This window comes from Seriola lalandi, unplaced genomic scaffold (genome assembly GCF_002814215.2).
Source record: "Seriola lalandi dorsalis isolate HSWRI2012SDOR001 ecotype SW California unplaced genomic scaffold, Sedor1 jcf7180002054898, whole genome shotgun sequence".
Classification (NCBI taxonomy): Eukaryota; Metazoa; Chordata; class Actinopteri; order Carangiformes; family Carangidae; genus Seriola; species Seriola lalandi.
In genome coordinates this window covers 5,548,180-5,657,047 of record NW_019525450.1, presented here as the reverse complement: position 1 = coordinate 5,657,047, position 108,868 = coordinate 5,548,180, and the positions used below count along the sequence as shown (strand labels likewise).

The 108,868-nt window shown below is 40.8% G+C and overlaps 3 protein-coding genes across 6 annotated transcripts; all 3 read right to left on the bottom strand.

Moving 5' to 3' along the window:
* Positions 1–6,317: 6,317 nt before the first annotated feature.
* cyld (cylindromatosis (turban tumor syndrome)) lies at positions 6,318–27,311 on the bottom strand. 3 transcript variants are annotated; one of them, XM_023429686.2, is made up of 17 exons: positions 26,950–27,311; positions 24,961–25,503; positions 22,677–22,988; positions 20,963–21,068; positions 19,918–20,019; positions 19,183–19,299; positions 15,416–15,804; positions 14,627–14,792; positions 14,381–14,522; positions 13,732–13,854; positions 13,285–13,376; positions 12,993–13,059; positions 11,834–11,966; positions 10,656–10,764; positions 10,293–10,411; positions 9,674–9,890; positions 6,318–8,720 (listed from the first exon to the last, which is right to left on the bottom strand). In XM_023429686.2, exons 2-17 carry the CDS (start codon positions 25,450–25,452, stop codon positions 8,536–8,538), a joined length of 2,871 nt encoding a protein of 956 aa, XP_023285454.1. In that variant the 5' UTR covers positions 25,453–25,503; positions 26,950–27,311; the 3' UTR covers positions 6,318–8,535. The 3 variants fall into 3 exon arrangements, with proteins under 3 accessions (XP_023285454.1, XP_023285455.1, XP_023285456.1); XM_023429687.2 differs by lacking the exon at positions 19,183–19,299 and having other exon boundaries at positions 26,950–27,310; XM_023429688.2 differs by lacking the exons at positions 19,183–19,299; positions 19,918–20,019 and having other exon boundaries at positions 26,950–27,310.
* Positions 27,312–28,102: 791 nt separating this feature from the next.
* On the bottom strand, positions 28,103–33,446 carry nod2 (nucleotide-binding oligomerization domain containing 2). Of its 2 annotated transcripts, XM_023429648.2 has the most exons (11): positions 33,388–33,446; positions 32,605–33,204; positions 31,929–32,055; positions 29,878–31,657; positions 29,655–29,738; positions 29,479–29,562; positions 29,272–29,355; positions 29,110–29,193; positions 28,766–28,849; positions 28,548–28,631; positions 28,103–28,271 (listed from the first exon to the last, which is right to left on the bottom strand). In XM_023429648.2, exons 2-11 carry the CDS (start codon positions 33,136–33,138, stop codon positions 28,199–28,201), a joined length of 3,018 nt encoding a protein of 1,005 aa, XP_023285416.1. In that variant the 5' UTR covers positions 33,139–33,204; positions 33,388–33,446; the 3' UTR covers positions 28,103–28,198. The 2 variants fall into 2 exon arrangements, with proteins under 2 accessions (XP_023285416.1, XP_023285415.1); XM_023429647.2 differs by lacking the exon at positions 33,388–33,446 and having other exon boundaries at positions 32,605–33,381.
* A 12,186-nt stretch (positions 33,447–45,632) lies between these two features.
* Positions 45,633–78,563, bottom strand: nkd1 (NKD inhibitor of WNT signaling pathway 1). Its single transcript, XM_023429701.2, has 10 exons — positions 78,376–78,563; positions 78,241–78,273; positions 77,869–78,008; positions 59,466–59,523; positions 55,179–55,282; positions 54,945–55,040; positions 52,802–52,949; positions 51,852–51,933; positions 51,274–51,401; positions 45,633–50,655 (listed from the first exon to the last, which is right to left on the bottom strand). Exons 1-10 carry the CDS (start codon positions 78,398–78,400, stop codon positions 50,123–50,125), a joined length of 1,347 nt encoding a protein of 448 aa, XP_023285469.1. The 5' UTR covers positions 78,401–78,563; the 3' UTR covers positions 45,633–50,122.
* Positions 78,564–108,868: the final 30,305 nt, after the last annotated feature.

Sequence of the window (108,868 nt, the reverse complement as noted above, 5' to 3'; positions counted from 1 at the left end):
ACCCCACCCCACACCCCACCCCACCAACCAACAGGTCCCTGCAGCTGCTGCTAATTGCCCAGATCCTGGCGCTTCTCTCACTATGGACATAATGAATTATGAAAGTGCCAGATCAAGCCCAACCTCCCTCTGGACACACACGTACACACACACACATACACATTCACACATACACCTCTACCAATAAACCTGTTTGTTTTGGGCTAGCTTGCTCAATCCATTAGTTGTTATTGTTTTCTAAACATGACATTGATTCAATTTACCACCAATCAATTTCAAATGGTTCTGACATTCAGATATGACCTTAAAGCCAGGCAGACCAAGAACTATGATTAGGATTAAACTTTTGTTAATGAGGTGATTTCTCTTCACACGGGGGCGTGTGACATGATCCAACAGGAGTGGTCAGTAAAAATTAGATCAATTATTGCTAACGAAACCGCTTTAACTTGATTACCTTTGCACCCGCTAATTTGTGTAATTAATAACCTCTTCTCAGCTGCAGAGAGCAGTTTATTAATAACAATCTATATCTGTGCTCCTTAATGAAATGGCAGGGGCCAGGCCATCCGTTCTGCAGGTAATGTCATAATCAATGGTGCCCAACACACGTTAATTACCGTAGTTATTAATTGTTACAGTTGGACTTGAATGCTACATGCTGTCAGCCCCTTTGTCCTACTATGTATAGCAATCAGTGGATTGAAAATGGCAAATCTAATTAGCCATTCAGCAAGCAGGCTGGGAATCCAAATGAGACGGTATCAGCCCTGACAGCTGGCAGCCGAGGCGCCGTTCACACTGGGCCGTGAACAAAACCAGCATTATCCACTGCCCCGGGAACAACAGGAAAAGGCATGTATCGCAAACTAATAAATACATTCACAGCAGCGGCCTGCCATATCACACAATGGTCTAATGAAATGCCTGCTTGATGCCTTTGTTTGGGTACAAGGAGTGTTTATGCTTTTATCTGTACAGGGTGTACCTCGTCCATCCAGCAGGCAGATGAGAGTCATTTTTGAGATTCTGTACCAAGTGGTACAAAAGAAAAGTAAATGATGTAATAACATGGTCATGTGGGAAGGGGTCGATTATTTCCCTAAATTTGTTTCTATCAACTAATTTCTGAAGATTTTCCAGACATGTATTAAGCTATGTGTGTTTAAACAATTTCAAGTCTATGACTTTACTATATAATATAATGTTAATGAACATGGCTGCCTGCATAATCATGTTCCACCTTATGTGTCAATAAACTAATCTAAACTAAACCAAAAAAAGGCTTCCTACTTTGAGAATAATGAGTGACCTTATGACTGGTCCTTTAATTGTCCTTTGATCCAAACATGATTATTTGCTTTGGATAACTTCAAGTCCCTTTTAATATATCTGTTCAATCTGACTATTGTTTAGTTTGTGACAGGAAATTGTGAAGCAGATTTTAAAAGGTCATTGATGAGGGAAGTAGGACATAGTTCACTTAAGCTAATCTAACCCTCACTGTGATCTTGCACTCATTACAGTGGACGATAGTATGTAGTTCACAAAAGAGCACAATGTTTAGTGTCTGTCTAAGGCCAGTCTCTGTATGTGTTGCCCTCATGATGCCACATACTGTATCTTGTTTAACTGGAATTGATATTCCTATGCACCTTTATTGTGGGAATTATGTACAGTAAGTACTGGATGTAACCTCATGGGCCGTGGGGTTAATAGCAGTAAACACATTAGAGTGGCAGGGGTGAAGTGACAGATCCATTTCCCACTGCTCCCTGTGCTAGACTGTCCTCCTGTACAAAAAGTGATAGGTCGTCTGTGTGAGCAGCTTATTACGACCCATAGTTACATTTTATTGTTAGGTGACCTCCAGCGGTCGGAGTAATTATGATGGGAACAAAAAAGGAAGTCAGGTGAGGTATATAGAGAGGGTTACAGTGGATGGAAGAGTCGACAAAGTACAGGACTTTTACACGGGAGTCCGCTTGTTCATTCTCAACAATCAACCTTACCTACATGTTTCTTAATGTAACCGTGACGACAAATGTTAAAGAAGTACTAGTAGTTTTTATGTCCGAACCTAACCTAATCAAACCCTAATTGTGTTTATTATTGTTTTTAATTCTTATTACTGACGACGATGGTCTGTACACCTGCTGCTGACACGGTCCTATGGGTCATATCCAAGGGTGGGAATGAGCATCCTATCTGGTAGGTTTGGTTGGAGGACATGTTGCCCTGTGCTGCATAAACTTGAAGAGAGTACAGGGGAAACACACACATTATTTATAAGAAGTATGAGAATTTTCATGGAGATACATGGTTTTCAATGGACAGCAACATGCCAATAAAGCACACTTTGGTCATTTATTTTGAACCTGCAATAACAGATTTTTTTGTCCACTTGGAGGCAACAGAAACAAGTTGTGCACACAACACTGAAACATCATCATGACCTTTTAAGTTGATACGGTGAAAAGTTGCTTAATTACACATCCAGCAGTTACAGATTAACATTATCATTCATCTGGGCTCATGTTTCCAGCCACCTGGCAGAGAGTACATCAAATATTCACTCAGTTTTAGCTCTGTTTTTGGTCTCTACCAACTCCTGAGGGCAACAGCTATCTCTACAGCTGCTAAATCTTCACAATGTTCACTGGCTAGTCATGCTATCGGAAGGTTACATTCCCAGGAAATTGTCCCAAAGAGCAATAACATCATTATCTGTAGATGGACATGTAGATTATGTCATTGTCACCTTTTTTATGTGATTAATGGTATTAAATCACAAACTAAGTTGCCAGACACTGCCGCATTGTAGCAATGTAAAACGAAGACAAACTGACTGTCGCATATCGGGGGTTGCAATGCAAACTCAGCAGTTTCAAATTCATATACGTCAATTCTTGAAGAACAGTTTTTTGCAACAAAAAATGTTTGCGTGGATAAAAGTGAGGACACGGTACAACTCTGCTCCACTCTTTAACAAGCAGCCTCTCACACACACACACACACACACACACAAACATCCATATTTAAAGCAGACAGCAGCTTGTGTCTCCATCCAGAGAGCACCTGTAAATAATGCAGTGTTAAATGTGGCAGCCAGGAGGGAATTAGAGAGCGACCAGGTGGATGAGCACCTCCACCCCCCACTCTCTCTCCACCGATACACCCACCCATGCACCAACCCCACCACGACACACTGCCATGCCAAGTCTCACTCTCAGCCTCACCATTCGTCGTCTTAACACCACAGGTGCTGAGCTCCAGCATGGCGAGCACAGGGGGGCCGCCGGCCTTTCCTCTCGCCATACTCAAAGCAGTGATGGGCAATAAAAACACTTCACACCTTAAGTGAAAGATACGACTTTAAATATTTTACACACATTCTGCATATGCAATTTATCCACACCTGGCTCTTAGGAGCAACAACATCTGGTCGCTGTTGCTTTAGAGGCAATTAATTCTTCATCCAAGCAGCCAGGGTCCTTTCTGAAAATGTGGGAGAAGGACTAATGTGTTACTTAGATGAATAAAAATGTTAAGATTACAATGGAGTTCAGTAGCATCAAAGCAATCCAGAATGGAGAGCCAGTTATGGTTGCATCAACCTTAATTTTAGAGCATCCAAAGACACCAAAAAATGTTTGAATTTGGAATTGGTTTGCTATATCAATTTTGAATTTATTTGTCTACATTTTGAGGATAAAATAAATAATGACTTTATTTCTTTCTTTACAAGCTCTTTTAGAACTAATAAAACCTAGATGACTGCACACAATCATTCGAAAAAGCAAGAGACAACAACTGACAAATGTTAATTTTGTGTCCTGACAACATTCAAGCCAGAGGCACTTGTGTCCCTCTACTGATGACTCTAATTGATAGATAGGCTAAATGCGTGCAATTCTAGAGGGGCATGTGTCCATGAAAAAACAATCTGAGTAATGATGAAAAATAACTGTCTGCTGAGGTTGCGAGAAAAAAAACTAAAGCAAAGATTTTAATATAGCTTAAAGTGACTGAGTAAGTGCTGAGTTAAAACATTTGGCTATAAACATTATGTTGATTACACTACTTTGACTTCATCAGAAACTGACCTTTGAAGATACTAAATAAAACTGGTTATCATGATGGAGTTAAAACAACACCTAAGTGGTATATTGAGTTAGGACTGATTGGCTGAAAACCGTTCAAGCTCGACTCTTTTTCATCTTTAGTGCCGGAAATCACTGCTTTCCTGTTGTCTGAATGGCCTTAAACATTTACCTTCCTCCTCCAGTGATAGGATTCCTTTGTTTATTGCTGTCTTTTCCCATGGGAATGAAAGTAGATTTGGATTTCAATGCTAAGCAAGAACTGACCTGCATTCCCATGTACTGTATAACAAATAGGGGGACACCATATTACCTTATGAGATGGTGTTTGCTATAACCATACTGCCACCAAGGCCTGTGTCCATGACATGGATGTGAGAACCACAGCAATGAAATCTTGGCAAGGTTATAAAAGAACAAAACAGCCCTCTGTCAGTGAGAAAGAACAGGGAAGTCAGATGTTTCTAAATCAGCACCAAAATAAGAGTTTCTGTTTTGAGAGAATTTTACAGTTTAAGGTCAGTGAGGTAAAAAAAATAGCACTTGTTGTGGTGCATGGAAAGTATTGAAACTTTCCACATAATAGGGTAAGTCATAATGTATTTCCTGTCTTCTCTCTGTTTGGGTTTGGATGCTGTTTTGGTGAATAGAGAGTTGAAGCTCGGAGCAGGTGAGGTTAAACTACTGTAATCCTGTTACCAGTTAGTTTGTGTGGAGGGTGGGGTTAAGGTGTTAGATGGACAATGGTTGCACTGGCTGTTTATCATAAACACAGCCTAGCCCAGAGAGGTCCATCTGCTTTGATTTTATTTAGTGATTCCCCCCAGGGGCCCTGAGCTGGAGCGAGAATAACAATACTTGAGCCCATCTGTTCCTGTAGAACCAGCCCCAGCTAAATTACCACGCGCTACGAGCGGCTGGCATATGCTGTGGCATAAAGCTACAAGAGGGCATTGTGTGCCAGCTGTTCTGTTGACAAATACTTATCTGGCACTTCTGAAGTCAGCTTGCTAAGCTGGTTTCAAGTTTGACTAAAAACTAAAAGGGGTAAGGTGGAATAGGGTTCCTGTGGGGGAGATGCATGTATAATACATGCTGATTTATTCCAGGGTATCGGTTTGTCAGGGGTTGTCTGGGGAATTGGGTCACTGGATGTAGACTTAATCTGAACATATAGGACAGATAGAAGACTAAAGCCAACCAAGTGGTCAAAACAGTAGGATTAATCTTTCTCATCCCACTGTAAATATAACAAGCTGTGATCATATTGTTGTTGTATGTTTACAAGTCAGTGGATGATCACTGTCTCAAGAGTCCTAAATTGGGCTTGATCATGGTAATCCTATCAGTACAGGACCAGATCTTTGTAGAGGAGGATAATACACACTTCAAACATTGAAAAATACACCAAAAGCCACGTTTGACAAGGATTTACTGCTACACTCTCCAAATCCTCACTATGTAAAAATAATAATAATAATACAAAATATTTTCTCGAGCAGCCACTGATGTCAGTATATTTCTGGCCATATTCAGAAAGTGTTATTTTACAAAAACACTCAGTAGTAGTCAATTTATCCCTGTAAGCGTTTGTTTCTTGCAAGTTTTGAAGAAGGTTTAAATCCACATTTTCACACAGAACTCCCACTTTTATCAAAATGCAGAAAAGAAACAGTCGAGTAAAACTTTTTTGCAACATACTGTAGCAACTTGAAGGGAGATCAAGAAATTACTGAATATGAACCTTATTTGTTTTGTTTTTTGTTCTAGTCTATTTTAGTAAACACTACTGTAAAGAATTTGCTTTACTGCTACAACTCCCTGCTTTAAATGCACACACAACACAAAAACTGTGCATGCACATAAATTTGAAAAATATCCAAACCCAGCTTTTTGTATTTTCTAATATATATGTAACTAAATACTTCAAACTCTCAAAGTTACTTGTTGAAGCCAAACAGCAAGTGAAAGTGTTGTAGTATCCCTTAAAATTAGCTTTTTTTTTTATATCTCTCCAACATAGCAATGTGTGTTTTATATCAATTTAAACCTACTAGTTATCTATTGTGTAAGACAAAACATGTAATACTGTATGGTAATATTTTCTACCTTCTCTCCATGGTAGCTTGTCACTGAGAGTGGTGTTGCTGTATCGTGTAAGTGAAATAACTGATTAAAAAAGTGTTTGTCAATAACTTGCTGAAAAGTCCTAAATTTACTCACAACATTCTGTGTACCCTTCAAAATGGGCTTTATTTTGTTAACATTTACAGGAATATCACTGACATTAATTTTCCACCCATTACATATTTCTGTACTGTACAGATGCAACAGAAAAAAAAAAAAAAATCAAAATCCCATCCTTTGCTCTGAGACTTCTTTCACAGAAAACAAGGCTCCAGTCAGTGACAAGCTTCAGCAGTGCAGAAAAGGAAGGTCCTCTGTCAGAATCCCTGGGACAGTGGAAACGAACACACAGCAAAATGGAAGTTGTCATCTGGAACCTAATTTATAAAACGCCTTTAAACACTTGTTTTATACTCACAACTAAATCCAAGATTAAGTTGTGACTTAGGAAAAATATATATAATGCTGTTTCCAACATCTGCAGTTGATTGATTTTATCCAATTTTGTGGGATATATGAAAAAACCCCAACAGCTACTTCATATCTTGATCCACAGTATGATTGGTGTACATAAAGTATTCTATAAAACTGGAATACAATGGAATCACGGATCAAGCTTTTAATTTTTTAATTTAATTTTCTTCTTTAAATACATATATATATATGGTGCCCCAAGGTTACCAGCCTTGTGCCTCTTCATTTCCTTCCTTTTGTCAGCTCTACACTGTTCAACATGTCACTATTAACATTCAGTAGTTGCTATGAGACAGCGTAAACTACAAAAACTCACTTCAATATACAGTGAAAGAGGACAAGGAGTACCCATACCTTACAGTATCATCAACCCTGTGTCATTTTCAAAAAAAAGGGATGACATATGAGTTTGTAATATGATTAGAATATAATAAATAATAACATTTGATCACAATTCTTTAGTTATCTGGCGCATGGCTGGAAACATGGCATGTCGCATCTTCATGAAAGGCAGCGAAAGTCAATACTTGCTCCTCTTCACCCACAGGAAATCAGACCCCCCATGACGGGCAGAGAAAAGGCTTCGTAAACATAAAATATAATTTAGATTTAGTCATCAACACAATGAGTCAAAGACGTAAAACACTGCATGTGAAATTCTTCACATCACACACTCTTACTTTAAAAACAGTCAGGCTCTTCCAGTATTTCACCTCATTGACCCTATGAATGCATGGAGTGCTCCACCAACCAGCTTTACAACAGGAGCCATTGTACAAGTCTCCCTTCATGCATTTATCTGGCATCTACTCTGCATTAGCAATGCAGCCCATTCTTTACAGCTACAGAGGAGAAGCAAATTTGTATTCTGTAACACAAAACTCTGATGTCTCCCGACCAACAAATTAGCACTCAGTGTGCCTTCCAATGGGAGAGAAAATAAAGAGCAAAACCTAAATGTTTCCTGATAAGTCCACTTGGGGATAGAACAAAAGTGCAGCATTGGTTGAGCAAGTATGCAGTAAAACATGAGGCTTTTACAATGGCTACATCTGTTTCTGCAAAACATATACTGTAAAGACATTTACACAGCGTGATGGGGAAATATGCAAACCGGTTCACAAAGAGCAGAATACTCTGGTCTTAATGCAACTGCACAGTAGGTTGACATCTATACTGTTGATGTTACTACCTGGAGAAATCTATGCTACTAAGAGATTTTACACAAGTTTTTAGAACAGTACACATAAGTTGGATGAGGATTTGCGCACTGAATTGCTTCCTTAACGTGGCATTAATGGAAAGCTCCCGTCTTTTACAGTGATTAAGAATAGCAGGACTCCTCTTTTCTTAAGGTAAATGAGGCGGCCAAGGTTCTCCCACAAGCTCAACTTGTCGTTGTTGCTTGTTCTGTCAGCCGCAACGTCGCAAACATGCCCACCCGCCCCTCTTCTCCTGCTTCCTCCTTAAAGAAGGAGGGAATCTTCTTAAGGCCTACCTTTGCTTCATCATCCACCACCAATGCTCAGCTGTGAGACACAGGGAAGCTACATAGGACTATATGAAGAACACAACACTTGAACTAATGCACAGTGCAAATAGGCTTCTCCCCCTTTCTTCCATCTCTCCAGCCTCCAGAGATAGCCAGGCATTGAGAAGAGGTGGGGTGGAGAGGGTTAACTCCAGACAGCACCCCTGCTGGCAGTCAGCCTGTCTTGTTTTAGTTTATTTTTTATTTTTATGTCTTTCTGGGAATCTCCTGCCCTGGGGGAGGGGGAGGTGGTGTGGCTGAGGGACAGGAATGGAGGGGTAGGGGTTTGGGGAGAGGATTCTACTTGTACAGGCTCATGGTCGGACTCTGGTACATGCACATGTAGGCGTCACAAAGCAGGCGTCGGGCCTGGCCCTGGATGCTCTTGGGATCCAGAGCGTGCAGCTCCTCTGGGGTCATTTTCAGGTAGACCTCCACCTCCGGACAGGGTGACACCTGGGGGATGTTGAAACCATTCTGGCCTCCTGCAGAGCCACATGTGCAGTCATTAGAAATAACTTATAGAAGCAAAGCCTAGGGTATATCATAGTCCCAACAAATTCTTGTTGTTTGGAACACTGGATAACTAGGATTTAATACATCAAGTCAAATCACAGTGTCATAGATGTTGCCAATAGCAGATATGTACATCAAGTTGATTTTCAAATATTAAACACTATATTCTATAGTATAAGTAAATACTATAGTAATTTTCCACCACTCATTGTATTGTTACATATATTTATGCACTCAAATGTTTTTGCTATATTTAAATACAACAGCAATTAAAGCTGAAACTATTAGTCAATTGATCAATTAATCAATCAAAAAAAAAAAAAACTTAAGAAACTATTTTGACAAATGAATACTTGATAATTGATCATAAGTCATTTTAAGCAAACCCAGCCTTGTTACATCTTCCACTTGCTGTTTGTCTTTCCTTTACAGGATTTAATTTAATTTATTATTTATTTATTTATTTATTATTTATTTATTTTCTGACATTTCACTGATCCAACAATGAATGTATTAACCGTAAAAAAAAAATTAAAAAAAATCAGTAAATTAGTAATTACAGCACTAATACCCAGTTAAGATTAGAGTTAAATGCAGTGCAGCAGATCATATAGAGATGCTTTGGCCGTTTGAAATTAATAGTTACACTGTGTCTCAAAGTTTTACAATATCACAAACCCTAAGTTTGGTTTAAAATTTACAAAACAAACATTCATTTAGCATGAATGTGTTCTGTGAAGTAATAAATGACTCTAGTCCATTCTTCATTGGATTTCTGAGTGTCACTAACAACTTGTTAAATTCCTTTACTCATGTTGCAGTTACAATTTCATATACATTTCCTACACCTGCATAACAGCTTCATTTCAAGGATCAGTTTGATGTCATAACAAACGCAACATCGAAAGGCCATGACACCCACCATCACGGTCTGCCATACTGTCGAAGAAGAGCCAGGCGGAATCTGCGCTGCCGTACTTGACGAAGGCAACGTAGTGACTGGTTTCGATGCACAGCACGGCGAACAGCTCCATCCTCTGACGGGGAAAACTGCCCTGCCGCCCCGTACCTTCTTGCAGCTCCTTGGGGACAGACAGTTTGCCGTGCCGATGGGCTTTCCTCCTCGGGTGGAGGTGAACCTAAATCAGTACATGCAGACACACCATCACACACACACACACACACACACTCTTTGTTACTGTGGCTTATTAAGGCTAAACAGAAGATGTACATATTTCATAGATTGAAAATGAGCAGAAAATAAAAGCTTTGAAGTATATTTGAGGATTCAAACTGCAAGATAGGCAAAGTAGATATAAATTAAATAATGTTTCAGCAAACGCACTGACCACTAGCAAGGAAAGAAATGAACGGTCCATGTGTTACAATGTACTGTTTAAGCCTCTGTTCTGCAACATAACTTCTGCATTCAGACAGTATGATTCCTTTGGATTTGGCGCCACCAAATGGATCGTCCTAACACAGACTCTACAACTCATTTTTGTTCAACTGGTGTTGCAATAATGCCCTCTGTTGTTTACCTGTGTATTGCACTTTTCACAGAACTGTTTAATCTTGCCCGCAGTGATATCCCCGTCTTCGTAACAGTCTCGACACTCGTACAGAGCCAGGCCTCCGCAGATTCGACATTCCCTTGGAGCTGAATAATAAAGACACATACCTTTATTACTGGTGACATACTGCACACAAGTGTAGTTCTTTAAGAAGTTAAGAGCAGATTTGAAAGAAAGAGAAAGGAAAGGGTTCCTTCATCTCAGCTGAGTTGCAGCGACAACTCAGCGAAATTTCATTACCGAATGCCACACAACTCTGAATCACCATTGATCGGCAAGAACACACCACACTTACACACTGGAAACAAAAAAATATTAGCTACAACTCACTGTCTTCAAGAAGGTCTGTGATGTCTAACTCTAGCGAAGGGAAAATCTTGTTGAACATCTTAAAGTCCTTTCCAAAACGGGGCATCTGGATAATAAGGCAGGAGGGAGCCTGGAGAGGGGGGTCAGGGAAAACAGACGAGGAGAAAACTGTAGTCATCAACAAAGCAGCATGGACATATCAGCAAAGCTCAGTGCACACACAAACTGAAACCTGAAGCCAAAGGGGTGCCAGAACAGAGTGTACTCAATGTACTTGATACTCATCACAGTATAGAGCCACATTACAGTTAAGTCTGTAAAAGAAAGTAAAGACAACAGTCAATTTTGATTCTTTGAAAATGTGTCATTTTATCAAGTGTGAAAAAAAGGTAAGGAAATGAGGATACAACATTAAGAATACGAAGACACAATCTGTATTCTGTGATTTATGTTCCACACTTCTTGTTTGAATTAGATTCTTTTAATATGGGAAGGGCCATATTTGGGTTTGTTTTTGGCCTAGTTCACACAGTCCTGTAACCCATGGACAAAGACAAGCTTACCTGTGTGAAACCTTTTCCACTCTCCAGCATTCTCACTCTCCCTCCCTCTGGATCTCAGCTCGCAGCTTTTTGTTCTCACATTCAGCATTCAAACAGTTAAACAATTAAACTATGAGTAAGTCTTTTACTCGTAGTTTAATTTAGATTACGGAAAGGTATAATAATTAATACCCCTATGTACCCTAATAAAAACTACAAATGTAGTTTCAGGTTTTACCACTTTTATTTCAAAAACAGATAATTAACACAAGGGGGAACTAATTCTATACTACGCATTGGAGATGTTAAGTTATTTGTTATGTTATTTTGCACAAGTAAATGTAAACGTGTATTTTCAGCTAAATTAAGGAATGTACAGCTTAATCTTATTTCCTTGAAGCTTGAAGATTTAGACACCAATTCCATCCATAAGTGAAGGATAACTTGCGCACTAAGCTTAATGTTTTCTAAATCTGAATCCTCACACGCTGCATTTGTTGGAATAAAAGTCAAATTTTTGAATGGTAATGAATATCCAAAGTTTGGTTTGACTGTACAAAACCAGAATCAATCTGTTATCTCAATCCACAGCAACATATTACCAAACTTTGAACTTTACACATGTTAACCTGGTGAATACAACAAAATGAAATTCACCTCTGCAAATTTTAGGTCACTGTTGATGAAGGACCACTCGAGGAGCTGCTGGATAGTGGGAACTCCAACCTTGTCTTTCTTGTCCATGAAGATCTGGTAAAAGTAACAGTCCTGGACCTTCTGTCCTGCTGACCTGGAGAACAAAGCCTATTCATTTATCTCAGTTTCATTCAAATCTTCAATTCTCACAGGATCAAAGATAACAGAACATCAAAGGGACTATCTGTAGTACCTAGACATTTTAGGTTGCTTTGACATCAGTTGAGGCTTATTAAATTAAGAAATTCATACTTTGTTTCTCCTTTGAAAGCAGGACATCTGGCAGCTTAACTTGACATTTAACATCTTGAAATATGTTTAACTATTTTTTGTAAAAGCTGTATCCTGTCTCTGTATCCTGTCTCTTAAGACAGATATTTATCAGGTGTTGACAGATTTCCATGGCTGACCAATTTCATCACTGCCTTTCAAGTGAAGCAAGGTCCCATAATAAAGCTTTTGTTTTCTGTCAGTAACATAACATGTGTTATGGTACATGATGTGGCTTTACAACTTTGTGAGTGTGTCACTGCTTGGCTTTAGTATGAAAGCGTAAGGAAGGATTTTGTTAAGTTTAAGATCACTATAGAATTACTTTGCATAATCCTATAAAACAGTAGACAGGAATGATGACATCTGGCTCTCTGAGACATCAACTCTTCTCATCTGAACAGCAGAGCCTTAAACAGGACTATCGAGGGAGTTTTTATTACGTGACCAAAGAACTCCTACAGTTAAACCGCTTTGCCCACACTGTCCGCTGTTCAATCTCCAATGTAAGCATTGCAGCAGAAGTGAAACTTTATGTGACTGTGTAGATCTAAATATTACAGATTTAGACACAGTCTGTTATATCCCTGTGGTTTAGCAGTGGTGTGTTTGTAACTATATTTGCAGCGTTTGGTAAGCAGTGACAATCAAGGACATGTCACACATACTGTATGGTTTGTGTGTGAAGAGTAATAACTGCATCATTAAACTATTTCAGGCATTTCTTTTGCTCTGTAAAACCAACAACTAAAACAATACTAAAAGAAGTTTAACTATTTCAATAATAACAATACAAAAGTAAATGTAACCAGAGATGTTTTGGATTCTTTGAGAAGATGACTGGTCTTACCTTAGCTTGAGCAGCGGATCCACCCTCAGTATGTGATGGAAAAGGATATTGAGGAACTCCTCAGGATCTGTAGTACAAGTTGTGCTTCAGTAAGATTTGAGACACTTGGAAGTAACATGCATACATAAACATACATATGTACAAATGCTGCTGTACAGTGTAGACACTGTAAAAGCTGGAAAGTTGATGGCATGAATTCATGTGCTATGTTAAAACTGCTTTTTTTTCTTTTGTTTCTTATGACTTGCTGCAGTGTTTTCTATTTTACCAATCATTTGTATCATTCTCCTACCTTTTTCTTCAGAGGTAAACCCAGAGGCAGCCTCTACGTTCTCCAGGATCCTTCTTAGTTTCATCACTTTTGTGGCACACACATACCCATGTCTGTAGGACGAAGACCGGGCAAGTTACAAGCTAGCTAAAAAGCCACATATGGTACAGTGACATTAGCTTTGCTAGTACAGTTTGCATTGTGTATGCACTCAGGATTTGATGAAGTAAATAATACCAGTAATATTCCAGATTCAAAACCATGTGGGTCTCTTTTGTTTTGTTTATCTGAGTTTAAACCATCTGTGAGGTGTTATTCAAAGATCCTGTAAAAACTTTAGCATTCAACTCCAGAGCAGAAACTTTTAGCTCACTGTAAAAAAGTCAATACCTGTATGTGTACTGTACTGTAAGTGTCAATGTCAAAACCTGCAGCAGAGTATGTATGCAATGAACCACTGGGACTTACATGCGCAGGGGGTTGACTATCTCTGTGCGTAACAGCTCTTGGGTCTCTCTGTAATACTCTACATCAGTCTTTGATCGTGGTCTCAGCAGAACCGTGTCCAGTACAGAACTGAAGGAGAAAAGACTGTAGAGCAGAATATACAACAGAGGGATTTAAATTAATGTATCTATTATCTAATTTACATAAGATAACTGATGATGATTAGTATTAATTGTTCTTATAGTCACTTATATTAAAACCCAGATATTATTGAAAAAATATTTGTACATTTTCATGTGATGTTCAATTGCATTTGTATTTAGTTCTATGGTAAACCCATTTTTTTATAAGAATTGTAGAGTTTGAAACTAGATTTCAAAATTGGTCAAAGCATAGTAAAGCGATCTCCTGTAGTTTGGGAGAGTAGATTGGGTTGACTGCTTCTTTCAAAGGCCCTTTGGCAATGTTGGCAGAAACATCAGATGTACCACTATCATCCAGCCAGTGCACAGCTGGAATACAACCTCCTGTCAGAGCCAGTGGTCAGAGTTAAAATAGTTTACTAATAAGCCTCTGCCGCTAGGCAAACACAGCACTGTTGGCTGAGGAAACACCATGTAGTCAATCAATATGACTGAAGTATTTACTCTTAGACCAAAAGAGTACTGACCAGAAGAGAGTTGAATCCAGGTAACAAGAGTTGTAGTGGCCCTGAATGCCTTTCTTTTTTCCCACCATGATATCCAGACCATCGTTCTCTGTGCGGGGAGGCGTGTTCTCATGTACTACCTCACTCAGGTAACCCCCAAATGCTGGGTAAACATAAACACACAACATACAAGTTTAAACATAAAACATTTGGAAGCAATCGTCAATTTGGTGCCTTTAATAATCTGTACGCCTCCTACTGACTCACCGATGGAGTTGCACCTCTCTATGGGATTGGAGGAGTGGTGCAGGGACGGGAAGCGGGAGTCAGGCCGGCAGCACTTGAGCTTCACAAACAGGGCTTTTTTGGGTGGACAGGTGAAGTACCGCGTGCCTTTGAAGGTGCCGTCAGTGCAACCAGGACACTCTTCTTCCTGGAAGAGAAGGTCAAGTTCAGGTCATCTATTGTTAGGTACTGCATGTGAATGCACTATTAAAACATGGGCTTTCATTTATTCAGCCAGTGATAGGCTGTTTAGTGACGAATATGTTGGATTTTGCACTTTACTCAGAACTTTTACTAACAGCAACATTGTGTTTGAAAGAAGTTAAACATCCTCAAGTCTTGTTGTCAACATGAGGCTGGCAGGCAGGAGGTGACTGTGCCAAGAAATAGTCAGGAACAAACCCCCGTAATAAATTCACAATTTGTCATTTGTATTATACAGTTTTTCTACAGATTAAACTAACAAAACATTATATTTTAATTTGTTAGTTTTAGAGGTCTGGTAGGCAGATTTTGTCACCTTAAGACAGAGCCAAGCTAGTATTTCCTATTGTTTCCAGTCTTTATGCTAAGCTAAGATAACCAGCTGCTGGGTATAGGTTTATACTGACAGGGCAGATATGAGAGTCGTATAGACCTTTTCATCTAACTCTTGGCGAGAAAGCAATTTGTCCCATGAACATTATACCCTAACTGTGATTTTTTTTTTTTCACTGAGTGATACAGAAATCTAAATCTAACTTCTAAGTTTACATTGCTGTGTTGTCTCACCAGCTCCAGCCCAGCCAGAGGCTCCAGCAAGCCAGGATGCAGACCCACCCAGCGAATGACACCACACAAAGGGGGGTTCTCCTTCACCTCCACCAGAGAGCCGACCTCTAGGCCTGGCTGCCCACGGGGAGGCGTCGGAGGTCGCGGTGAGGGAGGCGCAGCAGGCGATGGGGGCTCAGGCTGCTCTCCCATCACCGACTGGACGGAGAGGGAGAGAGGCCCATGACTCATGCTATCAATGGGCCCAGTTTTCCGGTTGAGGCTGAAGGGCAGAGAGTGGAACTTGTTGTCACTAGACAACGAGGAAGAGGGCGGGGCTCTGGAGGGCGGGGAGGATTGGTTGAAGTCGGGGGGCGTGTCAGTAAGTGACTTGGCGGGATCCTCCCCAACTGCAGGAGAGAAAAGAAAAGTTAATGTCCATTTTACAGTACAAAACACATCCTATTGTGTAGGCTATGTTTCCTAATGTAGATGTCAGTGTTTAAAGAGTAAGCTAAAGTTACTCTTTAATACCACCATCTGAAGGAATGAAGAAAGGAACCTGCACAAAGGGAACTTCCAAAATCAAATAGTGAGAGAAAACAACTCTCATATGTCGAGAGTGAAGCTCTTCTACTTTAAAATGTTGGGGGTTTTTTTAATCTCAGCGTCTTGGGGTATTTTCACACTTAGGCCAACCAGATTTTTCTTGTAAATATTAAATGTCATATTTTCCAGCATTCTTTTACACTTCTCAATTGGCACATTCTGGTTTTTATTTGACAGTACAAACATATTCTTCTGGATAACTACAAAAAGATGCCGTAGCATTTATAGATGTATAAAAAATATTTACCATAGCCACAGTTGGAGTGACTGGTCAGAAGGTGAGGCAAAATATCAACTTTATATTTAAGTAAGAAGAAAATGCACCCAGGTTATTTGTAATAGGGTATAGTGTTGGGTATACAGTGCTGAATCACTGATCAGCACTATTCACTGGTCCACAGCTCAGAAATATTCCTATGTGTAAAAACCATTGATGATGGACCCCCCCTAATTCCTGAAAGAACAAGTTTTTACCTTGACTCAAGTTTCTGGCCAAAATATGAAAATACCCTTAACTGAAATATGATTCACTATGCTTCTGAATTGACACTATCTATTTAACCATGAGAATTTCTATCAATTTATGTGCACATCAAATTGAAAGTGCTTTACGGAAAATATTTCATAACTTTCATAACTCTGATTATTACTCTGATTATTCCATTTAAAAGTATAACTATGCGTTTGTGGAAGAAAAGTGTCACCCTTTTTAAGAATGGATGTTTGTGCACCAGAACAGTTGAGTCAGTACAAACATACACAACAACCTTATCAGCGTTATGTAATATTGTATATGTATAGTTAGTTGTATATTGTTCTCTCTGAATTCTGACTCTCAGAAAGGGTGATGCAAGATCACAGGTACTGACTGAACTGTGATGACAGACAAATGTATCCCAAACAGACTGTTATTGGCTGACTAAGATCTGTTCCTTCACCGAAAGAACTACAGAGGTTTGTAGCCTTATCTGTTGACTTCATGACAGAAATTACAGCACCATAACCATAGTTAAAACACAGAGAGTGACCCTGAGGAACATGACAGTGATTACACATTCACAGGATGAGTAAGCAGTTGTGAAGACAGCACATCAGTCATTTATGACTGACTTCTGCTAACTTCTGCAATTCAAACAATATGTGAGATTACATGCATAAGTACTGAAATACTATTGCAGGCACTCAACTATTTTCCATGATGTTTAGGTACATAAGCATCTTTTCTTGTGTATCTTTTTTCTTTTTTTTTTTTTAATTTCCTGGATGTTTTGGGATGTGTAGAAGTTTTTGTAGAAACACAATCCACAATTAGAACATGAAGCTTATCCTCAATGTGACCATAAACAGAGAGCTAAACATCCAGAGTTGTTGTTGTTAAACATTCACTCATAATCTGCCTCTAAACTCCAACAAACATTTCAAAAGGTTCAAATTCTTCACAACTGATATGTATTGGCTATGAAATGAACAGTAGAATTTCATAAACAAATAAAAATAAAATAAAAAAATCCTGAAATTGTGACCCCACACCAATGGACATACAAAAACAATGAAACAATGTGCTGACTGAATCAGTCCGTCCTGACATCAGAAATAAAGGCTTTTACTAATGCTGTGGCCTGCAAAATATTATTACACAGATTTTTTGTATTGTTTAACTGCATCTGCAACCATAACAGGTCAACAGCTAGTTAATGAGTCATTTGTAGCACTGAGCATCATTGAAAGCCTTATGCAACACCAATTACTCCATGCAGGTGGGATATGACACTAAAATGGTGATGAAAGACGAGACGAGTGGAGAATTCTTTATAGCAAGCTACTGCAACAAACTACTGTTTTCTCTGCAAACATTTACTTAAAGTTTGTTGTGACGTCTTGAACCTTAAAGCAACTGAATAAGTCATCCTCCTTATGCAGAATGAAGGGGGGCTTTTTTGTCCCAACTTAAAGTTATAATAGTATGTAACCTACATATATTGTACATTTTGTAGGGAACTCCAATTTTCCCACCTGTTTGAAAAAATTCTAAAAGAAAGCAGATAACTTTTCGTAACTGATTTAAGGTTTCTTATAATTACAAGGGTACTATTACACTTATATGATACTTCAGCAAATCCACTCTGACACCGTTTTCTGAAGCATTTCAGTCATCTTACAGAAAAAGTCAGAGACCACTTTCCCATGGGTACATTGTTAAAGATGCCCAGTTTCACAATGCCATATATATATATATATATATATATATATAACAATCCTTAACCCCAGTGTTTCTCCTATATACATCTAAAATGTGCCTCTTCTGTATCCTACTGAAAACTATTTTTGTTGTTTGTTGACAGCATACATACATATCAATGTTTTCAGCAAACTTATAGTGAACTACTGATCAAATAATATTCATGGGATTTGGATGATCTTTTCATAATTATAATATATAATATATGTACCTATATATACCTAATATATATAATTCCTCATTGATTTAGTGTCTCATATTATTAGACATTACTGTGTGTCAAAATTATGAAATATTTTTCCTCATAATTATTCCTCATAGATTTGAAATACAATAAAATACAAGTGGATCTTTGTTACACACCCCCACTCCCTCTCCCTTATGATTTCCATCTGCCTCTTCACTATGAACTGTCAAATTATGGCAAAAAAGCCCAAAGATTTTAAAATATAGTATAAGTATAAATTTAAAATTTTAAAACTTTTAAGAATGAGTTTTCTTAGTTATGATATATTATGAGAAAAACAAATTTTGGTGACTTTTTATTTAATAATTATGAGAAACCTTAAGTCAAATCAGTAAAAATAATTTTTAAAAAGTGCCATAATCATTGAAAAATGATGATGTGTCCATGTGTTTCTTGCAGGTGGGAAAAACAGGTTCTTACACACGACTGTCAATTATTAAAACAATCTCCAGTCTATTTTATGCTATTTTTGGAGGACACCTCTATTTAGAGCAACCCACAGTGACGGAGTGTATCTTTTAGTACAGGGATGGCCCACTGGGAATGGAACCCCTGAACCTGCCAGTGTTAGTGTATTAAAAATATACAGCACCAATAAAAGTGTGCCTGAGCAAAACCGATTAGTAAGTAGCTTGTTGTGAACAGGAGCTTGCTGATGAGATGGTTGGCATCCCATGAGTACCAGTGTTTTACCTTCATCAATGTACCATGTGCTTTTGGATTTGGACTGGGCTGGGGGATCAACAGAGCTGCCATTTAAAGTATAGTAAAATTCAGACTTGCTTCTACTGCCACACTGATGACCTAATCCTGTAAATAGCACAAGTACATGAAAAAAAAAAAACAGACTGATAAGGAAAATGTGTACGTGTCTGCAAGTGTGTGCATGTGTGTCTGGGAATATGTTTTGTGAGAGTTTCAACAGCAAAGCCAGTGAAGAATAAAAGGGTAAAAAACACGTCAAAAATGCCAATAAATCAGCAACTGAAGGCAGTTTTCTCCATAAAAGCACACAGCAAAAGAAAAGAATCAAGGTAGTTACACATTCCATTCAAGTCAAGTCAAATTAAATCAATACAGCAGCAACAGGAGTTTCTTTTAGGAGTCAAGCATTCCTTCTATTATTATTAGCTTTTTAAAAAGGGACATTCCACTAAAAATGTTTTCTTGGTTGTTATTCTTTGCTTTGCTTGCCTAAAATTGTACATGTTCTCTGTAACAACGAAAAGGCTTCTTCTATCAGGGACTGACAAATCAAAATTTGTGATTCAGCAAAAATCAAGTAGTTTGATGGCTTTTATATACATATACTGTATATATATGCAGAATCACAACCACGCGATTTGATGGAATGCCCCTTTAAGAGTTATCATTACACCAAGTTGTGGGTACATCACTTAGGTTTGTATCATAACAGCAGTGCAATACCTTTGCTCTTTGGTTTGCTTTGGCCAGAGGACGACTTGTCACTGTTGGTGCCTCTGGGGGCAAAACTGTGCTTTTGCAGCCTTTGGTCCTGCATGGAATATTCTGTATAGCCCAGAAATACATCCACATTAGAGGCACGACAACTCTATCTGCCAACTAACATGCACTGAATGTCTTCAGCCAACTTGCTAGTATGTAACTTTACATTGACCCTCTACCATTTTCCTTTTTTTAATTTGTCACTCAACATTGTCAAAAAAACAAACCCCAATACAATGATTATATTTTGCAAAAGAAATGTAGTTTGATAAAAACACAATTACAGATCCAAAAAGTAGTCTCAAAACTCTGCTTTAGTTTCCCTAGATAAAGAAAAAGACTTTAATGGAAGACACTGTAGTTTAAGTAATCTGCCATGTGGATAACTGTGTTGTGTTACAGCCTCTGAAGTAATAACCCAGCCTACAACATTTAGCCAATAACAACAGACTGTGCATTGCTTGAGGAAGGAAACAGGCTAAAGATATTGTATTTACCTGCAAGTCAGTAAACATGTACATATATAAAGTTTTCTTGCTTCTGCCTTTGCACAAAGACTGACTGTCACAAAGGACAACTTTAACTATCCAGCACCACATGCCTAACAAATTAGAAAATAAATAATTTTTGGCGGTAGATTTTAAAGAAGCTCTACTTAGTGGTCATATATACTTGCCTAGAGATCTCAAAAGGAGGGGTCTCAAAGATAGATGACAAATTTTTAAAAATTAACAATAGTTTGAGAGGCAGCGGTAGCACACATAAACAAACCAATACGCTAATGTGGAGAACAAAGAGCCTGAGTATATCACTTGACTTTCAAAAACAAGCGAGCCATCAGCACAAAAGGCTCTCTGTTCCCGCTGTGAGCAAAACACAAACTCAGAACGCTCAGAAAGAGCTTGGTGCTGGTCCGAGCGATGGACAGCTGAATAGTTTCTGCAAACGTTAAGGTTTTATGACACACATATGGTACAAAAACAGAGACAAATACTAGGTGACTCACCTGGCATTACGTCGCAGATGGGGACAAGTCGAGTGTGCTCCAAACTGGCAAAATTACACAGCAACTTCCCGTCAATCACACCATCCCAGTCCCCGATAGGATTGTCCTGAAAGAGTTGGACACATGAGACCCTTATAACCCTCACAGATGCTCTTCACCTCTGTAAAACTGCTCAACCTGGTGCCACATGTGCTTCTTCCTCTAGTATGTTGTTGACAATTAATAAGGTCTGTTGTCTTATCGCTCTACCTAAAAATAATGCTTAAGCTTGATCCTGTGTGTTGTGATGATCCAGTTGCTCGTGTAATCTTCTCCACCTAAACATGAGATCTTCCACTTGAAGTCCTACCACCCAGAAGCTCTACTTTCTCTGAAAGCACAACCACTATTCTTCTTCTTTAGTTATGAATCCAGGTTTCTGCTCCGGTGGGATAATCTAAGATAAGCATGAGGCCAGTGCCACTTGCTAAAGAAGGCAGGGCGAGGCTGGACGCAGAATGAGGCAGAGCAGTGGGCTCTCCTCAGCTGCCTGCTGGCCCTTTGCCATGCTGTTGGGTCATACAGCACTAAGTCTTTACCTCACTCCCCGCGTGACTGCCTTGCCTTTGTGTGGGTGGCTCAGATGCACTGAGTGGGTTGCTGCTGCTGCTGCTGTTGGTGCTGCTGCTAACGATCAGCAGTCAAATGCCTCAGTTATGTGTTTCAATCTCTCTATGACTACAATACAACTCCCGCCTGACAACAGTAGTCATAGATACCAGCTACTGTGATCCCAGGCAACAAGACATGTTCCTTCGACATAGAGAGAAACGATCGCAACAAAAAAAGAAAAAGAAAAACAAAGGCAAGTCATGACAGAAAACCTGGGATCCACAGTAACTCACATAATCGTCTCTGTGCATTTAAACTAAAACCTGTGACTTTTTGCATGTTGCTGCCCTCTACTGAGTCCAGGATCCATGGAGTGATGTTCAAACAAATAACAACAAAGATGGGAGATCATCATGAGTCGTGATGTCCCCTCACTTTATTAAAAAGTGCTATCTAACTGAATGCAAATGTAAAAGTGATGGAATTAAACACTAAAGAAGCAGAGATGATGTAGATTTTACAAAATTGGAGCAAGTTTCACTTCCTGTATGCCAAGTTGGGTTTGAACGCACATTATTTGCACTGTTAGCCAACGAATTGTTACACATAACAATCACAGTGCATGGCAAAGCATAGTCCAACCACAGCATATGTTCCCCCCCAAGACCACGCATATGACCTAAATTTCTGAATTTCTAACCATAAGAAGTTACATATTTTAACTCATTGTGTAGAATGACGATTTGTTAAAAGACGTAGCTAGAATGTCAGGGACCAGCGATGAACTGTATTTAAAGGAAAGGTTTGACATTTTGGGAAATCAATATTTGTTTTGTTGCTACCTATAAAGCTTACTAATTAACACGTTTGCTAAATCCATACGACAACTCACCTTGCAGAGCTATTTCTTGTTCAGGAGCAGCAACCAGTGCAGACTCCAAAAAGTTAGTGATCCCTCCCAAGAAAGTGCCACACTTAAACGCCCACTGATTAAAATAGATTTCTGTCGATTGACTACAGTAACTATTTCAGCGTTAACATTTACAACGTGTTCCTGCATCTATCTATAGACATACTGTAGTGGGTACAATAAAACTACCTATGTAGAGAGAGCCTTACTTACCATGTCAACTCCCACATAGTAGCCCAGGCTCTCATTTCCTGGCAGCAGGTCACAAAAAATGATGGTGCCTCTCTCGGGTCCATCCCTGGTCTGCACCAGGACCCTGGAGTTGATCTCCAGTGGAGGGAAGTCCTGGTCCTCTTCCACTAGATTTACGTGGTCAACCTCCAGCTCACCCAATGTTTCATCATCATCATCCTCCCAGAGTTCAAGTTTGTCAAGGGCCACGAACACACCGCATTCATCCTCACAGCGGAAAAGTTGGCGGCCCTGGTAGGAGCCCTCCGTGAAGCCTTGGCCCCGGCCCTCCTCCTGGGAGAAGAAAGTAGAGGAAAGATGATGAGACAAATGCAAAGAGTGAAACAGAACAGGAGCAAGAGAGATGTTCAACTTATTGTCAAAACAAGTAGGGCAGGTAGCAAGGCTGCTTGCTCAGCATTCCTCAGTGAAAGGAAGTCGATGTCATAGAGCTTTGAGAGAATATGATCGATTACTGCAGCAGGAATACAACTTGACTTACTGCGATGATAAATACATCAAAAAATTTCAAGCAAGGTGCAGGATGTTCTCACAACCCTACTGTTACATATTGTGCTTATTTTCTCTCATGCAGGCTTTAGATATTAAAATGTGCCAAATCACTATAATTGCTGGCATATATTAGCAAAAAGAACACAGTGATCTCTATTTGGTAAGGGGCATAAAATTAGAATTCTGTCTGAAGCATATGTGCAAACTCTGAGGCCTTTATACTGAGCTACAGTTTGAATGCTTGAGCTCCATCAGCCCACTCAAGAAAGCTACAGCTGAACTGAGTAGAATAAAAACAACATTGTGCTACAATAAAGCAGGCCTTTGTATTTTGTTACTTATTGTACATACGGTACAGAATGAATGGTATGACATTGAATGATTAAATTTAGTATTGAGATTAAACGAATAATAGAACTAAAATGAAAATGTTGTCATTTCTTCTTTGTTTAAGCCTTCACTAAAATAACATTTGTAGCCAGTCTCTAACTTTATTAAATTTGTGAAGAAATTTGAAGCCAAACAACCAAATGAAAGTACTTAATACTTAATTTAAAAGTGCATTTTCCACAAATAAAAATGTATATGATGAACTGTGAATTTTCAGCTTTTCATTCTGCCTTAGCAATACTGCTCTGTGCTTTGTACAAACCGCTCTCAATAGTCACCAACTTAGTTCTCAAATAATCTGATTTGTTTCAAAGTGCACTTTGTTATTTTCAAAAGTTGTATTTAAAACTTTCAAACAATACAAGTACAAGCTGACATGGATTCCAGCAAAACCACACACTTCTTTATGCCTTATTTATTAGGAACAGCAGTACAAACACTTCATTGCAAATGTCATAAGCACTTTCACTAATGAAGGCTAGCGGTAAGCAGAAATGGTTATACTTCTGTTCCCAATATATAAAGTACAGAGACCGCATTGGGTCAAAAATAAGAGCCATGTGTAAATCAGTTAATAAACCATGTTCTCGGATTTGTAATCCGTGTGCACGTATTTGTAAACTGAGAGCACAGATTTAGACATGACGTGGGTGTTTTTTCATCAGATGACACAAGGGGAGCTCCGTAATAAAGACAGCAAGTTTTTAAATGTTACCTGGGTCACACAAAGTCACCTGTTTTAAGAAAGCTCTCAAGAACCAGTTACTAGCTGCTTCGATTGTGTCAGATAAGACTGAAAGGAACGTACATAAGCCATTCAGACACAGATGTAACCTGTGTTCCTACACTGACAGCTAGTTTGCAATTATCAGACTCATGCCATTAATAACTGTTTCCTATAAAAATGCATTTACTATCACAGTGGTGTTTGGTTGTAATTTTACTTTTGGTTCCACATCTATACCAATTGTTTTAAAGATGTGGTTCTACTGGAAGCTTAAACTAATTTTCTTGTCCCTGTTTTTCTTTTTGTCGTGTTATTATAAAAATAACCTGAATCAAATTTAAGCATCAACAATACCTTTCCTAAAAAAGGAAATTGTCTAATTTGTACTGTGTAACTTCATAAATCTCTAACACTGGAGTTAATTTTTCTATTATTCGATTTTAGTCTTATTTATTTTAACATATGCTGCCAAGAGGATTGCTGCCAAACTTAATTTCATTGTGTTTTTAATGCAATGACAATAAAGATGCACAATGAACAAAGACAAAAATAATAATAATAATAATAAGCATCTTCGAATAGATCAACATTGCCACGAAATGGGAGCAAAAAAAAAAAAAACACAAGAGTTCTCACCAGCAGCTCCACTCCAAACCAGATTCCAGAGAGTGCCCTGTCAGGAAGCAGCGAGCCCTTGAAGCGGACCACACCAGGCAGAGGTTCATCTCCTGAGCGCAACTGGACACGGACCTTCGATCCACAGTCAATATCACAGACGCGTTCTAGCCGTGACTTGTTGCAGAGCAGGGCATATCTCTCCTCACAGTTGGTAATGGGGAACAGCAGCTCAGCCAGCTTCTCATCCAGTTCCTGGACGTCCCGCTCATCCAGGCTCAGCACCACGTTGGTCTGGTCCAGAATGCGGAGACTTTTCTTGCCTTTGCATGGGGGCAGTGTTCTCCCCAGGCTGTTGCGCTCCTGGCATGCCTGGCCAAGACTGCCACGTGGGATCCTCAGGGTCTTCTGGGGAGGCTTCTCCACTGTACACTCCTTCACGACCATGTAGAAGCGCCAGTCCTCCCTGAAGCCCCCACTGGGCTTTTCCTGGCTCCATAGGACAGAGCTCATCGCTGCATGCTAGGCAAGAGGTCCAACATCAAGGCAAGCTTGACCTGTGGTCTGTGGTAAAAAAGAACAAACACAACCATCTCAAAAAAAATTTATTCAAACCAGTTTATGCTGAGATGTCAATAGACAGGTACAATTAAAATAACAAGAGCAAGAGTGGTTAGCTGCATGCTTGTTACAGTAATCTCATTTCCTCAATTAAAAATAAAATATTCCTCATATTAGCAGTATACAGATAATTAAAATGGCGTAACAGACAAACCAACAAATGCATTTGACAGCAACACAATATATAACTGCACATACAGTATGTAGCCCCATGTGTGTTTTTGTTGAGACAGCTGAAGCATACCACAACAAGTAAAACAAAAGTACAAAGTAAAAGTGTAATAGTGTAACTCTAAGTACAATACACAAATAGCATTTGCATTAGTACCACTGCATTCCTCATCTCATTCCTAAGCATAGAAACTAGCATAATTTTTGTTTCTTTTGTCTAAAAGCAGGCTTCGACATAAACAACTGGATATAGTTTCATAAATCAGTTGTAAATGGATGACTGTTGAGCCACACTGAAATAAGAAACTACTAATCATGACTGAGCATGATCTAAAACGGTTGTAAATACATTAAGGCGAAGGATAAGGAATTATGATGAATGATAACAGGTAAATAATAAAAGATAATTTTGACAGAGAAACATAAGTTAAAATCTCCGAGGTCTTTTTAAACTAATCTTGAATACTGATCGTTAACCCACAATTCTCTGGTCCAGTTTGCTTGTTGTGTTTTGTTGTGTGAAATGTCGCGATGGTCTCAGCAGTGTACTCTCCCTCTCTCTGCTCAGTCATCTCTGTGCAGTTTCCCTGTTATTAGCAGGACCTCGTGTGACATTACTCGTATCTACTGATTTGAATATTCTAAAAATAGACGGTGAGCAGACAATTCACTTCTTCTGACACACAGTTGCAACACTAATATGAGGCGAATGGATTTCCCCTAATGACACCTCAGACGTGAAAATCAAGCACCCGTCACAGTAAAGAACTCACACTATCCATCATTTCTTTTAAGCATAACAGCAGAAGCTGGTTTACAATATTAACTCGATTGTTTTAAAAAAAAATCATGTATCGTCAGAGTAGCTACTAAGACAACGGTGTTGAGGCTAAGAAGCAGCTAAGAAACAAGTAGAAAATTGAAAGTAATGTCAACCTAACACGAACTAGAGCTTACCCGATTTGACATTTATTTAGCACGATCATTGAGGTGACAACCACAGACCCGTTTACAGTTCTGTTTATTCCAGTGTCACTGACAACATCATAACTCGTTTTAATGAACGTTTTCCCTGACAACCAGAGCAGCAGTGTGTCATCACCAGGCAAGAGCTGTCAGTCAAAGGCCCTTTAAGAGAGGGAAGTAGCTAACGTACCGTAGCCTTTAAATGCAACAAATACACACTTTCATTCAGTGTTAATGGCATGGTCCCCTTACCTTTGATACGCGTCACTTCAGTTAGAGGCTGCAGATGACTGTCATTTCAAATGTCCATCCCAATTAGATACAGGCCTCTAAAACAAGCTGGATTTCTCCCGTAATGCCAGTTAACCTCTGATTAGCTAAATAGCTAGCTAATGCTAGCGTCCTAACCAGCTAAGTATCACGCCAAAGTTAGCCTAGCAAGCTGGACAACAGCAAGCAGGCTGGCAGTGGACTGCCACCCCATACAGTATACTAACAGCATTTAGATAAATCTGTTATCCATGGGAAATAAGTGAAATTATACAGTGTATCGCTACAGCTATGAGATATATTATTTACAGGAGACGACCTCACTAAACTTAATGCATGACGTTATTGCATTCACAGACAGGCATTGGTCATGCGCTCCATTCTCAGGCGCTGATTGGCTGTTCATCGTGTCTATACAAATGTCCCACTCTATGGGGTTTTCCCATGGATGGCAGAACACGTAGTTAGGTTGAAGTGTAGCATCCAGGGCAGATGATGCTGTTTCTGAGTCTCTGAGGTATTTACTGTAGAATATTTACTTGAATAAAAGAAGCAACACTAAATTATAAATCCTCTATAACAGGTAAACACTCAAAATGTTACCTAGTTAAAACTACCTTAGTATTATGGGTATCTAAATGTCTTTAGAATCAAAAGTAAAAGCAGAATGCAGAATAGGCTTCTTTCAGTGTAATATATTAGATAATATGAAATAAATATCATATTATTGGATTATTATTAATGATGCACTCATAATGTATGTAAGAAGCATTTCCATTTTGCAGGTAGTTTAGGTAGAGCTACTTCCCATTGCTTCATATACTGCTGGGAGGTTTAATATATAATAATGTGTCATACATTTTAAGATAATCATACGTTGTGGGTTTGAATTTAGAAATTAGAAACTATAGCTGTCAGTTAAATGTATAATGTATATAAATAAATGTAGTAGTAGTAGTAGTAGTAGTAGTAGTGGTGGTGGTGTCAGTGATACTGGTGGTATGTGGTATGTGATCCCATCACTACCTACACCCACAAAAGAAACTAAAACAAAGGTGAATATATTTTGTGTCTTCAGATAAACCCTGAACAGCGGCATTTAGACCTGAGAAACTGTGATACACTTTATCAAACATATTTTACATTTCACATTTTAATATAAAATATTTTCTATAAGAAATACAAACAGTTTGTAAAACAATACATAGTTCTCAGTCAGCTTAATACAAAATCAGAAGATAAGTCTTGATTCACGTTGTTTCATCTCCTCTACCTCCTCCAAACTGAGCTCATTGTTTCTCAACCTGCAGTGTAAGAGGAAAAAACAAAATCAATCAATGACAATGTACAGCCAGTTTGGAAATGGAAAGGAAGTTTGAAGTTAAAATAACATTCTAGTATAGCCAGAATAGGAAGCCGTGTCAACAATCACTGTTTTCCTTGGCACTGAAACTAGCAGCATGACCATGCTCTGCCCCAAATGCATAATGCAAACAACCACCAAGAACATGCACTAACCACATAAGAAACAGTGGCAACCTTTGTATTTATGAGTATATGGCTCAGAGTACATTACTTACCATACTGATTTCACATGAGTATTGTGCTCTAGGGCTTGAATCAGACATTCCACTCCTGTTCTGGTTATGCAGTTCTCTGTCAACCTTTTACAGGAAATGAGAGGGTGGAGTGTAAAGCACTACTGTTCAGTGAGAGCTCAAATGTCAGATCAGCCATTCGGTTAATACAAATGTCATGTGCTTTGTCATTACAGTTACCAGTTGCCTCCAACACTTACCAAAGCTCTTCCAGTGACGTGCTGTTCTTGATAATGTTGGCGAGGGCACATGCTCCTGCACTCCCGACACCATTACCTACCAGGCTGCATAAAATGAGTTATACTAAAGTAAAGTATTCCACAATTGCAGGAAGATGTATTGCCAATAAGCAAAACATGCAGAGATGTATATCTGGCAACTTACAGAAACATATTGTACAACAGATATACACTGTATATACATTTGTGAACATTATGTAACCTCACACATAAGTGGGGCATATTTTAATACTTTTTTCATTTGTAAAATATTTTCCACACTGTCTTAAGTGTACATGAAAGCCAATATTTAAAGCAAACATTACCTTAGCCACAACAGAGATTTGCTGTTCTCTAGTGCACTGGCCAGGGCCTCTGCTCCTGCATCACCTATCTTATTGCCCCAAAGCCTGGGAATACAAAGAAACATTAGTAAATGGAAATGCACCACCAATAAGATGCATGGATGTCTGCAGGAATATTTTTACCCTAAATGCTGCATTGAATGGTTGGATTTCAGTCCCTCTGCCAGCTGCTTTGCTCCTTCTGCTGTTATATTATTGTTGCCTAGCCTGAAAGAAAATAGCCAAGCCTATTTGTTATTCCTTTCGAACCACACAGGCTCACATAGTTACTAGTGCAGGCCCATATTAGTGCCACATCTGATGACTGCTGAAAATACTCTATGTGCCGACCTTAGAGAGAGGAAATCTTGCCTGGTCTTCAGAAGATGAGAAAAGTGCTGTGTGCAAGCATCAGTTAGCTTGTTGTTGAAGAGCCTAGAGAGAAACAAAATGATTATGGAAGGTAAATGATCAAATATCATTTGTAACTTCATGATAGTCTTATTAATCATCTTCACAGTACATACGCAATTTTCCGGAAGTTGTCACACTGGATACCTTTAGCAATCAGTTTGCGGATGCCTTCATCTGTAATGTTGTTATTTCTGAGGCTGATAACAGCAAATTTAGGACACTTAAGTATAGTATAGAAAATACTATTAGGGGAAGTTTGTTCACTATAATGAAAAGATTGCTAAAGGTTAACAATGGAAAATAAATAATGGAATAACTTAAATTTGTCATACTCACTACAGGGAATCACAAATGTGCAGGCAGGGAAGAAGCTGCTCCACTCCAACATCGCCTACAGAGTTGTTGTCCAGCTGGATACCTACAGGGCTTCTTAGATGCTGGAGCACATAGGCTAATGCAGTGCACTCTACAGGACCTATGTTACAGTAGGTGAGTTTCAGGTGGTCCACTTCTAGCTTACTGATAGCATCTTGAGCAATTGTGCTCTCCTGCATCTCATAGATGCATTTGATAAGCCAGACAAAGCCTGGCATTGCATGCATGCTCTTTTTCTCGGCTGCTACAGGTTGAGGGATAGACTTAAAGTGTTTCTGCATGCCTTTGGACAGGCATCTCGAAACCTGTTTGACCTTCTTTTCCATCATAGCACTGGGGCAGCAGTGGATCCACAGGCTGCGATGGCGCTGGGACAGTAGTCCAGACACAAAGGTGGCAGTGATTTGCAGATTTGGTGTTTCAGCTGCTTTAACTCCCCCCTGTAGAACCTGCTCTCGTCGGTCAGTGGCGGGCAAGCAGGCCCTGAAGCAATTGCTGCTCAGACGTGTCTCTCTCATGTCCTGCAGCTCAAAGAGTTTAAGGATAGTTGAACGTTCAGTGTTACTCGACAAAATGATGTACAAAGCAGCAAAGAAACACTGCATGGTCACATGAAGGAATTCATAACATTTACTGTGGGTGCAGGACATATCTTTGCTTTGAATGAGAAAGCCCATGCTGATATCCTTCTCAGTTACACCACATGTCTCCAGGTCTGTACATGAGAAGATATAACAGGTGGTTCCTATCCCCTCAATGGCAAGCTTGCCTAGACGCAAGACTGTTTTTAGGTGCTCCTGAAGCCAACCTAACCCCATAGTGCTCTTTGGGATGCTTTGGTGTTGTAAAAAGTGCTGTAAGATCATCAGGTAAACATCTGTGATTGTTTGTAGACTGCCCTCTCCACAACCCAGCAGCTCCTTATGGCACTGTGAGACAATCCAACAGAGGACTGGACTATGGCACAGCCCAAGTAGAGCTGTGTTTGTCTGTAGTGACTCCAAAACCCTAACAGCCACAGTGGGGTCACTGTGATGCTTCCTCACAAAACAGTCAATCCCACTTGGGGTAAAACCTTTCAGGAGGACCTCTTTGCGAAGGTGTTTCTTCAACAAAGGCCCCACTGCCTCTGGACGACTAGTTATCACTTTCCACACCCCCTTCATTAGGGAACCTTGGATTAAGTTGAACAATAGTATGTGAACAGGTGCGCGCTGGGTGGGGCAGCAGAGCCTGTGCTCATCTGAAAAGCTCTGCTTGAGCTCATCCAGACCATCAAAAGTGAAGAGGATGAGATGTGGGTGGTCCAAGATGAACTGGAAGATCTCTTCCTGCTGCCTATCTGGCCAGCAGCAGTGCTGAAACAGCAACTCTTGGCAAGACAGTTCCCTGTGCTCTGAGTTCAGCCTGCGACAGCTGAATGGAAACAGAAACAGAAAGTCCTGGAGGGCTGCCCCCCGAGCCCAAAGCAAGTGCAGCCTCTGGAGTAGGGTGCTCTTTCCACTGCCCGCCTCCCCAGATACTAGCACTGTGTCAGCCTCCTTGTTCACTGTCCCCGCTGTACCAACTATGTCCTCCAGGCCCAAAGGTCCATGGACGTTAGCACTGTCATGAGCTAGTTCCAGCTCGCCTTCAGTGTAGATGTCATCCAAGGACATGTGGCCAGTCCCTCCATAAGTACTGAGAAAGCAGGACTGGGCAGACACAGAACTGCTCAGCTTCTTCTGATACTTTAAGAACTCTGTGACAGAAAGCGCACACATGAGATAAACTTCAATTGTACATAGCACTGCAAAATGATACATACTGTGCATTTGTATAGGTCTTACCACATTTTGAATGAGTCATCTCTGTGTACCACTACTAAATCTTCTATATTTTAGGCAAAGCACCCACAAGTTTAAACAAGTGCATCTCCTATAGGTTTAGGCTGCTGATAGATTCACGTAGTAATGATGTCTGTATATTTACATACCATAATAGTTTTCAATATGATTATGATAATGACATACCTTTTGGGGGAGTTAATTTCTCCTGGTTCAGTGGGGATCCAGATTCCTGCTTTTGCTGAATGTAATACAGGACCACCTTTGCCGCTGACTCGCCTTTTGATCGGACATGGTCAAGCAGACGCCTTGCCTGATTGACATGCGAATGACAACAGATTCATTATTATGGGAATAGTTTTTGAAATGTTCTTGCTGAGAGTTAGTAAAAAGATTGAGATGAAATATTAAGATAGTTTGGCTTAGCACAAAGACAGGAAATGCTGGGAAAAAGCAAGCCTTACCAGTCTGACTACCAGTGCCTCTAAAATTGACTAACCTTAAATCTAGACAGAGCCAGGCTAGCTGTTTTCCAAACTTAACTTAACATCCAGACATTCAATGACTACAATCCTTCATTCTGTTAAAATATATGGTGGAAAATGACCAAGATCTAAACAGTCCACTTTGACTGCTTCTGGTAGACTAACACGCTGATGCCTGCACAAAGGACATATGACACCATTGACAGGCAGCCAAATGAAACGGACCATTACCTTGATTAAAATGACAGATTTCTCTGTATAAAAATTGCTGGCAACATTTGTGATAATGTAAGTACACAACTCCAAATGTTTTTATACATTTCAATGCAAAAAAGTTACATATTATACCTTTAATATAAAGTGACTATGTACAGTACCTGCTGAGAGGGGGTGTGTACAGGAAGCTGCACTTCATTGCAGTCTTCTGAAGTGAAGTGTCCAGATACAACCAGAGCCTCGAGAACACCGTCAATGCAGCCTTGTAGCCTGTTGACAAGGCTCGGTCTCCGAGTCAGAAGACTCTCAGTATATGTGTTCTGAGATTCTTCTTTATTTTCTAGATTTAAACAGCATCCCGAGAAGGAGAGTGCAGCTTGGTGCCCTTCAGGCAGAACCTGTTTGAGAGCGGTAAGGAAGAGCTCACAGGTAGCCACACCTTTTGTATAAACCAGGTTGAGCAACTGTCTGGCATTGGTATACAGTGTTCTACCCGGTACTTGTATGTTCTGGTAGTCTTCCCACATAAGCTCCCCCTGGGCCAGCAATATATCCAAAACCCTTTCCAGATGTTCTGCTGACCCACTGCTGCACAGTGCATGGAGTATCTCTGTCCGTTGTTTCAGTACAAGCTCCTGGGCAAGCATGCTTTCAGACTGATGGCTTCCATATTCAGAGACATCCAACATGAACATCAGCTGCTTCTAGCATCACTTCGTCACGTCATTATGCTGCTACTACCAGTCTCACTCATATTGTACCTTTACATCAAATACAGTAAAATCAGTATCCTTAATTAAGAACATTGTAGCTTTTTTGTTATTCATTCACACACTGACCATTTTTGTGTTATTAGTGTTACACACTCATTTAAAACATTTACAAAAAAGAACAAGCTAACGCATCCAACACACAGTTAATGTCATGGTAAAATGATCACTCACGTCTCCACAGAGAGCTTTCTTCCCTCCTTCTGTCTTTTGCGCAGATACACTGCACTGCCTTACACTTTCCTCTTCCTCATTCCATAGCTGAAACCAAAACTTGTTCTGCTAACAAGTCCCTTCTGTAAAATGGAAACTAAATCCTGCCAGCAAATGACACTGTTGAAACCACGTGAACTAACTTCCCATGCACTGTAATACATTTGCATCACAAAAGGGAGTTTTTTGATATTCAAAGTTAAATATAGTTTGCAACATACCAGTGACTACTATTCACTGACATGCAATGGCATTTGCACATCTTCTTGCCTGAGGTTTTCAGGGTGAAGGCACAGCATCTAGAAATACAGTGATTGATTTTTTAAAAAGCAGAAGCTTTGAACAGAATTAGTTCATTTTTACATATTTACAAGAAATACCAGCAGAAATGTATTGATAGGGAAAACCGTTAAGTCCATGTTGGTAATTTCTTATTGGTTGCAATTTGCTCATACAACCACTTGATGGAACTGTTGCATAAATGAACCATTCTGGTTTGTTCAATAGGCTGGAACTTCTTTTATTTAGTTCCCTTTTCACACATTTCGTTATTCCTCTTTTTGTAACATTCCTTTATTTCTTCATCCTAACCACACCCCAGTATTTTCTTTTTGTACAACGTACAGTCAATTGTGGTTTTACTGGAATGATTACAAGCTGTTATGAGAGGTTCTTAAATGGTTTGTACGAAATAATCTGAAAATATGATCATCATAGTATGGTAATAATTCTACAGTGTTTCAATAGTGATAATATTGTTGCCACTAAGAACCTGCAGCTTAGCCAGTATACTGTGTATCTGATGTAAGCTTCATTGTAATTGCTTACTCCTCCTGCACTCTTTGATGTCAAGATAAAATAGGTGCAAGGCTGACTTATTGGACAGTCAGATGATTTATCATTACTGTTATTAAAGTTCCCTCCTGAGTACCATGATTTGTTTATTGTTCCTGTCAGAATTTCTGTCTCAGCCCTTTTTATTGGCCTCTTGTCGTACTCCATCCATGCACCAGATGTCCCCAGACAGTTTTCAGATCCACCTGTTCACCTGTTTCCCATTCCCAGTCACCCACCTACCTATACACCTGTCCCTCATTTGCTCCCAGGATTTACACCAGCTCCCAGTATTTCTACCTGGACTTTTCTAATATCTCTGACTGTTTCCCTTTATGCTGCTCATGCTGTGGACTCCCATTCCCACTACCTATATGTAGTTACCTGTTGTCTGTACCTGCCGGCCTGCCTGTCCATTCATCTGTCTGTAAGCCTGGTTTTCGACACTTAATATATTTATACGTTTTTTAATTGCACCAGCCTGCCTGTGTGTCGGCATTTAGGTCCTCCCTGCTATGCTCCTACCACAAGGAGTGACAGTACAATCTAGCCTAAAATCGACCCAGCAATCAAGTTCCTACTTGGCCTGCCATTTACCTTGGAGGACTTAGGAATATCTAAAGACACTTTTCTTAATAAAAAATGCCAAACTTACTGGAGATACTAGTATACCTTTTGGAAGTGGGACACTAAATTCGCCTTCTACAGGTGGTAGTTTGTTATCAGCCCTGATCCATGTCCTGCTTCTTGAAGGCCTATCACCTTTACCACCTGTACAGCCATGCAGCATGCCTCCCAGAAACCTGCTTCTCAGTCTGTCTCCTGAGGCTAGACCCAGGCCTGCTAGGCTCCAGCCTGTTACCCAGCAAGCACGCCTCTGGCCAGCTAGCCTCCAGCCTACCTCCCAGTGGGCTATAGGCTCCAATGTGGTAACCTCCACCCTGCAACCCAGTCGGCTAGCCCCCAGCCTGTCTCAAGGTCAACTAGCACCAGACGTGCAGCCTTGGGCCTGCTTCTGTACCAACTAGCTTCAGGGCCTGCCAGTCGCTTGCAATGCATCCCAGTCAGATAGCCAGGAGCGTTGTAACTTCCAACCTGGTCCAAGCAAGCTAGCCTCCATTCTGATCCTGCCCCTGTTTGTCGGACTCTCTGCCCGATGCTGCAGTTGCCAGCCACCATTGCGTCTGGTTCCCAACTTCACCTGTTGGACTGTCTGGCCTCCTTGTTGCTAGCTGCCTGCTCTAATTCCCAGTACCCTGCTCTTCCTCTAAGAGGGACCCTCCTTCGTTGCTGTCCCCTGGAGCAGCTCATCTCACCAGTTCTCCTCCAGCCACTGGGTCATCTGCCCAGAGTTTCTTGCCTAGTGAAAACCTTTATCCCCAGTCAGTTGCTAGATCATTTGGTAATGTCTGTGCATTTCCCCTTGTGCTGCTCATGTTGTGGACTCTCGTTCAAGCTACCTGTATGAAGCTACCTGTTGTCGGTGCCTGCCTGCCTGCCTGTCCATCCATCTGTCTATAAGCCTGGTCCTCATCACTTAATGTACTAAAGCTCCTTCACTGCACCTGTCTGCTTGTGTGTCTGCACTTGTGTCCTCCCCTCCTGTGCTCCCACCACAAGCTGTGACAGTTTCTTCACTATGCCCTGTGGGGCAAAATTCTCATACACAAAGATATAAGTAATGAAAGACAGACTAGAATAAAACTTTATAAAGAGAGCTTCTTTGTTTCCTTCTTCTTCGTTTTCTTGTCTAAGAAACGGGGAACTCTACCGAGGGGAGTGTAATGCAGAGTACTCTCTGTCAGGCATCCTAACGTGGAATTCTGTCATCCAAATCACAGTAGGGAGTCCAGACAGGTTTGAATGGATAAGAAACAAGAAGGTAAGAAATTGTCAATAAAGAAAAATCTGAAATAATCCCAAAAGATATCTGAATATTTCTGTCCTCTCTTGCAACAACAGAATTCTTAATGCTCTGAGTCAAAACATGAAAAATATACAGCTCCAGTTTTGTGCATTTTGATGATATAACTTCCGTCATTATGACTGTAGTGATCTTTTAACCTGTTTAGTAGAAAATAGTTATTAGTAGTTAGTAGTATTGAGAATTGTAATAGAATAAAGTATTAATGTCTCCACCACAGACAGACTGACTTAAAATTGGAGGGCCTGGAGGATCTACTCCTCAGCTTGCAATTTACTGGGCATGAAAGTTAGGTCTTGATCCATATGGAGTCAGTTCAGCTCTGGGTATTCCACTAAAGGTGCTGCCCAGCACTAACCCTGTCCACCAAGTCAGTTTAAACTGTATGTCAATGAATAAGAGTGCAGTTCTGTGCTGGATCCTTCCCTCTCTCATAGCAAAGATGGAATACTTTGGCTCCAGTCATTTCACCGCTGTGCATTCTTTCTGTGCAGATATCAAAAGCACATGCGATGAGCTCAGTGTCAGGCCAGGTGCACTGATGTACTGTATGTGTGCTGATTGGTTTGCCAGAGATTCAGAACTCCCAAAAGCAAATCACCATGTCTTATGTATTCTGAAGTAAATCTACAGGCAAGTCGTTATACATAGCCAACTATCTTTCATGTTCAGAAATGATTATTTATTTTTTGATATTATGAAGTTTAAAAGAATGCACAGCTGTTCTGCACACAGAGCAGTAGTTTAGTGACATCAATATAGTACACATAATAATACATTTATTAAAGATTCAAGCAATCAGTCAACCCAAAATAAAAACTTTATTTTATCCTCATAGTGGAAACTGCATATGACAACATGTGTGTTTGTATCAATGAACTGATCAATCAATCTTAAAAGGTAGGTGCCCATTTTTTGAAGACTATCTATAAGGGTGCTTGTATAATACATTATACAAGCACCCAGATGTGTATTTAAAGAGTTATTGGTTACTACCCATGAAAAAGTCTCATTTGTTCCAGTGTAAGAGATAGGGGACAAAGTCCAAGGTCTTCATTCTGTGAAAAAATACAAAGTTAAGGTCATTAGTATCAATTTCTGTTGCTAAGTGTTTGCTTGCTCAGCGTCAGCGGTGGGATCGTAAAAATAAAGAGGTAGTTAAGATAGACTTTAAAAATGTAAACCTGTCCTTTAAATGACCAAACTTACTTAACCTTGTTAATGTCAGGTATAAATGCGTTCCTAACTATGAAAAAAATGTTGTAAAACGTTGTTTTATGTTGTTTTTCCCAGATCCGTTCCTATATCCCCAGAGTAACACACAGTTAACACTAATGCAGTAACAGTAATGCATTCAGGTATCAGAAAGTGAGTTAGGATGGGGATAAATACAGTGCTTGCCGTTTATGTTAAAAAGGCACAGACTTGTTATATTTGATATCTTTTATGTTATTCTATACATATATACATAGTAATTTGCAAAGGGTAGAGCTACAACTTAATGATAATATTCTGATTTATCAACATTTATAGACACCAAACTTAAACTAAGCAAACAACAGTGGGGAGTCCCAGTCCCCTAACAAATGATGAAATAAAAATCCTTCTGCCCTTTAATACAAGCAATGAGAAGCCACTTTATCAATGATGTCACATAAAAAAAAACTGGAAATTACACATTAACAACCTGTAATCTCACATTTCCCTGAGGAGGGCATGATGAATAAAGGTGGATTACCTCATTTGATTAATGGAGACATTAACTGTAAGAGGATCATTATGTGCAGCAATACTGTAGCAATGCAGCCAATCAAGCCTCAAATTGACTCATACATTGGAAGGATTAGTGTATAATTAGAAATGGCCTCTCCTAGCCAGAAAGAGAGGCATTCAGCAGAGGAAGTGGCTGGCATCTCTTTTAAAGGTAACTGGCTAAGGGGAGCACATGTGCATGATCATGTGTGCATGGGTGTGTGTGTCAATCAGGATTTAATTGACAGGAAGATTAAAGCTCACATCTGAGAGCCCCCCTTTTTTCAGGAGAGGCAAAGTTGATGGAGTCTGGTCTCCCGTGTCTGCCCAAGGTTTGGGGTGCTGCGCTCAAGGTTAGCGGAGGCACCCTGCTGAGTGTGCGCTGTCTGAGATGGGTCCTACTTGTTGGACATTCATTATCAAACTCTGTTTGCTCCTTTCATCTGCAGCTTTCTGCAGCACTCAACGTAAACTACAGAGGCACCTTGCAGCTTGACATCTCTCCATTCACTCTGTACCTTAAACAGCATGCTGCCACATCAAAGAGCTGCGGCTGCCTTTGATGTTGCAAAAAGAAAGAGCTCCAATGATCTACTAAAAACCAATGCATCTTTCTGGAGCCTTGTTTTATTCATTTGCTATCTCAAGAAGTCTGGAGTCAGTCTCTCGAAGTCCAGGCAGCAGATCTGGAATTTGGAAAAGTTGAACTGTGCTCTTTGCAGAATGAAGTGGATGAACAACTGGTGGAAAGAGATGTATACTACCTGTTATATTGCAGTGGTGGAGGGACATTTTCAGTTTCTAGCAAATTACCACTGCTGCAGTTTAAGTAATTATGCTCATAGTAAGTGGACAGTTCATCACATGAATTAATCAGTATTCATGTAATCATATTTTGAAGAAAAAGAAGAGTTCAACTCTTCTTTGATAAAACATCCATCTAACATCAAGACATTAGAAGTAACAATATCCTCAATGTGTATGATTTTAATACAGACATTTAGAATTAGCAATCTCAGGTTAAGCATCCAATAATGTATAGTAATACGACATCCACGAGGGGTAAAAGTCTAGAAGCAACATCCTAAAACAGCTGGGCACTGTAGTTTTCACCTAACTCAAACTAAAGCTGCCTTGCCCATGTTGATAGTAATGAAGGATCATGTCACCCAGTGCAACAGTGCGGCTCATTGATGTGTTTTTAATAGTTTTGGACAACAACAGATCTTTATGACACAGGGGGAAAATATACATTAGGCTTTGGATGCACACACAATACTTGTTAGAAAGATAAATTCATTGTTCGTTTTGTTTTATGTTTTGTTTTTTCACAGGATTTGTTGACATATAAGAGACATATAGAGTATAAACAGAATTATTCTTTAATTTCAAAGTAATTAACTGTGGGAGGTACAGAGTGTATGAGAGAGCCATCAGTCTTTTTTATACACAGAGCTGAGGTTTGTTTCTATCCCCAGAGGACCTTTGCTTTCTGCAGATGACAAATGTGTTTTTGCTTAGCTTTTCCTATGTATGACAAATGAAGTTAATTAACAGCAAATCTTGTGCCGGTGAGGACACTGCAACATTGTGCAAAATGTCTCCTACACAAACTGCCCTTTTGTGGTTCAGTTGCTTGTCATTAATTGGAGAGGTCATGAAAAATAAGCAAAAACTTTAGCGGTCCTTACTTGCACTTTCATCGGCCATGGAGGTGACCACTTGCTATTGCTCAATTCCTTTGCTTTGTTTACAGAGGGATTTCTTTTTAAATTAAGATGTTTTCACACATATTTGGACAGCAGGGTTTTTAATGACATGCACAAGCACTGTGCATGAACAGCATAATACTGGACCAATAGACATATAACTTCCATCCCCAGGCGCCAGCCACTACAACATCAGAGCTGAACAAAACACTCTCTCTCTCTCTCTCTCTCTCTCTCTCTCTCTCTCTCTCTCTCTCTCTCTCTCTCTTTCGCTCTCTCTCTTGTGCCAACATGGTGATTATAGGATGAATTTAATCCTGCTAATTATAATTTCATCAGATATAACAAGGGAAATGTCGACAGCGAAAAGTGACATTTAATGCAAATGGCTACTGGGTCGGGCACATTGAACTTTAGCACTTTGTCAGCTTGTTTCCTAATTGAATGAACTTGACAATAATTGAAGTGTTTTATTTTTGCCCTTCGTTCCACACATAAAAGACTGCCATGCCAATTAGCTTTAATTCTCCCTTTTCCCTTTTGCTTTTCATGCTCTTGAGTAGGCAGGAACCGGCATATTCCAATCATTTGCATTATCCAAAGCGAATCTGCTTTGAAGTTCTGAGATTCTGTAAGAAAAAGGATCCACTTATCCCACATGAAAAAATGTTCAAAGCTCATAAATTCACTGGAACAGATGTACATTATCATTGGATTTGCCTTTTTTTCTCTCTCTCTCTTTGCTCCTGTATTGGTAATAGACTACCTCATGTCCTTCTCATCCCTTAGCGTTTAGCATCCTGCTTTTACAGAAGCTAGCACCCTGCTGTGCCAATCCACACTTCAAAGCTCTCTGCCTATCTGCTGAAAACAAAGCACACAGAACACATTATGACAGTCTCTCATTTCCCCATATTTAAGTCAGTATCATTGCTTTTTTTTATTGCCAGTGGTTACACAGAGATAGTGTTTATTTCTACCCAAAAAGACCATTCACTATAACCCATGTCTCCCAACAGCACAAATACAACACCGTACACATGCACAGGAAAGGTTTATCCCATTATAGTCCCTGCTAATGTTGGATTTTTCCATGACAGTCACAGAGCTGTTCGTCACTCTAAATATGGAAAATCCAGAGAGGTTGCCATTATTGTCTGAAAAATGACATATAACTAAATGTAAAATGTTTAAAATAGTAATTTGGTCTTCAATTTACTGAAAAAAGACAGATGCTCTGCAAAATCCTTCTGTGTTGAACTAACTGGACCAACTTGTTAGACACCTATAATTACACTACACAGTTACTTACACATTAATATCCTCTCGGGCACCAATAAAGTTAAGGTAATAAGTGGATGAATATTTTCAGATTGTAGAATTAAATACCTCTGAGCTGAGCAGTACTGAGAGACCATTACTCCCCTCATTGCTGCTCTTTATTGTCTTCAGTGTGAGGCATACAGGTCTCTGGAGGATGATTCTCAGAGTAATTGCGCCCTATAATTGCTGTGTTTAGTGCTCATCTATACCTTCTCAGGCCTCAGCTTCCCATGTTGTTTGACTTAGGGGGATATTAGAATATTATTTGTTCTCTGGCTTTGCAGATATATAGGATATAATAGACAGACTTTCTGTGACCTTTCACACCGTACAACTTCTGGAAAAGGCCAGAGAAGCTTTGATTACGACTGTAGCATCTACTAAAAGTTTAACTGAATGCAGTAAATCACACCTCTCAGTTGTCTTAAAATGTAATAAATCAGTTTAGGATTCCTTTGCATGTGCTTTCTGTTGTAATTTACCATCTTTGGTGGTTCATTTTCTTTTGCAGAGCTTTCCAGGGAGTGAAAAAAACTATCATGTCAACATCTGTAAACATACCCATAAATCTTTGTATTTTGGAGTTAACTCCCTTGGAGAATGATTTAAATTACACCAAGCAAACCCACACACTTGAATAATCCAGAAAGCCTGCATGTTACAAGCAGCGCTGAGATCCTTTACTGAAGTATGAGTTCCAGTGCCACAGTGTAAAAGTTAATAAATGTATAAGTAGTCCTGGGATGGAAATATTACTTAATTTAAAGTGCCAGTATTATAAGGAAAATGTAATTAAAGGTCTAAATTAAAATACTCAATATGCAGAATGAACACAGTCACTGTTATGTTATACTGTATTACTGATTTGTTTCTACTGATGCAATCAAGTATAAGCAGAATTTGAATGTTACATCTGGTTAAGGGAAAGCAAACACTGGCAGATATTATACTGTTTGTTAGTAATAACAATGAATAATCATGCATTTTATTTGTTGGTCGCCCACAGTCCTCCCACACAGTGTGGGTGTGTGCAAACTGCACTTGACAGACATCTTCTCACCTTCACATTGACTTTGGTGTACCTGTTGGGGCAAGGCAACTTACCCTGTAATGATTCTTATTAGTGGATTTGGAGAGTTTGGTGACATCACGCATATTCAAGCATAGCTTCACCCACCAAGAAATCGCATGAGTGATTGAAACTATGACTATACTTCATACTTTAACCGCAGCTGTCAAATAAATGCAGAATAGTGTAAAAGTACAATATTACCCCCTGTAGAGGGTTAGAGGGAAAAGTAGCATTAAATGGATATATCCCATGCAGTACAAGTAGGCCTACAATATATCAGAAATCCAGTTTTATTCCAATCCTACCATGCATTTGTGGCTACCACTTGATAAGCAAAGTACTACAGTATAAACCAATATGTACACAAGCTAACCTACAACAGCTTTGACAGAGGAGATTAAGGTCTGCTGTGCTTCCAGTAAAAAAGAAAGGACTTATATAAGAAAACCATGATGTGAAGTAAAGCAGTGTTAATGGCACAGTCATGAAGCAGCAGTTGGAATTTACTGTAGTAAGCAAGTGTAGATCATCTTTCCACAGCAAACTTTAGTTGGAACTTGTAAAACATGTTCTGCAGCTCTTACTTCTCTGCCTGACACACCTGTGAAGAGTCCTGAACCAAAGAGATTGAGCAGCAGACACAGGCTTACAGATGAGAGGAAGGACACTGTCTGCAGTGCTGTCATTTCAAAAGGCGTGAATGCATTATCAAACCGTTACCCTGCACTGGAGAAGAAAATCTCCATGAACACCAAGGCTATTACCAACATATGTGAAGAGTTGAAAGGAGTACAGATCAAAGTCATAGTAAAAAAAAAAAGAAGAAAATATTTAAAAAAAAAAGTGCCAGGCTAGAGAGAGGAGAGGATGCAGGAGGATACAGTAGGAAATGGCCCCTGCGGCTATACGGCATCTGAGACTTGCAATGCAGATGCAAGGAAAGTTTTTCAGCTCTTTTTTTTCTGGTGGATTGAGTGCACAATCTGCATTTCACACAACAACAAAACAACGTGTCACCAGTTCAGTATGAACACAGTCCTGTGCTTCAGAGGGAAAACGTGTGAGTTAAGACGGCCATGATTCATGTCATAGCTTGGGGTTAATTATTGTTTTCTGGGCTTGTGGTTTTAGAAATTTTATTTCATTCAAGTTAACAGCTTCAGCCTACATGGGGTCAGGACCATGGTTCTAACGTGTGTTTTCGTTTTGCTGTAGTACTCAGCTCTCATGGCTTTCATTAGTTATGGCAAATATAGCAAAGCAGTTTTATACACAGCAAGTATGGAATCTATTAGATTTGCCCAGCGCTTATGAAACAGTACTCTTTCTTTTTGTACTGAGTGATGATCACTTGTGCAGTCTTTAAATCATGTCAACTTTTTTTCTATCTCTGTCTAGGGATGCAATGCTAACAACAACTTTTGCAATAACGCTGAAGGAGAGAAAAAAATCAGTGTGGGCATGTTCTTCCAGTAAATAGCACCATTCTGCAGGAGCAGCTGTGATGATCGCCATAAGCCAGAGAGGCCTTTCTTCATTGTTGTTGTTGTAATTTGTATGCCCCTAACGATAAACCCAGCTCTTATGTCTTTCAAATAAAAAAAAATCTCCAGGATAAGCACAAGTAAGTCTGTTTCATTACAGGAGGTGACATTAAAAGTGAGTCTGATGCCTATAAATAGATGGCCACATGGAGGTCTCTTATAAATAATACTTGGAAGTGTTCTGCACTTTTGGTTGCAGACATCTGGCTTAATATAAATCCTTTAAACAGAAAAAAATATTACTTTATCATCAGATTACAATAAAAGAGCAAAAAAAAAATGTACAATTAGATATATTTAATATTTTTACTTTAACCTTGAAGAAGTGTAAATATGATGTGATTATAAATGTAACCACTTATTTCACACCATAGACATAGAGGACTCATTCTTTTAATAGCTGAGATGTGTGAAGCAGTGGTAATAATAACATTGTAAGCTGTGTCAGGGTAGAAATCATTTGTAACGATGATACAACTTCTGCTGGGTTACAGTGCCTCGCTTTTACACAAATAGACGTGTTCGTGAGAGGAAGGCGTATCACATTGCCAAGAGGTGGACTCTCTGCGGTTGCCCCGACCAGAGATAAGCCGCTAAGCTGCAGATGAAAGTGTGTGTGCATGTAGCGAGCGTGGCGTGGTGAGCAGCTGTGGTCAGCCAGATTTGGGAGCCTTCTGTGACACCACAGTTAAGATACAGCAGAGAGGAGCTTTACTTCACTACAAACACATACACACACGCTCGCACACACACATTTCCCCCTACCCCTCACATCAGTCCATCTCACTTCTTAGAAATTAAAGATAAAAATGTATTTCAAAGGAAAAGATGCACCACAAAAGAAGTACAAAATGCATTAGAAACCTAATCAGCATTGTAGAGAAATTATTCTTAATGACAAAAAATTACATTAGATATAACAATTATATATATATATATATATATATATATATATATATACACATAGCACGGCAGCATTAAACATGTTGACCTAAATAGTACAGGCCCTCACTCACCCAAATCCAGTGTTTTCTCGTTTTGATCCTGAAGTCCCCATATGGCCATAAGTCACACAGTTGCTGAGTGGATAACACTGTCGCCTCACAGCTAGACTTTGAGTGTGCATGTTTTCCATGTGTCTGTGCAGAGGAGGGGAAATGGGGGTTTATTGTAGGACTGAATATGGTCCGTCAATGGTTGTCTGCATTTATTTGTTTTATTTATTCATTTATTTATTATCCCTGTGAAAGACTTGTGACCTGTCAAGGCCCCCACGACCCTGCATGGAATAAGTGGGTACAGATACGGATGAATGGATGGATGGCTGGATGGTAAAGCGCTGACATAAATTGAAAAGCGGAGATCATGAAAATATTGCATTCATGTTCATCAAAAAAGTTCAAGCTAGTTAAACTTTTTACAGAGGGCAGCTAAATGTCATCCACTCACAGACTCCATGAGCCAATGAAATCTCCACATACAGCCTTTAAAATGATGGTTTCAGAACATCCATGTGTAAGAATCTGGTGTTTAATGACAAGAAGAAAGTGAATGTGAGAGAGATTGTACGGCGATAACACTGGCTGTAGACAGCAGTGCCTATTACCTTAAAAGAAAAGATCTAGGTTTTTGTTTATTTGTTTTGAGAGTTAAATGAGAAGATTAATACCACTGTCATGTCTGTATGGTAAATATGAAGCTATACTGCCAGCAGCCAGCTAACTTAGCTTAGCATAAAGACTGGAAATAAGGGCACCATTAAATATTCCGCCTACTAGCACCTCTAAAGCTCACTCATTAATATGCTCTATCTGGTTCTCTCTCAACAAGAAAACAAATATATATATATTTCCCAAAATGAAAGACCTACTTGTCAGTAGATGATATTTTTGCTTTTTGAATGCAATTCAGTACAAATGTTATGTTTTAGCATAAAGAATTGGTGTACTAATATCGTTAACTGGTACCTTTTATAAATAATATGTTCTTATTATACATACAATTGCACCGCACATATCTGAATGAAATAAGATGACTCCAACAGTCGGTGAGTTTATAAGGAACAGGTTCATACTTTAATAAAAGGGTATTTCCCTTGGCACAGATCTGCTATCAAATAAATAAAGCAATTAATCAAATACAATCTATATAAACTAAACAAAGTCATGAGAAACATTAGGAGGGAGGGGGATAGAAAACAGCTAGTGCTAAACAATTTTCTTTTACAACAAATACCATGTGAAAGTGTGTCTGTGTGTAGAGGAAGAAACAGCTTGTGGTAGAGGCAGAGAATTATTCCTCCCTGCTGAGTCAGATTGGTGTGGCGTAGGTATTGTCGGAGTACTAGCTGACAGTAGGCAAGAGAGATAGTTTGACAGTCATTCATTATAAATAAGCCTTATTTTCTTTCTAAATGACGCTGGTTTAATCTTTCTGCAGTCCACTATATACATCAGATTTTTTTTTAATTTTTGATATATGGATATTAGTGGAGCAATACATACTATATTAACATGGAGAGGTGGCTCTGAATATCCTACACAACAGGACAGACGATAATGGATCTAGAGCAGTTTGTATGACAAGATTGGACTTTTTTTTGGTTCCAAAAAGAAGCATTAATAATTTGAAATATTAAAGTTACACCCACTCTCACATAACAATCTGGCAAGCAAAATAATACAAATAAATTCTGGTGGATTTAGAGGCATAGCTGACAACTTGGCTGCTGATAAAAAAAAACAAAAACACCTGCACATGATCTTATTTTTCCCTCAGCAAATATAGATATATTGCCACTGTATGACAAGACAGAAGAGGGATTGTGACAGTGGTAAGGTTAACAATGAGGTTTTGACAACACGTTTTTTAAATGAAGAAATCTGTGTAATTAAAAACTGAAAAATAACTGTTTTCCCAACCCTTAACAAATGCTGTTGAGGTACCCTTGAGCAAAGTACAGCATCTAAAGATGCTCCAGAGACAGTGGTGGTCAAAAGGTAAGAAAGTACATCTGTAGTTTCTGGTGAGTAGTTTTTAAGTTTTGTAGTGTGACTTCTGGTAATTTTATGACTGTAAAGCAGGAGATTAACAAAAATGAGTTATGTGTCTTCAGTAAAACTCTCTCTGGGTGAAAGAAGTTTAAAAATTACAACCTGACCAAGCTTTTCACCCAAATTCCTTCAGAAGCCCTCGCTCACCGTGTCGAATCAGACCACCCTGCTGGGCGAGCAGTCGCCTGCTTGCTGTCCGTTCACACAAGACGACCGTTTCCACACAGCTTATATTTACAGTCATACACTGGTATCAACACTGTTTTGGGTGAGGTGCAAGCATTGACAAAGGAGTTACAGTGTTATGAGGGATCCAGTAACAAAGATTTGTTGCCCAGGAAAAGCAGTGTGAGGTGAAGAAGCTGAGGTATGGAACGCAGCTGTGATCCCCTCAGGGAATGACGCCGTATTCACCACCGGGTCCCATGAGATGACCCGTCTGCCTGGTGCCTCCTGCTAAAGGACAGCCCGCAGCTGTGAGAGGACATCGCAGGGCTGGCATACACTGCATTCTTGCTCATCACAAAAACACACATGCTTATGACAGACTAACACACTCAAACATAAGGGATAGTCTCAGCATGAAGCCTGCTAATGGTAAAGGGCTCTGGTTCACTCAGATCACCCCCCCTCTCTATGTGTGAGGCTACCTTAGAGCGAGGCACTTAAACTCTCATTGCTCTAAAGGTCAAGAGACTGGCCCCACTAGAATGAAACAGGAAAGTGCTGCAAAAGATCATGTCTGCTAAGCAAGAATATCAGTAGGAAAAACAGTGAATAATCCTGGAGAACATGCAACTCTAACTTCAGTGTCTCTGTCGCACCAGATGTGCCACGGGTAAGTTACATTTTTGCATGTGTTTTGCATGCGCCATCAACATCTGCATGTTTACAGCAGTGCCCTTAGAGCATCATGGGACAGGATGAGCAGGAGCCCGCAGGAGAGCAGCAGTGGTGAGTTATAGGTCTGGTGGAGACTGCAGGCCGGGCCCAGTGTTATCCAGCACCAGAGGAATGAGACAGCTGAAAGAGCCCTCGCCCCACCACACCACAAAGAAAGACCTGCTGACAGCTGGGGGACAGGAAGATGCCATGGAAACAGAGGAAGCAGCCGTGTGACCCTGGGCCAGTCCGAGAGGCCCGGACAACAGAGCTGCTGGGGAAAGTGCTGGCTTGAAAGTAAGAAAAGAAAAGCATGCATGACAACTCCCAGGTGTGAATATGCGTGACTGCTTGGCTCTGAAGCGGGGCGGTGGTGAAATATTACATGTCTGCTCAGCAAAAAAGAATTCCTTGCATTAATTACTGTAAAATAAAAGGTCAAACCCCGTATTGATAAATGAAGTCACCAACCTCCAACTGGCTGCACAGAGCAAGGTTCAATGTATGTAAAATATGCTAAAGGGCCTGAGGCAGAACTAGTGTACTCTACTGCTTTGATGTCATAGATCACGCCATGTCTAGTTTTGTTTTTAAGTGTGTCATGGGACTGAGGACATGTGAGTCAACTGCTGACATCTTGGACAGGCAAACAAAAAAAAGAGTCCTTTAGGCACAAACACCACCAGACTAAACAGAAGCATTATAGTATAAGTATTAGGGATCGACCGATTATCGGCCTGGTGGTAATATTCAGCATCCGATTATCAGTGTCGTTGTTTTTTTAACCGATAACAGATAAAATAAAATATCTCTGAGTAAACGTGTTATTGTGTTACATTTTAAAAGGGGAGAGGTAAATCCTCTTATTGGATGATAATAATAATATCAGATAAAGCTATCAAATAAGAGCATATTTAGGCCTCCAGGTGAATCAGTTCATAGGTGAGAACAGCACCAAAATCAACCAATTAATTTCAGTCACTTTGCAGCCTGTGCATTAGGAACATAGAGCTAAAACTAATGAAGTCTAATACAACAGTCCTTTAGTAAATCCTCCTTCCTCCTTGATTACAGATAATCAGTATTGGTATCGGCCTTGAAAAAAACCATATCGGTCAATCCCTTATATTTTAAAGGGGAAAGATAAGGTAGATATTTCTACCTTATCTTTATGCAGAACCCAGATACTAACGGTCTACATGAACAGCATGACGGCCATTAAATGACAGCTAAGCTTACATGAACTGAACTTGAGTAATATACTTTGATATGTATTCAAAAGTACAGCCGTGTCCTCATATTTCGTGCTCTAGACACACTACTGAACGTGACTGAACAGCACTGTTGAGAGTTGGGATTTTAGTCATTCAGCCTTTTACTTTGACTAATTATTGGGTCACGGTTACATAGCTAATCACATGGTGAGAGAGTTGAAATGGAGAGAGAGAATGAGGGACTGTGTGAGACTGAGTGAGTTAATACAGTTGTACATGTTCTTGTGAAAATGGGGCTCCAAGTGGTCTTATAAAATGTGGCTGTGTAGGGAAAACAAACATAAAAGCTTCAGATAGTGAATACAAAGATATCACATTATTAATAAAGCTTATAAAATTGATAACAATATATACCTTATGTACAGTAAATGTTAGTTAATAAAAGGAGCTTTTCGACACTTCAGTACTGCAGATCATGACATGATTTCTCTTATTTCAAAAAAAGTTTTGAAGTAATTTGAAAATAACTTCTGAATGCTTAGTCAAAGTCACCATTACAACAACAATTAGGATAAAATTAGAGGTAGCAGCGGATTTGGGATCTCTGTTCTTTTTTTTCCTTTTTTCTTTTACTTTTCCTTCCCATTAAACTTGCTTACGGGGTATTGCGTGCTTAGATCAGAATCTTCATTTTCATCTTCAAAAACCTGCCTGACAGCCAGCTTTAAATACTCACGCACCCATGAGCGCACTTCAAGTGGTTTTCAACAGACACCAGTGTCGTGACACTCACACACACACACACACACTCTTCCTACGCCCACACATTCACACAATGTTTCTCACACACACACACACACACACACACACACACACACACACACACACACACACACACACACACACACTATGCCCTGCTCTCCTATCATCTATATTCCTTCATATATTTTCATCTTTACACCACAGTCTTTCTTCCTCTCATCCCTCCTGTTCCTTAAAAACCTTTTGGCTTAGTGGTCTGGAAGGGCTGTGGTGCTGGTTTGGAGCCGTAGAGTTCATCAGGTAGTGGGATACAAAGTCTGGGGGAGAGGAGCTGTATATTAAATCTGTCCCTCCGTTCCTCCTCTCGAGCCCCAGCCGTGATCCTCTGTCCTGCTGCATACCCAAGTCTGACCAAGCTGTTTATAACACTGGTTAATAACATCTCAGCACTGGACTGCCCCTCCCATGATCCTCCTCTCCTCCCTATGTCCTGTGTCCAGTACAAAGCCACTGAAGGGCTAACTGCACAGTATTTGAGGAGGTGGTTGACTGTAGTCAGTGCCTGCAAGCCTGGTTGGGTTTTGTGGGGCTGCAGGAGTGCTGAGCTGTCACAGGCAGGGTTGAAATTCAGGACTGATAAAAATGGTGGTAGTGGTGATGGTGTTCATGGTGGTGGTGATGCTCGTGCCGCTGCACCACTTGCGCCAGCCCCCCCTCATAAAGCAGCACACTGGGCAGGTCCCTCACCTGCTCCTTCTCCACCACTGGTCCTGAAGCTGCCAGAGGGCCTAAAGCGCGGTAGCCCTGGCTCTCCTTGGACCGCTGCTTGTGTTTGCGGTAGGGGGCTGTGGACTGGTGAGGTGGGGTCTGGCTGGGTAGGGCCGGGGGAGGAGGTACACCTCGGCTTCTCATCACCCTGCCACTGATCTGTGCAGGTGGTGTGCGGCTGTGGGTCTTGGGAGAACGGAGGGCATGTTTCCCTGAGTCTTGGCCTCGCGGCCGGGGAGGGTGGAGGCTGTCCGGAGCAACAGTGTCCACAACAGTTTGCAAGCGGCGGTGGTGGGAATGGGAGTGGCCGTTTTCTGGTTCGTGGGAGCGAGAGCGTGTCTGGTTGGATGAGCGGGTCTGAGGCTCTGCCTTTGTCGGTTCTGTGACTGGAGCTGTGAAACACACAGACAAGCATTTATTTTAACTGAGAGCAGCATCAATGACAAACGTCAAGGTTGCAGGGAAACAACTCTGTCACAGGAGTGATGAATGTTGAGATTCATTACATTTGTACTCAAAACCCAGCAAAAAAGAAGAAGAAAAACAATCCATTATATGCAACTTATTTTGCCAACAGCTCACTAATGAAGATCCACTAAAAAGCTCCGAGGTAAGATTGTGGCAGCTTGATTTCAGGTTCTGTCTTCATGTGGATAACGCTGACACACCGTGACACAGAGCAGATCTCTGTTAGCGCTTTCCTAACAGAACCAACATAATCACATGTCATCGCTGACCATCAGATCAAGGCCGCTGCTTATTAGACCTAATACTTCACTTCACAACAGCCTGTTCTGTTGATGGGCTTTAGCCTTGAACACTTGATGTATTGTGCTTGCCTGAGCCCAGATGTTTGTACTGGCGAGCAGCTCAGTGGGCTGGTAGTTCCACCTAATGGCTCCAAGCAGGTGCCGCAGTAATGAGGGCCCCTGGATGCAGCTTCAAAGGGCCACGGTCTGTGTTTCTCCCTCCCCTCTCCCCCTCGTTACCCCTGGCCCCGGTCCACTCACCGGCTCCGAAGCGGGATGTGTAGTTTTCGATGCCTGCCAGGTCCAAGTAGTGGTTCCTGCGTTCCAGGTTCTCATCCACACAGTGGCGCTGGCAGCCCGGCTGGGTGTGGTGGTCACTGTGGTGGCGCCTGTGGACACAAGCGGCACCTCTCATTAGGTAGCAGTTTGGGTCAGTGAGGTTCAGTATGGTAGTGTTTGGAGAAAGTAAAACAAGTGTTCCTTATGATCAGGCAGCAGCATGCGAATTGTTAGAGAAGTGAGATTGTGACTGGAAAATCACAGGTTTAAACCTCAACTGGAAGTATCTGAACACAGGGCTAACTCTTCCCTCCACTGCTACCTCCTCCTTAGTACAGTGTAGGTAAATCTGGGCAAAACTAATTAAAGAGTAGACGACTATTGCAGATCTCAAGTGTGTGAACAACCACTACCCCTTGCAACTTTTATGAGAAAAGAAAAGGGGGATGTTCAAATCAGCGATCTAATAAAAAAAATCTGATGATGATAAACTTCATATTCTTCTTGTAGACACCACAAGCTTAAATAATAGAAACTGTGTTCAGAGGAGGTGGGTTTACCTTAGGAGTGCTCGAGTCTTCTTGTCTGCACTCTTGGGGTCTTCTGTACACTTGTCATTTTTCTCTCTGGGGTGGGACAAGTCTGTGAATGTGTGAAAGACAGGAGGCTATTATCAAAGAGAGCTACACAGAGCAGCCACACACACACACACTCATACACACACACACATACACATGACAACAGTCACACAAGCCTCAGAAGAAAGCAACCTTTGTTTTGGGGTTTTACTTTGAAGATCTATAGAAAAGGAAAAACAACAATGCTTCATTTATTCTATTTTCAACTCGCAGCCTCTTATAAGGCGTGAAATGAAATAAAAAAACTTGCAGACTTCAGAAATAGTTTATTAAGGCTGCGAGATCTGATGCAGTTTGAAATTAGCATGAAGGCAAGCGGTGATATTTTCAAAGCTTGCTCTGTTTGAATCTCTTGATGGATATTTATAGTCGAAACAATAGGACGCAAACACACAGGAATATATACTTTTTGAGATATTTTTCCCTGACTACTTGTTTACCAAGTCATCAGTGAGAAAAGTTAAGTTGAACGTAGCTATATTTTCCCAGCAGCTCTGAGAAGGGGGGGAGGAAGAGAGGGGGAGAAGAGGGGAGAAAAGGGAACTTTGGAGAAAAGAAAAATGGCTGTGGTTATCAAAAGGACTCGGCACATCTCTTAAGGTTTCTTTCAGAGTATTTGAAGGCACTGAGGGAGGGGGCCTTCTCTTGGCTCTGTCACTCCCCCCATCATTAAAAATGAACCCCATTGAGTGGGAGAGATGGAGCGACTCTGAGACTGCGAGGAACAAAGCTCTGACAGGCCTGAAGCAGCCGCCTTTCTGCATGACAACAAACACATCTCTGGCTGAGCTGACAGCAGGCAACACAAGGGAGACCCCAAAATGCCCTCTCTTCTCCTCCGCCCCCACCCACTGTGTTAATGCAAGCTTTACCTGCCGCACCCTGCGTGCAACTCCTCCACCGCTGGCTGGAATCAGGCGCCACCGAGAGCTTGACCCGCAACGTCTTGCTGCTGCCGGGAGAGTGGTTGACGGAGGTGTCCACGACCTCGTAGATGGTGTGGAGCAGGCTGGTGATATCCTGCGGGAGAGAGGTTATGGGAATGTGTTTGATCTGGGCTTTTTGATATGCAGCTTCCATTTATCACTTGATCACAACGTATAACAAAGATATTGTGTGGATTATTGGTAACACTGGTGCAGAGACACAGAGTTTCAGTGCACATATTTCACAGAAGGAATCAAGAACAAAGGGGCATGCTGTAGGAGACTATTCTTATTACTACACTGTTTGAATTCAGTATTCTGTAGCTTTGTGCATGTATCATAAACTTCATGCTAGCTAGGAATTTAAAGAAGTGACTCAGACAACAGCGAACAGAGAAACACACTGATGTCAGTTGTTTTAGTTCAGCTTTCCAAGTGAAACGATCAGACAGGGTGTAAAGACAAGTTATAAATTCATGAAAAGAAACGTCTCTGCGGTAGCAGGGGCGGCTGACTGAGATGTCAGACCTGATATCAGTCATGTTACAGCTGTGTGAGCTCTAGACTTTTTCTGTTTAATTCCTCAATGTCTTTTAAATGACTGAGATCACGTCTGCATACGGAGTGACATGTTTGTAGGTTTTCAAATAAGTGCAACAAAGAGCATGTATACATATACTCAAAAGCACACATTCAAATGCAAAGCAGCCCTGTCCTCGCATGATTCATGCAAACAGATGTTCTCATGTGACTGCAGGTCATTATGATGCTCTGCCTCAGGCCAAGGAAAAGGAGGGACAGAATTATAGGAACAAAGACAAATTAAACAATTACCAACATCAAAACTTTCAAATGAAAGGTGATTCCATGTTTACTTCAGGAAAAGATAGTTGACCGTATTTGGACTCCTTAATTTGCACATAAAATAACGCTGTCTCTTGTGGCTGTTTATATTATTTAAATATTCAGCACTGACAAGTGTTTGGTGCACCATACTGAGCTAATGACTCCCTCTTGGGTCTTGGCAACTACGCTGGATCTTTTCATAATAAACTCAGCTTTAATTGTCCATAAAGATTTCACCTGGTATGGATGTGAAATGAATTGACTCATAGAGTATCTCAAATCTCATCAGCGTTTTACTTTACGCAACTTCACCAAAAGCGCTTATGTGACCACACTGCTGAGAATTAAGCCACACAAAGACTCTACTAGTATAATTTTCACTCACTATACCACTCTGGCTCACAAAAAAAGGACTATTATGAATTCTTCAGGGACCGGTTCCACATACTGGTTTCAGATATAGATGAACTATAAATAAATAAATAAATGAAATAAAATAAAATCTTTTTCTTTTGCTTCCTTCTCTTTTTTATTTGTGTGAAGAGGTACAAAAAAAAAAAGAGTTTGAGAAGAAAGCTCTTCTTTCCTCCTCCAAGCCGCCGCCTGCCGTCTCATGAGCCGTGGAGCCACAGGCAATGCCAAAAAAACTGCACAGCCAACCACACAGAGGACAGCTCAAGTCTCTTTGCGCTGTTTCAAGTTGTTCTCAAAAAAACACAGGCCTTTCTGGATGTTCTCTCAGATCTGTACCAGGCAGACGCAAGCCACAAGGTACCTCGCAGGAGTGGGAACACACAGACAGTGCTGGATTTGGTTCTTAGGAGTGAGATTGGGTTAGAGGCTTATAGCTTCTATCCTCACTTTCTTTTTGGGCGTGGTAATACCAGAAAAAGTTAACAGGGAAGTTACTGATTCATTTCCAGGCAAAGATGAGATGGTGTTTTGTATAAGTAAGCTGTTTGATCTGTAATTTTTTTTGTGGCATTAACTTCAAATGTGTGTACTCAAAAATGTTTCTTTCATATTTTTTCCATTTATATTATTGCAAAGTACAGGAAAATGACAAATGCTAACTAGGTACGCTTGATATGAAAAAGGCTGAACGATTTACTTTTCAACAAAGTGACTACTGTGTGGTGTTGGCAGCTGTTTTGTTTTAATTGTCTGCTTTGTATTCATTTGCTTGCTTGTTCATTCATTCATTTCTCCAGGTTAAAACCGTTTCGGAGCAGATGGCTATTACCTCTCTGGTTACTTTGCCGTTGTTGTCAAAGTCGTAGAGGGTGAAGGTCCACTCCTGCCTGTTATCCTCTTCCACAGACACAGCGCACTCCAGCTCCTGAAACAGCACAGCATTGAACTATCAACATCATCCAGTGTGCATGTGAGTGTGTATTTGTGTGTGTGTCCTCCTGCCATTGCCCTAGTTTCATCCAGAGGGGAGGTAATAAACGTCCTGTTCAGTGTTGACACTCACTTCAAACTGGAGCTGTTTCTGTGGCCCTGCGGGGGATTGGCTGTCCCTCTCCTGCATCTTCTCCTCCACACAGCAGCTGTCTGTCTTCTCCGGGGGTAAAGCCACTGCAGCGACACACACACACAGACACACACACACAAAGATAAAAGAGGGAGCCTCGGGATGGTAACGTTGAGTGCAGTCATAACCTGAGGATATGCCGTTGCCTTCAAGTGTTCCTTGTAAGCTCCTACTTCCGAGCTTGGCAATCGCAATTAAGTTGTGTCACATATTCAAGTGCTCCTGGTTTGAAATAAATCTACACAGCCACACTCCTCACTCTTTTTGTCTTACTGAAATAAGATTTTTTATATTCATATTAGTAATATATTATATTTGAAGGCAGTATAGGTGCGGAAATAATACATACATAGTATCAACAATTTTGTTGGAGACTTCAGGTTTCAGAATTCAATTGAATTTTACTTGTACAGTGTATTTACATTATTTTCCTTTAATTTTCAAGGGTGGCAGAAAATCAAAGTATCTGACAAAAAATGCTCTTTGGATTATCACATGTCTAAAACGCTAAGGGGAAGCAATCGGAGCAAACTGATCTGTGATCTTTTGTTTCTTTTAAGACATTTTAAGTTGCTTCTACCAGTACTGAAAATACACTCGCGCTGCCAGGTTTGAGAAATGTTACTCAAATTGAGTTTCATGTCAAATAACAAGATAATTACTGCATCATTTCAGAGAGCAGAAGTGATGTAGAATCGAAACATCAAGACGGGAACCGGAGCTCAAAATGTCAATCCAGTGCAAAGAAAAATGTTTAAACTGTGACAGAACTGACTCTCTAGTGGCAAAAGCTCTTCCATCACCCACACATAAAGTAATAGTTTTTAAACTCTTAGCCACCATATATATCCCAGTGAGTTTGCACTGAGAGGGGATGTCAAACATGAAACTGAATGGTATAACATGCCTAAAACATGACAGAGTATTAGGTGGCTTTCGATTATAAATGGTGGAACTAAAACTGCATCTGAACATCAAAGGCCTATAGGACGCCCCTGAGTCCCCAGCTCAGTGCAGCAGAGCTCATCATTTCATGGAACGACATTCATTACATTACCATCCAGACGGAGAGTACAGGGAGACAGTCCAGAGGGAGCATTAATCTGTCGTATACATTTTAACAGTCAAACTGACGGCCAGACCAAACTGTGTAGAGCCTGACAACGTTTCCAATACCATAAATCAATGAAGGTTTCACTGTACTACACTTTATGACATAGATATTCCCAGACCACAACCCTGCTTTGTTATGATCAGTGAACACAAGTTACTGTATAGGGTGGGACTCCATTAGGAGTGCAATCCATTACAATTATGCAATTAAGACATTTGTGTAGCCTTAAGTGATGACTTAAAAAGTTATAACTGTGCAATACATTAAGGTAATATCTGCGGTCACGATTAATGGTAATGGTATTTTGGGATTGCATGGTATTGTAAGGTGGTCCACACTGGTGGACAGAAATAACACGACTGTCATTGTGTGGTTGGATGTTTTAGTTTCAGAGCCGGATGTTAGCCCAGCTCTAATGCTACCGGATATCCTTCTCTGCTTTGAAATTCAACATTTGTTTGACACACGAGGCCGCAGATACATGCAACATGTAACTGAGACCTGAGAGGTGTACGTGTCGGTCCCTTTGCGAGCCTCTATGAGTTATGGTTTCCCAGACACATCCTTGCTTCATCTTCATTGGTGTTTCAATGTAGCCTCTTACAGCTTTTACTCAGCCACAGCCCCTGTATGTTTCACTTCTCGTCATTAGCTTTGCTGTGTGTAAGCATCAGCCCCCCCTTTCCCCGCATCCAATCACAAACCTGTAGGCAGCAAACACACCCATAAACCCGCACAGACCACGCCCCTCTCTCTCCACCCTCCACAGCTCCTCTCTCCTCCCGCCACACTTTGAAGTTCCATTCTCAAACCTTTTGGATGAGGATCAGAAAGGCTGTAAAACAGAATCACTAATTAATTAAGCCAAGTCAAATCTGAAACACTGTTTGTTTGCTCGCCAACAGAGCAGACACAACAGCCCAATTTCTTTCCTCCTGATCCAAAGCAGATCAAAGCAGACCTGTCTCATCCCTGGGTAGGGGAAAATGCCAGAAATGAAAGGCATCGTCCCAGGGAGCTTTCACCAACTTTTTGGAGAGGAGCAGCATTTTGGGTCCTGCTGTTTGATCATCTGAGGTGCTCAAAGGGAACATTGTGTGCAGGGGCAAATCTGTTCCGTAGCAGGCTCAATATGGTGGTGAGATGCTTATCTCGGAGCTAATGAAATGCCGGGAGGAGTAACAGTAATCTGCTATCACCCTCCCTCCTCCACGACCCCCCACCCTCCACCACCACCAGAGACATAAGCCGGCTCTTTATGAGAGAAGCTGCCGCCAGGGGATTGGCTGCACATCAGATCTGAGGGGCAAGACGAGGGCAGCCGAGGCTGGCACCCTCCATGCCAAGCCTGCTCCAGCAACCCTGCTACACACACGTGCACGCATACACTTGAACACGCACACAAACACCAGTTCTGGCAGGTTAGGAAAGCTGCCACACACAGTGAGCAATCACACCCAGCTTAGCTTGGAGACCGTATTACACGTAACAGAGCCTGTCCCCCCTCATACATTCGGACAGCTCAGTGCTTGGTACCAAGGTGATTTTGGGATGGGCAGGATGAGATGGCCTTTGTAATTACTTTTCTCCTCCTTCAGAAACCACCACTGAAGTACTCAGCTTCTCATGAACAGGACACTTTGTATCCCTGCAGTCTCATTTAGCTATTTAGTGACCAACTTTAATCGGCAGCCTCCATGTGAACAGGTGTAATACAATCTGAGGCAAGGTGCTTCTGAACAAAAGGATACAGAACTTCATAAAAAGCCCATCTAGGCTGTTCTTGCATGCGTGCAGTACCGATGTTGAGTATCCTAAAGACACTTTCATCACTAAGCCCTTCTTCCCATCCTTGCAATTTTTGCCAGGAGGTTCCCAGAAAACTTCAATCCCCAGAAAACTTTATTTGGAAGTGCTTCCTTAAACCCAGAGGAAATTAGGTTTTCATGTACGTTCGCTGTCCTATCATCTTTGTTCTCACTGTTTTCCCTCCCATTCCCACGTTAGTCCACTTTGTCAGATCTATAGACAATGGATCTGATCACAGCAAAGTGTCTTGTTATGAGGACAATTTATTTCAAGCTAAAATAAAAAACTGTTTAGATAGCAATTTTCATTAGTAAGTTAACATAATAGCTACACATATAATATTTGACAATTTCTCAGGCAGACAAATTAATTTGGATGTATCCACTTCTGGCTCATAAAGTGAGTCCAAACTCCAGACGCTTGAAAAAGTGTGCTGGTATGAAACAGAAACTTGTTGATTACCTCAACTCCACTCAACTAGCAAAACTGTGGCCCATTCTCCCTGAATGAGACCCCACAAATATTCTAGTATGTGATATCTCTACACCCACAGACATGACACCGTGGCCGCCCCTTGCTTCCCATCAGTGGCTGAGTTTGCCTTCATAACTTGAATATGAGAAATAAAATTTCATTAACGTCTGAATTATGGATATATTCACTCATAAACTATGGAATCTTTTATTGAAGCAAATTATCTAAGCTCGCACCCGTTAATCATGGAGAATGAACAGAGCACCATACTCTAATTTACAACATCTGTCTTGAAGGGAGGACAAGCTCGGACCAGACTCCGGTTCAGCCCAATGACTAAACATAATTTCCAGCTCCATTTATCAGCCATGTTATCTCTTGTCTCTCTTCTCTATGAAGCACAACTGAAATAAAGGTCTCGCTTCCAAATTCTGGGCTGGTCTCATTCAACTTTGCATTTCAGCCTGCACCTCACGTCCAGTGCTGTCTTTAAATGGGAGGGAGAGACTTTCTTCTCCCGGAGCTCTTAATCCAGGATCACATCACATCAGGGAAAAAACATGGGGGAATGGAGGCACTTTGCAGAGCACCGCTGGGGGAGGGGTGGATAAGAGATGGAGGAGGTGAGGAGGCGGGAGGGAAGGTAAAGGGGACCTCATCAGCACATTGTTGGAGCTTAGCGAGTGGGTGTGGAGCAGAAGGGTAAAGAGGAACCACACAAGACAGTTGCAAACAGTATTTCTTGCAGGTTTTTCATTCAAATCAAACTAACAGGGACCACATGAACTGCTGCAACCTTTGGTGATGATGATGAAGAGCAAGGGGCCTACCTTCTAAGCGGTAGTGTTCATCACCAATCCCATCAGCACATGCTTCATCCATAGAGTCCTGGAGAGAGGAAGAGAGAGAGAACAAGACACATATATCAGTGCTTCAAGTCATACAGTGGAGAAGTATAATATTTTTGTCACGTAAAACAAACATCTTTAACAGTGCAAATCCACAGCACAGCTTTCCAACACTGAGTGACATGCCCAAATCGAAATTATAGCGTTTATACATCTATATATGAACAAAGTTTGACAGCTGCGTGCTGAGCTTGAACAGCAGCGGAAAGTTTAAGAGGCTAGTAATTGCAGGACTGAAATGAACTGAGCATAAGACTGGCAGTCGGAATTGAGACTATAAAATAAGTATCTAAATCACTGCCGTCGGCCCTGCAGGGAATTATGAGAAAGACGGCTGGTAGTAGAGGCTATTTCGGTGGCGGGCTATCGTTGCAGCGATATGTTCAGAGGCTTGTTTTGTCCCGGACAGTTTTCAACCGGGCCCCCTCTCCTGGCAGCTCTATCTGTTAGTGCATACCACAGAGACTGGCGGGACATGTGATCCCCGAACTTCGCTGTGGAAAAGTATGGCTCAGGTATCCATGTTGCATTACAGTCATCTGGCCAAAAAACCATTACTCATGGGCTGACAAACGCATATACATGCACACATTCGTACACACATACACACACATTCAGTGACCCACCCCTGTGCTTTCTTCCAGAGTTTCCCACTGCACATTAACTACTTTCAGTCAGTCATCAAAAATGAGACAAACTGCACACACTCTGCTTTGATTAAAGGTGATGATTAACCTTAATTAAAAATAGCTCCTTTAATGTAAGTGTACGAGCATTTGTGTTTCTTGTATACATGGTGGTGTGTGTGTGTGTGTGTGTGTGTGTGTGTGTGTGTGTGTGTGTGTGTGTGTGTGTGTGTGAGAGAGAGGCAAAGCTGTGACAGCGTGAGAGGGGATTTCTGTGTAATCCAGAGAGGTAGAAGGTCAGATGGTGTGATCTTACCCTCCTCAGACTAGTGCCGGCCAGGCTGCAGCATTGTAGGTGGCCTCAGGAAGAGAATACAGCAAACCACAGGACTAACTGACTGGCTGGCTGTATGACTGATTGCCCAAAGCAGGTATAAACCTGTGTTTGTTGTTGGTGTGGATAGGTCAACACACGTTACAGCCTAGCTTCCATTAGCCTGCTCCTAAGCTGGTTTTAATGCAGGTCAGACGCTGCTCAGCTTCGGGATGATAAAAGGGTCACCAGTAGTTTCTATGATAACTGCAGGATCACATAAGGGTTACAACAGAGTGCAAGAAAAAGATACTAGAGCTGTGAACTATGCTTGAACTGACAACTGGTGTAAACAAAAGTGTTTTACTTCACCAAATGTTTTTGAACAAGGTCAACAATGAACTTTCTTGCTTCAAATGGGTTTTGTTGACAGATGTTCAGACTATATAAACTATATCTAGACTTAAGTATGATATATGATTGCATCCAGTTTTGCACATTTGCCAACTAAATTGATAATTCTATTGTCGATAAATGCTTATGGCCATTAAATGACTAGTAAGTTAGTTCAACAGTCACAGTTGATGCATCATTTTCAACAGGCAATTCATTCATGTTAAATTAAAGATGGCTACTTCTGCAGGTCCTGCATTTGTAGGGTTTGTGGTACTTGTCAGCTTTAGTAGTGATGAAAATACCTAATATTTACTATAAGTTTAATTATGACTTCTCTCCTTCTGTCAATATACACACTTGCTTTCTACAACTTGTGTTCCACACAGATTGGTTGATGCGTGTTGACCCGCTCAGATAGGTCACAGTCATGGCTATGAGCCACATCACTGGGTAAGTGTAAATTACTCTGTGGTAACATTAACATTGGCCTCTGTTTCAATAATACCTCATAGATAAATAAAATCACTCCACAATCCAAATTCCTTTAATTCCTCACGCAGAGACACGTGCACACCCGTACACAAACACAGCATCTTGAAAGCATTTCAGTTTTTTGATGAATGATCCAAAATTATTGAGGGGTTAGCCAAGAACATGAGAAAAAAGGGGGAAGAGGAATGTGCTAATTGGTTGTTGTCTGTGGTGATGGATGGGAGCTGTATTATTAGTATGCTGGGGTTACTCTGGGATTTGCTCTGGTCAGTGTTAAGGAAAAAAATATCCCATGCTTTTTTTACTTTACACTCACACACGCATGCACGCACACACACATAAACACACTAACTCCCTCCCCTCATGAAAAGTCTCTGACCACTAAATAGAAATGGATATACAAGGAAGTAGAAAAAGAAAAACAGTATTTTCAAACTGGAGCAGAAAACCCAAATTTCTCATCATCCTTATAAGTGTATTTTTCTTTGCCCTGTCACTTGTTAGTTGTTAAGAAAAAAAAAGAAAGACAGTTCTCCTGGTTTGGAAACCATGTAATGATGGCAGGTATCCAATCTTAAAAAAAAAAAAAAAAAAAAAAAAAAATCTAATCAAATCATAAAAATATATGGGAATATTCAGTTTGAATTTTCGTTCTCAGCTTTGTGGACATCCTCTATGGAGCTCCTGATGGCACTACCACTTTCGAGCTTAGCTCTCAAGTTTCAGGCTTTGGCAGTGATTGATCAGATTGTCCTGGGCCGAAAAATAACATGCAAGAGTTCTAAAAATAAGATGTTTGCTTCTGAGTTTCCTGCTTTCCCACCAGCCAATTAGTCAGGGACACAATGAGGCAAATTTCTTTTTTCAACTCCAGAAAAGGGAGGTTTGGACGGCAGAAGCAACAGTTCTGCTTCCATCTTCCTGATATCATTTTTGCCTAATCTCCTTAGTCTGTGAATCATGTCTTGATATTATTCACAAACGTGGCGTTCTGAAAAGAGATAAAACTTATTTTAAAAAAGCATCAAATATTGTAAAAGGTTTTTAATATACCATACTGAAGGCAGAACAGAATTACATTATCACACACTAAAGAAGTAAGACATGAAGCAGTACTAGTAAAAGTGTTGTCACAGCATGTTAATGCTGGTTTTTGACGAGAAAGCAACTCAGTCCAGTTTGTCAAGCCACAGAGGAAAAAGGTTTGAACTCACTCCTTTCACTTTGACTTAAAATGAAGGCCCTCAGAGTGGATTTTGCCCCAAACTGTGATGCTGGTCATCCCTCTCTAAAATGATTTCTCAACTAATGAGTACAGATGAGCTCAACTGATGCAACATTTACAAACAGTTAGTGAATCTGAATGGTCAAGGCTGGCAATGAGAAAACGGGGTCTCATTAGTTTCTAGTACACATGTACTGTATGCATGCACAATGACCAGCTAAATGTATGAAAACGGTAAAAGAGCCATCATTTGGTCCAGCAATGAGCCAATAATGGGCTTCTCTTGGGAACCTCACTAATTCAAGGATCAGAGGTCACTGTGGGAGAAGCTACCCCCCACCCCCAGTGGCTCAATTTCAGTGCAAACGATGAAAACATGAGAGGCAATCCTCCATGAAGCAACTATTGGCATTGGCATTATAAACTCAACACAATATGATTCAGAGGCACTGCTGACTAAATCCGCTAAACACTGGGTGTCATTGTTTTGACTTTCAGTCTGCTCATTCATTCAATGCAGTTGTTTGTGCATACATGTTCTAACTCTGCTGTCATTTCAGACTCTGTTACGCCCACCTGCCAGCCTTTCCCGGCAGTAGAATCACCTGACCTGCTCCTCCTCTGCACTCAGTTGCTCACCTGTTCCCCATTCCCTCATCAGCTCCTCAGTATATACAGTATACCAGCTTGTTTCCACTTGCTCTCTGCCAGGTCTTTGTGCCACTTGCCTTAGCTTTCCAGCAGTCAGTTCTTAGCCTACCTGTTTTGATCCTGATCTGTGTTTTGAACCTTGTCTGCGTTATTTTGGATTTTGCCATAGCCCAACCCTTTGTTGGGAGCTTGGATTTTTATATCCTTGTTTTGTTCTACGCAAAGACTTCTACATCTGCCTCCTGAGTCTTGCTCTTGGATCTCTTTCTGATGACCGTGACATTGGGTGTTACAGTGTTTGGATGTTTTGCTCCTGCTTGTCTCTGTAGCTTATGAAAGCTAAGGCGAAGGTCTCACTTCCCTCTCTGCAGGATTCGGTCAGAGGCGCTGGCTTCAGGGCACAAACAAGCATCTTTCTGTTGCACTTGAGACCAGCTAAAACAATTTTCCAGACATGATGTTAAATGTTCTGTGGAAACCAGCGCATAAAGCATTTTGCTTTCAACGGCAGCCACGTCCAGAGCTTCTTCAGGGCCTTTAGGACAAGGGATTGTATGGCCCCTGTGTGTCTTAAAGTCATTCAAGCCCCTTTACAGAAAGTGATTTATTACTGGACTATAACACAGAACACAGTGTGCCTGCCCTATTACAACATCCCATATACATAACTCGCCGGCCTGAAGGCTTGTTTGGGTTGGCCATTGGAATTATTTGGCAATCCTCATCAATGGCACACTATATGAATATGGATTTGGAGATGCCAAAGACAGATTAGTATACTTAAGAATGATAATATTTACTAAACTAACACTACATCAAGTTATTTGTTTAAGAATGGCAACCACTCTACAGTACTCAGTATGTTTTTTTTATTAATGAAAACGTCAGCTCATTCAACGCCAGGCCTCAGACCAATTATTGCTAACTATAACAAACTAATAATTGACACATTTCAGTTAAACTTGATTACAGCGGACCAAATTAAATATAACTCAAGAATACTTTAATGGAAGTGTGGACTCAAGGCTTCAACAGATTTTAGCCAGGATGATTTCGATGATTTTCACTTAACTTGAAAGCACACAGTATATGTTTGGATAGCCGATAAATTTGTAATGTAATTAACACAGCTTACAGAAATATCTTCATAGCTCGTTGTTGCTATACATAGTGTATAGCCCTGTGTGTCTACACATATAGATCAAGTTTGTGGACATGTGATAATAAATGTCTATCTCAGGCGAAAGCCTATTCTAACTTCATTTCACCACTGAGGTTGCAATGTGCTACATGCAGTGTAGATGTGAGAGCTGTAGCCTTTACATCCATGAAGTTATTCTGAAGCCACATTCTCAAGGAAATTAAATGAACATGCCACATTGCTGTTTACCCTGGCCATTTTCATCATGGCTCACAAGTCAACTATGCCAGCTCTGAAAAGGTAGCTCACCTGACAGAGTTAAACAGTTCCGTCTTGTCAGCAGTTTCAATCATTACATTTGCTTCAAAATGGTGAGATAGTGTTAAGTGACCCAACTGATCCCTTGGCTGCTAACCTTGATCAGCGTGAATAGGAATGAAGAAATCATCGATTGAGTACATCCTGAACCAATGCAGAGCAGAGTGTAGTCGGAAAAGTGCACTGTGCTCAACTAACCTACCCTCGATACAAGGTTAAAAGTTAAGAAAGGGTTCTTCTGCTATTGCATTTGATATTTTAGGGTCCATATTCTGCAGTAGAGCGGCTGCATGCTGGTATATAATCAATTTAGTGAGTTAAGACAGACAGTTGCCACTAGCGTCATCCTCACTCTGGCACTCCAGACATGGACCCACTGGGCCATTTCTTTTTTCTGTCTGAAAGCAAAAGGGTACATTAAAGTGCAAGTAATGTGTACTTGTATGTGATTGTGGGAAAGTCCCACAAGGCCTCTTGGTCTCCATGCTGTCTTCCTCCACGACCCACCACACAGGCTGACAATTTATGCAGCCGACGACAGCTCCCCCTGATCACGCGCCAGGGCTCAGTGGAAGCAGGCCTCTAGAGCAATGGCAGCGCCACTGGCACTCCCTCAAAACCCAGGAAAAATCTCATTAGTACTGCGGCTGGGTTCCTCCTGCTTCGTTCTCCACACAGCGCAAGAAAACACCTTGAGGACTGTGACGTTCGGGGCAGTGGTGCCGACATGAAGGGGGGAGCGTCCCACATGAAAGGCCATTTAGCCAAGTGCAAGGTGAGACAGGAAGAGTAACAGAGACAAGGGAGAATGTGGGAATTGCAATAGTGCTTCTCCAAGTACGTCTCCTTCCCCTGGGCCTTCAAACAAGAGACAGCTGAGGTCGCTGACACTCACATAAAAGCCACTGAGCACTGGAGAGGGTGAAATAGAGCCTTTACTGAAAGTGAGAAGTGATACTTCTTACTTGTGTTATATTCTTCACAGCCAGAGCATGGCCAATATCTGTATGGACCGATACAAGCTATATGATAAAATTCAAAGGGACAGTGTATGGCATGCAGTCTTTGTTGTCCTTGTACCAGGTATGTTAAGATACATTCAAATTGTCATCATGTATTTGTACTTTGTCCCATGAATTTACTGCACTTGATTTTGACTGATTCTGACTGACCTGGAAAGTAGCCACCAACTAAAGTTTATGAATAACTAATGGAGAAAACAGCTGTAGAGCACAGGGATTTTCAAAAGCTCTAGTATACACACAGCCTCAATGTTGAAAACGAAGATATAAAACAACAAAAAAATCGTATTAGTTTTAGAGCTGCAAATTAGCTTATAGGTGTAGTATTACTCGCAAAAGATCTCAAGAGAGGAAATACCCAGCCCCCTCCATCATCCCAAAGAGTAAACTGAGATACACCGGAGGCAGTTTCAAAGGACCGAACAGCACAGCTCCTGGAATCTGGAGCAGCGCCTATCCTGCAGTATGTGGTAAGTGTGGTGGTGCTGCTGCTAGAGTGGACCACCAGTCATCGTCAGACAGCATTTTAAACCTGGCTACAGTCTTTTGCAGTCCTTTAACACTGGGGTGCCCCACACCTTCCAGCAACATTAAACAGCCTCATTCAAAGCACCACGTAGCAGTAAAACATGACGCCCAGAGATGGAGCCAAGATAGAGGGTGTTGATGTGAGGTAGTGAAGCGCTGCACTGCCTCTGAGTGAAGCTTCAAAGGGGATCGGTTTTCACACATGAAATAAAGATCTCAGATAATCATATAGAATAGCAAGGCTGACGCGAGACGGTGCCATTTACGGAGGAGCGGTGACGGGGCCGATTTCAAGACAACACCTACAAAACTGAAAGCCACGACAAATTAACGTCTCTGCATTTCTCTCCAGCCAAACAAGATACATCTGTTTTATTTGACAATGAGACTATCAAGCTCATCATCACATGATGCATTGAGGTAGTTTCTTGACTTTGCTCCAGCAGAACAGATGCTTACTTGTCTAAAATGTCAGGGTTTCACAACAAAGCGAACAAATGCATAAAACTGATCTCATGAGCAGTCTGCAGTGCCAAGAGGAAGTCATAACTGCTGTGTTTTTTTCATGCCTTTGATAAGAAATTCAATGCCTTTCCAGAGGTCACAGATTGTAAATCCTTTGATGTTGAGCCCTTCACATGCACCATTAACATAACATACGCTACCTGGTGGATGCTTTTAATCTAAGGTATTTTACAGTACATTTAATGCACAAGTTTTATATTCATTTTTATGAACAGAACGCTGCAACAAAAAAATTAAAACAATTTAGGGGCTTTACCAGATGTGCAAGTATTACGAAGTGGTTGCAACACCGAACTTTGAAACCACGTGTAGGCCCTAAATTACCACTAAAACTTTCTCTTCTATGTCTCAACCACTTTGTCTACCTTGACTTTCTACCAAGACCAATACTTAAGTTGAGTTGAGAACAAACTGGAGAAATAATTGAACAAGCAATCCTTTAACTATGCTGACTTAAAATGGCTAACGTGTAATTTGACGTCTCAAAGGGAGAATCAAAGACGGACACCTTCTGTGCAGACTCTGCGGCCCCATGCCTGACACCCCTCAGTCAAGGCACACCCACTTCTCTTCCTGCACCCCAGGAAGGAAATTATAGCCACAGAGTCAGGATCCATCACCAGGCAGGTTGGAGGAAGCTGCTCTATGATTAAAGTGTGCATGGTCAGCAACACCACGACCGGAGGGGTTTGAAGAGGCTGCACATGCCATAGGGCTTACTCTGTTAACTCTAGTTCACGACACAGGTCATGCAGAGATTCTCCACACACACACACACACACACACACAACACACACACACAGTCCAGAAACACTTTAGTGAGGTTGACGTAAAGCCCTGCATGTGGAGGAGGAGCGGTTCAGCAATTTTGCTCTGTGCACCCTTTTTTAAGTCAAATTATACTGTATGTCTGTATAAATTAACTCTCTGACATTGCAGGTTGCAAAGACATGTGACAAAACATGGATGTGTGAATTTTTGTACACGTGTTGTTTGCTTTCTGAAGCCTTTTTTTTTTACAGCACCCACAAGTGCCATGATTGGATGCCTTCCTTTTGTAGAGCGATAGTGCACAGACACCAGTCATTTCTCCACGTCAGATTAACATTGCAAACACTGCTGGTCACATTACCTCACCCACATCAAAGGCTGCCTCCTGAAAGGCTCAGTGGAATATTAGCAGAGATTTACAGCCCTCATCTCTATGCTTCAGAAACATGCTGATCTGAAGTAATCTCCCCCCTCCCCTCTCCCTTTTTTGTGTTTTATGTGTGAAGTTGGCCAACACTTTAATGACCCATTTACAAAACTTTTACACCTGCAAAGATAAGCTTTTACAACTCAGCCAGCCCCTCAGGCACGAATCCCTACCTGTTACTCAAGGTAACAGCCTTTATTAGCTTTTGAAAAATATGTAACCACAGCAATTAACATTTATCACACTGTTTATCAAAGCCTTATCTGCACAAAGAGGAGGAGAGGGAGAGGATACGATGTGTCAAGATCAAGAGTCAAACTGCATGATTACCCCTCCAGCAATTTAGAGAAACCAATTGTCGAGAGTGCTTACATTTACAATGAGGGAAACACTGGGCCTCATTCAGGAATTTTTTATTTTTTTTAAGTTTTTCTTAAATTTCTTTAACAAATAAAAAAGATTTAATCAAAAAAATAAAAACTTTTTCTCTGATTCACAAAATGGCCTGCAATTAGCCAACCATAGCTGTGGAAACTACTATAATCTTCAGAATAAAAGAGGCCAATACTACTTCTTTTACTGCAAGGTAATTACTGTCATTTTGAGTCGTCTTTGGCTGAGCTGGCTACAACTGAATTTTTAGGTAACCCTGCTCACAAATGGCCAGTCACACAAAGATTACGGTAACAGCGTGAGCAAAGCCATTTCTACTTTTTCCAAAAGGTTTCCTTGGGACTCTGAGGGTTAACAGGGAATCTGAGCTAGAGGTGAATCCTTAAAACACATTCTCCACCAGCCAATGAACTCCACTTTGGGACCTCGCATTCTCAAGTGGAAGCTATGGTTTGGAAGGGAATGGAGACAGCCTGTCGCTTGGCCTTGATTTACAGGTGGTCTCCGCCTGCCAAGAGTAACAAATCACAACATTATGGCCCTCTGAATTCAGAGTAAAGCTCCGATCCAAAGAATAAGAAAGAGAGAGGAGAGAAAGAAGAGAGAGAGTCTTATGCAAAATGACACACCTCATCTCCGAAAGCTTGTGCGGTTAGAACAGTGATAGAATATCTCACAGTTCATGAAGGAAATTAGTTTGCTCTGGAACCTTTAGCTTGCTTGGCAAAAATGGCAGAGGAGTCCAGCTGAGGCGACACAGGCTCACAGAGTGTGTGCATGTGTGTCAATCATTACTGCAAAAACAGGATGGATTATACATTTAAGACACACGGTTGACAGCATGCCTGCTTCCATGCTTAAGTGTCTGAGTGTTGTGTTTTAACAGTGAGTGCGCTACACTGTGTCTAGAGGGTCTTAGCAATTAGTCAAAGCTCTCTTTGAGGAGAGACAGTCCTTCAGTCGTCTGGGTGGCTTCAGACGCCAGTCTCAAGTGCTGCAAAGTGTGGGAGGAACAGGGTTTTAGTCGGAAAGTCTACCTCGAGGGCAGCAAGAAAGTGACAGGCACTTCAACCTTTTACCACAGCCAAATGAGAGGAAACACCTCGGTAACTTGTCATGTCACAAGCTACAGCTTAATGATCTCATTCTAAAAAAGTATATATTCAGGCTGGGAAAATCCTTGATGTATTCCAAGATATTCAAATGTGTTTTAAAAATTAAAAAGCTTACACCTAAGAAACTTGTAAGTTACCTAAAAGAGAAGACAATAGACTTAGACAAGCCTCAAGATCATAATGTTTTTAATTGAAAGGGCCTCTCTTTAATGTGGTTTTTATTATCTGATCCAGCCAGGACATGTTAGTTAAAAGCTGGAATGCACAAAATAGATAATGGTTTTTACTCATAGTCTAATCTGATCTGCTGAACCAGTTTTGTAAGTTGTTAAGGCTACACTGTGAGTGTAGTCTGGATTCAATCAAGCCACTCTACACATGGTGAAAGAAGCTGTAGGTGAGGACATGTCATAAAATATGATCTTTATGTTCAGATCTCCACAACTCCACCAGAAGACACTTGTCAGTAACATTTATTCAAAGCCAGTAAACTAAACCTTGTAGCTGCAATCAACAGTGGAGTTCTATGTGATAGGTGGCAGTTATGAAAACCTCTGACGTGTGCATGTTGACCAGATGGAACTGACCTCAACACCAAGGTGGCCACTCTTCCTCTCTGCTTGTGCACACACACACGCACACACACACACACACACACACACACACACACACACACACACACACACACGCACGCACACACATACACACAAACACACACACACAGCATGTTTAGAGCAGACATCCTTCCAGCCACAAGCCACTACCTCTAAACATCCCTCACATCTGACCTTTTAACTGTGGAACTAAAATCTCTATAATTACAGAGAGTGTTTCAACTTAGCAAGTAAACATAGCAGCAAAAATAGACACTTCAACTACTATATACAAGCACGCTGGTGCCAGACGCACGTTTCTATTCATAGCTGACTGGAATTAGTGGCTTGTGTCACTGCTCACTATAATGAACTTGCAATGGAGTAGGTTACTGAGTTACAAACTGCAACCAAAGTCTACTACCAATGCTCACTCACACATTAAAATACACTGCACACAGAAACAATAAATACAAAGTTACACAAACACAAACCAGGAGACAACATCCATGAAAAAAAGTCATATTCTACATACATATTCTATCCATTTAATCCAAATCCCTGATTTAAGTCAACAAGCGCCTTACTTTGTTTGCTTGAATTTAAGTGAAACAATCACATCATCGGCATATAGGAAGCAGCAATGACATGTAGCACAACTTATGTTAAAAGACAGTGAAAAGTTATGACGACAGAGAGAGAAGGATCAAATTTAACATCCTGTTACTTGTGTGAGCCTCTGAATAAAACAAAAACTGTGTGGAGAGGAAACACACGAACTCTTTAAAGGCACGCCTATGTTAAACAGACTTGCTTTGGATCTCACATACACTTGGATGTAAAATTAAACTCATACAAATTTGAGAAGCCAACTACAGCAGTGTGCGCTTTAGGGAGCGTAAGGTTACTCTGCAGGCCCCTGAAGACGTACAAAATCCGTCCAAGGGAGCTGTTTTCAAACTTGAGCAAGACAAGTTTGGGGGAGAGGTGGGTTTGACGGACAGGGCAAATGGCACTTTGGGGAGCACAGGGTTGGCCTGCTTCACTGAGAGTCTACAGGGTAAGGTCCTCTTTGGGTTGTGGCACCTGTGGAGCATAAACACACCAGGGGAGGACAGCTTTCTTTTCAGCAGGGCCGATCCTCTGTTTAGCTTTCCTTCCACCAAAAACATCCCCTAACACACAATCCAGACCTCCTCCAGCCCTGGCGCCACAGGAAGAGCTGAAGAGACCTGGACCCTCTGTCTGCGGGAGGCACAATGCTCTCCCAACTCTGTTTACCTAAATCCGCTTCCTCCATCCCCTATACCTCAGGTGGCCTTAGAGACCTGGTCAGCAAAGCTCTCAAACACAAGGAGAATAAACACAACATCAAGCTGTGGAGTCCATCACTGGCGTTTCCCTATGTCTACTTTGAAAGAAAAACAAATGGAAGGGAATCACACTGGGACCCTGCATCTGTGAGCAGTGATTTGAATCCACTTATTAGGGTAAACAAATGAGTAATGTGTGTATGTATATTTGTGATAGTATGCCTGTGTGCTTCATGGCACATGAGTGAATATGCACGCTCCTGTGCATGCGCACTCTCATGAGAGCTTGATAGCAGTTTTATGCAGATGTTGATCTCGTCCTATTTGAGAGCCACTTTGAGTGCTCAGTCAAATTATTCAGCACTTACTGCACAGGCCAGAGCGCAACCCGCGGGGGAACCTGATAAACAAACAAGAGAGAATTATTCAGGGTTTAAACACTTAAACACCCACTTCAGCAGAGCCTTTTAAGTGGGTGATTAAAATGGGCACTGAGCTCCCACAGAAAGCTCAGAGGAGCTCAGCACAACCACAGGAGCCCCAGTCACCTAGAGTTGGTCCCAGTGATAGCTGTGTATTAGTAGAAAATATTGCTCATGGTATTGAGCTGTGTTATAAATGCTTATATTCACTAGTGCATGTGAAATGTACAACCGTCTCTTCAGTGTAGTTTACTGTCGATATTTTGGTTTCTGAAATCACACCTGTCTACCTGTACAAACAAATCATTCTTTCATTTAAAATCAGCATTAATGCATAAACAAACTTATAAAATTTGCATGTAACTACCTTATCTGTCAACTAAATTGTTTATCAATTAATCGCTCTCCTTCCCAACTTAATATTTCAGGTCAAAAATGTAAACTCCTGATGCTGTGTGTCAGGCATACACATTGCTGTTCCCCGTTTGTAGAAACCAACTGCAGAGTAGGCAACCTGCTTCCTCTTGAATGGCCATGTGATAAACGTTTTCAGGTGCGTTGGTATGGACGGAGATTATTTATGATACCAAAAAGCTTATCTGGGTGGAGATCGTTTTCGTTTTTACAACGCAGTTTTAAAATGGAAAGGCATTAGTTTGGACGTAGACCAGTTTCAAAATGAATGCAAACTCTCAGTGACTACACATACAACCTCTAAATCTAACTATCCCTTTTTTAAATAAATGCCACCCCCAAGCATGACACAAACCCTGCAGCCTGAGTGTAGCTGTGAAAGGGGTGGTGAGAGACACTTTGATCAACAGCTATCCGTTGATCCAAACTGAGCGTATATTTTGGGGAAACAAAGCACAATCTCAGCTGCTAATCCCCTGAGATTCAGAGCACATTCCCGCAGAAGCCTTTCATCTCTGGAGTGCATCCGGACAGCTGACTGCAGACATACTGCACACTTATATGCACTTGCATGAATACATTTGCACATACATGAGCACCACTTCACTCATACTATAAAAATGGCAAATACACAGTTTTATTTGTAATGACAACAGCCTGTGATGACAGTTACTTCATTGGTTTTACAAACTTTAAACATGTTGTGGTACTACAGACATCTGAAACTAGACCAGATAAATTCAATAATATATTTCTTAAGAAAATCAGAAAACGGCCAGGGGGAATACATCAGAAGATTCAGCTTTAAATGAGAGAAAGGTGGATAAACCTGGTCAAGTGTCTACATGCCACTAGAGCTTTACTTTACTCTGAACCACTGTCATTCTTTCACAGAAATCCTTTCCAGAAGGCACCATTCACAGCAACTGAGAGTTATCCGCGCTGCTTTGTCACACAGGAGAAACTCCTCCAGCTTTTAGTAATCTATGTGACATACGATGCTGGATGTGACATTAAAGCCACCTGCATGTCCTCGAACCTCCCAGTCCCCCAGCTACGCTGACATCAGCCCAAGACTTCCACCCCATCTTCTCATGGGAAAATAAAAAAAAAAAATCACAGAGCCCCTTTATGGCCAGGTGCTACCCCTCCTCCCCAAAGGCTAAGGCTTTTCTTCTCTTTAGAGTGTGGCTCCAAACTTTTCTCCCAGCCTCTTCAAAGAGCAACAACAGGCCCTCGGTCCCTTGGGAGCACAGAGGGGGTAGAGCCCGGTGGGAGAGGGGCATACGTCACACAGCACGCACAAGAGGCCAGCCGGTGGGAAAAGAAAATGCACATGGAGAAGACAGAAAGAAGGAGAGAAAGAGGAAGAGGAGTCTGCATTTGAAAGGTGCTTTCAGCTTCTAGACAAGGGCCCTCGCTTTGTGAAAACGACAAGAGGAGAAAAAGCACAACAGCAGAAGCAAAAAACGAAGGGGGCGCAAAACCTGCCATGTCTTTTATCAGACTCGGAGGCTGAGGGAATGCGTTTAAAAGCTTTAGGCCTACTTCCAAAAAAACCTTTCTACCTTCAACAAAAAAAAAAATCAAAGAGCTGACAACCAACTGCGAGACAAGGGGGTTGGGGGCAGAAGTTCCACTGTGATTCACTTTTCAGTTGCAATCTGTTGTCAGATGTACCTTTGCTTTTTGTATATGTTCCATATAAGTTGATGGAAGTTGGAGAAAAAAAAAAAAGAGTGTTGGAACTGTAAGAGCAGCAGCTTGGGAAGATTGGAGGTGGAGGGGCTGCTTTTACTACATAGACCCTAGGGCTTCACAAAGGAGGAGGAGCCATCAGTGTCACTACAAACACCTCCCTGCGTGGCCCACTTCAAATGCAGTCTCAACCAACACACAGCCACAGGGTAAACGCAAGAAACAGATGGAGGCTAGGAGGAGAGGGGAGAATTAGAAGAGGGGGAGGGGGATTTTAAGAACAGAAAGGGGTGACTTTGTGAGAAGTACCACCCCTTTCACAACTGATTATTTTTAAAGTCACTCTTGACGTGCGACAAACATAATAGAGTTCTTTTTCATCTGATGCCAAGAGAAGCAACCTAATAAACTTGCCACCAGAAATTTGAACTTCCAAGTCAAAAGTTGTGAAAACTCCATCAATATCTATGTCAGCAGCATAATTCTACGGGGTGCACATAACATATCAAATTAATGGGTAGGTGTAGACACCATGCTGTACACAGGGGAGAAAGTGTGCCCAGGCTCACATGACCTGGATCTCATGTGTTGAAACCCACAGATCCACCTGCCCACACCACTCACTCACTGTCTGCCACACTGAACTAACGCCGCAACTGACGGCAGAACTCATGGATGGCTACCGGGTCTGCATGGAAACATCATAAAGCCCCCAAGAGCATCTCTGTCTCTCAGTCTATCAGTGTGTGCTCAGCCACAATTTCAATTCAAAGCCATTAATCAAGATGAAACTGCTAATGTGAGCGGCTCTGCAAAGCAATGATTCCTGTTAAAACCAGCATTGCTCCTACAGGGAATACGGTTTGGAAAAAAATCGGATCAAAAGAATTCCAAGCGTGGACTCCCTACTGTTGACACCCGACCCACATTCTCCCGGACCCTGGTTCAGCTGGAAGGGGGGCTCACAGAACAGCGGCTATAAATAACTGTCTCACCAGGTATTCTATACAATATAGACAGCTTTTAAAGTTAAGAGACTTGACTCGCATTCTCTCACCTAAGAGGTTAGCTTCTGTTTTTATCTGAGAGCGCCGTGGGGTCGAGCTTTTAAACTCCTTCTCACAGAGCGTCAAGACTTCTACTACAGTTAAAGCTTGTGATATGGTGAACATTTACTTTACAGAAGGCTATAAATTCATTCAGAGGAATAACACATTATTCAACATTTGAAATTATTTTGATAATTTAATAACAATATTTTTTAGACTGTATCATTTTAAGTAAAATGATTTTCACACAGAATTTATTCTGGGAATACTCTGGAAACTTTGGGACGTCATAACATTTGTGTAACTCTTTAAGAAAAGCAGCAAATAAACAAATAAAACATTAGCTTGCAATGTTCAAAGACAAATAAATGTTTGACTCATAGCATTTTGCATGGTGTTTACACCACACAAATGTAAAAAGTATCAGCATAAAGTTACTGCTGGTAACTGTATTAAAGCACACATCTCATAAACTGCTGAATGTGATTGATGATCAGATTAATGAGATCATTTATTTAAGGTGCGGGAAAAAGTAATGGGTGCACAGAAATGTTAGAAGCCTCCCCCTTAGCAGTGTCGATGATCAGCACTCCCGCTAGCGAGATGAACATCAAACTACAAAAAGAAATTTTAAATTCAACCTTTTAGAAGAACTGACACCATTTTTTATGTCCTTATCTTATAACTCAGCTTTGCCAAACAGTAATGGTGGCACCTTGATGAAAAGGAAAAATGGCTAATGTATCCAGAACGCTCACACCATGTGTGAATAGAGTCAACATGGAATTGTCTCATTGAGAAATCAGACTCCTGGATCCACTTTATAATCATAAAACAAAAGCAAAACGCACCCACATAAATACGGATGGTGGAATCACCTTTCTTCTTTTGTTCATTTTCCCTCTGAGCTATAAAAGCCATTAGGCACCCAGACTTGAATTATTTATACAAACTGTACTCCACTAACTCCAAATTGTTCAAAAACATCCAACTCTTTTGGGGGCTCCTGTTCCATCCTGGGCCAAAACTTCACACACCACTGTTGTTGGGAAAAGAAGCACATGAATATTTCCAGGAACAAAGTAATGACTGTTTGTTTTTGAGGTAATAATGTATGGTAATTGCATGGTAATAATGTGATTTTAAATGCTTAAATTGCCCAAAGCGTATGAACCCCACTCTAACAAATAAGTGCCCATGTAAATGGCACCACTTTTCTGCTGCAGCAGCATCAACATGATCTAAAAAAAAAACTAAAAAAAAAACATACTTTCTAACATACTTTCAGGTGTTTCTCATAGAGCCAATCTAAAAAAAAAACGTCCTGTAGACACGGCTTCTGCTGTGAGTGGGATCCTATTACTACCATATGAAATTTAATGCAGCTTTGGGCACATGTCACCTTTAGCAACTTTCACACCATGTTGGTGCAACATGTAAAGCTGGTAACCTCCCAACACTCCATACACTTGACCGTGCACACATCACCTCAGACCAGGAGATTCATAAAACGACCACTACTTATCTCATCACTGACCCACCATGCAACACCATGGCTGCTCTTCTGCTATCAAAACAATGGTGGACTTTAGACCCAACTTAGGTGGGAATCAGAAGATATTTCAGTCACTTAAGACTTCCTCAAGTTTGATGTTTGCCTTCTCTTCCCCAGCATGCCAATGAATCCACATACCAAAGCTTAATTTTTCCAAGAATCCATACTAGCATGTGCAGTTGTGCCTTGCTTGCCTCCTAACCCATCATTTTAAATGCATGGTATAACATAACCTTAACATGAAAACTGCTGCATGCAAGTTTTGTCACTATAAAAAGCAAATGAGAAAGGAAAGAAAAGGAAAAGAACTGTTTATTATACCCATCAACTATGTGTCACCAATTGTAGGATTCCAGTTTTTCAAACTTAAGGAGCTGTCAAGTATTTTAAAAGGACAATCATGCCACACAACATCATGAATATCACTGAAGGTGCTTCTAATGTGTTCAAAATACAAGAGCTCCTGGATTCTGGGCTGCATTCAATAGATAGATGCATTTCTGCTCAAAGTGTCTGGATTGTGGGTGGAGGAAGTGATTTCTCCCTTTTTTTTCTTGATGGGCTCCAATTCCTCAAACATGCTGCCTTTGAGGAAGGCATCACCAAACCAAAGAGGCTTAAGGCTCCTCTGAAGCAATTCCAAAGGATTTCCCTACTTGACAACAACAGCACAGTGTTTATACCAATGCCAAAATACAAAACAAGCATGACCTCCAACATTTCTCCCCAGCCTTTACAATCCACACTTGTCACCAGACTGCCACACGGCAATGCTTTCAACTCAGACTTGATCTACTGCTACCTGAAAAAAAATCCCTCTGATCAGTGCATAGAATGATACCAACATTTGTTCCCTACGTGAGAAGATGAGAGCTTTACCTAAGGTAGAATTGAAATTCCGCTTTTCAGTTTGTCACCATGAAAGAGACAGCAGGCTGTAACGGACACAAAATTGAGATATTCACGTCGAGGGTACCAGCTTGAGTAAATTCTCAGCGTACATTTAAGTCACTATGCGCAGCCAACATGAATACACATGATCTCTCACTCATTGTTAAAAGTTTGTCCACCATGAAAGCTTTAAGAAAGTTCTTGAGGGACTTTGAGTGCGTCCGTCTAAACACAGACATACGCTGGAGCCTAAATGTAGCCTCATGCAACACCACTGATAAAAGTCTTGGGAAAAGAACCGCGGCAAAACCTCGTCCCAATTATGTGAAGCGCGGACAGGCATCGCGAGGTGACTAGAAAATAGTTTAAGAAGAATTTCACAGACATTTCTAAAACCTTACTTCACCGTAAACAGCACGTGAACCTCGTGGACAGCGTCGTACTCACCCGTGCAGTCAAACCGCAGTTATTCTTGTGGTGACAGTCTTGCTGCTCGAGGCGCGAGCTCGTGCAGTAGTATTTCTGCTTCACGAGCCAGTCGTCGATTCCCTTCCTCGCCAAACAGGCATTGACTACAAAACTGTCGCCTGCAACAAAGAAGCGCATTATTAGCAGCTACAAACTATATTTCCTCTCGCTTCGCTCATGTTTTCCATAAGCGCTCCATCTTCAAAGAGTCGGACTCCTAGAGCTGTAACGCTGCTCTAATGAGGCAAGAGCTGAGTCTGAAAATTGCTCTGCCGTTCACAAACTGACCGAAATTCTCAGTGACTATGAAAGTGTTTCACAGAAGAGAGGAAAAAACATAAGTGCGCTTACCTTCTGGACTCTCCCTCGGTTTACAAATAGCGGCTTGAGAGAAAGACACAAGACAATGAATACTGTTACTGGAAAGTATCGCAGCAGAGGAAAAACTACAGCTGTGATTTGTCTCTCAGGAATAAGAACCCTTACCATGTTTCGAGTGCAGTTTACCCATTTCTATGCATCGAGTTGGAGTTGAAAACCATCAGATGAATATAATCCAAAGAAGAAAAAAAAGAAACAGGCTACGATATCCAGACAGAGGAGCGTCCGTGGAGACCGAGAGCAGACTGCGCTCAGTACAGGACCGTGCGACTGGAGTGCGAAAGCAGCCTTTGATCCAGAGCGCCGCCACTGACAAGACGCACACAAGGAAATGCACGACTTCCTGTCCACACTTTCAGTATAAAACCTTTAATTAGTGAGACACGTTTGTTATACAAAATAACCCAATATTTAGCTAAATCAAATTAAAAATTACATGTGACCAACTGATGTTAGGCTTTGAAAAAGAGAGAGCAAATATTTCCATAGCATTTACTCTACGATAAGTCTATGATACCAACGCAGTTATATATATTAGCCTGCAATTTTGAAAATTGCTAATTTTGACTCACTGTCAACAGGCTAGTTTTAGTGCAGATGTTATGTAAACCATAAACTGAAACAAATAAACCAACCGTTTAGAAACCATCCCACAGCAACCCTTGATGTGTCAATTTCATGTCTCTTTCATATATTTATTATGAAAATTAAATGTTAGAACTTCCGGTGTTAGCTGACTTTTTCTAGCTGACTTGACGCAGCTTTCTGAGCTTTCCCGACTCTTGCTTGTCTTCAAAGGCCAGAAGAGGCGTAAAGAAAACCTTTATTTCACTTACACCTAACCCCTGACTGTATGCAAGTGCATGTCAACACACTGAGCGTCGCTGCATTATTGCCAGTGCTTCCCAAGGATGAGGTCTGCATTCCTCCACGGGCTCCTGTAGGGGGTCCCAGGACACTAGCATGTCTGGTGCCAACGACCTCAGCTCTAAGGAGTCCAGATCACATTTTTATTTTATTTGATAGCGGACAGATGCGAAGTGCCACATGAAGTTACTTGGAAGTTGTAACATAGTTGTCTAGGAGGAGCAGGATTGACGATTCCTCTATGATGGCTTAAATTACCCACTTAAATCATAACTAAATGATCTTTTATATAATTTAGAATGAATTAGTACCCATGATTGAGCGTGACATCCTTCTGTTAAATCACTGTTTGGATCAGTTTTTACCTCCCTTCTTGACCTTTAAAGTTGTTCACTTTAATAATGAACCATATAAGTAATAAGAAAATCACATCATATTGGGCTCTGTGGTCAGTGTGCATTTGTCTCTTTGGGGTCTTTGACATAAGAATAAGGTTTAGAAATCACAGTCTTATTGTACTGAGGCAGCAGATGAAAGCAGTCTAAGATTCTTTTGAAGTCTTCAAATATATAATAAAAGACAGAAGCCATGCGCCATTTCATGCTAGGCTGCCAGTAGCTCAATGTGACAGTGATACACACACACTGTGGACATCATCTTGAGAGAAAGAAATGGGGCTACAAGTTTTTAAGAGATACCACATGAATCTTCTAATCATTACCAGTGTTAATCAAGTTTATATGCATGCATTTTTACATGCACCGTTTGCAATATTGAATCTGTGCCTGTTGAATGATCCCAGATTATCAACTTTGTTCTTTTCGTTTGTGTCATGCTGTGATTGGGGAACTGTAGAGAAAGGAGAAAACACTGATCTGTGAACTGTAATACAATATTTTCTGCATCACATCAAATTCCTAATATGTTTCCTTGATTATTTACTCCCAAAGGTTAATTTCCCAGTGGTGTTAAATATGAAAATAGAATATAGCCAAGAGAAAATATAGCACTTACTTATATCACTGCAGCATTGTCAGTCTTTACGTAATTACAGTGCACTTAATTACATGTAAATAATACACTTAGAAACCAATCTTATTAATAAAGGTTTTCTGAGGGCTGTCAGCTCGTGTAGATTTGTAGTATTGCTTAAAAGGTAACATTTTTTGTCTTATCAATCAAGTTGCAAAAAAAGATGCCATATTTTTTCAAATCCTGGATGTCTAATTTTAGAGCTCTGTGTAATGGTTTTTAAGTCTAAAAACAGAAGATTAGAATCTGAAGGCAGGCTCTGTTCAATTTTAGGACACAATCTTAAAACAACATGTCCCCAAACACTTGTTTAACTGCTGCTTAAATATCATTTGAGTAGATAGCTCCCATAGTTTGATGGTAGCAGCCCTTAAGTTATTATCGGCCTCTCAAATCTCAAGGCTAGAAGTCAAAGCTGTGTTTAAGTTTACAAGCCTGGATTTTCCTACCTGTACCCATATGCCTCCAGCACCCACATGTCAAGCACATACTGTACATTGACAGACTTGACATTTGGCAGTTATATCTAGTTTATTGATGTAAATGAAATGAAAAGACATAGAAGGCATTTTATTTTGTGTATTTTACATTTTTACCATATTGCCTTTCTTCAAGACATTAGCCAATTATCAATATTCCCACATGAAACTCCTAAAAGTGGCCCTATCTGTGGAAGCACACTGGAGATAGAGCTGTCTATTGTTACCACATGGGAAAAATCTTCCAGCTAGCGAATGTACAACAGTGTCAAGTTGGCCAACTGGTAAACTTAAGTCGTTTGCGGTTCCTTCTGCCACATACCTCACAAAAGAAAACAGGCAGGATCCGTCATTGTGTTGAGGGACCTTTGTGCAGTACCTTATTTGTAACATGCTCATTCCTATTCTGAAAGTATCTAAGGCATAACTATTGAAACAACTCATTATCAACAATCTCCCCCGCATTAGAAACTTGTAGAAGAAAACACAATCACAGTTCTTGTGTTCCCCACATGGTGTCATGGAGCCGCCATGGCCCCCTTGATGTATTTACATTTTTGAGGAGGCACATATCAGCCAGAGTGTGGTCTTTGGCATAGATCGAGCCCTCGCACATACAGTAAATGCCATGGGCTACATAACCCCTTCATACACAACTGTAAATCCAGCTTGAGCCTTCATAGAGGGCAAGCCAGTGTTGGAGTTTACTACACCAACTACTGGCAGAAGAGGTGTTATAGATTCTGTAGTTAAGCAGCTAACAGCCAAAGTGGACATATGATATGTTTGGGGGGATTTCTGGAAAAAAAAGCGAACTGGCCCCAGGGAAATATTTTTACATCTTTAGTGGTGAGGCTTTACACTTGACACATGTCCCTAATACAGCCCTCCAGTCGCATTTTTACTAAACAGTGGTTTCCGCATCCTGACTCTATCATCACATGTTGTACCAAGAGGAATCAGGCTCCCCTTTGAACTAGTCTGCCACAGACACACAGATGAGCTTGTTATTATAGCAACTCGCCTGAATTTGCTGGGAAAGAAGGCCTGTCCCTCTGACACACTTCCTGTCCTTTGAAGAGGCCAACGGAGAGATGGCTTTGCGGGCCCTATTTCCAAGCTTCGCCTTTGATGCCTGAGAGAGAGGAGGTGGCGGGGGTTTAAAGCCAGAGTCCCATCTCATGTACGTGAACCCCCAAACCTCCAATCCCTATCCCATTATTGTGGGTAGCAGTTGTTTTAGCTTGACACATCATCAATTCAGAGAATAAATGAAGTAAATATTTGGCTCTCATTGAGGCATTTGTCAAATCCAGTAGAAATCTGTGTCCTGATTTCTATTGTTTCTGTTGTTTCTTCTTTGATTGTTTGTTTTTTTGGTGGATTAGCTTCATCGCACAAAAGCTAAATTCTTTAGACACCTGCCTGATTGGTGTAGGTATTTATTGACCTGGGGTGGCTCCTACCTTGGTGGCCAACTCTGGCTCATTCCACCATAAATCTCAGCATTCTCCCTGGAAACAGGCATAATGGGGAACATTCAGACGGCCAGATTCAGGGGTATCTAATGGTTTGTCTGTGTTTATGTCCTTGTAACAATGTTAGGGGCCTCATGCCTGGGGAGACCATAGGAGGGAATGCTGCCTGGTGGTGAAGAGGGGGATGTGCAGTATACAGAGGGAGAGAAGAGCAGCTGCTGGGCGCTTAAAGCTCAAACATGTGACTGTTGCCTTTATCTTGAGGAACAAAAGGGCATAAATGTTGTAAAGGGCAGAAGACAATCGTGACTGAAGTACAGTGTTGATTCCTGCAGCGGTGGTGACTCAGCCCATTGTGGTGGCCCAGCGTGTGATGTGTCAGGCAAAAGGGAAGCGGGGAGGGAAAGACAGCCTGGCATGCGTTTGCCATTCTGCATGCTGAAAGCAATGGAAATATCCTGGATTCACAATATCACTGGACACAGTGGTATATTTTCTGCTTTTACAGTACACAGACACTTTCTGAGTTTTAAAGTGAAGTAAAATCCAATCTCAGAACCGAGACCTTTGATGTATTCATATGAACTACCTGGCAGGCAGCAACTGCTGCCTTTAAGAGCATTTCATGTCTAACAACAACATAAAAACTGTCATGTCAAACAAGGGATACAATAAAAGCATAACAGGCAGGATGATAGTAATAAAAATCTGCATTTTAGATTATCATCAAAATGTTTTTTTTTGCAAAATGCATTTCATATTAGAGACACGGAGTCTTTGAAATTATTGATTGTGCTAATGGAAAACAGTGAGGGCTCAATAAAAGTATGTACATATTCAATACTCAAATAATTTTCAAGAACTGCATTTGCAGTTCAAAGAATCGTAGTAACATTTCTAAGCTTGCTCTGGTCTTAATTTGTTTTGTCATATTAGCACAAAAAAATCATTGAGCTGCACAAGATTTGTGAAGTGAAGGGAGTGAGACATAAATATATGCAAACCACAGAAAAAAAAAAAAAACAATCTTCAGGTTTTTGAATTTCTAAGACTTATCTTAATAAGATTGCTTATCCCGTACTTTACATTATTGGTTTGTAGTGTAAAATACGGCAATCCTATCGTCCCACTTAAAAATTCCTTTTTATCTTAACAGCAGCATGAAAACACTTATAACAGGGCCTCAAGCCCACTGACGTTTATTTTTTGCAAAAAGTGTCTACAGTACAAATGAACAGCGCAAAATGATGTGAGGTAAATAAATACACACGTGAAGACTTTTAGGCCTGCCGCTCAATGACTGGTAATCTTTCCAACGTCAAGAACTCTCCAAATTTAGGCCTGTATAATCAATACTTTCTGCTTCTGTACTTCTCTTTGCTATCTGCACTCAGCACTGGCTGCTTTTTTGAAACGATGGGGGTGTAGCCCCATCCAGAACGAGGACACAATTAGTGTATTCAGCCGAAAACAGTGGGGTTCCCCCTTTGATGTGGGGATCAAATGAAGGAGCTGTGTGTTTTTGTCCAAAATGACAGGCTTGCCAGGTTTACTAATGGGTAGCTAATAGAAAGAGAGGTTTATGATGCTCATTAATTACACAGTCTGTCATGTGTTGGAAGGGTAGAATAGAGGAGATAGGGAAAAAGAGAAAGAGAGTGGGGTGCAGCAGAGGAAGCAGAGAGGAGAGTGGGGGTGGTGGTGAAAAGAGGGCTGGGTGTACTCTGAAAGGGGGAAATTGGAAATGAGTGGAGTGAAAGAGCAAGGGCAAGGAGAAGATCTCCTAAGAGATCCGCACAAAACCTGAGTTGAAGGAAAGCGAGAGAGAAAAAGAGAAAGAAAGGAACAGGAGGAGATAAAATAATCCTTTCCTGAGATAAGAGCAGCCACCAAGACAGGAGCTTCAAAGAGCAGGAGACACTCTCATGGGAGCGTGCCATAAACCTTTTCCTCATCTTCAGAGGAAAATTCAGTCCCTGATCCAAACACACCCAAGCTCTCAGCACCCACCACTCTGCAGGTGTCCGAGGCCCGGCAACTCCTGGGGTGGCGTGCATACTTCCAAGCAACACTGCCTTTGAACTGCTTGGACTCATGTTGAGTGGCGATGATGATCTGCACATAAGGTCCAAATGTGAATAGTTAATGAAGAGAGAAGAAAAAAAATCTGAGCCTGTCACTCCCACCACAGGGAAGACTAGTGATCTCTGCTATCAGCTTCAACCAGCACAACTCCTATGAACCCTCTGTAGACGCAGTTTGTCATTTCAAGCTGAGCCACTAACAATGCCCTTGCCAACAGTAGCCTATCCTTTGTGACAGAGTAGAGGTGTGACTTGTGGGATGTTGCTAGTGGATGTCATGGTGAGTTTAGGGTAAATGAGGCTGTCATTAACACTGAGCCCGTCCAGTGACCTGTGAGAGACCAGGCTGCGCTCGTCCCCATAGGGCCGGGCACCAGTGGGGCCACTCAGCCAGACAAGGTTTATTTAGCTAAGCTCTGAGTCTCCCACACATAGAGGCCCGCGCTGCCATGGAATTCATTATCCTGGGCCGTTAACGGGCCACTGGTGTTTTGAATAGTTTCAGCAGGCTTTGAAATTGCACTCTCTGCTTGGGTTCAATCACAGAGACCACGATCAAATTGCGCCGAGTGTTATATCATCTTCAGGGCATTCGGCTTGAGGCGTGGGGCTGAAGTCCACACAGGAAAACAATGGCAGGCTAATACCCAAATATTTAGCAGCACTTTCCACGACGAAGAGGCCTGTTTCGGAATAACACAACTATGGTTTGGCGCTGTGAGACTCTCGGCTCTTGTTGCAGAAAGGCTTCCTGTCCACAGACCTGTGACCTTTCACCTACAGATCCACAGGAATGCAGGACAGTTTCTCTTCTTTTATGGAGAATAGAAAACGAAAATATAGACCTCTGCTGATAGAAGCCAAAACATATCAGAACAACAACACTGTAATCTAATACTTGTTTTATAGTTTGATGATGGGGATCACCACAAGTTAATCTGGTATTGGGAAATATGAAGCACAGGTCCTGTGAATGAAGGTACTTTATGCAGATGTAGAAGCACACTAGAAATCATCAAAGACCTCTATCCCACCACTGTGTCCTCAACTGGTGCAGAAATGACCTGAATCACCGGGATGTCAAAGTTATTCTCTGTCCTACATCTACACTTTGTCACTGGTGAAAAATAGCTAAGTACCTGGAACAAGATCTGAAATTTCCAAACATTTCAACCTAATGTTGGAGCGACATGCAGAACTGGTGCAACCTACGGCTGAAGGATGTGAAGCTGTGAAATGCTAGAGACTTTTAGGTGGGAAAAGTCTTGTCAATGTAGTCTGGTTTTAGGTGTCTTCATGTAATCAAAGATATGAAGATAAGATAAACAGAGCTCCATTGTATTTTTCAGTTACTAAGTAGCTCTTCCCTGATAGGAAAGAGTTTTCCCATCAGGGCGTTTTTCCTACATACACAAACATAGCATATCCCTGAAATGCACTTTGCCCATCCCCAAAGAGAACACAAATTTATGCTGAGAAGTGATCAGGTACATTAAAAGAGTCAAGAGTCATGTTGATCTTGCTGAACAGAAAAAAAACACATTATATGGCCTACCCTCTGAACAGAACAATTCCAAAGAGCATTTCACAACATAGCGTTCTGACATTGTTCTTTTTATGTGTTTACTTAAAAAAATCTTGTAAAGCATATCATTTAACCAGACAAAGCTACAGAGAGCTGTCAGCAGAAACAGGCATGCCTCAAGCAGCATTGTAAAGCGAGTATTTAAAATAATTTTTTCCACAACAATAAAACATTTCAGAGTTGGCTCCTAGCCACCCCACAGAAATCTGCCTGTAGCTGCTTGGCGAGAGAGCAGCGAGGACATTTTAGAAGAAAAGCAATAAAAGCAACACTAATTCTTTACTGGCTGGTTTCTACGTCTATAAAAATGTTTCAACGACTGTACGTTACAATGAACAAATAAATAATAAAGCATATTGATTCCTTTTATTGCCCTATTTCTGGCACAAGCCAAACTAGTCTAAGTGCCAGCCTCAACACTTGAATATGGTCCGACTGTGATGACAGAACAAAGTTAGATTTCAAGCAGGCTTCTTTCCTTCAAAACAACTTTCACTGTTTTGATCATGTTTTGATTATGAGCTGGGGAAAAGGAATAGAATAGCAATAACAAGCATTAGCTTTTTTTTCCCATTACACCGTCTTTATGGATCTGTGTTTGCACTGGACAGCTTCACAAATGTACAAGGTTGGGCTTTGAAAGAACAGGTAAATCCAACAACATGCTTCCCTGCTAAAACAGAAGTTCACAAAATAAGTCTACAACCACACTAGCTGCTCTCATGCACCACAAAACAGCTATGAGCAAAATATTCGTGACAGCAAAGCAACACGCTCATAATGATGTTTAACAGGTATAATGTTTAACATGTTCACCATCTCAGTTCAGCCAAGGTGATAGTCATTAGTTTTGTGGGTACTGTCCCTCTCTTAGTGTTGCTTAAATAGGCCTAAATACTTTCTTGAAAAAAGCTGGCACTCCAGACCAAATGTGGTTGAAGTTTGCTGCAATTTAATGCATCTTCACATGAAAATCTGAGATTCAATATCCTCTCTAATTTTAAAGTTTCTCAAGGTTTCTCAAGTGAGCTCTGTTGAACCTGTTGCCACACCCACCGGTGATGTCACGGTGTACCGACCACACACTACAGTACACCTGTATATCACTGCGGTTAAACCACTGGAGGTCAGGTTATAAGATGTTCTCTTTTCATCAGTAATTATTTCTAAGATTGTGGCAAACACGTATTAACTGATCCAGGGTCAGGGTGTGGCATCAAAAGAACATGTGCCTTGTCAGCTCTTCAATAGTAAATAAAAGTTTTAAAAGAGCTTCAGTTTTTTACTTTTGCAGTGTTATGACAATGCGATTGTATTCGCTGCAACCTGTGCTTCACTGTCCTGTTGAGAGACGCAGATGTTCAGGCTGGTACAGTTTACAGTGACATACATGAACCGTGTCCTTCACAAGAGGAAACTGCTGCTTCCTCCAGGAGCTGATCAAACATTCTCCAACCAGCCTGACACTTTAAAACTGACCACCCAGATGTCTGCTTCCAAAGGTTTGCCTGTCTTCTGCCTACTTTGCAAAAAGGACGGATTTTCCACACACAGTTGATAAAGCTGGCTGGACCTGACAGTGCACATGCCTAAGGAAGAAATTGTCCTCTTTTCTACACAATGGTGACCACGGTCAGCTGTTAGTCTTCAAACAGACCACCATCAAAGACATTAAATTTAGCCAGAGCCAGTAAATGAAGCTCAACAAACTCCTTTCATCCTGTATCTGTACAGTAAGGGTCACATTGAAGAATTAAATCAAATTCAAAGTGCTGATTAGTAATGACAAGAAATATTGCTCAAGCAGAAGTAAAATTCTAAGTGAGAGAACAAGGCTGGAAAAATGATCAAATAAAAGAATTAGAGAAAATTCAAAATTTCTTTTGTCAAAAATAATATTTCAGAATCCTCTGCAAAACTTTTTTTTTTTATGTCATTCTGACAGTTAAAAGACAAAAGTCATGTTTTATATATATGTATTGTCCATGTGTGTACACTCATTAAGTTTTGTAAAAGACATAAGATGTCCAGCGCAGTGGTGCTTGGTGTGGCTGTGAGAGGGCCCTCGGCTGAGAAGAGGAGGCAGTCGTCCAGTGATGCGTTACGTGAGATGCTCTCCAAACAGTGGGTGAAATGACCCCTGAAGCCGGGTCACCGCATGATGCCCCAATGTCCAGCAAGGCTCCACCCTCTCCTGCAAGAGGGGGCAGTTGGGTCCTCACAATGAGACAATTCATCTCTGTAATGAAGTCGTGTTCCCAGAGAGAAAAAGGTTGGCCGATTGGATGGCCGGCCGTCCAACGACTGACTCTGAAGTTGGGGGCGGGGGTTAGGGTGGGGGTGGGAGAGGGATGGAGAGGGGATGGAGGGTCCATAGAGGCCAGTGATGTAATTCTGTTGGAGGTTGAGCCTTTTGTTGTCCACTGGTACAAGAAGAAAATTTGGAGTGGAGCAGGGACTGGAATTTGTGAAAGCCGTTTGGTGTGCAGATTTACAGAGAGCACGAGTCAGCGCATATTGACACGTGGTACAGGACCTCACATAGGATACACAAGACGCTAAACACAGATTTACATACCAGTGATTGATTTTTGGTATGAAACCAAAACCAGCAGCTTTTAAAAACTGCACAAGAGGACACCTATTTTTATGATTTTTTTTTTAATGATCAACTGCATTTAATTAGATGAAAAGAATGTATCATTTGATTGATTATGACTATGTGGACTGATCATGTTCCAATCATTGCGCAGGGACTCTGCTGCTTCGCTTGAGTGACAAGCCAACATTTAAGGTATTTGAATTTTACAACATTAGTTAACAGACGGACTGACAGACAGATTTTAGGGACGCCCCCCGCTGAAACACAAGGCACAGCCTGTTGTACTGTGATTTTGGAATTTGAAGAGATGATTACAGATATTGTATGATACAAAATATTCTGTGTTGTCCCCTTTTCAAATTGAAGACCACATTTCAAATGAAAAGTCACAGCTGGAGACAGACCTTGGCGAATAAAGGAATGAAGTTTGATGCTTAACTTGTAATGTTTCTTCTAGGCTGGTAAGTAAACAGCTGTTAATGCTAACGTTGACTACGGAGCAAAAATTATAAATAGATCATTTGATAGTGCAACCTGATTTAGTAAATCACTTGTTTGAAACTACTAGCTAATAGTTACTAACTTAGCTGGTATAACCCAGTCCTAGAAACCAGCTAAGTATCATATTCTCTGCTTATTTTTTTTAGCTCAGTTATACAATATGAAAATGGCTACATCTCAACTGTGGCCACAGCAAAGCCAAAGGGGGCCTTCCATGGTGTCTGTGTTGTTTCTGCTTTACTGTATCTGACTTTGATGCATGATGACTGCTAGTGGACCTCTGACCTTAAAATGGTAGTGCAGCTTAATCCAAGATTAGGCATGTTTTCTCAGTACAAATCTCCCTCCATCTATCAAAGCTGAAATGCTTTTGAAAAATTGAGAAATGGCGCAGGATAAATCTGAGAGGATAAAAAGATGTTGATGCTGAACCAAAAGCAGTAACAAATATGAAAAAGCCATTTGTGTCATTTTATATTTGACCACTCTGGATTTTATGGTCTCCTATGTACTTGGCACAGGACAACCCCAGGGTTCAAATACAAGTCATCCAGGCTGTCCTGTGTATTCTCACACAAATTCAGTGGGAATGGGAGGACAACATCATACTCCAATTCGTTCTTATTGGGCTCCCGCTTATCCAGACCTTGCTCGTTGTGTCAGAACATACTTACATTTCCACATCCACATCCATGATAATATCCTGTGAGTCCTAGTGATCCCTTAATTTGAAGCATGGTGTCACTGGATGATCACACACACATCCACACCTTGCCAGACCCACTGGTGGCGAGCCTCGACACGGGTTTGTTTTCTCGAGGTCTCGAGTTGTTTGAAGTTTTTTTCCATGGAGGAGTTTGCAAGGCTGTAATTGGGAGCAGATGAGGAGGCCCCTGCGTGCCTCCATGGTGATGTCAGCTCTGGTGGAGGGAAAAGCATGACGGGATGGGTGTGAGAGGTGGAGGAGGAGGGGGTACATGCGGTGAGCCAGAATGTCTGAGAGGCGGCCGACTCTCTTCAGGTCTACAGGTGGGCACACTGGCAGCGATTGAACAGACAGCAAACGTGGAGAAACACTTCCAAAAAAATCCCTCGTAAAACATCAACAGGAGAAAAACTTAATGGGATGGATATTTTTGTCACATAACATTAAAGTGAAGATGAAAATTATAGCCTCGTTATTCGGCTCTGGAAACTGAAGAAAAGGCTCCTTTGTAATATAAGACATATTAATATGCTGCACAATGTTTTCACCATCCATTATCTAATCAAAGCGAGACTCATGCAGCTTTTTTTTTTCATTTCAAGCATTAGTGTGACTGCTTTTTGTTGTGCTCAGCTTGTTGAGATTCTGTGATCTAAAATGTAAATTCGTTAAGCACTTTGCTCTTATCCTGGTACACACAAACTGTGCCCACCTAGTGCTGCCCTGACCCATTTTGCTGCATGCAGGACATTTGCATGAAAGGAATGAAACTCGATGCCAAAATAAACATCAATTAAAGCTGTCAAACACCACCAAAAACAGCTGCAGCTTTGAACAGCTCGACCAGCAGGCTTCAAAAGCGAGCCGTCTTTAAAGGACTGCCTCACATGTACCAAAGGCCAGGCTGGAATTAGCACGGCCTAGGTTAAAACAGAAATTACCTCTACTAATGAACCAAGGCAAGATGATTTCACTAAGTCCTCCATTTAAGTTAGAGATTTTCCTTCTGTCATTTAGCAATAATTTCTAAAAGTATGTATATAAAAGAATTGAAAATAATGTTGTACATGACATCTGATTCTAATATAGATAAATATTTGTTGTTCATTTATAGTGAGGAAAATGATTAAAAAAAGACCAGAATGGCACTCAGTAGAGCACATTACTCCGCATACCAACTTTGTACCAAATTGTACAAACCAATAGATCTCAACACCATAAATATGTCATCAAGATCCATAAATTATCTCCTTAGAAATTGATGAAAATGTTGAAATGCCTTCTCACAAAAAGAGATTAAAAGAATTCCTTGATCCACCCATTAACTGGATCGGCATCAAAATTGAATGGGTTCTTGCCTGGCCTGTGCCCCATCCCTCCACCAAGTTTGCAAAACGGTTCAGTACATTTGGGCAATCCTGCTGACAAATAGCAAACAAACAAACCAACAAGCAGGCACGTGTGAAAACATAACCTCCTTGGCAGTGGTAGAGTATTCTCGAGTTAAAACACACCGGCTATCACATAGCTAAAGGTGGTACAAACAGAGCAGACAGGTCCTCAGGAGGAGGGCAAAGCAAACAGGTATTTGTTCCCTCCTGGTGATTTTGCTGAAAGCACAAGACGAGCTGCAGTGATTTGTCAATACAGGTTTATGTCTGATTTTAATCCATTATGGCCGCTCTCCTCTTGTCCATTTGCTCATACAGAGCTCCCATTGAGTAACTGCCATGGCTCATTACTACCTCAATACCAAACGATTTTTGCCTGGAGAAGGTTTAGCCTGAGATCTTGCCTCTTTTCCACAAAGGCTCACACTGCGAGGCAAGGACTGCTCTTGTGAGAAATAAAAAGCTTTAGTTTTAAACCATATCAAGGCTGCGATGAGAGGCACAAAAGAGCGAGAAAGGCGACAGGAAGGCAGTCATTTTAAGGGCCATATGAATGTCTGCACCAAATTTTATGGCAATCCATCCAGTAGTTGGAGATATTTCATTCAAAACTGTAAATTCCATGTACTACATGTAAAGTCGAGAGATCACTGAAGTCATTAGGATACATCCTCATCCATAAAGGCACACAGCATAGCTAAAAAGAGAAGAAAGAAAAACACATATAAAATTGCATTCCTTATACAAACTTTAGTACAACAACTGTCTTTGGTCCTGCCTTTTAAATGTTGTCCCTCTACTGTTTGTAATTTCATTTATCAGTGTCTCTTTGAAATGAAAGCAGACTGTGTGCACTCAGCAGTAATTTCTCTCTGAGGTGTACAATTAAACATTTCTCACCATCAAAAGTTTACACCATCACAAACGGTATGTGGTACTGAGCACATTCGTATTCCTAACGACCAAAATAAACATGGGATTCTTTATTGTATTTCATATGAAAAGCAAAGCAAAGGAGGCCCCCAGACATTTCTCCAAACACTGAGAAGGTAAACACATTTTTGCCTTGCTACACGCAGAGTAAAGCACCAGCCAAATTACCAAATTAACACTGAGCCAGTGGAACGTCGGAAGAGAAGAAATAAAAGCTTTGCTCCGCTTTGATCTGACGTCTTTGGGAGGAATCTTCTCGGCAAAATATTAATCTACCCTCTACATTGCAGATCGCCCCCGCCCCCCCCTTCAAAATGTGACTGTTCTCAGATGGTCAAGGTAATTTTGACCCACTTAGGCTGCTTTGATCCGAAACCCCTTTTAACAGATCCTCCACACAAGAGTTCAAACTGATTTTGTCATTGCCGACCACAGCCCCTCTGCTAAGATTCAGAGTCGAAGCTAAAGCTCTTCCAAGCTGCCAGAGTTGCTGACAGCCAGCAGAGTTGAAAGCACTTTCTAATGCTGACGATCAGTGCGAGTGACTTGCTGCTAATGGGTTGCACTCCCACTTTTTTTTTTTTGAGGGGGGTGGGATTGGTCTCATACTTTAGGACAGGAACAGTTCTTTATTTCCTCTCAAGAAAATTATGAAGTTTGCGAATTATCTTGTTTGCTCTTGTATTCAGCTGGCCTTTGCCGAGACAGAATGACAGCCTGCGTTATGTGGCTCTGCTTTTAAAGTCTCTGTTACTGTGATTCTGGGTGCTCTGTTCTGAGGCGGTGAATCAGCTACCCCACAGCAGCTGTGAGGTGACAGCAGCAAAGCACTGTCACAGCAGCATCACAAAGGAACAGAAATGTGATTAAAGAATCAGATAACGAGACAGAAACACAAGAGAGTGTTGAGAGATGTGTTCGCGGACTCCTCAGAAGCGATCTCAAAGCCTCTTTACTTGGAGACCTATTCCCTGACAGCACTACTCTCCTCTCCAACTTTTTTCCAGGAATGTCTGCGCAGCACTCTGAGTTTACTTAACAAGGAAAACCAGCTTTTGCTCCAAAAGAACGGAAGCTTCTCTACACTTGCTGTTTCATCCTTCACTGTTGATGGATTGGTCCCTTTTTCCCAATTAGCTGATATCGCTGAAATACCTGTTTCAGCTTATGGAGCCATTATACTTGCCGTAGAAACAAGTCTTGCTGTAAAATGCTGCTTTGGCAGAAACATAGTCAAATTCTTCACACAAACACTCTCAGTGGAAGACTGTACAACTGGTCTAAAATATTCAAAGATTACACTGATTTTGCATCATTGTCTTTGTCTGTATAAATGCAAATGCCCCATGCAAAGATATGGTGTCAAATTCTGAAAATGATTTTGAGGCTTGGATTGCTGAGCTTGTTACAGGGTATCAATACCTCACCATCAAGCCGCAGTCATTTCAGCAGCAGGTAACAGGAAACATGAGCAAAACAGACTACAGGTACAGTTAAAAGGTATGTCTACGGTGGTCAGTAACAGGCAGGGAGGATTAGGAAAACATCTTAACCAAGACTAGGTATAAACCCATTATATGGCTAGAAAGTGTATGGGTGTATGCCGCCTGTCATGGGCGGTCACCCAGCCGTCCTTGCTTCCCAGCTGCTCAGGAGCTGCCTGAAAGCGGAGCCATGATTCCTAATTCACTACAGCTCACCTCTATCATGGCAAATAAACTACATTTACTATTACTGCTAAAGGATGTAGAGGAATAATTAAACATAAGATACACCGAGAGAGAGAACAGAGAGTGGGAGATAGATAGAAGCCTGCTGCTATGCTAAAGAAACTAGCAGATCTGCATAGCATGTAAACAACACCAGCAACCAGAAAAGAACAGCCAGCATGTCAGCGCAGCAATAAGAGCCATGTTAAGAAGTAAAGGGTCGATTGAAATGGTTACCGGAAGTGTGTGAATGTATAGTCTGGCTGATTCATTCAGCACTGCCAACTACATTTCTTCCAAGATTTTTTATATCAAAGAATTAATGCAGTACAAGAACGTGTTTGTGGGTAGGGGGAAACCTATTTGGGTGGGTAACCTAAATACATTTAATGGGAAACACAAAGAGGGAAACAGGCAGGTAAGCTAGGTGGCTAGTGAGCAGTATCAAAGTCTATCATGCACACAAGGATCTCTGCCCTCTATAAATGTCCTTAATCCATAAATGCCAAAAAAAAAAAAATAAATAAAATAGGTTAAAGCAGAAACATGATCCCAGATTACAGGCTGTAAATTCCAGAGGGATTTTGATGCACATATGGGGTACAAATAAAAGTGATTGGGAAACTATATTAATCTTAAAATAAGTTGACTGGCATTTATTTATGACTCAGTTGGTCTCCACTAATTACATGGAAATATTTTAGCAGGGGTACAGTAGCTCTTTGTCCAGTTTTATTTGTACTACAAAATGCAGGTTGTAGATGCAAAATTAAGGTTTTTCAGAGACTGACTTAAAAACATGCTAAAAAGAGGCAAAGACGTGTAAGATGTTTTCCCCAGTGTATAAATAAACTCCAGTAAAAGTCGAGAGGTTTGGGGGAGAAGGAAAGTGACAGTGATGTGCAGCCCATAATCTAAGGTAGAGTCATTCGTCCCGAAAGGTTTATAACTGACTATTGAGTGTCTTCCAGTATGCAGTGCTGGAATTATGCTCTAAATTACAGATAGTTGTACAGTAATGACTGGAAATAACTTACATAAAACTAGTTATAGCATTACAATGACTGGAAATAACTCAGTCACACAAAGAAAACAATATATGTTCTTTTACCAATAAGTGGAATTACTGTGCACTTTTGAGAACTTAAAAACTCTACATGAACTTTATATTGCAACATTTAAAATGTTTGTTTTGCAGTGTATGTTCTCATCTGCTTGTTATCTATAAAATGTTTTTCAAAAACTGGTAATATTTTACAAAACAATATTAGAAATGGGCTTGTGGAATTTATGTACCATACAGTGCCTGATAAAATGCCTACAGTGCAGACTGCAACAAACCCATAATACAATGGCTCACATTTTACAAGTAATATACATAATCATATGTTACATTCTTAGTTTATATAAATTTGAATCATGTGGCAAATAAAAAAAATTTTTTAAGCGGTTATCATGCTCTCTGTAATAATGTTATACTATACTTTATTTCTATGTATCGTGTCCGATTGATGATCAGTTCTAGCTTCTTTTTAACGGAATTATGTGAAAATGATCAAAATAATTTTTTACCTGATAACTCAAAAGAGTTGAGGGACTTTTTTCTGCCCAGAGTAGAAACAGTGCACAAGCTGCTACAGCCCCAACAACTTCAACCAAGAAGCACAACTAAGAAACAAAATCTGAAGCAGAAAAGTCCAAAAATCACACAAGCATTTTAACATTTTGATCAACACAGTTTCTCCCATCTAGACTTTGGTGGTTGCACAGTAAGACGGCACTGTTCAGTGGTCTTATAGTAACTGAATCAGACACCCTTGGTTCTATAGAAAGTAGTGAATGAGTGAACAAGAGATTTTGGAGACAGCCATAAATCTGGATGTTATCCTGCCCTAACAAGTGTAACAAAGTCACAGGAAAGTGAGGGAGGTGTCCATCAAGCTCACACTCACAAAGGGAGTGAAAACACTGGTGAACTACAGGTCCATAAGCGTTTGAAGAAAAAACATGTGCAGACTATGCCCAAGGCTATACTACATTTTATGAAACAATGAAACATTCAGTCAGACAAGTTGTTAAAATGTAGAAACAAAGATAAGTTGAACAAAATTCTACATATACATTCTCTATTTCCTTTCCCAACTAGATGCATGCAAACTGGTGCACCCTGTGTGTGTTCCAGGTAGGTATAATGGTTAAATATAACCATAAATATAACCTCTACAGGCCATTTTCACTGCAAACATTTTAACCCGTCATAGCAGGAAAAGTACAGGTATAATGAATAATGGTAATGACGACTGCATTGTGTTGAGGTGTGTCAATTTCTCATCAGAACGACTGTCTTTAGTTTTTTGTTTACAGTCTACTTTTTTGTGAAGTCAACTAAATAACCTATTTCACCTCCAAGGATTTAGTTAATGAAGCTGTTTATCATAATTCAAATAATCCACACAAAGTAAAAGAAGTTATACTGCAGATTTATTTGGTCCCACTCTTCTAAACTCTGAAAAACAAGAACCCAAAACGACAACAGCTTGAGATTTCCCACAGCACTCCCTTGAGTGGGACTTACACTTTTTTCCTGGGAGTGGAATGTGTCCCAGCTCTCCATGCGGGGAAAGAACGAAGCTTTTAACTTCCACTCAAAAATGCAAGAAATCTGCTAAGAATTTATGTTTCTCCTCTGGGTCACATTTGCACATTTGTGGCTAATGAAAAACCATTTGCTGTGTGTTTCACTGTGCTCTGGAATGAAGCCCTAATGGTAATTAATTGATTCCTAGCTCTCTGTGGCAATTACTACAGTTCTTGGGAGAAATGAAAGAGACTGCCAACATGTTCTGCATTAACAGCATAACCTTCTTCATTTGGACACAAAGCAGAATGTGTGCTGTTATACCACAGGGAGTGCTAATTAGCATTATACACATACAGTACATATATATATATATATATATATATATACACAGACACACACACACACACACACACACACACACACACACACACACACACACTTTGACTTGTTATTGCTTGTTATTGAGGGAAATTTTGGCCTTCATATTCCCATCTGTTAATGAGTCAATAGAAACAAAGACCAGGTTCCTTTATTCTACTGAGGTTGCTCAATGTTCAAACTCCAAACACAGACGACTGGACTGTAAGTAAGTGTCCATTTAACATTACTCTTTCATTCAAAAAGAAAAAAAAACTTTAAAAGCTGTTTTATGCTAATGTCAAGCTTAATTGGCATTAGAAAAATTGCTCTGGCATACTGAGGGGCTCCAAGATTAGCCAGGAGAGAAAGAACAAGATAAAGCCTTCAAAAGGCCTATTTCAGAGGAATTATAGTGTCCTTTGAACATCATCCAAGTTTTAAATACATTAAAAGCCTGTTGGCATACATGTAAATTAAGCGGTACCAAAGTGTTCCAAAGAATTCATGGTGAATCAGACCAAGGGTGCGAGGATAAAATGCAGGGGAAACGTGTCCCAGAGGGAGAAGGGGAGGAATCCTGCCATCTCCCTCAAGCCTCTCTGCTCGTCCTTTCTTCTCCATGTCCATTCTACCGCGGGCCAAGTGGCTTAACTTAGATGAAAAGAACAACAGCTAGGAGCTCCCTTGGCAGCAGGGCCCTCATGCTGTCCAAAGTGCCAGTGATGGAGCATTGTGTATAGCACATACAAAAGCCTGTTTAGCAGCACTAAGCACAGAGCGCCAGGGATTCCTCTTATTCCTCTGGCTGGTCGAACACTGGCACAGCTTGGTCAGGATAGGCTTGGGTACAGGAATTTCTATTCCTCAATGTCCTGTAAATCATGTATGGTGAATGGATAGAAGAGTGGGTTCTGTGAGCTCTTATGGCCTCTCTGGAGGCTGATGCTCACCAACATGTGCGCAGATGCACCGCTTGTACCCCCCTCAATACCATGTAACGGCAAGTACGGAGGGATCGAAGTTTCTGTGACATATGGAGCAGATCAGGCTGGAGCATCGGGCTGGAGATAAACATGCCATACCTGAAGAGAACAAGACAACTTTCCATCTCCACAACAATCTTTTGTGATTTATAGGTGATTTATCAATACAATGCAAAGAACATTTTCTGGTACAAGGTCATGATGTTAAATTCAGTTCAATTTAGCTTGATGATATGCACTTTTATTTTAGTCATAAACTTGTGATATTACATTGAGCGTATGGACGAGGAGTGCATAAATAATGGCGTATAAATGAAGATGCAGCTATAACTTTTGAGCACATTTGCTTTTATATTGTATAGGGATCTCCAGAACCTTTACCCTATTGCCAAACTATGTAAGTTTAGACAATAACTTTAGTGTCAGTTCAGTGTACTTTTCTGTCTTGGGCCTATTATTACAGCATGCTATGCTAGGCAAGGTCCCTCTATTTGTCACAGGGGCCAAAATAAGACAAATGGGCACCAGGTGTTTATTGTTAGGAACCCCTGATTTTTTGCACAGCCTTTCTGAGGATATAATGCTTTTCTTTTGTTGACTTTTTATGCTCGTATAATGTTTATATAATACATCAGAAGACTCATGTACTTCAGTCCTCTGAATAATCGAAACACTTGCAAACCACTTGGATGGACTTTAAGACTACTTCCACGCTACTATGTTTTAATTTTAAAACACATCTCTTTGGCTATGTTAATGTCTGGCGTCCACACCACTCCGGATTTTTCAAAAGAGACTTTGGAGACGCAGCTGACGCAGTTTTAGTTTGAAAACTCCTGGGCTGCGTCGTAGTCTGGATGGCCAGAAATGGAGACCTTTGGAAACGATGACGTAGATTCCCACGGTCAGGGTCTCAGCAGCCTGACAACCTGTGGTGAACGCAACATGGATAACAAAATACAAGCGTCACTGACCTTGTTGTCTTTGCTAGCAGCTGTTATGGAGTTAAATTCTGTATTTTATCATGCTACAACTGCCTGTTGGAATGGGTCCTTTTAACAGCTTTTATTATGAAATTGGTTTTAACAATATTTTTATGAGTTTTATGGGTATTTATGATGGAAATTTATCTCCTATCTTTTGGGAATTAGCATTGGTTTATTGGGATAGAAGCACTGTTATTTCCATATTTTTATGCATCATTAAGTTGAATCTTGAGTCTTGGCTGTACAGTACTTCAGTACTGCACATTTGTGCATTCATAATTTGTTACAGTCCAAGTAAATGGATTTATTTAAGAATATATAGAAACTAGAAATGTTTTCATGCCCCAGAGAAATACGACTCCATCACTGTTACAATATAAAAATCCTTTTAATTTACAGTTATTGAAGTTTGTACAGTTTAATGTGAAAAATGAGTTGCAACATCAGAAAACAGAAGTACCCTTCTAAAGAGAATGTTTCATGGCAGCGCTTTGTGACCATGTATACGACTCAAAAAGCAGTGAGTATCCCAGTAACAGGATAAGGAGGTTAAATTCATACTTCAATCCCCAAAATACATTCACCTTTGGTACAGTAACTAAAGATCAAATAAAAACATCCAACAAAATGTCAGATTTGGAGATCTGATCTTTAGCTCAAAAGTGAAGTTTTTGTGAGACAGGTTATTTTTACTGAATAGAACAATGAAAGAGAGACTGAATGTCCATACTTAAGTTCCGACCGTATTTGATCAACATGGTCAAGTCATCACGTCTCCAAGAGGATTTACATCTCAAAACGAACAGTGACATGAAAGCTCTGAATCTTCAAGAGGCTGAAGCACTTCATTTAAAGTTAAGAAGATTTAGATCAAAAGGTTAGAGAGGAAAAAAAAATACACTCAAAGGACGACCCTCTGAAAAAAAAAATTGTGGCCTTCACAGTGCTAAGCTGTACAAGTTCACAGCCATGGCAGGACACAGTCTGTTCCTTCACAGCTTCAGAGAGATGAAAGGGAAGATTGTCTGCTCGCTTTGATTCAGACTTGGCCAAACGAAGTCTAAAGAATGCCTGGCAAAGTTTGTTTTCTGAAACCTCAAAGTTCTTCACTACCCGCACCCACCCCACTCCTCCTTCCTCCTCCTCCTCCTAATATTAAAAGCAAGTGAGCAGGGAGAATTTGTACAGTGTTAATTGTTAATTACTTTGGTTACTTTGGCTTGCTGTGATTCTTAGCTTTGCACTGGGATTGAATTGTCCTCTGAGCTCTTTAAGGCCTCATACCTCATTTTGTTGGAACACATGGTCGGCGAGTCTTCTGAAAACTGTAAACACTTGTCTCTTGGAACAGACAGGCTGTGTAACAAATGGGATGGAAAAGGAGAAATGAAAACAGCAGAGACTCCTTCTTCTTACTGTAGGGATGAATTGTATGGGATGTAGTGTGACCTAGGGGTTCGAGAGCCCCTCCACGTCAGAAAGGTGGCAGGACTTAACCAAACTGTAGTTCTATAAAGCGTTTGTGATGCCTAACCTGTAACTATTCAGTCATTGCAAGTCTTACTGAATAAGAAAGCCAGATCAATGCTTTGAGATCGCACTGGTCTGCTGATGATGAAGATGTTTGTTGTCCTTTCTTATCAGGGAATTTTTAAATCCTCAGCACACTGTCTCATTTCAAAATGAAGTCAGACTATAAAGCTGGATCGAGATACTTAAGGGAACCTCAGCCCTGTCAGTGGACACAGCAGATGTAAAACACCTGATAAAAGAAATGATAATATGGTGCAATTATTGCATAACTGCATGCAGCCTTGCCTCTGACAGAGTGTGATCAGCAGGAACAACAGTGTTATTATTCATAATGAGACTAAATTACCCCATTTACATCTGGTATTAACTTGAGATCTGTATTTTAACACCTTATCTGAGAGAGCTAGCGCATCATAGAGCCAGAGCCGTGAGGCAAATAGCTTAGCTTAGAAAGCAAAGACTGGAAACGGGAAAAGATAGCTTTGCTCTCCCTACAGTTCAATCATACATCAGCAGAATCAAGATAGTGAGAATGGTTAAATAGTACCTGGTCTGAATGCAAAGGCCTGTGATCAGATGAAATTATCCTGATGACATATGACATCTTTAACATATTTATATACAGATTCAGATATGTTAATACTAAGAAAACAAGAGCATCACTTTAAGTTGATGTGCTACGATGTGCTAACATTCAAGTGACAAAGCACTCTGACAAGTGAAGTAGTTATGACTCTTATCCAACAGGAACAAAAGACAAAGTAGTGGTGTTATTATAGAGCAACAAAGTCCACAGAGGGAGGAGGATGAGGTACCTGGATGGATCAACAAGACATCAAACTTTAATACGAGAGGTAGCTGTATATTTCCCTTTGGTTTCTCTTGACCATTAGTGTGGTCACTCCCTAAACTAACTGCAGTGACAAAGGTATCATAACTTTGAACATCATCTTTCCCTTAACCATATAACAGATGTGCCGAAAACCTAAACGGTTCCTAACTATAGTAGGGTAAGATCAGAAAAGTTTTGAAACATCAATGTCGTCCTGTTGATAGTGATGTGCTTGTTGTGTGAAATGGTTCAAGATATCAGAGAACTCCAGTAAATTCCACTTGCAAGCGGTGGTGGTCCAAATGATATTTTCACTCACTATACAGGGGCAGACCTCTAGATTTATGGAAAGCAGGATTAAGGTCAATGTGCAAACTAGAGAACATAGTGGAGAACTGCTGTGCAACTGCTGTAAACTACTTTCAATGTCAAGTAGCCAAAGTGTGCTCAAAAAGATGCTAAATGTCACATTTCACTCATCATGTAATACACTAAATAACATATTCATATTGTCATTGCATCATATTTGTATTCTGCCTAGTCTCAGCCAATTTTGGTTCTTTCCTACTCTCTGTGCTGACATATACAGTATTTTAGTACATTCGAATTCCCAATAAAGCTGTTCTCATTTACATGTTTTCTGTTTCTGCTGTCAGATAATCGAACAATTATGAAATAATGGCTGAAATTTGGTCCATTAGACTAGATGATAACAAGGAGTTGCTTCCAAGTCATTTCCAGGTTGCTCCTCTGCTCTGCTAAAATCCTGATTCTATAACCGTGTCGTCTTCTGACAAATTCACTACACATGTAAGTTAAAGACCGAGATTGTGCTGTGATTTCAGTCGTATTTACATGTAAAATAATCACTCAAACTGAAAGTTAGAAGCAATATCTTTCTTATTTTGTCTGTCACAGCTATAGGGAGAAAAAAAGGTTGTCGAAGGAAAATTAAAACTTTTTGGATCCTGTGATGACATAATAGAAAATCTTCACGCTAAAGCATTTTGAAAGACCAACGGCCAATAGGAAAAACCTAACACTTAAGTGACTGAGGTGTGGTCTTGACACTCAACCCTTTCACTCACTCACTCACTCACTCACTCATTCACTCACTGACATTCTGGGATATAGCAAATGTACCCTAGAGAATAAATAACCTAGAGACTAGGTTAAACAATTATTAACAGGCAGAAACAGGCAGTAAAAGTTGTGTAACTTACCCAAACTGCAGCAGCAAGTGCACCAGGAATCAGGAGTAATATTAACAGGATAACAAACTAATAGTCTAATGAGCTAATAAGCACTGAGTCTGACTCTGATGCATGAGTGAAACTGGGGAGTCCCATTGCTCCCAAGCAGCCTCTTCGGGATTCTTCAGCGTACAGGCTGCAGCTTGGTCTGTGCGGGAAGTGTTGAGTCTCACAAGTACGTAACATGAGGTGGTATCAGCAGCACACAGGTTTGTAGCACTGAAGTTATGGCAACAAAAACTTGATTTGGTCAGTCACAACCTGCACTGCTTAAGCCAAGCTAAACTTTGTCCCACAGTATCAAGTGTGTTTGTAACACTACTAGGTTGTAAAGTTTTCATTTATATGGCTAGACGTCTGTTTGATAACATATAAAAGCCGGGAAGGCCAACTCAGAGGTGTATTGTGATGTTAAATGAAAAATCAGTACAACAACAATCCTAGATGCACATGTCCACTCTGGAGAGGAATTCTGAGAAGCCAAGATGTGTTTGATTGAACACATGTTGTGGAAAGTTTCATTCTGTTCAGTCTGGTTTGATGATGGCTCTGGAGAGAATCACACATTTCTGAAATTCCAAAGCTTTAGATCAGCCTGACAAGAGTAACTGTTTGAAATAAATCTCTCAAATAACTTTCCATGAGAAAGCCGAAAACCAAAAGCATTTGATTTCAAGTTCTCCCTCTGATGTGCGGCTCAAAGTGATTCAATGTGAGAGACTTTCTGAATTAACTTCAGAGAAATCTCCAAGTAAACAATAATAGGAAACAATATTTAATCACATGCATTTGCTTGTATTCATGCCTGCACATCAGAGAAGCTGCTCCCTCTGTAGTGGTGGATGATGCGGACTTCAAATGCGGATCACTTTAATTGACACAGTGCTTCATCTTCAAACTTCTGTTGACAATCCGCAATTCATGAGCATGATAATTACATAAATAACACATATGAAAGGCCCGTGTGAGCCCGTAGAGGGTCTGAAACAGCATTATCAGAGAGTACACAGTTCTCTGTGATCAGTCTCTCCCGACTCGGACCGTTTGATGGAGATGCGAGGGTAAGATTACAGCACAACGGTTTTATGCTGCCTCCAGCTCTCAAATGCACAATTATATATATTTTCACTGCACTAATTAACTGGGCAATCACTTTCACCATGTCAGCTTTGTAACTGGGCTATATAACCACTCTGCCACTCCCAGGGGACTTCACTACCATCATCAAATCACTGCGAGAGCCCCAGTGTTGTCTCTTTGGTGCTCTGATGGTTTATTATCTTTCAAAATAAAACAGAACTTTCAAAAAATGAGAGAAACCATCACTGGAGAGTTGAAACTATGAGAAGCTGCAGATTCTTTTGCCGCTGGTGTGTGTGTGTGTGTGTGTGTGTGTGTGTGTGTGTGTGTGTGTGTGTCTGTGTGTGTGTGTGTGTGAACACTTATCACCCAGTTTTTCTGCCCAAAAAGGATGTGTTGAAAACGTGGGAGTATATTTTAAAGGCATGTAAGAACTGGGTGTGTCCAATGGTGTTATAATAGCAGAAAACACCCCTCCACTCCAACTTGGGATCAAACCCTGGCAAACTCACGCTGCTCTTATATCTCTGTAAGCAGACAGACGGGAACCAAAAAAGGCATCAACATGCTGGCTGGACAGTGAAGCTTTAGATTACCAGCCAACGAATACACTTTACTCACTCTGTTCCTTGAAATATGGGTTCACACCCAATAGGTTCTGCCTTACTGACATTTTTGAGATGCTAAGCTACAATCTCAGGTGTCCCTGGATTCATGTTCAGAAGAGTGGGCAGAGTTGCATGTCCTGTTAGAAGAGACATGGAACTTATCCATGCTGACTGCATGACGTTTTGGGTTTCCAACGAGTAACATGAAAGATAAAGTATAAAATGTGATTCCACAAGATGACAATGTGGCAAAGATACAAACTTTATCCAGTTATTTGTCTGTGTGTTTATGTGTTAGTGTGGAAAACACATGGCTGACCTGACATATTTACATGTACACAAGACCAGTCGATTGGGGGGGGGGGGAGTCAGGTTACACACATTTACATGTCATGATCAATTTCTCTGCGCTCTTTTGGTTGCCCCCCATAGTGGTCTATAATACCAGCCACAGCCTGCAGTGGTGCCAACTTAGCAAATTTGTCACTAGATTTAGAGACTTTTTTTTCTAACAAGACTAGGTATAAAACTAGTATATAGCTGGACTGTGTATGGGTGCCAACCAGTGGCACCCGTGGGCTTAAGGCTAGACCTCTTGTTACTTGCAGTCACCTTGCCGGTCTGGTTTCCCAGCTGCTCGGGGGCTACAGGAAACTGGAGTCTTGCTTCCAGTTCACTGAGCCTCACCTCCATTACAACAAATAAACTACTTAAATTCTATTTATCATTATTACTAAATGAGGCAGAGGAATAATAAAAGATTAGACACGCTGAGCAAGACAGAGCAGGAGAGTTGAAAGGAGAGAGAAAAGTCATCGGTAACTGCTAAGCTAAAGAAACTATCAGATCTGAATAGCAGGTAAACAACACAGAAATGAGACAAAGGTTCTACTGCAACACGTCAGCACAACAATAAAAGCCCTGTTAGGAAGAAAAGGGTCCCTGTCAACTGAAGCACTAGAGGGCTTTTAGGAGGTGTTGAGTTTGTATTAACACGTAATGTAGTAGCTTTAACATAGCAAAACGGGTGTGACTGAAAACAAGGCATCATACTAAAGTATCGCTATGATCGATTATGCATACCAGAGGGAATCTGAAATAAATACCTGTCTCTACTACAAGCCTGCCTCAAGTAAAGGCCTGTTAGCAGTGAAAGAAACCATATGCATGTATGAGCCTGCAAAGTTCCCCTCACCCACAACCATCAACTCAGCCCATCACCACACATGTCACTGTAGACGAGCTCTTGTCTTTTCATTTGACAGGACTAACATCTGCCCAGAGTCAATGATGTCTGTTCAGGCCCGGCAGGTTTACTGTGTTTGTTACAGTGTTTGTCAGGGTCGTGCACTCTTTCTCTCTCTGCTCTGTCTTCCTGTTCTGCTCTGCCGGCCCTTCAGTTTATGATGTGACATACATTACCTGCATCAGAGATATAGATGACTTCTTGTCAGGTGCTCAGGTCACTGTATCTACTGTACGTAGAAGAAGAGGGAAGTAGAAAAGGCAGACTTTCCTTTATTTAAGGAAAATAAACAGATTTTTTTACCTGTTTTTTTTGTGTGTGTCAGTGTGATGTGAATTTTCACAAGGAGTAAAAAACGCCATTGTACCCGTTCACAGACATGGCTCAGCCTGCAGGTGTCAAAAATTCATACAGAGTTAGGAAGATCTGCTTTCTGTTGTGGGGCCCACATACTTGGAACATGCTTCAACAAAAGTTGACCTCTTTAAAACCACTGAGACAATCCCAAGGTTTTATTGCTAATTGTATTTATTGTAGTTCTCATTGTTTAATTTAATTGAATTCTTTTTCCTATTGTTCTTATTGTTTTATTTATTTATTTGTCTCATTGTCAATTCCTGCACTTTATGGCACAGATGCACCATGTCACAATGCACCATTTTTGACCTCTACTGCTGTAGGTTACTGTATAGAAATACAAAGTGTCTCTATATGTATGAACACACTTCCATTTACAATATCACTCAGTTAAAAGAATTCCTTGATTTGTCCAATACTTCTAATCTTGCTGACGACTTACCAGAATCATTTTTTTGAGAAAATGTTGTTGAAATTGTAAAAAAAAAAAGTCATTCAGTGAAAAAAAAAGATCTCCAATTTAAAATTAAACGAATACCATTTTGATCTATTGAAGCCCAATTAAAATAGTGTTGACATGGTTGACTTTCCTCAGAGTGTGTCCCTGACTTCTGTACATTGCATGCTGGGAGAGGCTCCATTTTCCATTTCCCCGTGAGTCTGAAAGAACTGAATGGAAACAGACCAAGATCTCTGTTTTTGGCCCTAATGAAGGTCAAAACACTGAAACCCGGTGCTGAGAGTTTCTATTGTTCTATTATGAACTACCAATCTAATAAAGGTCTTTTCATCTTCCTTTGAGTTGCCTTGACTTAAGTCTGTTGGAGTTGTATGAATGTTTCATCCCCTCAACACACAGCTCCCTCTTCACATGTTTGATTACCCACTGTAGAGCTGCCCTCATGGTGTTTGTTTGTACAGTACCAAAGAGCTTGTCCCATGTCCCATCTCTCTAACAGCATCCATACAAATTAAAATTAGGAAACACTGCAATATTAACTTTGAAACATTAGCATAACAACATTTTTGTCATACCATTACTGGTCTACACTACATTTTACAGCACCTTGTGTCCAACCAGGTTTGACTTTGCAGGAACTCTACAGGAATGTGTCACAGCTCAGATGGGAGGTAAGCACTGTTCATTCAGTCTACATGGAGCTAAGTCTCTTTACTAGGAATGGCAGATGCTGGAAGGAGTCAAAGTCCTCTGGGAAAAAGACTGCTAACATGTTCGTCTTCATCAACCCAGTGAAAACATGTATGCTTATGGAGTAACATCACTGGAGGGCAAGATTCAGCATCTTGCGACAGGAAGCAACAGGGCTTTGGGGAAATGTGGTGTCAATTTGAGAAATACAAGTATACACCGTCACTGTTTTGAGATAGAGTCTAATAACCAACCATGGTTTTATATACAGTACGTATGTTTGCTGTTGTTCAATTTATGAAATTATGTTGATTGTGCATTTTGTGTCACAGTTTTCACAGATTCAAATTTCAGAGAAATATGTTCAAGAGAAACATATTTCATTTCATTTTAGCATGTGAACATTTGTGCTAAAGTAAACATTTCTGCAAACACTGCAAATATGCAAACATGATACTGCATGTGCTGACTATTTACAGTATGATCAAGTATCAAGTATGATTCTTAGTTGTAATAACTAAGTAAAACTCTTCCATTGTGTGTGACAGACGCTGTCATTTCAATGCTCAACAACAAAATACAGATTGGGCCTCTAATGAGATCTTAAAAACAGTGGTGTCTGGTATCAAGTGCTTTGTACACGTCAAAACATCTTATGATCAAAACATCCTCATGAGTGTCTTCTTCTTCTTCTTTTGATGCCCATTTTAAAACAGGGCAAAAAAAAAAACCCTAAAAATGTGGGATTCATTTTATCTGACAATAGTTTTAAGGCAATCACAAAAACGCCTTGACGAAGAGACATATCACAAACAGACTTATATAAGACAGCCCATATTGGATAGTGTAGAGCTGTATAATCAATTAAACATTTATTCGCCTATCCCAGTGGGAAATATCCATGGCACATGGCTTTTCATTCCTGGTACACGTATTTGCTGTGACTACTCCCATATTGAACACATCTGTGGACCAAAATGCTGCCAAGGCCAAACACGGTGAAGAGTAATTAGCCTTTGCATTCAAATCATTGTTTGAAGCCAGCAAAGGAGGGAACGAAAGCAGATTCAAGCTCATTTGATAACAACAAATTAATGACTGAACTGTGTTTATTTTTTCTCCAAACACAATTTGTCTTCCTCTCTACAGTTGGCACTTTTCCCTCTTTGGCAAAGGTTTGACACTGTAATGACTGTGTGTTTTGTAGCTGTATAGGTCGCTGACAGGTTTGCAAATGTTCTCCCTCTGTAGAGAGAGCTTTATTCCCAAGCATCTCACCCTATGGGTATGGGTATATATATACCAGCAAGAGCTTTACAACATGCAATGTTTAGCAGTGGACACTGTTAATGGGCTTGCCTCTTTTGCATGGGTAAAGTGAATTAAGCCATGGCAGGTGCCTGAGAGCGCAAAGAGTCGCTGCACAAAGCGCGCTGCTGTCCAGGCTTTGTAGACAGGATATCCACAGATGTGGAGCCAGACCAGATGGCATGTACATCTGAGACAGAGAGAGAAGCTGGAGACAGAGGGATAAAGACACACAGAGTTGGAGGGGGACAAGGACAAGGGCCAGACACAGGCCTGCATTAAGCTATGCGAGCGTGGCCATGTGCGCCTGACATTTAGCCGGCCCCCGACTCTCCATTGACTCACTCTGCGTTGCTCAAAACATGCCTGCAGGCCACAGAGGACAATGACTGCCTTCTCCTTTAACCAGCATCAAACGGAGAGATGAAAACGGCCACACGATAGAGTGCCTGTCAGAAGTGTAAAAACGCAAATGTAATATATGAATATAGCTCTGTGGTGTGCCTCGCCCTGAAGACCAGCCTTTAAACAAATTGGCCTTGTTCACCCCCCTGCCCCCCTTCTCTCCAACGTTTCATATCTAGAGTATAATTTGTCTGGAGAGAATGTAAGATATGTGAAGGGAAGTAATGCATGAAATCAGAAAAATTCCTCTCTTTGTACTCTTAGTGTCTTTTTACATCTGAGTCCGTGTGGTTGCATAATAATGGGACAAAGAGAATATGAGATGAAAGTATTAGAGCGATTTAAATAACTTTGTCTGCTTGTGAAACAGAGAGACAGAGATACAGACACACAGAGAGGGAGAGAGAGAGAGAGAGAGAGAGAGAGCGAGAGCAACAGGAATGAGTGTCACCCAATTAAAGGTTCAGCACAGCCTATGGGAGAGCCAGAGAGAAACTATTACCCAGCTGCAGTTACAAAGCCAAGCACAGAGGGCTCTAATCTCTAAAA

Bases quoted from the DNA above. Each gene is read 5' to 3' on its own strand.
- nkd1 (XM_023429701.2), bottom strand. From the start codon at position 78,400: ATGGGTAAACTGCACTCGAAACATG. The intron at 51,402-51,851 runs GTAAACCCACCT...TTGTGTCCACAG, and splicing joins AAGACTCGAGCACTCCTAAG to GCGCCACCACAGTGACCACC. The intron at 50,656-51,273 runs GTGAGTGGACCG...TGTGTTTCACAG, and splicing joins CACATCCCGCTTCGGAGCCG to CTCCAGTCACAGAACCGACA.
- nod2 (XM_023429648.2), bottom strand. From the start codon at position 33,138: ATGTTCATGTTGGATGTCTCTGAATATGGAAGCCATCAGTCTGAAAGC. The intron at 29,563-29,654 runs GTATGTACTGTG...GTTTCTCTCTAG, and splicing joins GACAACTTCCGGAAAATTGC to GCTCTTCAACAACAAGCTAA. The intron at 28,850-29,109 runs GTAATGTTTGCT...CATTTTATGCAG, and splicing joins AAATCTCTGTTGTGGCTAAG to CCTGGTAGGTAATGGTGTCG.
- cyld (XM_023429686.2), bottom strand. From the start codon at position 25,452: ATGAGCTCTGTCCTATGGAGCCAGGAAAAGCCCAGTGGGGGCTTCAGG. The intron at 9,891-10,292 runs GTAAACAACAGA...GTACTGATTTAG, and splicing joins GTGAAAAGTGCAATACACAG to GTTCACCTCCACCCGAGGAG. The intron at 8,721-9,673 runs GTGGGTGTCATG...GTGGCTCTGCAG, and splicing joins CAGTATGGCAGACCGTGATG to GAGGCCAGAATGGTTTCAAC.